At 36.1% G+C, this 144,179-nt stretch overlaps 8 protein-coding genes and 1 pseudogene across 25 annotated transcripts in view; 7 read left to right on the forward strand and 2 right to left on the reverse strand.

Annotated features, from left to right (window-relative positions):
- Positions 1 to 21,499: 21,499 nt before the first annotated feature.
- LOC306851253 (short transient receptor potential channel 2-like) lies at positions 21,500 to 29,885 on the forward strand (the record flags this gene model as incomplete). Its single annotated transcript, XM_079387408.1, has 13 exons — positions 21,500 to 21,514; positions 22,459 to 23,151; positions 23,830 to 24,033; positions 24,788 to 24,952; positions 25,076 to 25,250; positions 25,401 to 25,601; positions 26,703 to 26,865; positions 26,967 to 27,059; positions 27,161 to 27,353; positions 28,214 to 28,341; positions 28,474 to 28,543; positions 28,626 to 28,758; positions 29,509 to 29,885. 13 exons carry the CDS (start codon positions 21,500 to 21,502, stop codon positions 29,883 to 29,885), a joined length of 2,610 nt encoding a protein of 869 aa, XP_079243534.1.
- A 1,632-nt stretch (positions 29,886 to 31,517) lies between these two features.
- On the reverse strand, positions 31,518 to 41,471 carry LOC306850919 (protein sel-1 homolog 3-like). The gene is made up of 23 exons (XM_079386881.1): positions 41,196 to 41,471; positions 40,611 to 41,106; positions 40,369 to 40,495; positions 40,158 to 40,279; positions 39,963 to 40,078; positions 39,284 to 39,345; positions 39,074 to 39,206; positions 38,697 to 38,823; positions 38,458 to 38,595; positions 38,155 to 38,354; positions 37,832 to 38,011; positions 36,853 to 36,972; positions 36,421 to 36,561; positions 36,161 to 36,223; positions 35,207 to 35,380; positions 35,001 to 35,128; positions 34,757 to 34,840; positions 34,449 to 34,539; positions 34,277 to 34,361; positions 33,581 to 33,690; positions 32,835 to 32,962; positions 32,614 to 32,716; positions 31,518 to 32,301 (listed from the first exon to the last, which is right to left on the reverse strand). The coding sequence occupies exons 1-23, from the start codon at positions 41,250 to 41,252 to the stop codon at positions 32,164 to 32,166; spliced, it is 3,123 nt and encodes a 1,040-aa protein (XP_079243007.1). The 5' UTR covers positions 41,253 to 41,471; the 3' UTR covers positions 31,518 to 32,163.
- Positions 41,472 to 42,273: 802 nt separating this feature from the next.
- LOC306851443 (stromal interaction molecule 1-like) lies at positions 42,274 to 85,373 on the reverse strand. 3 transcript variants are annotated; one of them, XM_079387677.1, is made up of 14 exons: positions 85,096 to 85,370; positions 83,706 to 83,836; positions 76,200 to 76,330; positions 69,906 to 70,020; positions 66,710 to 66,821; positions 65,570 to 65,685; positions 57,301 to 57,478; positions 51,474 to 51,651; positions 49,868 to 50,035; positions 49,462 to 49,562; positions 48,534 to 48,763; positions 46,796 to 46,876; positions 46,030 to 46,093; positions 42,281 to 44,793 (listed from the first exon to the last, which is right to left on the reverse strand). In XM_079387677.1, the coding sequence occupies exons 2-14, from the start codon at positions 83,824 to 83,826 to the stop codon at positions 44,277 to 44,279; spliced, it is 2,112 nt and encodes a 703-aa protein (XP_079243803.1). In that variant the 5' UTR covers positions 83,827 to 83,836; positions 85,096 to 85,370; the 3' UTR covers positions 42,281 to 44,276. The 3 variants fall into 3 exon arrangements, with proteins under 3 accessions (XP_079243801.1, XP_079243802.1, XP_079243803.1); XM_079387675.1 differs by lacking the exon at positions 46,796 to 46,876 and having other exon boundaries at positions 42,274 to 44,793; positions 85,096 to 85,373; XM_079387676.1 differs by lacking the exons at positions 46,796 to 46,876; positions 83,706 to 83,836; positions 85,096 to 85,370 and adding an exon at positions 81,921 to 82,029 and having other exon boundaries at positions 42,274 to 44,793.
- Positions 85,374 to 87,008: 1,635 nt separating this feature from the next.
- Positions 87,009 to 89,980, forward strand: LOC306850923 (rho-related GTP-binding protein RhoG-like). Its single transcript, XM_079386886.1, has 2 exons — positions 87,009 to 87,038; positions 89,310 to 89,980. The coding sequence occupies exon 2, from the start codon at positions 89,337 to 89,339 to the stop codon at positions 89,910 to 89,912; it is 576 nt and encodes a 191-aa protein (XP_079243012.1). The 5' UTR covers positions 87,009 to 87,038; positions 89,310 to 89,336; the 3' UTR covers positions 89,913 to 89,980.
- Positions 89,981 to 94,359: 4,379 nt separating this feature from the next.
- Positions 94,360 to 99,451, forward strand: chrna10a (cholinergic receptor, nicotinic, alpha 10a; the record flags this gene model as incomplete). Its single annotated transcript, XM_079387409.1, has 5 exons — positions 94,360 to 94,372; positions 95,762 to 95,937; positions 96,242 to 96,420; positions 97,285 to 97,817; positions 98,757 to 99,451. The coding sequence occupies 5 exons, from the start codon at positions 94,360 to 94,362 to the stop codon at positions 99,449 to 99,451; spliced, it is 1,596 nt and encodes a 531-aa protein (XP_079243535.1).
- Positions 99,452 to 100,906: 1,455 nt separating this feature from the next.
- Positions 100,907 to 109,781, forward strand: LOC306851255 (uncharacterized protein). Its single transcript, XM_079387410.1, has 15 exons — positions 100,907 to 101,023; positions 101,133 to 101,213; positions 101,330 to 101,716; positions 101,996 to 102,289; positions 102,527 to 102,787; positions 103,474 to 103,591; positions 105,080 to 105,096; positions 105,973 to 106,053; positions 106,174 to 106,560; positions 106,841 to 107,134; positions 107,372 to 107,632; positions 107,841 to 107,924; positions 108,295 to 108,412; positions 108,552 to 108,606; positions 109,300 to 109,781. The coding sequence occupies exons 2-15, from the start codon at positions 101,153 to 101,155 to the stop codon at positions 109,660 to 109,662; spliced, it is 2,781 nt and encodes a 926-aa protein (XP_079243536.1). The 5' UTR covers positions 100,907 to 101,023; positions 101,133 to 101,152; the 3' UTR covers positions 109,663 to 109,781.
- Positions 109,782 to 111,763: 1,982 nt separating this feature from the next.
- On the forward strand, positions 111,764 to 112,875 carry LOC306851368 (interferon-inducible GTPase 5-like; annotated as a pseudogene). Its single transcript has one exon. The product of its transcript is annotated as an interferon-inducible GTPase 5-like (transcript).
- Positions 112,876 to 118,153: 5,278 nt separating this feature from the next.
- Positions 118,154 to 122,053, forward strand: LOC306851019 (B-cell receptor CD22-like). The gene is made up of 5 exons (XM_079387041.1): positions 118,154 to 118,283; positions 118,386 to 118,781; positions 119,670 to 119,993; positions 120,096 to 120,356; positions 120,480 to 122,053. The coding sequence occupies exons 1-5, from the start codon at positions 118,247 to 118,249 to the stop codon at positions 120,767 to 120,769; spliced, it is 1,308 nt and encodes a 435-aa protein (XP_079243167.1). The 5' UTR covers positions 118,154 to 118,246; the 3' UTR covers positions 120,770 to 122,053.
- Positions 122,054 to 134,967: 12,914 nt separating this feature from the next.
- LOC306851020 (B-cell receptor CD22-like) overlaps positions 134,968 to 144,179 on the forward strand; it is a 17,344-nt gene continuing 8,132 nt past the window's right edge. For 2 of the 15 annotated variants that reach the window (XM_079387042.1, XM_079387053.1), the window contains exons 1-8: positions 134,968 to 135,126; positions 136,757 to 136,787; positions 140,968 to 141,012; positions 141,115 to 141,522; positions 142,610 to 142,933; positions 143,036 to 143,296; positions 143,417 to 143,683; positions 143,968 to 144,179. The exon at positions 143,968 to 144,179 is cut by the window's right edge and continues 52 nt beyond it. In XM_079387042.1, coding sequence (XP_079243168.1) covers positions 140,976 to 141,012; positions 141,115 to 141,522; positions 142,610 to 142,933; positions 143,036 to 143,296; positions 143,417 to 143,683; positions 143,968 to 144,179 — 1,509 coding nt within the window. In that variant the 5' untranslated portion in view covers positions 134,968 to 135,126; positions 136,757 to 136,787; positions 140,968 to 140,975. Of the gene's footprint in view, positions 135,127 to 136,533; positions 136,602 to 136,738; positions 136,788 to 140,964; positions 141,013 to 141,088; positions 141,523 to 142,609; positions 142,934 to 143,035; positions 143,297 to 143,416; positions 143,684 to 143,967 lie in introns of those variants that run through there. The other 13 variants (XM_079387050.1, XM_079387054.1, XM_079387051.1 and 10 more) reach the window with 10 other exon arrangements.

Here is a 144,179-nt window from a genome sequence, read left to right on the forward strand (position 1 = left end):
ATAAAATACAAAAAAAAAAAAAAAAAAAAAAAAATATATATATATATATATATATATATATATATATATATATATATATATATATATATATATATATATATATATATATATATATATATATATATATATATATATATATATATATACCTAATATATATGAGTACCTAATCTTTTCAAGGTATAGACAAGACATCGTTTCTCTAATCCATTGAATATGTGTGGGTGGGAGAGGATTCTTTCATTTATATAGAATGGCTCTTTAAATCTTTAAAGGAGACCATTTAGAAAGATCCTTCTTAATTCATTCAAGAAGCATACCAAAATTATGTTTAAAAAGATGTTTATGCTGGCGAGTGATACAGACACCAAGATAAGTACGTTTATTTTTGACTATCTTCAGTGGTATGTTGGAGTACTGTAATTGCATATTAATCTGAAAAAAAAATCACTCTTTTGCAGATTAAGCCTGTAGCCAGAGAGCTGACCAAAATTCTCAAGTAAGGTTAGAGCTGCAGGCAAAGAAGTCTGAGGGTTAGAAATAAAAAGCAATAGATCATCTGCATATAGAGCTACTTTATGCACGGCCTCACCACGTGTAATTCCAGTAATCTGCTGACACTCGTGTAGAGCAATTTCTAAAGGCTCAATCGCAAGGGCAAATAATAATGGGCTCAACGGCAGCCCTGCCGGGTTCCACGATGCAACTTAAAAGGTTGAGAAGATAGACCATTGGTCAGGACTACAGCGGAGGGAGCGCTATAAAGTAATTTAATCCAAGAGAGAAAGACAGGACCAAATCCCAATTTTTCCAAAACTAAACAAAGATACTCCCACTCAACCCTTTCGAACGCCTTCTCGGCGTCCAAAGAGAAGACACATTCAGGAATGGACTGATGCTGAAAATAAACTACATTAAGTAAACGGCGAATATTTAAAAAAGACTGACGATTCTTTATAAACCCAGTTTGATCAGGAGAGATGATGGTAAGGAGAACATCTTCAAGCCTTGAGGCAAGCACCTTCGCTAAAATTTTTGCAATCACAGTTAAGCAAAGAAATGGGCCTATATGAAGCACAATCCAAAAGGTCCTTATCCTTTTTAAGCAATAAAGAGATACATGCTTGATTTAAAATTGGGGAAAGAGTTCCAGTCTTAAAAGACTTAAAAAACAGTCGTCAGAAAAGGAGCAACCTGTACAGAAAATGTTTTATAAAATCCTGACGGCAAGCTGTCAGGTCCTGGGGATTTCCCAGATTGTAGGGAAGTAATGGCAGCTATCACCTCCTCCTGTGAGATTGGTTCTTCTAAAAGGTTACGGACATCAGATGATCAGGTGAGGACATTTAATCGACCAAGAAAATCTTCAACATCCCCCCCCAGAGTCAGCCGCATACAAAGTAGAGTAAAAATCTCTAAACTTTTCATTAATAGTAGTTTGATCAGTTGATATCTCTCCATTATTTAAACAAAGACCACTTATAATTTGTTTTGCCTGGAACCCGCGCAACTGATTAGCCAATACTTTTCCCAGATTTCTCCCCACATTCATAAAAAACACTCCTGGTTCTCCTCAAAAGGCCCTCTATTTCATAGGTCAAAAGTAAATCGAGCTCCGACTTCAGTTTAAGACGCCTCTTATACAGATCTGGTGTGGGAGACTTAGCATATTGTTCATCCAAACTAGAAATTTCATTAGCAAGAGATATTTGCTTTTCTTTGGAATTTTTTATTTTAGTAGTGGCATACGAAATAATTTGGCCTCTTATATATGCCTTAAGAGCCTCCCACACTACAGAGTCTGAAACATCTGGTGATTTATTAATGCTCAAAAAAAAAAAAAAAAAAAAGGAGTCTGGTCAGCAATAAAGGAAATAAAATTCTCATCCGCCAAGAGTGAAGTATTGAAACGACAGTTCCTCCTGTGAAGACAAATTAAAAAAAGTCAAATCAAGAATAAGAGGAGCATGGTCCGATATGATAATACCTTGGTATGCACAGGATTGAACTCCTGAAATTATGACATTATCCAAGATGAAATAATCAACCCGAGAGTAGGAATGATGGACATTTAAAAAAAAAAAAAAAAGGAATATTCTCTTTTTGGGGGATTCAGAAATCGCCATGCATCTGAAAGGCCATATTCAGAAAAAAACAAAACTTTTTAGGCAAATAGAGGATTTACTTGGGGCACATGGTTTAGAAGACAAACGGTCCAACACCGGGTCAAGACAGCAATTAAAGTCTCCCCCAAGTATAAGAGAATGAGAATTTAGATCAGGAAGAAGAGAGAGAGAGCATGTTTGAAAAAACTGACATCATCAAAATTAGGGGCATAAAAATGGGCTAAAATGAAATTATTATTGCATGAAGTGCCAGAGACAATTATATAACATCCATTTCTTATCAGATATAATATAATTTGGAACAAAGTCTAAAAGATGAGCAAGAACTCTGCTTCTCTTCACCAAATGATTTTATATTCACCCTTTATATTCCAACTTATAAATATCAACTCTCTACCCATTAATGTAGACATTAGAGGACTGTGAATGAAAATTGGGAATACAGAAAATTACAAAAAAGAAACCAAAAAACAGCAAAGAAACACCAATCACAGAAGATGTAAAGCCAGCATAATGCCACCCCATAGACATCTCCAACCCTCACACCAAATCAACCGAACCCCCAGAAAACATTACGATAACTTTTACACACTTCCTTATTTCTCCTTACCTTATATAGTCTTAAAACAGAATATCCTCAATATAAGACATAATTAACATAATTAACATCCATTCACTGCAGAGGATCCACTGTAATGCTACATATAATTTTTGGGTGAACTATCCCTTTAAGTCACAATTTTGAGTTTGAGATGATGAGACAGCTTTTAACGAGTTGTCTTGTGCTAAAGGTTATTGTGTCAGGCTCAAATTAGCAGACAGCTCACCTTGACGGGCAGTTGTATCGCAGACGTGAGGGTCTGGAGTAAAACCACAGGGGCTGATAAACAGATGGAACAGTGTCATGTGCACAGAGGTGCTGTCACCTCTACAGCTCCTCTGCATTCAGGCGTATCACAATTCACTAACTCCTTTAACATGTCTGCTTACAATGAAGAAATAGCATAGACCACTTGGAAATCTATAAAACCGTATTTAGCAAATTTTTGCGGAAATGAGACCCAGATGCAACGTTTAACAGAGGTGCAGTCTTATGATGGAATATAAATATTATCGAAGCTCAACAAGAAAGAAAAAGGAAAAAACCTCTATCACCCAAATCATCATTTACTCACCCTTATACTGTTCCAAACCCGCATGAAGTTTAATATATGTTCATGCTGCCTTCTTTTTTTATAATAAAAGTGGATTGGTGCTCATGGGCTGTCAGGCTCCAAATACCAACACAACATCATAAAATCATTGTAAAAGTCTTCTGAAGCCAATGGATAGCCAAGAAACACATTGTAATTTTTTTTATATATATATATTCCCCTAAAATCTTGCTTGTCAGCTGTGGTCATCATTCACTTTCACTGTAAGAAAAAAAACAGCTTGGATATTCTGCTAAATTTCTCCAGTTGTGTCGCACCAAAGTTCAACCATTTGACTGTATTTGGATGAAGTTTAAGCTAATTGAAATAAAGATGAAATAAAATGACATATACTGTACAGTGGGGAAAAAAACATGTTTTATCCCCTGCTGATTTTGTATGTTTGCTCACTGACAAAGAAATTATCAGTCTATAATTTTAATGGTAGGTTTATTTGAACAGTGAGAGACAGAATAACAACAACAAAAAAATTCAGAAAAACACATTTAAAAAAAGTTGTAAATTGATTTACATTTTAATGAGTAAAATAAGTATTTGATCCCCTATCAATAAGCAAGATTGCTGGCTCCCATGTGTCTTTTATACAGGTAAGGAGCTGAGATTAGGAGCACTCACAACTTCTTACCTGTATAAAAGACAACCTGTCCACAGAAGCAATTAATCAATCAGATTCCAAATTCTCCTCCATGGCCAAGACCAAAGAGCTGTCCAAGGATGTCAGGGACAAGACTGTAGACCTACACAAGGCTGGAATGGGCTACAAGACCATCGCCAAGCAGCTTGGTGAGAAGGTGACTACAGTTGGCGCAATTATTCGCAAATGGAAGAAGCACAAAATAATTGTCAACCTCCCTCGGACTGGGGCTCCATGCAAGTTCTCACCTTGTGTAGTCTCAATGATCATGAGAACGGTGAGGAATCAGCCCAGAACTACACGGGAGGATCTTGTCAATGATCTCAAGGCAGCTGGGACCATAGTCACCAAGAAAACAATTGGTAACACACTACACCGTGAAGGACTGAAATCCTGCAGGGCATGTACAGGCCCGTCTGAAGTTTGCCAATGATTCAGAGGAGAACTGGGTGAAAATGTTGTGGTCAGATGAGACCAAAATCGAGCTCTTTGGCATCAACTCAACTCGCCGTGTTTGGCGGAAGAGGAATGCTGCCTATGACCCCAAGAACACCATCCCCACCGTCAAAAATGGAGGTGGAAAAATTATACTTTGGGGTATTTTTCTGCTAAGGGGACAGGACAACTGCACCACATCAAAGGGACGATGGACGGGGCCATGTACCGTCAGGGCCAGGGCAATAAAAGCCAACCAGGGCATTGAAAATGGGTCGTGGATGGGCTAAATACAAGAAACATCTGACCTCTGTGATTGCCAACAAGGATTTTGCCACCGTGTACGAAGTCATGTTTTGCAAAGGGGTCAAATATTTATTTGACTCATTAAAATGCAAAGCAATTTATAACTTTTTTGAAATACGTTTTTCTGGATTTGCTATTCTGTCTCTCACTGTTCAAATAAACCTACCATTCAAATTATAGACTGATCATTTCTTTGTCAGTGGGCAAACATACAAAATCAGCAGGGGATCAAATAATTTTTTCCCCCACTATATATATATATATATATATATATATATATATATATATATATATATATATATATATATATATATATATATATATATATATATATATATATATACACACACTCTAAAAAATGCTGGTTTAAATACAACCCAGCGCTGGGTAAAATATGGATGAACCCAGAAGGTTGGGTTAAACTTTTAACCCGAATGTTGGTTGGAAACAACCCAGCATTTACCCAGCACTAGGTTGTATTTAACCCAGCATTTTTTTTTGGTGTGTGCATATATGAAATTAAATTAAATGAAATATCAAAAAGCTGTCTTTACCACAAACAGAAATATTAAGTTAAAGCACAAAAATTTCTAACCGGAAATAAATAAAAGAAAACTGAAATAAAAATAAAATGTCACATGCATACATACACACATGCATAAAGATACCAATACAAATAATGACCAAATAACATAATAAAAATTAAATTAAATTGAATTAAAATGAAATCTGAAAATACAAAATCTGAAAATAAAAAGTATTTGAAAATACTAATAAAGACCAATAATAGTATGCAAAAAATACTAAAATAACACTGCTGCCTCGTCAAGGTGTCCCTGTCCTTAGAAACTGCAGGTTTCAGATATAGCATTAGTTACTGCTAACAAAGCTGGCGGACAGCAGTGCCCCGATTCTGTTGGAGGTCCCTCTCTCTGGACCACTAGCTCATCTAGGCAGTAAAAGAAGGCTGACAGGGATACAGATGGTCTTGTATACATATATAAACAACAACTGGTTTATCAAGGTGTCGTAAACGCAAGAAGCAGCTGGCTATCTGAGCACAATGTGGAACAAGAAGAAAAAGAGATAGGAGAAGATGGAGAGAAAGTACGAGGGAAATTGTGTCCATGTGTTTGAGTGTAGGCATATACTGTATGGGTGTGTAGGGTGTGTGTGTGTGTGTGTGTGCATGATTCACCCAGGGACCTGGGGAGAAAATACATCTGGTAGGACAGCTGTTAGCGGTGTTCGAGTATACTGATGGTGGTGAGGAATGATAAATTACACACTTTGCAGCACTGCAGACAGTGCACCGGCGTACCTGCGTGTATAGGTACACAGACACTGTCAAGAAATGCTAAATAATCAATGATGCCATTCAAACAACACAGCTACAACTGCGTTAAACATGTTTTTCACAAACTGAACATTTAAATAGCCAATATTTCATTTCAACATTAAATTATTCAGAAACCCTGTATCCACATTATTTTTCCACGTGGAAGTAAGCCGTTTTCTGTGAATGAGCGAGAATTCTGCTTCGTTAGCCACGGCAGGGAATTAACGAGAAGAATAACAAAGTGTGGTAAACAATAAAACCAGTGTGTTTACGATAATACATCAAAATAATATGGTAAGACACATATGAATATGGCAATATCAAGCAGCAAAACAAGCTATTTTTTACAGCTAATAATAGCTGGAAGCAAATGACACTGGCCTGTTCCATGAAGCCAGTCCCATGAAATTTATAAATGGCCGCATCTGCTCTTACAGGAAAAATAAGGTGGATAATATTGCTTGATCAGAACTATAACTACTACTAGAGTTAGAGATTTAAACATAGACATAAACCGACACTATTTGTGCTAGAGACATGATATCTAAAATACTAGTATTAAATAATACTTTTCTATATTAAAACCTGTAGTTTTCCCTCAGAGAAATTATTAAATGAGTGAGAAACTTACAATGTATACACTTTTTTTATGCTACAGAACCATCATTTTTGGGTTTCCCAAAGAACTTCCCAGAGAACTTTGCCGTAGGCAGTTTGCAAAAGAACAATTTTTCCTTAGTGTGAAGTTTTTTATAACTTTAAGAAGTATTTTCCACTTTAAGAATGTTTTGTGTAATAGAAAGGTTCAACGGATGTTAAAGTTTGTTCATGAAACCATCAATGCCAATAAAAAAATATATATATATTTTTTAAAAGTTTAGGGACCAAATTATCATATAATATTATCAAATTATCATATATACCGTATATATGCATTAAAACCCACTCAGATCTTATAGGCAATTCCCACAAAAAAAAGGTTTTTGCTTTGAAAAACGCTAGACCAGCAAAGGTACAAAATGCAAGGTCTTGAGATGCGTTTTTATTAAAGGGGACCTATTATGCAAAGATCCCTTTTATAAGGTGTTTGAACACAACGGTGTGGCTGCAGTGTGTGAAAACAAGCAGCCTATAATGTTAAAAATCCACCCACTCATTTTTTAATAAAACCAATAAATCATGAACAGTCTCTCCAAACGAGCTGTTTCAGATTCTCCCTCTGTTCACGTCACCGAGGGGGAAAAGTCCCGCCCATTTGTGATGCTCTCTGCCCTATTAGCATAAACACAGCCCTAAGTGAGAAGCTGCGGTCCGCCATTACTGGAGATATATACAATGAGGCTTTACAAGTGTTGTGTTTTGGGTCGCCATAATCTCCCCTCATCTGAGCCGAGGACACTATGGTTAAATTTCATTTTCAAAGGAAATATCACAAAAAAAATCAGTAAAGTCCCCTAAATGTTTAGGAACGCTTTGTGCGCGAACGTCAGCTCCAGACAAAGTAAGCATCACGTGTTTGTTTTCAAAAACAAAAAGCAGTGTGAGTCGATCGCTTGAAGTTGTCGAGCTCATAATCAGAAGCGGGACAGCTATGTTGTTATTTTTATCCCGCCGTGCTCCCCGTCTGTGTAATTCATAAACACAAATTTATTATGCACAGTATAATCAGATAACTAACTTTTAAACAGAGTATGTTTTCTAAAGGAGAATGTTTATTTGCAAAGGCTAGCATGAGCTCTTGAAGCTCCGCCCTCTTATTCGGGAGCAACAGCTCATTTGCATTAAAGCAACATACTCAAAATCAGAGCGTTTTTGCTCATACCCTAAAAGTGGCAATTTCAACAAGCTATAAAAATCTGTGGGGGTATTTTGAGCTAAAACTTCACATATATGCTTTGGGGACATCAGAGACTTATTTTACATCTTGTAAAAAAGGGGCATAATAGGTCCCCTTTAAGTTTAAACTTCTAGAGCGCATATTGTGCTTGAGCCACTGCAAAAGACATGAGATGCAAGCTCAGCGGTTAAAGATGTCTGTCTAGTGCATATAAACAGAAAAACAATGGAAAAATTGCACAGTGGAGTGGAATTTTGTGTGATTCTGTGTAAAAAGCCCACAGAAACTTAAAAGCAACAATCTGGCAACCACCCATAACATTCTAGTATTGCCAATTTTGCACTGGTGCCACACACAAACAAACACACACAAAAAATAATAACCATTAAACAAAGTAAATCTAGTTATTCTTACGATTTAACCGCCTCAAAAATGTTTTTTAGTGAGGATTAAAAACTTAGCATATGATTAGCTATAAGGATTAGCATTTGTTTTAAAGGACTCAGTCCAATTAAAGCTTCAAAGATGCCTTAATCGCTGGGGAAAATTGGTGAATTATCATGTTTGCAAAATGTTTTTCAAAAACAGCATGCAAACTTTAGTCTTACTTTAGTGCGTATTTATTTTGTGTTTAATTATATGATGTTATTCATTAGCTAAAATATCCATATTGTTGTTGGATGTTCTTTGATGTGGTTAGCCCATGTCTTCATAAAACATATGAACCACTGAGATCACAGGGATGTATCTTTGCATTTCTATAATATAAAAGACAAAACATGCACAGTATATACTGTATATTCGACTATAATACAAAGTTCAGTTGCCCTTTGAGAGCTTTAAAGGCATAGTTCACCCAAAAATGAAAATTGTGTCATCTTTTCCTTATACCCTCCAATTGTTACGAACCTGCAAAGAAGATATTTAGAAGAATGTTGACGGTGGCAATTGATTTTTTCCCCTACTGTAGAAATCAATGGCTACCGTCAGCTGTTTGGTTACCATCATTCTTCTAAATATCTTCTTTTGTGTTCAACAGAAGAAACAGAGGAATACACTCATACAGGTTTGGAAGAAGTAGAGAGTAAGCAAATGAGGCAAAATATTTATTTTTTGGGTGAACGATCCTTATAAATGTGTTTAAAAAAACCTACACATTCAATACATCCAACCATGTACGGTTCAGCCTCCTGTGTCTCCAGACAGCGGATCAAAAATCAAAATCCCCAGCACGTTATCCACGCAGGCGATCACATGCGGAAAGCATCTCTACTGACCTAAGATCAAACGCGAGGGGCGTTACGTTCTCTCCTCCAGTAAAGAGCTGCAACCTGACACAGAGCCTCAGTGGAGCCAGAGAGCCCAGGTAACGAAGATGGATGTCCTGTAATGCAGTTAGTCTGCGGGTACTGCGGATAAAGGAATCCAGTCAAAGCTGAACATCCCAACATGGAGCAGCTACAAATAGGAGATTTGCCTCAAACTGATTGCCCATGTCCTCAGAAGTTATAAACAAAACTGGAAATATGGTTTTCTGGGATAATGGAGCAATAATTAGGTTTAGGAAGTCATTTCCAAAAAGCCAAAAATGTGATTTACTCTCCCTCCACCTTTTTGATGTAATCGAGTTTTATAGGGAAAGGTAAACTTCAGTGGAACTAAAGCAAAGCACAGAATATATAAGTTGTTCCTTGTAACCCTGAGCTGCTGTTCCCACTTTTAGAAACTCTTTCAAAACACACTTTGCTCAACAACAATGTTTAGCAGTGTACATACAAACCAATACCACTTCCAATATCCACCTCATCTCAAATCACTATTCATTATATGAAATAACAGGGGTGGAAATAATATTTTGAACAAAATAATAAACTCTTTCCTCCTGTTTTTCCATTTTACAGCAAGCATTTATACGCAACTTAAACAATTTTGGTACACATTTTGTCACAGTTTGACAAAATAAAGCCCCATTTTATATTTATATTTACACAGATGATGTAAAATAAATTAATTAATTTAATTACATTTTATAAAAAGAAGATAAATTTTTTTCACAGTTTCCACAAAAATACTGAGCAGCACAACTGTTTTCAACATAATAATAAGAAATGTGTCTTTTGGAATGATTTCTGAACGAAAGACTGGAGTATAAATTAAAAATATATTAAAATAGAAAACGGTTTCTTTACATTGTAATAATATTTCACATACTGCTGTTTTTATAGCATTTTATCATCAAATAAATTAACATAAGAGACTTTCAAAAACACTTCTACCGACCGCAAACTTTTGTGTGTATATTATTTTTACTCAATAAATTTTGAAATTGAATGTTTATTTCACTCTTTATTTAGATATTACTATTTATTTAGGCTATTATTATTTTCAGATTTTACGGGTATAAAATATTTGAAAAGTAGCAAAAACTAAATAAATAAATAAACTGGTTTATATTTCTACCACTTTTCACAATTCAAAACTGTTTCAAAGCAGCTTTACAGACTGATTTACTATATTGTGAATTATTATATGTGACCCTGGACCACAAAAAAAGTCAAGAGTGTCAATTTTTCTAAATTGAGATGTATACGTCTACTGAAAGCTGAATAAATAAGCTTTCCATTGATGTATGGTTTGTTAGGATCGGACAATACTTGGCCGAGAAACAACTATTTGAAAATCTGGAATCTGAGGGTGAAAAAATTTAAAATATTGAGAAAATCGCCTTTAAAGTTGTCCAAATTAAGTTCTTAGCATATGAAAAATTAAGTTTTGATATATTTACAGTAGGAAATTTACAAAATATCTTCATGGAACATGATCTTTACTTAATGTCCTAATTATTTTTAGCATAAAATAAAAATCAATAATTTGATGTATTTTTGGCTATTGCTACAAATATACTCCAGCGACTTAAGACTGGTTCTGTGGCCCAGGGTCACTTATAATGTTAAAACAGTTCAAAGTGACAAAGAAATAATGTAAAACAGAGGGAAAAATCAACACCTGGGACAAAAGTTGACACCCAGCATGAAAAACAAAATTCTAGGAAAAATGTTGCTTTTGAATAATCATGCTTTTCCAAGCCACTGAACTGAAAATGTCCATTCACTGCCATCACAGTTACACAGGCAAGATATCCAAGCTCATAAGAGAAGCAGAAAAGAAAACTGATTACAGAGTCGCCTCACACTAAAAATAAACCCTCAGCCACGCATCACAAACTACCAGCGCAACCTGATGTCAGCTTTGTCAAATAATTCTGCCCAGTGAAGCTTCACTACATCCCAGAGGATTCTGTTATGAGTTATGTTTGACTTGTTCTTCTTTTCGATCTCACTCACTCATTTGTTCAAGCCCGTCTCTATTGCCCTCCTGCATATTTTACTTTGGCATATGCCCACAGTTGAGTTCCATTAATCAGTCCCCATCGTATGAGGGCTGAATGTTAAACCCTCACGCCATTCCAACTCTCTGCCCCACTACAAAAAAACAGGCCCGGCATTAACCTTGTCGACGGAGGCAGCTCACGCATCCGCGCCACTTGGCAATGAAGGGAAAAAGAGAACTTCTCAAATTTTTTCCAGCCTGAGCTGCCTGAGTGAATGGCTGTGTGTGTGTGTGTATGTGTGGCCGTTCCGGGCTCCGCTATAAATAAGCCTGGCTGCTGGAGAGGTGGAAGTCTGCAGAGGAACTGACAGGAGAGGGCAACATGGCCTTGTCTCCCTGGGAGACGCCAATTAAAACTGGACCCGAACCCAAAGTGTGCAACCACACGGCAAGTACTTGAGAGAATGAGAAATGAGTTTTGGCATGAAACAGATTCAAAGTAACGGTGCTGTAAAATGTCAGACAGTCATTTGAGGAGTTTCACTTTGGGTGGAAAAAATGATCTGAGATAGCAGAAATCCCACTGCTGATGATCAGTTACAAATGACACTCAGGCTCAGAAGGAAAACTAATGCACTGCAGAAGAATATAGAATAATTTGCTTCAAATACATGTAAATACTGGTATAAAGTTACAGGAATTAATTGGATTTACATGGGCAGTCAGTCTTAATCATTCTGGCCAAACGTTCATAAAAGCAGTAGCACACTCCAGCGACATTCACATTGACATTTGGGCTTGAAAAGTTGGGGAACAAGCACCTGTGAAAAAAAAAAATATCATTGATTCTTACCTTGTCCTTGAGCACCCGCTGAGTCTGTGCACAAGATCCACAGGACACAGAAAATGAGGAGGAGCGAAGGCCAAGCTAGGACGGCAGTACACCTCGCTCGGTCCGGGTTGGCGGCCATGACACCATTGGTTACTGTCAAAGATACAAAGACTTTTTTTAAATACATAATTGTATATATAATACATGCATCAGTAAATAAATAAATACAAGTTATTATTGTTATTATTGAATACATTAATAAAAATTTAATTAATTAATAAGTAAATAAATAAATAAATACAAATGATTATTCTTATTATTACATAAAAAAAAAGAATTTATAACATTCAGATGTCAAGTTCATATTTCACTGTAAATAAAAGAGAGCCCAGTTCCTTTCTGTGTTGTGGGAAGTTTATTAATGTAACCGAGGCTCGTTACAGGATAATTTCCCATTTTTCTTAATATCTCAAAGGATATCTGAAAGTCAAGATGTGTTCTGATACTACAAAACATTATTTATTGAGTAAGACACATCCAATATGCGATTACTTCAATATCCAAGGACTAATTCCGAAAGCCGCGCACTATTTATCAGAGGCGACGTTCCCGCCATGCAAGACGTAGCCAAGCTTTCTTTTTTAATTCACTGAGAGTAAGACGACTGCTATGAAATATAACTCATGGTCTGGAATGTCCCACTCATTAAACACAAAGCTTTTATGAACCAACAATTCATCAAATTTTAACGATATATTTGTAGAGGCGCATTCAGGCCTAAATTTATGGAGTTACCATTACACTTAATGAAGTATTATGTCTTTATGATACCAATGACTAAAACATGCCCAGCTGACATGGAGTGCGGTATAAGTGAAAAACTGGCAGAAGTTGCAGCTCACAATTATTACAGAGTACAATATGAAATGGAGGTTACTACACAATGTATGCGACATTCCTCATTGTCATCTGTGGCGGTTCATGCTTTACAGAATGCTTTACATCATAAACATGCTACAAATGATTGCAGGTAATTGAATGCAAATGAACGACATACTGTAGGATAGTAGCATGCAACATACATTACTTATGTTCTAAACATTTTTTTAAAAAATGTTCATGCTTTAGAAGATAATGCTCAATGTTTCTAACATGCTACAATGATTGCAGTTAATGCAATGCAAATGAAAGACATACTGTAGAATAGTATGCATGCAACATACATTATTTGTATGCATGCAACATACATTATTTGTTATGTTCTAAAGTAGCAAACAAGTGCAGTTCTTTTCTTTTATTGATTCCTGTGCTCAGCTGTCCGATGTGTCTGTCAGTCTGTGCAGTGATCAGATATTCTCTCTTTCACGGATACCCATCTGGGTTGGTTGGACCGGTGGGCAGTGATGTATAATGCCTGACTTGGTTCACTTCGCCATCACTCACCCTTACACTTCTCAACATGCTTGCCTTGTAGCAAAGGGTAAATAAAATCAATAAGCCTCCATTTCACATCGCAGTCATTTATTTCTCCATCAATAGCTCCTCTACTGGTATTAAAAGCACAGGCATTTGCATATAGCCTATACAACTCAATCACCTTGTGACTGAGTGTTACTGAGAATGGAAAAAGAACAGTGAGTATTTTACAGAAAGCAAGCACCACTGACACAGTGCACATTTCAATATAATACCATTAACATTTTCTAATCACAAAAAAGCGAAAGAAATAAAAAAAAAGAAATATGAAAAAAAGAAAAAGAAAACAAATAAATAAAAGATGTTTTTATTTAAACATTTTAAAGTCATTACATTTTATGACACATTTCTATCCTTTTTGAAGCTTGAAATGCCCTTAAAATGAAATAAATAAATAAATAATTAACATTACATTTTCTGACGCTTTTTGTCCTTTTTCAAGCATGAAAGCTCTGGTCTTAAAATTTTATAACACAGACAGACAGATGAGTATTAATGTTGTTCTTCTTCTTCTGCTTATTATTATTATCATTATTATTTAATTTTCTAATACATTTTTAAAAGTAAATAAACAAATACTAAGTTATTAAATTGACATTTTCTGTACTTTTTGAAGCTTGAAAGTGAAAGCTCTACTCTAACAGACAGATGATGATGATTACGATCATAATAATAACAACAATAATAGCATTATTATTATAATTAGTAGTAGTATACATTTAATATATTATTTTAATATATTTCTAAATATTTTTTTAATTATTTTTATTTTTTATTTTGTCACTAGTTATTATTAAAATCTGAAAGTTTTACTCTAATAACTAAGACAGACAAACAGATGATGCTGATTTAATAATTTATATAATTTAATTAATATTAATGTATTTTTTAAATATTTAATTAAAAAAGTTAATCATCTCTGATTAATATTTTTTCCCTTATATTTAATTCACTGTAATTGCACAATAAATAAAGACCAGCATACTCTCAAGCACTTCTAGTTCTGTGTTCCCAAAGTCATGCAGGTTTGAAGTGTAAACTATTTCATTTTTGCCTGAACTATCCCTTTAAAACTCTAATCTTGTATAGGGCCTAGTCCATATCACAAGAACCATTCGGTTCAAACCTGCTTTTTCATTGACAAAAGTAGGCGCCACAAAGGAGACTAATTCCCATGATCAATATCTACTTCCACGTTGGGATACGGTTCAGCGTAGATGGCAATGGTCAATGACTCTTGCTCAGAGGTCCGGGGGCAGTGCTGGACACAGGCCCGGGAGAGACAGATTGGTGTAGAGCAGGACGGCTACAGCCAGGCGCCTGGATTCCTGTCATCCTCTCCCCCATCCTTCTGTCTGCTAGATCAACATGCGCCACAGCTCTCAAACACAACAACCTGTTTGAAATTAGCCATCAAATGGGCTACTCTACATAACGACAGCCTTACGAGCAGCCGCAATTACATTGCTTTTATCTTGTCATGTCAGGATGCGTTTAAGTAGGCCGCTGTCTGTGGCGTCCACACCTCCACGGCCGATCCAACTGTTTTCAGGACCACGGACAGCAGAGCTGAGGGCAGAGCTGTCCGTGGTTCTGAAAGCGATTGGATCGGTTCACGCTGTGGAGGTGTGGACGCCGCAGACGTGCTGTCCATCGTGCTGTCAGAATGTAATTACGTGGGAGTCTCAAAGTGCCAAGAGAGAAAAAAATAACACAGTCGAGGTCTCGGAGGGCAAGTGTGCCACTGTGGATTTCGGCAAACATTTCAGGCCTCTGCCAAAGAAAAAGATCTTCAATGGCAATGCTGACAAAAAACAATTACATTCTCCTCTGCTGTAAGCTTGACATGTTGTGATCATTTATTATAATTTTTAACATTTTCCCTTGCTTAAATTAGGGTGTGATTGCATTAGACACTGATGGAAATGCCAAACTCATGTCTCTTGGTAAGTCAGAAATTAAAACATCTAGAGTGTGTTTGGCTTAAAGATAGTAAACTGTAAAAGATGCCTCAGTATACAGTCATTTGTCATCACTAATATCTGGGACATTGAGTAAGCCACATTTAAGAAAAGATGCATTAAAAAACTAAGCTAATATTATATAAATAAACCTACATAAAATAAAATGCTTTCATCACTATTATCTGGGACACTGAGTAAGCACATTTAAAAAAGAATCACATTAAAAAGCTAATATTATATAAATAAACCAACATAATAAAATAAAATCCATTCATCACTAAGATATGGGACGTTGATTAAGCCCACATACTAATAACATATACATATATATATATATATATATATATACACACATACACTCACCTAAAGGATTATTAGGAACACCTGTTCAATTTCTCATTAATGCAATTATCTAATCAACCAATCACATGGCAGTTGCTTCAATGCATTTAGGGGTGTGGTCCTGGTCAAGACAATCTCCTGAACTCCAAACTGAATGTCAGAATGGGAAAGAAAGGTGATTTAAGCAATTTTGAGCATGGCATGGTTGTTGGTGCCAGACGGGCCGGTCTGAGTATTTCACAATCTGCTCAGTTACTGGGATTTTCACGCACAACCATTTCTAGGGTTTACAAAGAATGGTGTGAAAAGGGAAAAACATCCAGTATGCGGCAGTCCTGTGGGCGAAAATGCCTTGTTGATGCTAGAGGTCAAGGAGAATGGGCCGACTGATTCAAGCTGATAGAAGAGCAACTTTGACTGAAATAACCACTCGTTACAACCGAGGTATGCAGCAAAGCATTTGTGAAGCCACAACACGCACAACCTTGAGGCGGATGGGCTACAACAGCAGAAGACCCCACCGGGTACCACTCATCTCCACTACAAATAGGAAAAAGAGGCTACAATTTGCACGAGCTCACCAAAATTGGACGGTTGAAGACTGGAAAAATGTTGCCTGGTCTGATGAGTCTAGATTTCTGTTGAGACATTCAGATGGTAGAGTCAGAATTTGGCGTAAACAGAATGAGAACATGGATCCATCATGCCTTGTTACCACTGTGCAGGCTGGTGGTGGTGGTGTAATGGTGTGGGGGATGTTTTCTTGGCACACTTTAGGGCCCTTAGTGCCAATTGGGCATCGTTTAAATGCCACGACCTACCTGAGCATTGTTTCTGACCATGTCCATCCCTTTATGACCACCATGTACCCATCCTCTGATGGTTACTTCCAGCAGGATAATGCACCATGTCACAAAGCTCGAATCATTTCAAATTGGTTTCTTGAACATGACAATGAGTTCACTGTACTAAAATGGCCCCCACAGTCACCAGATCTCAACCCAATAGAGCATCTTTGGGATGTGGTGGAACGGGAGCTTAGTGCCCTGGATGTGCATCCCACAAATCTCCATCAACTGCAAGATGCTATCCTATCAATATGGGCCAACATTTCTAAAGAATGCTTTCAGCACCTTGTTGAATCAATGCCACGTAGAATTAAAGCAGTTCTGAAGGCGAAAGGGGGTCAAACACAGTATTAGTATGGTGTTCCTAATAATCCTTTAGGTGAGTATATATATATATATATATATATATATATAATAATCTGCATTCATTAATAACGTCTGGGATGTTAAATATTTACACATTTAAAAACAAAAATATAAAATAAAATAAAAAATTTTTTTTAATTTAAATAAAATAAAAATAAAATAAAATAAATTTGTCAAGAGGTATCCTTTCATTAACAGACTTCACTATGAACCACTGCTGGTGAACAGGTGTTTTGTGTCATAGTTGTATTGACCAATCAGAAGCCAGAACTATCTGGTTTAATAATTCAGAAATATCAGTGAGAGTGAGTATTAGCATGAATGTGATTCTGTTCTAAAATCAAAACAAAACCAATACATATATAATTCATGTTTTAGGAAGAAAAAAAAATCTGGCAAATTACCTTTTTTTTTTTCCTCCACCAATAAAAAATGATTCCAAAAGAAGCCAAAAAAAGAAAAAAGAAGCACGTGTATCCAAGCAACTAACTGTTGTAGAATAACATTTATAATTCTTGGCCCAAAGTGAGAGTTTTAGAAAATGTCTTAGTATAACTGACAGTGGATTTGCATGAAGTCCAACAATGAAAGTTGGCATGCTACCAAAACTAATAATCTGAACCCAGACGTTTTGACAGATTACATATTCCATGAATGATATCGAATAGCACATTATATCCACTCTAAAGTGCACTCAACAATAATGGAAGACTAATCTGAGGGCACTGTGACAGACTTCCATCAACATGCCATGTGACAACTACATTAACGCACATGCACACACACAGATGAACTTCCTCTCGCCTATCTTACCTCTATCAGCGGGAACCTTCAAAGAAAGGCTTGAAGGTTTGCATTGGCGATGTATTTCCTGCGCACAAGGGAAGCTGCTCTTGGATTAGTCTGCTCACGGTTGGAATTCCTTCCCTCTCTCACACACAACTGGCAAAGCACTCTGCCTTCCTCCCAGGCTCATCCCATCTGCAAAGAGCGAGAGAGAGATGGAGCTCACAGGAGAGAGAGAGAGAGGAAAGTCAGCCAGGGAGATGGAGAAAGAGAGAGAGAGAGGGAGGGAGGGAGGAAAGGATGAGGCAAAAGAGAGTAAAAGAGGAGGAGAGAGATTGTTTCGATAATGCAGATTGTCATAAGAGAGCTGCATTCCTGGTAATCCAATAGAAGTGAAGTAAAAGCTTCTGTCATTTCAACAGACTTAATGAAAGCAATCTGATTAGGTGGCCCTGCATCTGCACAGCTTCCTTCAGACTCATTGTTTCAGATTTGTACCGGCCTGTCTCACTCTCAAATTAACTTGCCTCTAAATGTATTTAATGTTTGACTTGAATACTTACATGATTCCAACTTTGAACGGCTCGGTGGAGGAGAGCTATCCGACTGAAACGGCTATTCTTTGAGTGAAATCAAGCTCAAATCAACTCAACATCAAGGTCATGGGTTTGATTCCCTGGAAACACAAAAAGCAATAAAATGTATTGAAATGTGTTGAAAGTGGCTTTGGAGATGTACGCATAAATAATGGCTCAAAAGTTTGGGGTCAGTCACTTTTTCATATTTTTGAAAGATGCCTTTTTATGCTGACCAAGGCTTCATTTCTGTGTTAAAAAATACAGTAAAAACAGGGATATTGTGAAATATTATTACAGTCTCTTTGGTTGGAGCGGACCGAAAAAATTACGTTTTGAATTTTTACAATTGTTGCGTCATTGGAATGAGATGACACTTAGTGACTTTTGTCGCATTAGTTATGTGAACACACACACACACACACACACACAAAATCATGGACATGATTTGGATATGATAAAAGGGTTGAAAAATAAAAAAGTTACACTTGGTACCTTCAGTCACTTTTGACAGCTAAGGTATCAAGTGTGACCCAAAAATGAAGAGTCCCCGTGAGATAAAATACCGTTTTCAATTTGAATAGATTTTAAAAATGTATTGCTTTGATGCAAAGCTGAAATTTCAGTCTTCAGAGTCACATGATCCTTCAAACCATTCTTGCTGATTTGGTGCTCAAGAAATATTTTTTTGTTTAAAACTTGTTGTGGTGCATAATATTTTTGTACAAATCAGGATTCTTTGATGAATAGAAATGTATTTAAAATACAAATCTTTTGAAATATTATAAATGTCTTTATACTGTAACTTTTGATCAATTTAATGCATCCTTACTAAGTAAAAGTATAAATTTCTTCAATAATTTCTTCTTACTGACCCTAAACTTTCAAAGGTATTTCAAAGAATACCATTTGTTTAAAATATGGTTTTGGTTGCTTTGTTAGTGGCAATATTTAGAATCAAAATGCATATGAAGTTCATAAAACCATTGTCATAAAATCTGGTGAAAACCTCTTTGTAGCTGATATCTGTCTGTGTCACAAAAATCAGTTGACCTGAAATATAAGATTTTAGCAGAATTACTACAGTAACATTCAGTCACTGCAGTAATGTATGTTGTCATCCATGCTAAGAGTTTTGTTATTTAGAACAAATATATAAAATATTTCTAAATTGTGTAATTAACATTAAACACTGGGTAAAATCTACCAAATAAACCTTTAGGCTACAATCCACCACATTGTTTCAGTTCCCTTTCAATATTTTGCCTGTTTCAGTACTTGCCCCTTCCTCAAATTGCAGTGTTAATCAAAAACAAAGCAATTATCCCCCATTTAACAACAGCAACAAAACTCCTTAATCAATCGCTCAAACAGACCATAAAGAAACTAAAAGTCATGCTTTACACATCTCATATAAGCATACATGCAGAAGCTGATGCATTTGTCATCATAACCTTCCAAGCACGACTGATGGTAGAGCGAATCAAGTAAATGTAAAGCAATTAATAACAGCAGCAATTGAATTAAACCATTGTATCCTAAAAAGAAAACCACTGGAATTACTCTAGAAATTAACCATTAACTACTTGAAAAATCTCTGTAAAATCTCTTTTATAACTGCATGAAAACTGCAGAGCAGTCCTATAAATCTTATTTACTCGTAACGCTCAAACTAATATGATAGACAGTTAAGTAATAATTTGCGGATTACGGCAAGTGCATGTTTTTGATATTATCAGCAGATTTAAACATCAAGTGGATTGTCCAGCCGTCAGAGGCTGATGAATGACCACTCATTAGAATTGCAAAGACGGAGCAGGCCGGCGCTGTCAGCTGCCGCAGCAGAGCGTGATTCCAGACGGGGTTTGATGGGGCCACCAGACTCCATCGGGGTAATTAATTTGCCACATTCTAAAGGACGTAGGGTGTACTTCTCGAAATGAGGCCGGTAAAAGAAGTGCCAAAGGGTCATGATCAATTGATTATCATGACGACTGAGATGGAGGCGACACGGCTGTTTAATGATTAATGCTTTTGTTTGTGTGGTTTCAGAGAAACCCTTCCCATGCTAATCAAGTCCAGATAAGTTTCAGCTTCAATCGAGTTTGACAAGCAACAAGCAATGCTGTTGGCATGCACTGTGGATGCAGATAATCTAATAATATGCCATCTTGTACTACAGTAAACGGAAGAAATGTAACATTACATCACTGGCTCACCAATGGATGCTCTGTGGTGAATGGGTGCCGTCAGAGTCCAAACAGCTGATAATAATCCACAAGATGAATCCAGTACATCAGTTAACATCTTGTGAAGTGAAAAGTTGTGTGTTTGTGATAAACAAATCCATCATTAAGGCATTTTAACTTTAAAACCAGTGCCAAAATAGCAGTCTATAATCTGAGAAAGCATTATTATGAATAGAGGACTCATATTTTAGTGGCAAGCAATGGTATAAAACAGTTAAAAACATCTTAATGTTGGATTTGTATCTTTTTAATTCACAAGGCATTAACTGATTTGTGTGGATTACTTATGGATTATTATGAAGTTTGTATCAGCTGTTATGACGGCACCCATTCACTGCAGAGGATCCATTGGTGAGCAATTTATGTAATAATACATTTCTCCACATCTGATCCAGCGAACAAACAAACTCATCTACATCTTAGATGGCCTGAGGGTGAGTAAACATTCATTTTTGGGTGATTGTTTCCTTAGCATTAACGTTATTAAAGTTCAACAGCTTATCAAGCCACAAAAGACATATTGTAAAATCAGAACTTAAACTGTAATTATCCAAATGAAATGCAACAGTACTGTGTGCTAATGAGTGTTCTCCTCGGGGAGCATCTCTGTTATTGGTGCTGAGTGGGTGGTACAGGCTAATTCCCAGAACAAGATGAGACATCAGTAGACAAAAACAAGGCTTGTTCAGAGGCACAAAATCACTAAACAGGTCTAGGAGGTGACAACCATATTGTTCCTTTCTGGATTCATCTCTCAAGCTGACATGAGAAAGCTGCTCACTATTCTGGTCTGACGTATTTCTCAAAAGAAGTTTACTGATTTGGGGTGCTCTGCTAAGAACATGGAAAACCTTACGGTGAGTTCCAGATTCTTAGATTTTGAATGCAAGGCATTAACTGCAATAGGTGCCAAAAGAACTGGACATTTTTAGGCACAATGCAAAGCGGAGGATCTACAAAACCACCACCTGTGGTAAAAATCATGGTAGCTAATGGAATTGAGTAGGTTATTGCTGTTATAAAACCGCAGCAATATGGTAAAATATAGCCATGTTTAAGCAAGTATGTTTAAGTTTATGGTTGCCAACCAACATAGCAGCTTGACACATTAACACAGAATGTGACTCTGAAAACAGCTCAGCCAATCAGAAATTTTGCGTTTGAACTATTCATTTTAGAAATTTTATTATCCAATGGGTGAATTAAATTCATAATTTACATAATTTAGGTATATATACACTATTGTTCAAACATGTTCTTATAGTCACCGAGGTTGCATTTATTTGGCAAAAAAAATTATTTATACAGAGTAATGTTGTGAAATGTTATTAGAATTGAAAATATTTTTATATATTTTAATATTTGTCTTCAGAAATCATTCTAATATGCTGATCTGGTGCTGAAAACAATTGTTGAAAACAATGTTGAAAACAATTATGTGACAATATATGTGTAAACTGTTTTTTTATTTAAAACTGTTTATGTAAAATTGATTTTTTAAAACAACATTTTACTAATATTTTACTGCCACTTTTGATCAATTCATTCTTTATGAATAAAAGTATTAATTTCCTTCAAATAAAAATAAAAAATCTGACCCCAAACATTTGAACAGCAGTGCAATTGTAAAAAATTGTTCAGTGTCAATAAAATTGTATTATTTAGTATTATTGTTTTATTATTGTATTATACCGTATTGGAGCAGAATTTTTTTTTCTGGTTTTCTTTTTGAGGTTATTTCACTCTAATGATGGTTTGGTATGGGTTTATACTATCTTCTGTGTCCTGTCTCTGTGAGCAGCCAGACAACTGGAGGGAGATTGTGAACAAGAAGCTTCACTTTCCACTGGAGCTGATCCCCGCCATCCAAGAGGGCAACACGGCCTGGGTGGACAGTCTCCTCTCCCTTGGAGATGGGATCATCCGTCAGCTGGATGAGTCTGAGGATCGGTTATGGAGGGAAGCGTTGAACCTCTCCATCCGCCTGGGCAGCGAAGACATCATGACCTCGCTTCTGCTGGGCGTCAAGTTTGACTTCCGTCAGATCCACGAGGCTCTGCTGGTGGCCGTCGACACCAACCAGCCCAGGTTCGTCAAACACCTCCTGGACCGCCTGGATCAGGAGAAAGGCAACAAGATGGATGTTCGTTCTTTCAGCATGGCCATCTTCGACCACTCCATTGATGATTCTCAGTTCGCGCCAGGAGTGACGCCACTAACGTTGGCCTGCCAGAAGGACCTGTATGAGATCGTAACTATGCTGACCCAGAGAGGTCATGATATTCCTCTGCCTCACTCCATTTCATGCACGTGCCTGGAGTGCCGTAACGCCCGGCAATACGACTTGCTCAAGTTCTCACTATCCCGTATTAATACATACAGAGGCATCGCAAGCCGCGCGTATCTGTCCATCACCTCAGAGGACGCCATGCTCAGCGCTTTCCACCTCAGCAGAGAACTGCGCAAACTCTCTAAGAAAGAACCGGAATTTAAGGTGAGCTCGGAAAAAAAACATGGCAAATATCAACATTTTTTTTGGAAAAAACAAGTCAATTGTCTGTTTTTCATGAACTATTAAGAATTGTCAGTGCTGGATAGTAACTGATTACATGTAATCTGGATTACATAATCAGATTCCAAAAATTAAAGTACTTGAAATTAGATTATATTATGATTTAAAATGCTCATAATCAGATTAGTTACTTTTTATGGATTGCATGATTACATATTCACACAATGGTAGTAAATTATTAAAACTTTATTGATTCACCCCTATTTATTTATCTTTTACATTTTCTTCGGGAGAAAATGTAAAAACCATGCATTAAGAGCCGGGGCATGAAAACTTTTTGAATTTGAAGATCAAGGTATATTTAACTTAATTTGTCTTCTGGAAAACATGTAAGTATCTTCTGTAGCCTCTGAAGGGCAGTACTAAATGAAAAAATATGATATTAAGGCAAAACAAGAAAAATGTACTCATCTTCATTCTGTTCAAAAGTTTTCACGCCCCAGTTCTTAATGCAAGGCTTTTCCTTCTGGAGCATCAGTGAGCGTTTGAGCTTTCTGTAATAGTTGAAAATGAGTCCCTCATTGTCCTCATCCACACACTTATTAATTAACATTAATATTAATTAACATCTCTTTCTCAAAACTTGTTATTGCTGTTTAGCCGCAGTACCTGACATTGGAACAGCTGTGTGAAGAGTTCGCAGTGGAGCTTCTGGGAATGTGCCGGAACCAGAGCGAGGTCTCCAACATCCTCAACAGCGCTGAGGATGACAGCGAGGATGAAGAACTGGATGAACAGACGTTTGAAGAAGGTATTCCAAACCTCGCTCGTCTTCGACTGGCGGTCAACTACAATCAAAAACAGGTACTTCATTTTGGTTTAATTGCAGCAACTGATAAATGCGATACTATCTATATTAATTTTATGAAAAAAAAAGAAAAGAAAAAAAGGTAACTGTAATGATTGGAAATAAAAAAAGTACTCATTTTCATTTAGTTTCATTTGATATACTAAGCCAAAACTGGGGATAATTTTAATCAAATAAAAATGTCAAATGATTCAAACAAATAAATAATGATTAAAAAAAAGTATCTAAAATCTGGTTGGAGTTCAGGTCAGTGTTATTTAATATTAATTTTTGTATCATTTATAGTTACTATTGATGTATTTAATTTTATATTTTACATTTACACTCATTTTAGTTAACGTTTTAGCCATTTTGTTTAGGTTTATTCACTTTTATTTTTTTTAAATATGTCTACCTAGTTCTACTTAATTGTTCTTTCAGTTTTAGTACATTAAGTTATGAAAATAATCAACGGTACCTTGGCAACTATCTGAAATAAAATGAAGTTATTGTTATTTTTTTATATGATTTCAGTTATGTTCATTTTATTTAACTTGTTCTAGTAGTTTTTAGTTAACTATGCCAACCCTGGCTGAGGTAACACTGCAGACTTTCACTGCCCACACAGACTGATTTGAGGAGAAACACAGGGCATGTGAGCATCATCTGTCAAAAGCGCGCAGTCGTTTGACCCCTGCTTTCGTGCCGTATGGGATGTCTGATTGATTGACAGTTGGCTGGGAGGCCTGACTGTTTGTTTTCCTCGTCTAGTTTGTGACTCATCCCATCTGCCAGCAAGTGCTCTCCTCCATTTGGTGCGGTAGCCTGTCCGGTTGGAGGGGAAGTCGAACTACTTGGAAACTGCTGGTGTCTTTGGGGATTTTCATTACCATGCCATTTCTCTGCCTCGTTTACTGGATCGCCCCCAAGTCCAAGGTAAATTTGAGCCAGTGGTGATAACTGTAATAATTAAATAACATCATAACGGCCCATGCAAACAACTTTATTCAATACAACTTAAAAGCATTAATATGGACAAAACCTACTTTGTTCTGCCAGCTGGGTAAACTGCTGAAGGTTCCCGTGATTAAGTTCCTGTTACACTCGGCGTCATACATGTGGTTCCTCATCACCCTCTTGACGGAGTCGATTTTCATGGAGATCTACCGCAGCGATTTTGCCTCCCGAAAGCAGAACATTCTCCATAACTCTCTCCATATGATATGGGTTGCTGGTAGGTCACGCTGCCAAAACTCCATAGGAAAACCACTTAATAGGCATTTAAATCGCTGAGCCTAGACAATAATTGTCTTTGATTTATTTAGAGAGAGTAAATGTAATGATTATTGTCTAAAATAGAGTGTTTATCTTTCTGCATTGGCAGGTTTTTTCTGGTTTGAGTGTAAGGAAGTTTGGATTGAGGGTTTGAAGAGTTACTTCCTAGATTTATGGAATATTGTGGATATGATGGTTCTGAGCATGTATCTGGCCTCATTCACACTGCGCATCCTCATCATGCTAAAGGGATATTTCCTCTGTCAGGACTCCAGCACCCAAGAACTGTGTGACTATTTCACCAACACAGGTGACATCTCACATATAGGCTTTATTTAACCAACTTTAAAAAAAAAAATTATTTTAACTAGCCATAGATAGATAGATAGATAGATAGATAGATCGATAGATAGATAGGATACAACATAATACAATAATAGTTATTTGTATTTTTAAACATTTTTATTGACAAATACAGTTAAAATGAATTAAAATACAACGACAACAACAATGTTGTTATCAACAAATACAGTTAACTTAATAATAATAATAGATTTATTATAATAAAATTATATAACAACAATAACATTTATATATTAACATTATAATAATTGTATTGTTTATTGGTGAAAATACAATTAAATGAATAATAATAATAATATAAATTCAATAATATTATAATTATACATTCAAATACGAATTATTATTATTATTATTATTATTATTATTAACAAATACAGTTATAATAATAATAATTTTTATAATACAATTATATAATAACACTACTACTACTACTAATAATAATAATAACATTTATATATTAACATTATAATAATTGTATTGTTTATTGGTGAAAATACAATTAAATGAATAATAATAATAATAATATAAATTCAATAATATTATAATTATAAATTAAAATACGAATTATTATTATTATTATTAACAAATACAGTTATAATAATAATAATTTTTATAATACAATTATATAATAACACTACTACTACTACTACTAATAATAATAATAATAATAATAATAACATTTATATATTACCATTATAATTATTGTTGTATTATTGATGAAAAACAATTATATTATTCTAAATGAAATAACAGTAGTAATTATTTTATTTTGTTATTAATAATTACAAATACAGTTCAATTAATAATAATAATAATAATATTTTTTATAGAATTTATTATACATTTTTGTATTATTAATAATAACAATACATTTAAAAATGCAATTAAATGATATAATTGTTTGAAATATAATTTTTTTCACATTTAGCAGCAGTAATAATAATTATTATTTTCATAACTTTTACTACTTCTACCAATACATGAACATGTCTTTTATTTCATCTCATATTATTATTGTTATATTATTGTATAATATGTTTGTGAATAGTACGAGAGGACTGGAAACAGGAGGATCCTCAGTTGATTGCAGAGACTCTGTTCGCCGTGACCAGCATGCTGAGTTTCACACGTCTCGCCTACATTCTGCCGGCCCATGAATCCCTGGGAACCCTGCAGATATCCATGGGAAGAATGATCGATGACATGATGAGGTCAGATCTCACTGTTTGATCTCTGCGATCGGACGTCCAGTAGCTATGAGAGGAGAACACCATTAAAATCACTTTCATCAAATGTTTTTCTTGCTCTACAGGTTCATGTTCATCCTTATGATCATCGGAACAGCATTTTTGTGCGGAATAAACAACATATACGTCCCATATGTTGTTTCTCCACACCTTGGCAGGTGATTAATAGCTTGTTTACATGTAATTACATGTGTTTGGTTGGTTTGAAATCACCCAGGAGATGCATCTTAAATCTGTTTGTCTGTTGTATTCATTTTAGGTTTAATGAAACATTTAACTTCCTCTTCTGGACCATGTTTGGAATGGCAAATCAGGAATACGTAGACATGCCTGATTACGCTCTAGCTGAGTTTGTGGGAAGGATCTTCTACGGGATATTCACACTGCTCATCGTCATAGTCCTACTCAACATGCTTATTGCCATGATCTCCAATTCATTTCAGAGGATCGAGGTGTGAAGCTTAAAAGATCATTACAAAAGAGTTAAGATAATATTAGAGAACATTTGTGGGCCAGTGCGATGGAAGAACCTTCCGGTACCCAAAAAATTAAAGCCGTTTTTATTTACTCTTCCTCATGAGTAAATATTTCAAATAAGTGCTATTCTTTTGAACTTTCTGTTCATCAATACATACTGAAAAATGTATTACGACTTGCAATTATTAAGCAGCACAACTGTTTTCAAAATTGATAAGAAGAAATGTTTTTGAGCAGCAAATCAGCATATTAGAATGATTTCTAAAAGATCATGTGACACTGAAGACTGGAGTAATGATGCTGAAAATTCAGCTTTGCATCACAGGAATAAATTACAGTTTTAAATATATTCAAATAGAAAACAGTTATGTTAAATTGTGATAATATTTCACAATATTACTGTTTTTATTGAATTTATGATCAAATTAATGCAGCCTGGCGAGCATAAGAGATTTCTTTGTTTATCTGTTTATTGAATGTTCTTCTGGGAGCAGTAGTATAAAACAAAAGCAGCTGTGCAAATTCAGAACCCATCCCACCCCCTGGTAGACTTAAATATAATAAAAATAAAAAAATAAATTCATATTAATAGATTAATAAATAAACAACAATAAAATAATTTACAAAGACTTTAGAAAAGATGACAACATTAAAAGCTGAATGCCATAAATGTACAGTTTTCACATTAGATCCATGTATACAAGAAGCTGAGAGTTCCATTGAGATAATCATAAGAGATTTCTTTTTTATAATATCTTACCTTACCAAAACCTTACCAACCCCAAACTTTTTAACAGCAATATTTAAGTATGTTCATACCGTCTCTTCCTCTCAGGATGACGCAGATGTCGAGTGGAAGTTTGCTCGCTCTAAACTCTACCTCAGTTACTTCAGGGAGGGTCTCACTATGCCAGTTCCCTTTAATATCATCCCATCTCCAAAGGCTCTCTTCTATATCTTGAGGTAAGAAAACCTGTGAAATGCGAGGTACTATAAAACCTCCATAATCTCCTATGCAGACTAGGTGAACTCACAATTTTTACCACAGACTTTAGATCATTTAGAACCAGATGTAACCTTTCTGTTCTTGTGTAGAAGAATTTGCCAAAAGATTTGCTGTTGCTGTAACAAGAAAGCTCCAGAATATCCTCCCATCACATCTTTGGTAAGCATCTGAGGGGATTCTATCTCTAGATCCTCCATAATTCCGGATTAAATTTGGCTGATGAGGTGTTTTTCTTTTTTAGTCTAGCAATACCCTGAATAGCAGCAGAGGTCAAGGTGAGGGCAGGGTGCCATACCGCCTGCAGGTGACCAAGGCTCTAGTGCACCGCTACATCGAAGCCGCACGCAGAGAGTTCGAAGAGAGCAAGCGTAAAGGTAGGTCATATTTCCGGCATCAAGTAATGATCCAAAAAGCTTGCAGTAATTGCAGGTAAAAAAAAAAAAAAAACATAATAGTGACACATTTAGCATTAATTATGTCTATGTACCTAAAAATGAGCTGTGACCTTGAGGTCAAAGATCTGTGCAGCAGGTAACCACAAGATTGTAGGTTCAAACCCCAGAAGAGGTGATCTTTTAACAAGACACTTCATCACAAGTTTCTCCAGAGGGACTGTCCCTGTAATTAAAGAATATAATAAGTGTACTGCAAATTAAAATGGATTAATGAATACTTAAGGTCATTGCGCACTGAAATTTCCGCATGCGTTTTTTGTTCGTATTCTCCATCCTTTCCCATCAAAATGCTTGCTACGGATGCGACAATGCAGAAAATCGAACTTGATCCAATTTTTTTTTTTGACAGACGAAAGTTTTGGAGGCAGTGTGCAATGACCTTTACTTGTTTTAAGACAGTTACTTATGACCATTTTGAGATCAGCATCAATGCTTGGAATGGCACACTATCATAGCTTCATTATACTGTACACTTATTCCACTTACCATTTTTATAAGTCATATGTGAAACAGTAAGGATTTTGTAAATGTTAACACTTCAAACAGCAGTATACTACATTGTCACATGATTTCAAAATGTGGATTTGATTCACACTGCAGCAATAGTATGAGTAGTATGATGGTATGCTGTTCTGAACCTTGCATTGGTGTTGTTGTTGTGATGCTCAGATGTTGGGAACAGAATCACCGAGCTGAATAAAGTTGTCGGCCAACTGCACACAGAGATGCAAGAGTTCCACCAGAAGCTGCAGTGGCGGCGCAAGAGCGAGCCAGACCAGGCCAACATCCTGGGCAAATACATCTTGGGCGCAAAGAACAATTTCCGTGACTTTGATAAGAACGAGGCCATAGGGTGCGAAAACACAGGTCTGCCTATCAGTACGCATCCTGCAGAGGAGGAGGAGGAGGAGGAGGAGAAGGAAGGAGAGATCAAAGCAGGAGGGATCGTCTCAGAGGAGGGGGAGGAGCCTGAGTCCGAGGGCCTTGTGGAGCCCGTCCCAGGAGAAGAGACTACTTTTGAGACTGCTAGCACTCCTGATGTGTGAGAAACAAACACTGCAGTGTCGCAGCGCACAGCCATTCCCTGAAAAATACCTAGTCACAAGTATCTAGATACATTCATAGCACTTTGAATTACTGATAAATACATTTTTACATACTATAGTTGATTAATGTTTCATTTGTATCATGATTAAAATGTAAATTCCAATGCCTCATAAGACAGATAAATCCATTTAATGAGGTTTAGATGTTTAGATGCCAAATAGACACACACTCATATACTTGCTGAGTGATCTGTTTACTTATGGATATTTTCACATGAACGTGAAATATCATACCCATAATAACAACATAATTAACTTAAACATAACAACATAACTTATTTTCACAAAATAAAACATCAAAACGAAAAAAAGAAAGAATATACTATTTTACTTAGAGTACTACAGTATGTTATATTATTATTAATGACAACATTAATGAAAAAAAAAAAAAGCACTTTCCACGAATGCTACAATTTATTATTATTATTTTTATGTTTTGGAAAATAGTGTCACCAAGACTGTATTTATCAAATAAATGCAGTAAAAACAGTAATATTGTGAAAGATTATCGCAATTTAAAATCGTACTCGGAAAATATCTCATTATTATTGTCAAGTTTAATATTTTTTTGTGCAAACCATGAAGCATTTCTCAGGATTCTTTGAAGAATAGAATATGAAACCAATCCTTTTTAAAGGTCTTTACTTTCAATTTTTATAATTTACTGTCAATTTTAAATTTAAGTGATCAGTTCATCATAATTACTGTGCAAAGCAACATTTGATAATGCAAAATAATAATAATAATAATGCTAACATTTAGTTTGAATTTCTGGGATGGATGAAAAACTTTTTCGAAAGCCCAAGCACCTCCTTTCACTTTGATTTCCATTTAAGACTTGCAAGCCCTATTTTGTACCCTATTCCTGGAAAGTGCCAAGTATCTCACACTCCTCTGGTGCCTTTTAAAGTCATAAACATCATCTAAAGTTCAGCAATTACACATAAAAGCCAGCCGGGGAGAAAGACAGCTCAGAGGCAATTTCTCAGGATGACTGAGGACTTTAAAACTTGTTTCTTTAGCCATTACATTGATTGAACTGTGTGCCGAGTCCAACATATTCCCTGAACAATTTAGAAAAACTATTTAATAAGAGGTCTTATATTAGGTATATTGTAAGTTAGCCCAAGTGAAATGCATAAATCATGACGAGGCACCAGAATGGGGGTCTCACAGAAAGCATCACATTATGTGAATGTAAACGCAGTAAGATCACCGTCCCCTGATGATTGGACACTTGACACAGTGTGGTGCACTCCCTCTCTCTGAGGGTTAGTCAGTTTTTCGTGTTGTTTTAATTAAGAGTGAGCTTCGGTGTGTGTTCCCGGGGCCCCGGTGTGGCCGTGGGCACATCACAGCCTGCTGCACACCTGCTGTTTGCATCAGTCTGTACAGAAGCCTGGGGAGTCCTCGCACTCTTTCATTAGACACAGGCAGAGTGGCCCCGCTGGGACACCATACCTCCAAGAGGGGGAAAAATGAGTTTGCCTTGAGACACCAAAGTGGTACAGCCAGAACTCTCAGAAGAAATTACATGTCAGAAACAAGAAGCCAACAAGTTCAACAGGAATTACATTTTAAAATATTACTTTATTCAGAAGAACTATTTTACTTGTCATTTTTTGACGATTTAAGTGAGAAACATGACGAAAACATGTAATTTTTTTAAAAAGTACTTGTAGAAAAAGGATAATTTATATGCAAGGTTGTTTGCTCTAAAAATTGTAATTAAAAGCATAGCTCACCAAAAAAAAAAAGAAAATTCTGTTATTATTTGTTTACCAAGTTCTTCCAAACCTGTATGAGTTTCTCTCTTCTGTTGAGCAAAAAAGATGATACTTTGAAGAATGTTTGTAACAGCAGTTGACGGTAGCCATTGACTTCCATAGTGTTTTTTCCATACTATGGAAGTCAATGGCTACCAGCAACTGTTTGGTTACCAGCATTCTTTAAAATGTCTTCAACTCGTACAGGTTTGGAACAACTTGATGATGAATAAATGACAGGATTTTCACCCGAATAGAAATTGAATGTACATCACTGTATAGTTAAATGTCAGAATGTGCTTCAATTTCAGGTTATACTGCATTTTGTTATTATACTGCAACTCTTAATGGCACAAAAATGAGGATTGAACAAGTGCTTCGCATGGAGGAAAACCGTACAGAATATTGAGACTTGTTTACAAATAATAATAAAAGTTATCTAGCAGTTTTCTTTAGGATTCCTCTTCTTGGGTTTGGCTGGAAGCAGATGTTTGGGATTGAGATGTTTGGTGGAGTGGTGTTGATTTCCATTTAATTAGTCCAAATACAAAAGACAGAGTTCCGACTGCAGCCGAAACTGTGGCAATGAGCTACAGGAACAGAGGAAACATCTACTTGTGAAAATGACTCCCTCATCATTAGACAATCTCAGAGACAGATCATTATGATGTTAACACCGTGACCACAGGAGCTTCCCCATGAGGCGATCATGCAATTATACACTATTAAACAAATTAAACAAGGAGTTCATCCAGGCTGTGTTTTTTTTCTCTTTTATGGTTGACTGACTGACTGCTTTATTATTTCATTAAATTGTCCAAGCTACAGTATGCTTTTGGTCCGGACAACCAAAAATCTATATTTCTTCTCTAAAGACAAAAAAAAATAAAAAATACACAGACCTTTATTGCAGTATCCTGATGTAGTTGTAAAGATTGCAGGTGTGCACTGAACAGTGCCAGTGTGCAGGGCAGGTAGGCATCGGTGCTATTGGTCTCTCTGCATCTACGGAAAAGATGGAGAAATACACATGCTGTAATAGGTTGTTAGAACAGTACAACTGAGCCATCTGAAGTGGATAATGGCTGTCTGAATGTTTCATGATTGTGTGGTGCTGTCCTACCTTTGGTACAGGGTGCTGAGGAGCGTCTGTCGGTCTGTTAAGTGAAGGTGGAGCAAATTGAGCTCAGAAAGCACACTGAAAGGGAGAGACTCTCCGCTTTGGACAAGCAGACCAAGATTATACCAACCCTGAGGAGATAGAAAACAAATCTCAAATTAATTCAGTGAAACGAAAACAAAGAAACCAAACAAAACAACTTTAAAAACAAACACACACACACACACACAAATGTAATAATAATAATAATAATAATAATAATAATAAAAAAAGCAAAAAACTAAATTGAATAAATGAAAATCCTATTAGAAAAAATAAATATTGTGCATTAGAACAAATGAATAAAACAAATATTGCTGTTAAAAAAATAGAACTTAGAACAAATAAAATTTCAATATAAATGTGTTGGAGCAAATAAAAACAAACAAATCTTTTAGAACAAGCAAATAAACAGCATGTTAGAAGAACAAACAAAACAAAGCGCTTCTCAGAACAAATAAACAATTATGTTTGTAAAAATAATCAAATATCACTTGTTAGAACAAACAAAAACTAACAAACTAAGACAAACAAAGCTTGTTAGAATAAACTAAATAAACAAACATACCTTGTATGAACAAACAAAAATAAATCACTTGGCTTAATGTTTTTTTTCCCCTAAATATTGACTTGAAATCACTCATTTATGAAATAATTATGATTCCTGATTATTCAAGGTTAGACTTCAGTCCATTTGCTGATACAGGTACCTGTGGTTCGTTCTTGAGAGCTGCTTGCTTGTACAGATCTGCGGCACCAGAAATCTCTTTTCTGCCCAAAGCCTGTTCACCAGAGAACAGATCTCCCATTCTGATCAAAGCTGAGAGGGAAACAAACATCCATCACCTCATGCAGAGACTCCAGCTTAAGCTACAGGGAGCTTGAGAAAGAGCACATGTACTGATGCAGCGACGCAGGACATCGAGTCAAACCTCAGGTGCCCTTCACGACGAGCATTTCAGTTCAATATAAAGATATATGACTGCTACTCTGTATCCCACACTAAATTACATTCAATTTATATTCTACTGCAGCGGTTGTCAACCTTTTCAGATCTAATATAAATGAACAGACCCTAATATGAAAAAAATAGAAATAATTAAATAAAAATAAAAAAAAAGGATAAAATATAAAACAAATTAACAAAATGAAATATTTTCCCCATCAAATTAATAAGATATCTATTTTTAAAAAATAAATAAATATTTTTTTAAACAAAATTAAATGAAATATTTTTCCCCATCAAATTAATAAGATATCTATTTTTTAAAAATAAATAAATACTTTCCAAAAAGTTCTTTATGCTTTGTGTGTTATAAATGGCTTCAACAGAGATAAAACAGAGATATACAATACATTTTCACATCATTTTAATTTATATATTTGTCTTAGATTTGTTAAATTACCGTAAGGAGCCGGATCTTGAGCCTGTATCGACATGTTATAATATCTTAACATGCACTGAGTCACCATCACTGGATCCAAAGAGCCCTACAACAAACATATAAAACATTTATCAAAGCCAATGAAGTGAATGTGTTCATCTGAATCTAAAGAAAGTGTTTAGAATGGACTCACTGAGTTGAGTTCACACAGGTACGCCACATTAAACTGAGCTGCTTCAAATCCACTCTCTGCCGCACTCAGATAATAAATCAAAGACATGATCCTGCAACAATGAGAAAGAGAGAGAGAGAGAGAGAGAGAGAGAGAGAGAGAGGAGAGAGATAGAGAGAAAGAAAAACAATAGAAAGTGGCTTTTGTAACATTCTTTTTAAATGTAAATTAAATCTAAAAGGCTATTCATGCTGTAATTTAATATTATGAGTATTATAGATTAATATCTGCATCTATAACTCTGTGGCCACTCAAACTGAAAGGTTTACCAGTTTCCTCTGAAATAGGTATTCAGTCCGTTCCTCAAGACTGTTCCCAGATATCCATTCTGTTCAGATGCCCATTTAACCCAACTACAGCCCAAAGAGAAAGAGAAAAATTCCTTTCCTATAAATGCAATAGCAAAATGTGCACATTCTGATTTTTGAGCCAAATTTGATAAGTTGCATGATGCTCGTGAATGGTTGGATAAAGCTTGGTTTTATATCTGCAATATTATTATGAGTTACATACAGAACAGCATCTGCCGGGCGTCTGGAAACTCGGCCTGGAATCCCATGAATCCAAATATGAGCCAATTCAATGCCACCGTTTAAGAGTCCTCTCTGGGCTGCCTTTAAATAGTACTTATATGCCTCAAACTGATGAAGAAGCAAAGTCATAGTTAAAGAAACACTTTATTTGATTATTAAGGGGTGTAAAAGCATGCGAGTGTTTACCTGGTCGGCAGGATGTCCAGGATAGAGGCCCTGAGAGTAGAAAACTCCCAGATTCATAGCAGCATCAGGGTGACCTTTGGCATCAGCTTCTTCCCACAGATGTACAGCCTTCTCGTAATCCTTCTCATACTGCTCGTAGTACCAGCCCAGAGCAGTGATAGCGGGAACAGACCCCTGCAGGATGTAAAAATCACTTACAGGTCATGGATTGAGTTGTACACACTCAATATGTCAGTAAAAACAATGAAACACATGAGAATCCATTACATTCAGTAACAAATTAAGAGCATTTGCACTTGCATTCAACAATCAAATTATATTTATTAGCTACCTCATAACTATTAAAACCAAATTAACAATTAACTACAAAACAACTATTGTGCAGATGCCTTTTGAGTTTTTAATTAATATATAAATATACAAAAGAAATGAGAACTAAGGGCTTTCAATCTCTGAAAATCCCCAAATTTCCAAAACCAAAAAACGAGGAACCCCATTCCTGAAACTGAAAAGGCAACTATATATTTTACGTATAAAAGACCAATTTATTTACTGTGAAGGAATTAAAAATAAATAAAAAAATAAAAATAATATATATATATATATATATATATATATATATATATATATATATATACACACACACACACATTTAAAATTAACTCATTTAAAAAAAAAAAAAAAAAACATTACAATATTTCAATGTTTATTTAAACATCTTTATTTTTACTATTTATTTTAACATTTTTTCCTTAATTTTCCACAAACTCCCTTTCAGGCCCCCTTCTTCTTTTACTGTATTGTCAGATGTTATATGTATATATTTTAGTATTATTTACTTAATAGAATTTAAATTTTTCACAAACTCCCTAGCACCCTCTTCTAGTCCTCTTGCCCCAGTTAAAAAAAAACCTGGTTTTAAACAAACTTTTACACAGCACCTGCAAGATATACCTGTTCTATTGCTTTCTTCAGGAATGTCACGGCTCTTTGAACATCTTTTGGAACTCCTTGACCCTGTTAATACAAGAAAATATGATCTTAAGTACATTTGATCTCCTCCAACCTCTCTTCAGCAGCATTCATTTAAAATACTTTGCAAGACTGACCCCTGCTGGTCAAATCAGATATTGTTGATGAACCATCACACAATGAAGCATAAGAATCAGTGACTGAGGATTGCATATAAGAGTAAAGACATTAAGGATCCTGACCGTAAGGAGCACAATGGCGTAGTCGTACATGGACACAGGGTCATGGAGTTTGGTTGCACCTCTCTCATAGTGTTTCACTGCTGTCTGAATATCTGGAGATACACCTTGCTGACCCCAGAATAACATGCGCCCCATTGCTTGCTAAAGAAAAATTAATAATTACATAAGTAAACCATTTAAATGTTCGGGGTCAGAAATATTAATCAGTACAACTGTTTTCAATATTAACACACATCATAAATATTTCAAAATCAGAATATTAGAATGATTTCCGAAGGTGCTGATGGTGAAAATTCAGCTTGCATCACAGCAATAAATTACATTTTAAAATATATCCAAATAGAAAAGTTAAACTGCAATAATTAGTACAGAGCCATAACATCAAAATTATTCTGTGCATTTGATTTTTTTGCTGGATGTGAGTTTTAGTACCTCAGCTTCAGCCACTCCACTTCGCGCCTGCAGCTTCAGCCAGTGAAACAGATCATCGTTTTCATTGGTTTGGGCCTTCAGGGTCTCTTCATCATTTAAACGGATCAACTCAACAAAAGTCTACAGAGAAGACGGAATGCTATTTAGAAAGCTATTAAAATAGCTTTGCACAACACATCATTAAACTTAAGGGTCTCACAAAAGTATTACGTTCCCCAAGAAACTTTGTTCTCTAGCAATACAATTGCGTTCTTGCTCAAAGCTATTGAAATCCCCTTAGAAAAGTTGTATTCCCACACAAAACGATTGTGTTTTCCTGCAAAACATTTGCGTTCTCAAAACGATGCTGTTCTCTTGCAAAAATACAGAGTTCTCGCACAAAACTACTGCGTTCATAAAAAAAATTGTATTACATTCTCCTGAGAAACTTTGCAGTCTCTAGCAAAATATTTGCATGTCGTTTTCGCTATTAACTATTTCACTTTAACTATTGCATTCCCCTCAAGAAACTTTGCATTCTTGCGCAAAACTAATGCCTTTTAAAAATGATGTTTTTTTTACAAAACGATTGTGTTCTCAGAAAAATATTGCATTCTTGCACAAAAAAACAAAAAATTGCAAAACTATTATTTTTGTGCAAATATATTGCGTTTATGAATAACTATTCTATAATAACTGTTCTCTTGCAAAACATTTGCGTTCTCAAAACTATGGTTTCTTCTTATTTCCTTCACAAAAGGTTTTGCGAGTGACCACAAAACTTCTTGGGGGAACGCAAAAGTTTAGCGAGCCAATGCAAAAGTTTCTTGGAGCAACACGAGTTTTGCAAGAGAATGTAAAAGCAAATATAATACAGAAAAATACAATTAAAAAATATATATAGATATGAAATATAATCTCTTTTTTTTAACCATCTTCCGTGATTTGAGCAATTTGAGGGTTGTTTTAAAAAAAAGAAGACACTTAAAAAGTCTCATACTTGATGTGGGGAGGGATTCTTCTGATCCATGCTGGTTTGTCTTGCGATGTTAATGTAATAGGCATAGGAAAGTTCACGGTCAGGGGTCACCTCCAGGTCACCAACATGGTGCATGTGCCCTAAACGTAAGAGCGCCAACCTCCAGTCCTTCTGAGCTGCCAACAGGGACAACAGCCAAGCCTGCAATGCCACACATCAGGTTTCATGTTAAACTACCAATCCTCATTCACTTTATTCAGTGTTCACAGAGCTCAGATTACAATTAGACATGTAAAACTGATGCTTGAGAAACCCGATTGCCACATTACCCCAAACACACACACCTTGTACGGCTGTCTCCTGACTCCGAATCCACTGCTGTACAGCACAGAGGACAGATGCAGTGCTCTATTGTCTCCCAAGCAGCCAGACTGCAGCAGGAAAGGCATCGTCCTGGTTATAACATCCAGACTGTGAGCTGTACTGATCTTACGGAGGACTAGAGAGTACAGAATCCTGCCCACAGCTGATGCATTCACTCCGCCTACAAAACAGGTAACAATAAAAGCATAAATACTGCAAATAATCTTACTGATCTTACTTATAATGTGAAAACCCATCAATAAACTGTTTAAGTACAATCTTACCATATTTCTGTGATAGTAGTTTGGTCAACTGTGCAGCGTGGCGTCTGTAAGGATTTGTTTCGAAGAACATGCACTGCTCTGTTGAGTTGACGGTACTGTGATTCAGTAGCAACTCTGTGTAAGCGTCCAAACAGCTGTCTGCATGAGAATATTGATGTGGTCAAGCAAATAACTGTAGACAATGACAAAAACAATTGTCTGATCTCTAGTGCCAGCTAGTGGACATCCGTGGTGCTGACCTGATGGTGTTTTTACTGTGAGAGAGTTATCTGCAGACAGAAAAAGCTCTGATTTGAAATTCTCACAAGACTGGAACCATCCGGTTATATTCACTTTTGATATTACAGGAGGAAGGTGAATCTCAGCCTGTGAAGATGTAGAATATCACTATGCTTAGTCCAGGGGAATAGAATTGTGTATATTCAAAAGAAACTCAAGAGTATACTCAAAGTTTATACAGAGCAATGCCAAAATCATGGGTTTGATTCCCAGGGAATGCATAAACGGTTATAATTGTATATTTTGAATGCAATGTAAGTCACTTTCAAATACAATTCACCATATGCATGAATATAAATATATAATATAAAAACCTAAAAATGCTATTATATCCAACCTGGTCAGCTGGGAGCCCCTGTATACGATAGTATGTAGCCGGTCCATAATATCCTTCAATGCCTCGTATGAATTTACCTCCACCAATCACAAAATATCCATGCGCGTCATCCAACATGACGTTCTTGCCAAATCTGCCCAAAACACCAGATCTTTCTTAATGCCACAGTTGTGAAATTTAAATTTTACTGCTTTAAATTAAGATTCTTACACATGCTCAGTTGTGCTGACAAATTTCTGCTGCAATTCCATACATGCAATATAAAGGTTGGCCTACAGGAGAGGGAAATATGAGAATATGCATTTCAAATATGACTGGATCAGTTCACACTAGAATAGTGAATCAAACTACAGTAGAGAAGTGTATAAATGTCATTGTTACTGAGCCACAAATTACATGGGCAAACGTCTGTGCTGCAAAATATTAAGTCACATTTGCCAACAGTATTAGCAAGGCTTGTGCAAATATAATATTTTTCAGACATCTTGTTAAGGCCCACTTTAAACCAAAGAAATACTTACAGAAATGCATAAAGAAATGTGTTTCAACATGTTCTGGAATAAATGTTACATTGTATTTGAAAAAATAAATAAAAGGCTGTATGGTTTTACAGATGCATAATTGTTATGCATCATAAAAAAAAAAATAAAAAAAAAAATTTACTAAAAAAAAAAAATTGTAAATGCACCTTCATTTATTTGTTAACTTTCTCATGCAGAACCACATTATAATCCATGGGAGCCTATAGGGATGTCCCATACTGTAAGGTATTTTCACAATAAGCTATTTCTGAAACAACCTATTTGAGAGCTAAACCTTTGTGCACCAAACTATCATGCAATAATAAGAGATCATTACACATGTATGCATCCATAAACTAGACTCTCACCACACGTCCCAGAATCTCCAGGCTGATACGACACCACTGATGAAGAGGAACCTTAAAAGATGAAAGGAACGCTGAGGAGTGCCCGGCATCTCCATGCACCTGTACATGAATCTTACCTGAACGAATCAGACAAAAGTGAATATTGTAACTGATCAAAAACAGAAAGGAGTGGTTCTGAGTGGTTCACAGGCTTACCAGTGTCAGTGAGGAACATTGTAGGAGTGGCGTAATTATTTTCAGCATCAATGTGGAACAGAAGTCCACATAAACGGTTACTGCAAGGTTTCTCCACCAAAACCCAAAGTGAAACAGCAAACCTAAAAAGTCCAAACCATAAAGTTATTCTGGGAATTAAACGATAATCTTAAACCTTGTTCCCAAATGAGTAGAAATCAGAAGCTCTCACCAGGGATAATAGATGGATTGGATTCGCAGCCCTTCCAAAACTTCATTTCTGAACGCCTGGAGGGTTTTTATGATGCCATAACGTTCACCAGTAGAAGCATAAATTGAGGAAAGAAGAGACGCCACCTCTTAAAAGAAAAGAGTGTGAAAACTTGTGGGGGAAAAATGTAGCACATGCACTTTTTATGATTAAGCTTGCAAATAAAAACTGTTAAAAAGGGAATTATTGTGCCATTTATGTACCATTTTCCTCCAAGCACTGTGGCATGTAATATCTTCTGACTCTCCAGAGCAAATCTGTGTCCCATTTGGCACAAAGCTGGTGTTGTTTGAAGGGTCGACTCAGTGGTGAGTGAATATCGAGGGGAACCGTCACACTGGTTCCAGGAAACCTGCCAGGTCCGGTGAACTCATCCGGTCCGATCCAAGCACGCAGTAAACAGCTGAGAACCCAGTCAGAACCGCGTATTATCCAATCAGGTCGGTACACAAGCCAGTCTGGAAAACTCACGGTCACCTCTCGGGTTCTGGTATGTCCTGGATCGCAGGTCCAGTATTTGTGGAAAACGACTGAGGTAGATCCGGTATCGAAAGAAACCAGAACCTGAACATGCACTACAGACGACTGAAAACAGCTGTACTTAACGCGCAAAGGACAGTTGGAGACGGGCGCGTCAGGTGCGTCAAGGAAAGCCACATTACCTGTGCTGGATCGGCTCAGACAGTCAGCGAAAGACATCTGGTTTCAAACAAATAAACAACACATTTAATTATGGATGTAATAGGTCTACCTCTAATTTGCATCTGAAATGCACTCACCGTACTTACAGAAATAATAACATGTAAACACAAGCAGTAAAATCTCTTTGGCAGGTCTCCCATCATTCCTTTGCGAAACCCAACAACCACCAGAAGATTTGGCTTAAACAAAACAAAACAACTTGTATCTGATTAAAATGAAGCTTTTTGCTGAGTTCATGGTGCACAGTCGCGCATATTGTTGCGTTATTTGGCTGCTTGCGCCATATCCGCATCAAGGACTGTTGCAGTGCAGGGTGATCAAACGCCAAAGCAGGTACCTGAGCCCGGATTAACATCCTGTTTGAGATGCAAGTGGAAGAGTTTAAGCAAACAGAGCGCAGGAGTTCCACCCTCTAACGCAAACTTAGCATAGCTCATGAATAATTACTCTCAGGTTAAGTGCTGTATAAGATTCCGGCCAACCGGATTTTGCTTTGTAATATAGTAAGGCGTTCCTACATGTGAAATATATTAATAAGCACCCAATGCAGTATTAAAATTATGCTATAACTGTTCCCTGTGCAGATATACCAAGGAGGGTCTGACTGGAATTTCAAAATTTAAGATTTAGCTCCGTTTGAAGTTATTTTTTAATTAAATTAGCCACACCCAAAATAAATTGAATTGGAATAACAAGTAGTGGCATTCTGGGTAATGAAGTTTTCACCCTTGTCCATCTATTCCTATAAGTACATAATGTTCATATTTAGCCTATATGAGACAATGCAAACATATCTGTCTGAGAGAGAGAGAAAATGGTAGATAGAACGATAGATATAGAAGCTATCGACAAAGATAGCTAGAGAGTGCAAGCTATAGATCTAGATAAACAGAAAGATAGAACAGTAGATTGAATGAGAGATAGACAGAATGATAGAACAATATATCGACAGAACGATCGCTAGAATGATAGCTAGCTAGACAAATAGAGCAAAGTAACGATAGAACGACAGCTAAAACAAACCTTAAAACAATAGCATGATAGACAGATAAATAGAAGGATAGAACAATTGATAGAATGATAGAAAGAACAACAGAAAGATAGATTTGCCCAAATATTTTTGGGGCCACTGTATATATTACCGGGAAAACAATAGAGAATAATGGAAAGTCACTGGTTTTAAACCCTTTTTTTTATTGCTTTCATGCAGGAGTGCCATACAATTTGAAGACTACAGTTTTGAACATTACAGAAGATGCAAAATTATCATTTTAACTTTGTTTCTCCACCTCTTTCTGTACAGTATAGGCATAAATAGCTCAAACGGAGAAGTGAACAGGAATATCTAAAGGGGAACAGATTCTAAAACAGCTCCCGTCTCTCCCCTGGTGTTGAGAACATGCATCAACAAGGTGAAGTGCAGTTTACTGGACCGGACTGATGCGCACACATTGACATACTGACAAAAGAGCTTCTTCGTGCAAAAGAGGCACAGATGAAACAAATACATCTGCACAGTTGTATATCTGTTAAAGAGTGATTGGTTGATATACATTTGGATGTGGTCTTGTACCATCTTTCACAATAGAAATGACAGATGTTTCGTGCAGCACTGCTTTGGTTTGCCTCCAGGTTCGTGGATACGTTAGACCTTCAAAGCCTGTGGGTAAAAACTAATAAAATGCATAGTGACATCCCTCACCAAGCCTTTTGATTCTTAACCCCCTCTCTTTTCAGAAAGTGTGCTTGTAATTTTCAGTTCTCAGGGATAAAAAGACATTTATCTTAGTGAACATCATGTAAACCACAAGAAGAACAGAGACTGGTCTGTACTTCCTCAGAAAATGCACAGTGGTAAAATCAGTCTGCCCGAACATCTGACCATTTAAAGGCAAGTCGCTCCATTATAACAGCAATTGCATGTGGTCTAGCTTTAAAATGATAGAAAGGAGCACCTTAAATCAAGGATTCGACTTCTTGTGGGTCAAAAAAATTATGACCTAATTCAGCAGGAACAAAATATATCCAAGCTCTCTTTCAAACATGTCAGAAGTAAATGTATACACCCACCCTTCCACCACAATTTGGAAAATCTGCACCTTTACAGCAATCCTATTTAAGATGAAATCTCAGATCAGTGATCTAACAAAACCGAAATATAACCTTTGGGAAGTATTTTCTGGATGGTGACTTTAGTTTGGCACTTTGAATACAAGGCATCAAGATCTGATGAAGCTGTAATTACTCTGTAATTTGAACAAGGTGAAGTGTGCATTCACTGTACGTTTTTAAAAAAAAAGACATTTTCTTGGGAACTTGGATTTTGGATGACGTCATTAGAAACAGTCAGCAGGGGCATGGTTAAAAGTAAATGCTCAAAACACATCAATGTGTATATTCATACACCACCTTGTATTTTCTAAAAGATTTGGAATGATCAACAATGATCAAATATTCTAATCGCGTAATTCAACATACTAGAAATCCCTGAAGCCTTGGAGATACGTTCAGTGTCATTGTTTGTGTAAATGTTTTAGTGCGTATTCCAGCATATTCGAAATGTTCTTTACAAAACCGACACATCGACATTCAGAAATAGTGCAACATATTTGAGGGGAGTTTCGCACTAATAGTTCAGCCCTTTTACAGTTTCTCTGACCATTGACAAACACTTATCGAAGAGTACCATTAAACGTTCAGCTGACAATTCATTTTAAGTTGAAAGACAGGAGTGTGCCGATAGAAACGAAAGAACCAGGCTATTTGCGTTTTAAGCAAAGGGGAGCAAGAACCAAGCAAACATCTAGGAGCATTCAAAGTTCAATCAAACAAAGGCGAAGACATGCAAACTGATACAGATTATACAAGGAAACAAAAGTCCAGCAGAGGGAAGATTCCTTTGAAAGTCTGACACTGTCTCCTGCTGAATAAATAATGTGTTACATTCCCCCAAAAATGGTCCATCCCGTTCCCACTGGTGTATCGTTTCCAGCCCCAAAATCATGCTTGTTCCTTTGAAAAAGCAAACATTTCTATAAAGACCTCGGAAAGACGTTTAGTTGTGCCGTAACTTATGACCAGAAGAGGAAAAAACAAATCAAAACATTTATATCAACAATAAGACAAAAAGAAAAGTAAAGAAAAAACAATACGGTCGTCCAGTTTTCTTATTTCTTCTGTTTTTTGAAGATCTTGAAGGTATGTTTCTTGCGACTGGCAGCAGAGTCAGTGTCTTCACCTGTGGAGCCACTGTCCTCCTCTAGGGGGCTCTTTTTTGAGGAGATCTGGGGTATGCGGTTTCCAGCTTTCCCCCCAGTCAGTCCAGTGGGGGACGGCGTATCGGGTTCAGTGGAGTTTGGGCTTAAGGAGCGTGAGGATTCCGACATGGACAGCACTGCCTGGGAGCAGAGGATCTCGCTCATACTGGCGGATTTCTCTATGCCATACACCTTCTTCATTAATATGGGACTATCAGAACCTCCATCGGGAGATGCGCCCCCATCGTGAACTCTGTTGCCTCCATTGTGTGCATGCGAGTGGGCTACCTCTTCAGAGCGTGAATGGGGGCCATGCAGGAGTGAAGTGGGCTTCACAGGGAAGCTTTTGGAACTGTAGGATAGGCGTAGCTGCTCCCCAGTCTGGGATATACACAAGGAGGAATCGGAGTCGGAGCGATTCAAGTCCCTGTGAATGAAAATGGTGAAATTAGCATCAAGAAATGAGTGAGATATCAGACAAGTCCTAAATAACCAAGACAACTTGATAGTTATATGTAAGGTAACACTGCATTTACTGCTATACCTGAATTCACCAGTGAGTTGTTAAACCCCTAAGCAGGCAACATTTCCAACCTCAAAAGTTGTCTAAACTGAAGCACAACATGCCAAGGCTCAACTACCCAGTGCTAGAAAAGTGCAAGCTAACAGAGCAGGGGTGTCCAAATCTGCTCCTGCTTTCAGGCAGATGTACTGGTGCATGTTGAAGCTAAACTCTACAGGAAGGTGGTCCTCCAGGAATGTGACTGGACAGCTGTAACGGAGACACACAACAATAAAGGTGTCCAGTCTTGCTCCTAGGAGGCCACTGTCTTGCAGAGTTTAGTACCAATCTTCAATAACACATGTGAACAAGCTAATCAAGGTCTGCAGCACTATTGTGTGTGTTGGTGTGTTGGGGTACGTGCAAGCTAATTAAGACTATTCAAGTCCAAGTCCAAATCCAGTTCCAATTTAATTAAAGTTGAAACTAAAGTCTCCAGGACTGGAGTTGAAGAGCCCTGAGCTAGGCACTGCTGGATGTTGGCCACCCCTGCACAACATGGTCATTTCAGGCATGCAGGTGTGAGAACTGGTTCAAAGTTAAGGGACAAACGGTGCAAGAACAGATAAAGCAACAAGGCAGAACGTCACAGGAAGTTGCACAGCCAAGTTGCAAGCTGCAGTGTAATTAACTTTAGAGAGTATAGCAACAAACCCCACAAGTAGTGGTTCACCAGAAAGTGTGAAATGTGTGGTAAAAGAGTCCTGTTAAATGTTTTGGATGGAGTTCCAGGATCATGCCAGGTGAGAAGCACAAAACAAGCACAACAGAATTAAGTGATACCCATGGCTGCCGCAATGGTGGGGGCGCTCTGGGCTGGCATCATAGGGGAGGTCTGGGATGGTGTCCATGGGCTGGAAATGTGAAGAGTGATAGTGGGATGCATGAGGGGCAGTAGCGACGGAAGAGTAGGAAGTGTGGGATGAGGCAGCGGAGTAGATAGCAGGATGAGACACTGCTGAGGAAAGAGGAGGCAGTCCCAGTGCGTCAAACTGCCCAAAAGATTGGCTGCGTGCCTGGCGTAGCGCCGTCCTATGCCTGGATGAGTACAAGCTACCCTCCCCTTCCTGCCCACCAAGTGTGAGACAACTCTCTACCAACCTCTGCGAACCCATGGCCAGCTGCGGGTCAATGTGCCGTTGCCGGAGTGACATCATACTGGGAGCTGTAGGGGCACAAAACAATTAGGTCACTCAGAGAAACAACTCAGAGCATGCAGACACTAAAATAACATTGGGTGACGAGTGGCAAGCTGGAATAGGAGAAACAAGAAACAGTGAGACTAAGGTGGGTGCTAAGAAGGAAAAATGTATAGGCGTGTAGAAACTTGATGGCTTTTCTCAGAAATAGACAAAACAGGGAAGTTGTGGACAAGTTTGGACCCCAACCAACCAATTCATGCATTTTTTAGTGTGCATTTCTTGTTTCTATCCATCAAGAATTGAATAGATCTTGGAAAAAAAAAAAAAGGGATTGGTACTATACTTTGAAACATTACAAAGGCTATTTTTATAATTGTCATAATTAACTTACCAATTAATTGTTTATGAAAAGACCATTAATGTGTGGTCTATTTTGATTTCATATCAATTTCAAGCCAATTAAGATAATAGTATCATGTAAGGATTGACTTACAAGTCTAACGTTTTCTTAGTGATATGTGATTAATTGGAAAACAAAACAGGCTAAGAGAGATCATGCATTTCAGAGTAAACCATTTCACAGCTTTGGACAAGAACAAGAGTGAGAGGTGTACACTGGGCGAGTATCTTTGTCCAGATATGGGCAGCATATCGCTTTTAAAGAGAGTGGTTCAGGTGGAAGCGAGAGGAGTGGTTGGGATGAAGGGCATGGTAGTTTAGCCCACCAGAGTACTTCCAAAACGACTGGCAATCCGAATTGAAAGACCAGAGATCACTTGCAAGGCGGCCCATTTGACACGCTGCATCTGGAGGGGGTAAGGGGCAGGGCAGGGGTGCAACTGTTAATAACTGTACTACTAACACAGTGCTACAGTCTTCTACAATTAGATTTTTGGCAATGTTTTACTCAATTAAATAAAAAAAACTTCAAGGATTTGAGTTCCTATTTGTTAGAACAGCACTTAGGCCGCGTGTCCAGCAAAGCGTCCCCCCCCCCGAGGCTAGCATTTTTTTTTTTATTTATGGGATCGCAACGCTGCATTTTTTAAAAAAAACGGCAGGAGCGTGCTGTCTTTTTCGCAGTGTTCATCACTGTCACTTTGTAGTCAGCTGGAGGATGGGCACGACAAATTCCACACCGACCAACTGCCACATCATACTTGTATAACAGCAACAGATGACAATAAAAGCACAACGGAACAAAATCATTTAAAACCAGGTCCAGAGCAAGTATTTTATATAGTTAACATTTTTTTTTATTCATAAAACTATCTGAAAAAATAAGATACTAGTTACACTTCCACAGATATTCCATATCATAGCAACCAAAGTGTCTCAACTAAACAAATGCTGTGCCGCAGAATGGTTTAAGCACTCACAGCTGGACGTTTTCAGCCGAGCGCCTTGAAGGTGAACACAGGGCGTTTAAGGCCAGGACACACCAAGCCGGCGGCGAGCGAAGGTCGGGCAAGTTTGTTTGGTGTGTTCTACTCGTCGGGCTCACGTCGGCGGCAGTTTATTGAATCGGCATCGGAGCCGTCGGCGAGAGTGAGCGTGTTCAGTGAGAGAGATTGGATTTTCAGTTTAGCGAACGAGTCAGTGCCCGAGAATTACAGCGAAAGTGATGAAAACGAGCATGTAAATGAAGGCGGTACAGACAGAGGGCAGTTTAAATGTAACGTGATCTTTCCCAATCATTCTAATATGTGAATGTTTTCATAACATGAGCCGCTTAAAATTATTAAAGTTATCAATGTTACTGATATTCAAAATGGTAAGCAAGCACTGCTTTGTTTACGATTCATATATCTGTGTTTATCTTGTATATCTTTGTTTCGGCTTTCATCGCCGCTAGTTCTCTGAAGTTAGCTTGGTGTGTCCCAGCCTTAAGATATATTGTGGAAAAGAGATAAGCGATACAAATTTCAAAATTAATCAATTTTGCCCAATGAACACCAATTGTATTTTATGATTTGTACCTGGAAAAACAACTATTTTCTGAGAGCTTGTTTGATAACATTATTTCACACATTCAGATGGGAGTATTACAATCCACAACAACTTCAGACTTAGACTTCATACTAGTACAGGACCACTTCATTTGCATATGGGCCCATTTTTTCTGGCCTACCCTGTAACCCTCTATCGAAAAGAAAAAATGTATACAATGTGCATAATTGCCATTTCAAAGACATATGACAGCAATGCGTAGCGAAGATCTTGAAGTACTCCCCTCTGTGTAAAACAGACCTGTAGATGGAGGGAAAACACTCCAGCAGAAAGCATAGATAAGAAATGCGCAAACACGCTCAGTGCATATAACCATTTCTGACAGAACTTGCGCACAGACAACATAAATAGCTCAAAACTAAGGATTTTGGGATTTGGACAAAACAACACGAGGTCTTTGCTGGCCTTTGGCTGATTGGGGCTTATCTCTATCGCTGTCCGGTAAGTCCTTACATTGAAGTGTTCCTGGTGACACGATGTCCTCGTCCATGTCATCCATGTCGTCGGACATGAAGTGCTGGGGTGTGCCGCGGCCGCCCATGAAGCTGGGGTCCAGGTTGAGGGCAGATGCCAGAGAGGGCAGGCCTGGGTTATTGACCAGCGTGAAGCCTGTTAAGAACTCAATCTGCTGCCAGCGATGAAGTCTCTCTCTCAGAGCTGCTGTTACCTCACCCAGAGCTTGCCTGGAGACAAATTGATTAAAGCCGATAGGTGTTAAGGGTTATTTTTTCCAATTATTTATTCTAAGATGCAAACAGGTAAGGTGGAAAAAAGCTGAGAACATTGTGCATATCAGGGGTATGCTCCACACAAAATTTCTTTTAAAGATATTTGCTTTACATGCTCATTTATAGTTACTTTAAGGTATTTCTTCATATTTTGTCTCACCTTATGTCCAAAACTGTAATTTTCACAAAATAAATAACTTTTTTTTAACATCTCGTTGCAACATTCTACAAAAATCAAGAATATATTTGGTAAAACTCCCATGTTATAAAAGATGAAGTGCTATGCAGGCAATTTAAGACAATACTGGCTCATTAGATGGCAATGCTGACCTAAAATGCTAAATATTTGCCCTCTCTCTTCACCGTTCTCACATCTCAGACCTCAAATACATCAAATATTACCCTTTTAGACATAGTATTTGAAGTGAAGAGAAAAATAAAATACTATGCAAAACAACTAGGGACCAGTTGCATTAACTTAGACACATGTTAAGAACTTAAGAACTAGTTTTCCAATACAAGTAAGACCAATCTACCTTTTCATAACTGAATTAAAAAAAGTGACCAGTCTCGAGGAAAAAAAAAAGTGAGGAGTTTGCATAATTTTTTGAAATTACAACTCAGAAATGTTGAGGAATGTTTGCGTGACTTACTTGGCTGCAAGTATTTTGTGATCCACATCATCCAGTGAAGAACTATGTGCCACATGGAACGTCCCAAATAAAGTATTTCTCTTCTTCTTAATTTTTTCAGCCTAAACCATGTGACATTTTTTAAAGACAATGATTATTATTATAAATCCATCTACTGATCTCTCACAAATCTATTAAAGCTTTTCTTTCATCAAATATATATATATTTTTAAATCCTAGTCAAACCTTACATTACATAAAAATCTATTTTCTGATATTAAAATATATGCTTAATTGAATCATTTTAAACATGCAACATTTCTAAAAACATTTTTAAGTCTGTTACCACATTCTAGGGTTGTACTGTCATCAGTATTCTAAATGTTTTTACCATTGTTCCATCTTAGCTAAAAGAATGACTGCTCACCCCGTCTTTGGCCACCTGCAGTTGTTTCTCTGCATTCTGTTTCTTGATGTTGTAGTACTGCACCTCCACCTCATGAGTGAGCTGCAGCCATTTCTGCAGGGCGTCAGGAGGAGACCAGCTGCTGCGAGACTCCAGTTCCTTCTCTGCCCTCTTCAGGGCCATACGTACCTGCAGGTGGCGCCAGAGAAAAATCAGATCAGAGTGCAAAGCAGATCATCATGCAAACCTCACAAGGCTGCTTTCAGATGGGAGCACTTTTTAATCAGACAAAGAAATCGTTCTTATTAGCTTATACATTTTTTTAAAAAATTACGCAACAGGACCTTGCTGTAAAATACTGCCCACATAGGAGCGTTATTTTAGTATCGCTGCTATACAGTTAACCTTTATTCATATTTTTAATTCTGTTTTTGTTATAATTTTCGATAAAGTTTTAATTTTGTCGTAGGTTTTAGTAATTTTTTTTTTTTAAATGTCTATATAGTTTTTGGTCTTTTTCTGTTTTAGTCATTTTAGTACTTTAGTCATATTGTCTTGGCAGCTAACTGAAGTTTTATTATTTTATATTTCAGAATTTGTTTATTCTATTTCAATTAACTTTTTTTAATGGCTTTAGTTTGGTTCGCAATAAACATGCCACGCAGAACCCTACAAAACCTGTAAATGCTGCAAATTAAGAGCCCCAACGCTTGGATACTGAAATTGCAACAGTATTTAACCTTTCAACTTCTATTTACCACATAATTTGCATATGCGATTATGACAATTAACTAATTTACATGACTCATGAATGACTCATTTGGCAAGCTAATGAGAATAAACAACATGCATTTCACTGCCTGAAACATTTTTGCTACAACAAGATGCAAATTAATTAGCCACAGATAAGCTTTGCACCCCAACCTAACCTCACTAAGATAAACACAGTTAATCAACTCCTCCATTAGAGCGGTAAATAAACAGAGCTCATCCAATAAGGGCCTTGGGGAGTGGGCTGAGGGGTCAGAGAGCCGAAAGACCCCTTTCTTACAGAACAGCGCTAATGAGCTTCAAACCCACAGAGATTTGTGCCGCCCTATGTCCCAGAATACCCACTTAGCACCAGGGTTTTAATAGGCCAACATGGGGAACCAATGCAAACAAACAATTCAGATCTATTTATGCCACTTGTGCATTTCATACATCTAGAAACAAACTGAAACCTTATACTGTCACAGAAGGAACCACTTGCTGTCCTTGACATATCAGAGCTTGTTATAATTCTCTCTTCAGCTTCTGCAAAGATTCTCCAGCTCCAGATCTGAAGCGTTAAACCGCCCCTTATGCAACAGCACTGCGGTAATTGCTCAGTAAAGTAGGCCACAGCTTGGTGATGCACTGGACACTGCACTGGGAAGATACTCAAGCTTCATCAGTACAGGAAATCATTTTGTTGATAACCTTTCAGATCATCTTGCAAGCATTTCCACCTAATTTCTGACCATTATTTAGAAAAAAAAGCCTATCCAATCAGAATCAAGATAAGGGCAATATTGCGGAACCTTCAAATTTGAGGTCTAGACCGGTTAGATCCAAGTCTGACCACATATTTATTAGGTGATTTTACCTGCTCCAGCTCCTCCTCTGCGTATTTCTGTCGGCTCAGCTCGTTCACAGTTCCCTCTCGGAGCTCCTTCAGTCTCTGCGCTTCTTGTTTGGCAGCACTGATCTCGTCCCTCATCTTCTGCTCCAGGTTTACCTTCTCCACCTCCACTGAACGATGCTCCTCCTGAGCGATCTGTAGCCTGTGTAAAGAAATCCACACAAAATAAGTCACAGAACACTAGTGTTACATCCTACCAGAACAAAATGTTTAAGAGATTTATTTTGCTTGACCAAACGTAAAGAAAACGTAGCCAGCAGGGTAAAAACAACAACTTTAGGATCAAGCAGAAGTCAAATGGATGTTTTAGCTGATTAAAGCATTTCTACTAAAGCTAGGCGCTCACCTAACAAGGCTCGCTTTAGGGTGAAAATAACGCAATTAATATTCATGAACCAAGCCACATCTGGCAAAGATTGTGCACTAAACTTTCAGAGGAGAAAAGACGTGAACAACAGAAGTCATTAAAATGTGCAATTTTTAATGCAAGATGCATTCCTGCAGATCAAACAAGCAAAACATGTCATGGGTTTGATTCCCAGTGAATGCATGAACTAATAAACCCATTCCTTGAATGTAATGCAAGTCACTTTGGATAAAAGTGCTTGACAAGTGCATAAATGTAGATGCAGTTACACAGTAATACGCTTTATTCGGTAGACAATTCTTTTTTTCTTCTATACAAAAAATGTTGTTTGAAATTATGTTCTTTTGAACTTTCCATTTATTAAAGAAAAAGAAAAAACTATCAGTCCCACACCTCAATGGTTTTCAACGATGATAATTCATGTGCACCAAATCAGCATATTAGAATGATTTCTGAATGACACCGATGACTGGAGAAATCAGGTTCAGTCTTAAACTATGCAACTAAGAGCCATTTTATTCAAAACTGAAAAAGTGTTTCCCCTGCCATTATATTAGGGGGGCGGCCTGCCCCCCTTGAAGGTCAAGTTTATTTTATTTAAGTATATCTTCTCTATAGCGCCAGATCACAACAGAAGTCATTTAAAGTTACCTTTCCGATAGAACCGGTCTATACCTTGTTCTTTTATTAAACAAACAAACTAAATAGCCTTATGTTATTTATCTTATTTACATGATGGCATGCCATTTCTGTCTCTACGTTACAAATGGTCGAGCTCTCTCTATCGCGCACCATTAAAAAAAAAAAAAAAAAAAAAGGAAAAGGAATCCCAATAGCTGATATTTATACCAATATATACACTGGGGTTCAAAAGCATCTGAAACCACACTGAAAATCTGTTTGTATGTTTTCTTATTATTTAATTATTTAGTGATTTTTTTTTAAACAGTTTGATTTTGAAAAACATAAATAGATAAATTAAATCAAATAAAAAAACAATAATAAATAATATAAATAAGTTCAGAAAAAAACATCCAAAAACAGAATGTGCATAAATAATCAAATTAAAGTAAAACAAAATAAAATAAAATACTCCGCTCCGAAAAAAAACAAAAAACTGAATCTGCATAATTCTGTAAAAATAAATAACTGATAAAATAATACAAAACAAATAGTTATTTATAATCTCAAAAAGGTCAACAATTGGCTTGGCTTATAAACTGGTCTTTTACTAACCGCAAATACTCACATTAGTTAGAAGTTCTTGGAAAAATTGGTTTGACTAATAAAAAACAGGTGATGTCAGGTCATCATAAAAATCCATTATAAACAATCCATTAGCAGGATAAAAGCTCTAAAGATTTAGAAGTCACAATCATAACATAGTCATTGCTGTTTGCCTGGGTTTATTACGTCTGAGTGCACAGATATATGTGCAGCCATAGTCACATCACATGAAGTTTTCACACACAACTGCAGCATGTTCAGTCAGCCAAAAACTGCATTCACAGGAAACTCTGATTGCAAAACTAGGGTGCGGCTTTAAAAAGAAAAGAAGATGATGTCATAGAGCAGAAGAGAGGAGCGAAAACAACACTAGCAACTCTAGGCTTCCTTTAGGATTAACCATTTTTCCTGGCGACAGAGAGAGGAACCGCGGGGCCCCTGATTTACTTGGTCGCATCTATATAAAACCTCAGATCAATCTTCCCTTTATCTGTCTGGGGGCTTACCTTGAGGCATTTCCACTGGAAAAAAAAATAGGGCACACTGGACTGCCTCAGAAGACACAATATAAATTGCACACAAATATAAGTAGCATAATTCTTACAGAGAACTAACATTTTCAAACGAAGCTTAAATCAGATTGACTTTGTATACATCACCCGTTTGAACTCATGCTAGATCTGTTTTGAAAACTGTTATTGTTCTCTATGAAGAAAATTAATGGTATTTTGGAATGAATGCGGTTGCTGTATGGCTCATGCAGTGTCACTGATATCCAGAAGATGGCACACCGAAGGCTTCAGAGGCCTGATGGAAAGAGAAACAGGTGGACTGGGGGAGAAGTGGTCATTGAGTGAAGGACTAGTGTAAGGTGATCTGAACCGAAAATCCTGACCTCTGCCATTCACCACCCTCTAAATCAAGTAATCATACCTCAGTGTTACATGCCAACAACAAATATCTAGCAAGACAAGTCTTCTCATTTACAATCTCAAAAACTCTTTATGATCATGTAATCAGGAAGCTTTAGAGTTAATCGTTTTCGAATCTTTCAATTACCAACTTCTCCATATTCAAACAAAACATTTCGTCTGACCTGCCATCTTTGCTTGAGCTCGAACGACGATTGTTTGTTTTACTCACAAATTCAAACAAAACATTTTGTGCTGGTGAAAGCACAGTTATGAAAACAAAAGACGCTACACACAATAGCCTAGACTATGCATGCAATGATCAATTCAATTCTTTTTTTATTCCTCTCCCACAAACATGCACCTGCAAGCTTAGATAAACACGGTTCGTTGTGAAGAACATTCTCTCACATCGGATTTTACGAGGGTCAAACGAGCATGTGAGAGTTATGGGAGAGAATGAGGATGGTTTCTAAGAATGAGTCATGTGAGCTTGCTTCAAATACACTAGAGAAAGAACTAAAAATGACTTCATTACTAAAAAACACTATAAAAAAAATATGCCATAATGAGAAAGTAACGAACTTTCAAATTAATTTTTCCCAGAGTGCCATTTACAGTGAAGACGGATGTAAAAGTCAAAAAAGGAAATAATTGTATTTATCTATAAAAATTAAATAAATAAAAACGTGAAAAGATTTGTCAAATGTTTTGAAAATACAGTAAAAAAAGAAATAGTGAAATATTACGATTTTTTTTTTATATGAATATATTTTCCAAAGCTGAAGAGAGAAAGAGAGAAAGAAAGAAAGAAAGAAAGAAAGAAAGAAAGAAAGTAAATAAGAACCATTTGAGACTGAAAACTATAATGCTGAAAATAATAATGCTGTAAAGTAATGCTGAAAATCGGCTTTGGTCTTGGTGATTTCTTTCAGAAACATTTAAAAAAAAATCTTAAATATTTCAAAGGTTTGACTGTTAGAGTATGCATGTACTGTATAATGTATTACATAAAATATAAGAAGTAGTAAAAATATTATATACAGCTTTCAAATCAATAAAAATATGAAAATGTGAAAACAGAAGGTGTATAATTTTAGACTTGTGAATTCCTTTGACTGGTAAATGTAATCATCTAAGCATCCTACCAATACCACTGCAACAACCCCGAATGACCTAGCAACCTCGTGGCGGCACACTAAAGCACACTAAATTGCACCACATTACAGCTTATTTCTGACTCAGAGTGACTGGACAGGGATCGCGCGTGTGGTAATTTGGAAGAGGTTTGTCTGGTGGGAAATGCATCAACACTCCTACACAGAAAACTGCTGCAAAGCCTGACTCAACACGCCTTGATAAGCCTTCACAATACGTCTCAAATAGAGAAAAAAAATGCCTACATACAAACGGCCACTGCAGCTTGTTTAAAGGGCAAACTGACATTTCGTTTCATCTCGAAATGTTCCTAAAACAAGCCTACATCAAATTAAATGTACTTTTGGGAAACGACAGCCCACACGGACCAGCGTTCATGTATGACATAACTGGCCGAGGCATTCATTTTATTTTTATCCTCGAGTTAAAAGCGGAGATGATTCGAAGTATCCGGGTTAATCACCTCCCTCCGGGGTGACCGAAGCACTGTAGGCTTCTCACCCACCAATCACTGGAGACGTGACCCGGTGACTCGGCCGGTTGTGTCAGAACACAGCATGCTGGACGTCTTCCACTGTAACACACTCTGCATAGTTTCCACTGCCACTTCATTCACATGTTAAAGGGATATGGGAACTCTTCCGGACACACGCGCTCCTGTGCCTTTCTCTTAAAAGGTGACAGACTACGAGTCTGCATGAGGACTTCTACAGGAAGCTAGCAAATGACAGTTGGAATTGAGGGATCAGAGCGTTATCCGCATTCTCACATTCCTAAAGATTTTCAGCATATGTGTAATGGTTTGCAAACACCGCCGTCTGACGTATTCAACACTTGCTGCTAAATGTAACAGGTGCCTTTTCTGGTTTGAAAACATAAATTGTAAAGTTGTAAAGTCTTTCAGAAAAAGAAAGTGAATAATAATAATAAACTGCATAATGCCATGTTAAGAAAAATGGAATATTTCTATGTATGCTGGGAAAAAAAATGGTTACGAGGTTAACATGTTTGGTTTAATTTCACATTACAAGTACCACAAGGTACTATTTTATCAAATATGCAGTTTTCATTTGTCATATAATAAAATCGTGAAGTCATCATAGCATTAGGACAGAACTTCAAGTCTTTTAAATTAAGACAGATAGATAGCTAGATTTCGTCCTCATTTTCAAGCCATTCCTCTTTCTCTTAAACATATGTTCTCTACAGCACTTTATTCCCAGGTGGCTCAACATCCTGTTCCCTCAGAAGGGAAGTCCAGGCTCACTAAACACTAAAAACAGACCAGTCTGATATCTAAGCTCATAGGAACTCATTTAGATTAAACGGTAAAGGTTACGGTAAATCATAAGTAATGCCATTCTCACTTTATGAACTCCTGTACGTAAAAACATAGTACGTGTCATTAGTTTCTTCCACTATAAACAGGAGTACAAGGCTCCACTGGAGGTTTGGACCTACATTTCACTGCTGGTTATACTCTGTATAATTGTGTATGTGACAAATACAAATCTTGAATCTTGGTTCTTCACTTCACTTCACTTTTATCTTCACTAATATCCTCTGGGTCTCAATCGGGCTCAAATTGATAAGCAATATTGACGACGCCATTGTTTACAATATAACCAGAGTGCATGCTCTGAGGTGAGGGGCGTGAATGCACACTAGGTGGTTTCGTGAATCACAATACACTGGGCCAGCTAACCAATCTGAGCCCATCACGTATTTCTGAAGGAGGGGCTTCATAAAACCAGGAAATCATCAGAGCATCATAGGAGAAGGGACAGAGCGGTGTAGAATAAAGCTAAATTATGTGAAAAATAATCTGTTTTTTTATTTTTTATTAAGCATTAACATGTTAGACTGCACCCCATAAACACACTCAAGTCTAGAAAAAAAAAAAAAAAAAAAGCCACCCACCTAACTTCTTGCAACGTGGCTTTAGACACATTGCATCAGACAAAGACGCCTGTCTAACGCATGTTCATGCACAAAAACAACTTAAAAACAAGTGCAGACTGATAAAGGAATGCCTTACACCTGTGCCAAGTGCTTTGAGAGTCACTATAGAGTTTCTCACACTTGTCCAAGAATCTAAAAATAGAGAAAGAGCAGAACAGGTTCTCACTTCTGCTGTAGGTCGTGAAGGCTCTGCTCCGCCCGGTGGAGGCTCTCCAGGTCTTTTATCATCTTCTTCATGTGGTCTTTAGAGTGCCGGTTCTGGATGAAAGCGAACCAGCAGCCTCCCATTCCGATGACTATTGACACCACCAGCATGAAGTCCTTCAGATGGTTATGTCTGTTCACTGTGAGAGACAGAAACCAGTATGTACATCAGACAAGTAGTCCTTTAGTAAACACAGGGAATAAGACACAAATTAACTCATTATTTGCAACATTTCTAATAAGACTCGTACCTTTCCATAAGGGTTTACTCAAGAGCAGGCAAAGAAGAATCAGTGAAAAATGTCTCTGGGTAAAATAGCCATTTTATTAATAGATTGAACAGTTTTTGAATTTATACTTTTCAGTACTGAATGAAACAAAGGACACCTTCAACGGCCTTCACATGAGAAGAGTGTCGTTGATGCTGTAAAATGCTGCATGTGTAGGCAGCTGAAAAGGTTTGGAACAGATCCCATGACCCGTTTAAGAGTGCAAAGCTGAGGTGTAGGTTGTAGTAGTAGAACTCAATCTGCATTCTGCACAATGAGGTAAGAACATCAAATTCAGTTTGCAAACCGATGCACGCAAAACAGGATTTCTCTGCAAGCTGTCCAAATGCTTCCCACAAAGCTGTTTAATGCATGGCATTAAAAGCTTTTTTCTTGCAAATATTGTACTGGAACACAGAGTAAGCTGCAGTGCATTCATCACATAAAGGTTAAAGCATTCATAAAGTAGGGATACATGGGCTTCTGCGGTTGCAGCCCTGCAATACTTACCACTGCTGTGCCTTTGGGCAAGACAGTTAACCTAACAATTTCCCCGGGGACAGCACACAGCCCTGACCCTGGATGACTCAATTTCTTACTTTACCTGTACATAACCATGATTAAATATAAATGTCTGCATTGAGAGATGGAAAATAACACTCTTCTCAACTCCTCATCCTCTAGGGAGCACAACCAGTTGTCTCGCATGAAAAATAGTTGGTCTGCATCAGCTTAGATAACCAAAAACTAACACACTAAAACAAGTTTTGCAGATCTTTTGCCTTTGATTATAAGGATCTGCACTACCAGCCAAAGGCTTTTACCATTTTTGAAAGAAGACTCACCAAGGCTGCAATTATTCAATCAAAAATACAGTAAAATCAGTAATATTTTGAAATATTATTACAAGTTAAAATAACTATTTTCTATTGTAATGTATTTTAAAAAGGTAATTTATTTTTGTAATGAATAAGTTCAAATACAATGACTTGTAATAACTGATAATTCTGAACAGCAAATCATAATATTAGAATGATAACTAAAGGATCATGATGTGACACTGGAGACTGGTGCAATGTATAAGAGATTTATTTTAAAAACATAACAGGAAATGCAAAGGAAGGCTGAACTTAAACCTGCATGACCCACATGAGAACCACAGCTCAATGTGTCAGGAACATCTGCACTAACAGCTGCTCCATGGCTCTACCATTAAAAACAAATCTCTAAAGCTGTGATGGGACACTCTCTGGAGACAAATTATTCAAATGTTTTTGTTAAACGTTGAGGCGTAGGCTTTTAAAACCGGTCAACTGTGTCAGCAATTTAACAAAAACGGGGGATATGAGAGTTGTGTTTTTGATGATATTGTCCTGAGGTACCGGGTAGCTGGAATTGGTGTCTAGAGATCGGTAGGGTGGTGTTGAGCCGTCACATGCAGGCTGCACCATCTCCCTGGTTTCCTGGGGCCGGACCTCTTCAAAGTCAACTTGAACAATGAGATCTGTCAAATACAGACCCTCTGTCTATGACTCCCTGTTAAGATCACTGTGACGATCACTGACGGTCTCAATGACGGCTGACAGCAGATGTTTTTCTGACAGGAACCACAATAGGGAATGTCAAATGCAAATGCCTACAATTAAGGTTGCTGGATTTGAAGGGCAGACTTTTGTAGCATTTTAGTTTTCTAGTTAAGTGTCTTACAACAATTTTTTTTTTTCCCATTGTCGCTCTAATAGAAGGACAGAGGTCTTAAAGTAATAAAACTTGGTATGAGACAATGAAAAAAAAAAGATCTATGGTATATATATATATATATATATATATATATATATATATATATATATATATGATGCAATGATCAATAGAAATTAATCTGCTGAAAATATACAGTAGTGTTCAAAGGTTTGGGGTTGGTAAGTTTATTATGTTTCTGAAATAATTGTTTTTTTGCTTAGTAAAATATTACTATAAAAAAAAAAAAAAAAAAAAAGTTTGCTATGTTAATACTTTTTTTTTTATATATATACTGTGATGCAAAGCTGAATTTTCAGCATCATTATTCCAGTCTTCAGTGTCACATGATCCTTCGTAACTTTTAATATGCTAATTTGTTGCTCAAGAAACATTGATCATCAAAATTCTTATTTTCACGTCGTTGCTGATAAATGCCCAATATTAAAATGTAAACAGGTTTTTTCTAAATAACAAATCAGTCGTTTAAAAAGTGAATTAAGCATCACAATATAATGTACAGTATGAAAAAAAATATTTTGCAATCTGCTAAAGAAATTTAACAGTGTTAATATATTAGTGTTTTAAAGATTTACTTTGAGTGACAGATTAATCCAAGTTTAAAAAATAAATAAACAAATCTAAATTTTTATTTAAAACTATTATCAGCCAATAAAGTAACAATTTATCATGCATCCCTAGTTATCTCCATTATTTTCTGAATTTCATAGCTTCACACTGTGACTGCTGTTGTAAAGCATGTCTACATAGTACAACAATATCACTCAATGGCTGGATGTCTAAGTGGTGCCCGCAGAATAACATAGACTTTATAGACAATTGGACGAGTTTTTGGGGCAGACCTGACCTGTTGAAAAGAGATGTTCATCCCTCCTGGGGTGGTGCCGCTCTTCTCTCTAGAAATATGGCACATGGTCTTAGAGTTCGTACTTGACTAACTGGGGCCCAGGTCAGGAAGCAGACAGACTGGCTAAACCGACCGTCTGCTAGCCTCCTCACGTCACAGAAGTCAGTTAATTCTCAGCACATAGAGACTCCTTCACCTAGATATCACACTATAGAGACAGTATCTGTTCCCCGAACTAGAAAATACAGAAAACGGCCAAACAAAATTAAGAGTAACAATTTAATTGATGTTCAACAAATAAAAAAATGTTTACCATACAGAGAAACAATTGATAAAGCTTGGCTTACTGAATATCAGGCCCCTTTCTACAAAAGCACTTTTTGCAAATGATTTTATCAATGATAATAATCTAGATTTGCTCTGTTTGACAGAAACAGATGAATACATTAATTTAAATGAGTCCACCCCCGAAGATTACAGCTATAAAAATGAGCCACGTCCAAAAGGTAAAGGGGGAGGTGTTGCTACAATTTATAGCAATATTCTCAGTATTTCTCGGAGGGCAGGCTTTAAGTATAACTTGTTTGAAGTTATGGTGCTGCGTATAACATTATCTAGAGAAACACGTGTTAGTGATAAATCCCTTGTGATGTTTGTACTGGCTACTGTATACAGGCCACCAGGGCACCACACAGACGTTATTAAAGAATTTGCTGATTCTCTATCCGAGTTAGTACTGGCTGCAGATAAAGTCTTAATTGTTGGCGATTTTAATATCCATGTCAATAATGAAAAAGATGCATTAGGATCAGCATTCATAGACATTCTGAACTCTATTGGGGTTAGACAACATGTTTCCGGATCTACTCATTGTCGAAATCATACTCTAGATTTAATACTGTCACATGGAATTGATTTGAGTGGTGTTGAACTTCTGCAGCAAAGCGATGATATCTCAGATCATTATCTAGTCTTGTATAAACTCCATAGCTAGAACTGTAAATTCTACTCCTTATTACAAGTATGATAGAACCATCATTTCTACCACAAAAGACTGCTTTGTAAGTAATCTTCCTGATTTATCTCAATTCCTCAGCATATACAACAGCGCAGAAAAACTTGATGTAACAGAAACTATGGACTCTCTCTTTTCTAGCACTTTAGATACAGTTGCTCCTTTACGCTTAAGGAAAATCAAAGAAAACAGTCCGACTCCGTGGTATAATGAGCACACTCGCACCCTAAAGAGAGCAGCCCGGAAAATGGAGCGCAGATTGAGGAAAACAAAACTAGAGGTATTTCGTATAGCCTGGCGGGAAAATACCCTATCCTACAGAAAAGCATAAAAAACTGCTAGATCTGATTACTTTTCGTCTCTTCTAGAAGAAAACAAACATAACCCCCGGTATTTATTCAACACAGTCACTAAATTAACGAAAAATAAAGCATCAACAGGTGTTGGCATTTCCCAAAAGCACAGCAGTAATGACTTTATGAACTACTTTACTTCCAAGATCGATTCTATCAGAGATAAAATTGTAACCATGCAGCCGACAGCTACAATATCACATCAGATAGTGCACTATAGATCCCCTGAGGAACAATTTCAATCATTCTCTACTATAGGAGAGGAAGAATTGTATAAATTTGTTAAATCATCTAAACCAACAACATGTATGTTAGACCCTATTCCATCTAAACTACTAAAAGAGCTGCTTCCAGAAGTCATAGATCCTCTTTTGGCTATTATTAATTCATCACTGTCATTAGGATATGTCCCCAAAACCTTCAAATTGGCTGTTATTAAGCCTCTCATTAAAAAAAAACACAACTTGACCCCAAATATTTAGTTAATTACAGACCGATCTCAAATCTCCCTTTTCTGTCAAGGATACTAGAAAAGGTAGTATCCTCGCAATTATATTCCTTCTTAGAGAAAAATGGTATTTGTGAGGAATTCCAGTCAGGATTTAGCAATCTTTCATTTGAAAGCCATGTTTCTAGCATCTGTAAAACTGCGTTTTTCCATCTCAAAAACATATTTAAATTGCGACCTATGCTCTCAACGTCAAATGCAGAAATACTAATTCATGTGTTTATGACCTCAAGGTTAGACTATTGTAATGCTTTATTGGGTGGTTGTTCTGCACACTTGATCAACAAATTACAGCTGGTCCAAAATGCAGCAGCTAGAGTCCTTACTAGAACCAGGAAGTACGACCATATTAGCCCGGTTCTGTCAACACTGCATTGGCTCCCCATCAAACATCGTATAGATTTTAAAATCTTGTTAATTACTTATAAAGCCCTGAATGGCTTAGCTCCTCAGTACTTGAGCTATCTCTTATCACATTATAGTCCTCCACGTCTGCTGCGTACTCAAAACTCTGGCCATTTGATAATACCTAGAATATCAAAATCGACTGTGGGCGGCAGATCCTTTTCCTATTTAGCACCCAAACTCAGTAACAATCTACCTAACACTGTTCGGGAGGCAGACACACTCTGTCAGTTTAAATCTAGATTAAAGACACATTTATTTAACCTGGCTTACACATACACACTAATACACTTCTATTATTCAAATCCGTTAAAGGATTGTTAGGCTGCATTAATTTGATCAACCGGAACCGGGAACACTCCCCATAACAGATGATGTACTCGTTACATCATAAGAAGAATGGCATCTACGCTAATATTTGTCTGTTTCTATTCTGTTTCTCAGTCCGTGTCCGGATCAGGTGGTGGATTGGCGCCGGGAGATGATGTATGTGGCCCGGATCAGATGGTGGATTGGCGCCGGGAGATGATGTATGTGGCCCTGATCGTCGGCGGAGACCAGGACACTGAGATGAGCGCCAGAGACAGATCCCCAGTGAGGACCCCGCCACTTAGACAGCCATCGGGAAAGACCACTAGAACCAGTTGACCCCTTACAATCTGACTTTGCTGCAGTTGGAATTGAACTGCTGGTTTGTTTGGCCAGAGGAGAACTGGCCCCCCGACTGAGCCTGGTTTCTCTGAGTTTTGGTTCCTTGCCGCTGTCGCCTCCGGCTTGCTTAGTTGGGGACACTTCATTTCCAGCTATATCGTCGACCTGATTGCAAAGTCACTATTGAAACTGAACTGAGCTGGATGATGACATCACTGAATTCAATAATGAAATGCCTTTAACCGAAAATCTTTTTTTTAATCTTTTCATTTTATATTATTGACACACTATTTTCCTTTTTTGATATTGTGCAGCTGCTTTGACACAATTTACATTGTTAAAAGTGCTATATAAATAAAGGTGACTTGACAACAAACTATAATTTTAAAAGCACAAGGTAGCTCTTTTATACAATCTCCGTTTAACATAAAAACAGAACACCTGCACACAGTTCACAACATCTCTGACAGGATGACCCAGCTTTTTTGGGCCAATTCGCTGTCAAGGAGCTTTAATTCAAAATAAATATTTATAAACAATGCCAATAACAGAAGGGAAGACGTGTCACCTAGCTAATAAAAACTAGTGCTTTGGTCAGATCTGGAACAGCATTCTGAACAAGACATTTAGCGTTGTGCTAAATCACGTTCATAAAATGTCAAACACTCTCCTTCTAGCACTAAAACAACTTTGTTCCTGCTCATAACAAAAGGCATGTGAAGCACTTGGTTATGTCAGCCCCGGTGTGGCGTAAATCAAATCCCATCGCAGGGTTACTGTACAATCTGTGACATGCAATCCAAGCTGATGGATTGTTAGCAAACAGAAAAGAGTGCATGCTGGCACAGACTGATCCCATTTCCAGGTCAAGGCAGATTCTTTAGATAACACTCCCAGGAATGTAACAGACTGTGTGTGAATGTGCTCCTGGGAACAAGCATTTGTGCAAAAACAAAAGGCGTTTATTAAATAAAAGAAAGGGAATGGATCAAAAACGGTCTCTCTTATACAAATACCTGTAAACCTGCCGAACCAGTAGAGCAGCATTCTGGAGGGTTCGACACGATGGTCCACATCCGTTTTAGTGCGCCAAAGACGTGTGCTCAGAATACAGAGTGATCGTCTACACCCTCCCTATCCAGCCCCTCAAGCCTTCCCCATCGGCCTACGGCTGATGACTACGAGCCTCACTAGACCTTTGGATGCTGGCTAATTGGTCTCAAGGAACATTCAAAGAAGAAGAAAAAATAAAAATGGACCACTGCAGAAAAATAAATGGAAAAAATTGCATTGATCAATATGGCGAAATATGGCAATGGGTTTGTCTGGTCTTTTTGTCAAGCACTAGCTTAAAAATGCTATTGTTAGCCTGTTTTCGGTCTCTATAATACACTATTGTTTGCATAGAAATTAATCGTTTTATCCAGTATTAAATAACAGTGTAGCTACTCACTCTCTGACTAATAAAAACAGTGGCTTTAAACAGTGATACATCCTAAATGCCAAAGCTATGGAGAGTTTTCCAGATAAGTGCCAGTCCAAACTAACAGTAGACTGTTTTCTCAGATACCAATTCTAAATCAGAAGAAACACCATGTTTGGTTTTCTACCGCCCCTCCCACATGAACATCACCAATTGCTGGCAGTTCCCTACAAGACATCTGAAGCCCAAGTAGATAAGCAGGTTCCTTTGAGCTTATTTGCATGTTTTAGTGGGCTATAAATAATCTGATGCTGGCTCACATTTGAACATGTTTAAAGGTAAAGTCAGATTACACAGTGAAACGATCACAACCAAGCAGACACAAGGTTCAGATTTCTAAAAACATTTCTAGAAATATATATGATATATACACAACAGAATTAGGTTAGTTGAAAGTTAGACTCAGCCGTCACGCCCACGGACCGTTGGCTATGCGTCTGATGCATATGGCACACTTGTTATCAGATTGGTGGAAGTATACAGGATTTCCGGGAGACGTGCGTGTCGCGTTCTTTAACGTTCCACCTGGAAACAAAAATGTTGTGGTGCCAAACCCCCTCACGAAAGAAGAAAGTTGTCGTGTTTACAACTGTGAGGACGAGCGCTTGTCAGGATCAACTAAACGCTGGATTTTCAAAAGTAGGTGAAAAATTGTAAGTTTGCGGCATAGAATCTTTAAAATATGTACGAGAGTTTTACACACCAGTCTGTTATTGTGGCGACATTTCCACACCCTTAAACATGACGTGGCACAAAATGATACGTGACTGGTTGCTTTACCTGTCAGTCATATGGCCTCTTGGGCGGGCCTTAGCCATTCAAAGTGGCCAAAGTTCCCAGACCTTCAGCCGTTAGTCTGAACGTCTGGCTACGCGAGACTAGTTTGCGACTTATGGCTTTGGTTCAATTTATGATGCTCTATCAGAAGAAAATCTCACTCACTCATTGGAGCTCCAAACAGTACGGTATCCAGAGCCTTGAGCTGTAGTTTCTGAAAGTGACTCCGGTCCAGAATCTTCAGGACAGTCTGTGTCAAAGTAGCGTTCTTTACCGCCAATCTAGAAAAGAGAAAAATATATAAAATTAATACAAAATTGGAGCAGAAGCGTTCTGAATAAGAGGCCAGACTTATTTAGCTCTGAAACTCATTTTCTTTTTGACTCAATAAGAAACATTTGACCATAATAAATAGGTTTTAAATCCATGAATTATGCTCACAGCGGTCAAGTTTTGAGTGTCAAGCAAGTCCTGTTTTACCGAAAATAAAATAAATGCTCGGTTAGGACAAGTGTCAAGTGTTTCCCATCACACTCGGACCAAACTAATTTAACCAGCATGTCAGAAGTTAAGAGCACAAAGTCTCAAAGATATTCAGCACATCCTGCTCGTTTCTTTAAAGCTACAGTGTTTCATTTTTTTCTCTACTAGTAACATCAAATGGCACCATTTTGGGGGAAAATAAACTTTTAACAATTTTAACAATTTTTCAAATGGCTTAGCATGAATTCCAGTTGTCTGGGCATATTAAACTGGGATAGAATGTGTTTTATAAATGTTATATTTACTTGCATACCATTCAAAAGTTAAGGGTCAGTAATTTCTTTAAGCAAGGATACATTAAACTGTACAAAAAGGGACAGCAAAGACATCAGCAATGTACATTATTTCTATTTCAAATGCTGTTCTGAATTTATAAATATAAATATATTAAAAAACTTAAGCAGAACAACTGTTTTCAAAACTGATAATAATAATCAGCTTATTAAAAATATTTCTGAAGGATAATGTGTGACACTGAAGACTGGAGTAATGATGCTGAAAATTCAGCTATAAAAACATTAAAATAGAAAATGTTATCTTAAACTATAAATCACATTATTACTGTATATTTGATCAAAATGCAGCCTTGGTTTGCATACGATTTTTTTAACAGTAGTGTACATGCATATACAATTATAAACATAATGCACTATTAAAATAATGTAAAATAACTTTTTTATTATATACAATATTATAAAAAAATTTTTTTTACAATTACACCTTTAAAGGACCACTCTACCCGTTAATTTGTCTTTTACTCACCGGGGCATGGATGTACCGTTGAAATTCAACTTCCGGAAGGCTTCTTCATATTGTGACAGCTCGACATAGTCAATAAGCCACTCCACAACCTTATCCACTGTCCAGTTGTACACTGGGGAAGAGAAACACAAAGCTAGAATTAGGCCAAATTCATGGACATCATCACGTATCAGAATTCATTTATCAAAACAAGCTGATAAATGCTGTGCAATAAAATGTGTCACCAAAAGTGGGTGGTTTTGACTTAAAACGAGTCTCCTAATGGAGTTTTTAATTCAGTAAGAATCGTGACGGTTTTTAAAAAAACAAATCGTTACATCAGAGTTCTGCAGGGAAGAGAGCATGAAAGAGAAAAAGTGTCAATATCTGATTTTGAAGAAGTTTCTCTTTCATTCTGAATTCATTAATTTATAAATGATCCTAATCATACTGTGTGAAGTTTTTTTTTTTTAGCCTTTACAATTTTTGTTTGTACGACTGTACGATACGATCCTGGTGAGATCTTGGGTAGAAGCCAAATCTTTCACGTCAGACTGAACTATATATATATCTTAGAACAAACTTACTTGAACTGGGGTTTATGAGAAAACTAAAGGGAATTTGTGAGGTGATAAAAGCTAATTATTTGTTTTTATTTATTTTCAATAATTGTATTAATGTAAAAATAAGAAACATTAAAATAAAACACTTACTAAAAAGATGAAATTTTCATTTTCATATTTGTCATTATACGTTTACCCACGTCACATGACTTTTTGTCACACATTCTGACAAAAACACGAAAAGAAGTTTGTCAGAGGCCAAGATTCATTGCAATTAATTAATCGCAAGATTCATTGCAGTCAATGGCAATGATATACTAAGTGATCAAAACTGCCCATGATATTTCAATAAAAAGGGAAAAGACACCAAAAATAAAGCATACAGAGCAGAGTGACAGCTGGCATAAAAACATCCAGCACAGACATCACATTTTAATGGAGTATAAATATTACACTTGCATAAATAACAGAGAACTTCACTGTCACACCACATTTGAAAAAAGGCAGGCACTGCCAGCTCTCATTGAAAACACTGTAAGGGTATATCTCTCTCTCCTGACCCTGGCACAAAACTCTGTTCACTGTGTGTGCATGTGTGTGCGTGCACACTGCTCGGCTGGGACAGATCGGCTTTCATAGCCTTGGCTCTTCAGCTGTGCTTTGATGAAGCGCTGCAATGAAGGATAAAGCAGACCAGAGAGAGAAATATAGAGAGAGAGAGAGAACACGAGAACCAGAGGAAACACAGAGAGAACGCCTGAACCCTTTGTGGATGTTTTATAGTAAGATCCAAGAATACAGTATTCAAATGTGCACAACCAGAACACATACATGACACATCATGCAATCCCATAATACAATGTGCTTGACTTGACTTTTCATTTCCAGATGAAGGAAGCGCAAGTGTGACGCAATTAATTCATAGGGATGTGGCAAACTATATTTTAAAATGGGTTCATTACCAACATATCCTATGTTTAAGAGTTGCACGTAGTGCTGATAACCAACAGGTTTACAACCTGCAATACCATTCAGAAGTTTAGGGCTCGTGAGATTTTAAATGTGTTTGAAAGAATTTTCTTGACTGCATTTATTTGATCAAAAATACAGTAAAAACAGTAATATTATGCAATGCTATTACAATTTAAAATAACAGTTAATATATTTTATAATGTAATTTATTTCTGTGATGGTAAAGCTGAATTTATAGCATCATTACTCCAGTCTTTAGTGTCACATGATACTTCAGAAATCATTCTAATATGCTGATTTGCTGCTCATGAAACATTTCTTATCAATATTGAAAACAGATGTAGTGCTTAATGTTGCTATGGAAACCAAGATACTTTTTTCAGGGGTCTTTGATGAATAAAATAGAACATTTGACATAACAGCATTTATTTCAAATTAAAATAGTTTGTGACATTAAAACACTTCTTACTGACCGAAGACTAATAACCTTTTATTGCACTAAATTATCACAGCATCAGTTTTAATGGAATAATCAACGATTCAGTCACTATTACTAGCTTTCAATGTAGACAAAGATAATATAGATTAATGATCTAACTGCTGAATAACTAGCATTTTCTGTTCTATTTGAGGATGAGGTCACAAAAACAACAAAAGTTGTGGGAATCATATTTTCCTTGCATTTGAAACTTGATAGGTAAATTTATTGTGATGTCCTGCCTTTACACTAATATATGGTTACTTATGAATTCAACATTATTTTATTGAATTATTTTTTCTTTCAGACACAAACCTGTGACACATTCCAGTCCACAATTGCTGCATTGTGCTGCAGTAGATACACTGCAAGCAGCACGCTTTTATTCCTTTTAGCATTAGTTTTATCAAGGCCTCATTCACAGCTCTACATTTACGAGTAGAACACGCACATTGAGTGTTCAGGAGCAGATCTGGAGTTTATCTGGATTTGGAGGAGGTGTTGAAAACCACTGAAAAGTGGCTCCCTAAGTGTTCACACTCCTGCTGCTAAGAGGCACATTTATGCTAACACTTACTGCAAAAAGTACCATGCACTAGCATTATGATTGTACCATGTTACATTAAGGTATACATTTTATACACATACTATTATTATTACTACTATTACTAAAATATAAATAAAATACTTCTGTTGTAATATTTCATTGTAAAAAATAAATAAATAAATAAATAAATAAATAAATATATATATATATATATATATATATTTCTATCCCAGATTTTACAGATGTACTGTAAAAAAACAAAAATATTATGGCAGTGATAATTTTCCCATGTTCACCATTGTATTAACATGGCCAAGTAATATAAAAGAAAACCATGTTGTTATTAATGACACATACCATGGTAAAACCTTGTGCTATCACAGAATGAATTTGGGAAATATTTTAAATAATTATTTTTTTCTGCAGCATTTCATTCAGCTGCCATACAGTTTGAGACACATTGTGCTGTCAAGTGAAAAAAAAAAACTACACACACAAAATGTCTCAAAAAACTAAGAATGTGAACCTGCATTAGCAAAGGTCAACCGATGAGCGGTTTCTCATGAAAAGGATAAAACATATTACTTATTGCATGTGAGAAAAGCATGACAAGCAGCTTTTTGCGCTAATGGCTCATTATGAAACGGTCACACTCACCTTCCGAACTCTTCCAGGCATTCCACAGGTCCTCCACGCTTATGAGCTGGTCGTCACCGTGGAAACTGTTGTGCTTGGCTTTGGGGTCATGGTAGTTGAGGTCCTCTCTTAAAAACTGTCGGATAACACGGACAAAATTAAATCTATTCCAATTAGCAGCTCAAGGATGCCAGTGCATTCATAAGGAAGTGAAAACATTGAATGTAATTGCAATATTCTCCACTAGCAGAGATGCATTCTTTATGTTTCCTTTACAAAAACCTTGATATGGAGATGTACAGAAGAATTTGTTTGTGTACAACAGCACAAGCAGACACTTAATGCAGCCCTTAAAAGCACTACAGTGGTACCATGGTATACTGAAGATATCAGATATTTAAAGCTGCAGTCCGTAAATTTTGCCTCTTTGTCGCCATCTCTGTTTGAAAACGTGGAAATGCAGCTGTTTGCGGAATTATCTTTTTTGTGTGGGATGTGCTCTGGCAAGGCTCCAGTCATGCATGGATGAGGTTTACTGTACTTCGCAATCACAGATTCTAGCCTACATCTTAGAATATATGACCCAAATAAGAATTATCATCGTATATTGCCATCTGAACAAGTAACAAGTCTGCCACGTTTGTTCTGACCAACTGAGGAAAAAAAACAACAAAAAAAAAACAAACAAAAAAAACAGTTCAATAAATCACGCTACCAATGGTGATTTAATCTAAATTTCAGTTAGCTCATATCACATCAAACAGTGCAAATTATTATTGTTAAACTTTTTTCTCAAATTATTAATGTTAACAACATCAGCATTGTCATCGGTCTATGGTTATAGTGTGTATTAGAGCGTAGATTTCAATTTCTGTACAGTCTAATCTAATTGTCATGCCATTCGAATTTCATATTAAGAAATTCTTTTAACCCAAAAAGCAAATTATGCTCCCTTCGAACTGGTTGTCTTTAAAATAGAAATCTTGTTTAATCCCAGGCTATCTGTAATCAGAAGCACATTTAAAACTGGAATATAATTTCATTTCATTCACACGCGTTTCATAAACACACAATCCTTTCTGGATGACAATACGCCATCAAAATGATACATTTAATTATTCTAGCTACTGTGAGAAAAGGCTAAACGATCTGCCACCTGCAGGATCCAGGACAGATGTGATGTAATGACGCAGTAGCATGCTCGAATTTCCCACGAAAACCTACCCGCACCACTCAAATTAGAAAACATTATTATAAACTAACCGTCGTGAATCTGGCTAAAGTAAGGTGATAGTTTTGAACACTGGCTGGTTATGTACTTGCTAAAATATTGATTTCGGATCATTATAACAAAAAAAAGTTACGGATTGCAGCTTTAAATTATTTAAGATAAAATATTATAAAAATAAAAATGAATTTATATAAAAATATCAAAATTTAAATGAAAAATTCTAAAAGTAAAATGAAAATCCCATAAGTTAAACAAAATATATACAACATTCTACAAATTGAATATAAAATACCCCCCCCAAAAAATAAATAAATAAATAAATACACATATATATACACATATACATATATATATATATATATATGTGTGTGTGTGTGTGTGTATGTACATACATACATACATACAGCATTATAATGTAAATAAAAATAATTATATAAAAGAAATCTATAAAATTAAAATAAAATGATAAAATTAAAAAATATGAAAATACCAACAACAAAAAATATAGATATCATTAAAAATAATATAATAAAATATAAAAATAAAACAAATAACAATAAATCAATAATATTTTTTTCTAATGGATAACAGAAGCCTTTACAGCTATGTAGGGACTTAGATCTTAACCCAGCTATGACAAGCAATACTACATTTGGTTGGTTGCTTGGTTTCCACGCCGTATAGTCCTGCCCACACTGAAAAATTACTGGACCGAAAATGACACTTTGTTTGACCATCATGAGCAAATGACCAGAACATAATTCAATGACAATAAACTCTTTGCTCTACAGAACATTTAACAGCCAACCCATATCACTGGACAGGGTCTATCCTACATGTAGACATTCTGGGTCTATTAACGCCATTGAGTGTTCTGAACATATAGAGAGCAAAGGCTCTGTTTGCTCAGACACAACAGATGGCAAAAATTATTACACAACAGAAGGTTAAAGCGCAGATCATGGGATATTTTACCCTAAAGAGCTTCAAACTGTGGTTAAACTGCAACCACTGTGGGAGATTTATCATTAACATGTAAATATTTAGATAGAGACCAAGCACACCTGCTTTCTCGAATGCAAATTTGTTGTTTTAACACTATTCAAGATGGCTTATGACTGACATTTGTTATAGATGTTTGGCTTTTCCCCCACAGCGGCAATAATTAAAATCCACAACTGCACTGGAAACGATGTCACCAAACCATTAAAAAAAGAAAATGAGTCACGAGTCAAGACAAGTGTCGAGCAAAATGAGCAAGACTGCTGTGTAGCTAGAAACCCACACTGAACATAGCGCAACCATTTCTAACGGTTAATTTTTGCAATTGTAAACTCCACTCTATGCCATCAAACAGTCATTTTGAGATTTTGGAAAAACGACTCTGGTATCCTGGTATCCATTGCGTGGGATTTGCCTTGATGCTGCTTCGAGAAGGCTGGATACAGCAGGACAGCACGCCTACACAGCATCTCGCTCGACTGAAAGGATGCCAGGAAGGGGCAGGCCCTGTGTATGCTTCCAAAACGACACCCAACAAACACGATGACCGGCTTTCCTCAGGCAAACGGCCACCGGTTCCAAAGCAGCATCAGAGATTTTGGATATCATTCAGAAAAGAGAGATGGTACAAAAGGCAAATGTGTGAGTTTATTGCTTGGGAACATATTGCTGAAAGAATGAACAGGCCTAGCCTGTCGGGACTGGAGTCTTTCATTGCGGTTTTGAGTGGGCTAGTGTTGTTCAGTGTTAGCTAGTGGGCTAATTCACATTGGTAGCAGCTAGGCTAACAATGTGGGTGAAAGAGAAAAACAGATTACAGTATAATGAAACAATGGAGGTTCAGTGAAAAAACATTATACAGGAATAATTCTAACTTAATCCATATGAAACAAGTAGGTTTTTTGTTGGTTTTTTTGGAACAGTTTATTGAACGGTATATAATATGTACTAATATAAGGTTCACACTTGGGAAAAATAAATAAATAAAAATAATCACCTTTCATTGATAGGCCCCAACTGAGCAAAATATGTAATATGGTTCAGAATGCAGACGTTAATTATATGACCAAAAATTAAATGATAACCATATAGCAGACTAGTTACATAAATTGCATATCAGTATGTTGTAGTAAGATTATATTTAAATGCTTAGATGTATGATCAAAGCTATGTAGTTTTTATTTCGGGGGGGGGGGGGGGGGGTTATGGGGGCAAAATATAATTCAATGCAAATATAATAATGGCTGAGAGATGAAGAAAACAATACACTTTCATCAAAAGCCTGATGCATAGGGCTGGGTCTTGTCGTTCGGTACCAAATTTCGATACCTAAGGAGTTAATCTCATCAACGGCAGTGAGCCAATAAGCCTGCAGCACTAGGTGTGTTTGACTAGAAACGGCGACGGGCAGATTGATCAGTGTTTGACATCCGCGAGAGCGATTCGAAAGCGCACGGAACAGTCCGCTCTTTATATCGCGCGGTTTGTTTACTAACGTTGCACACAGACTGACGCGCGCGTGACGCTCGCGGTGATTTCAGCGTCTGCCGTCTAAATGAGGACATAAACACATGAACAACATCTCCAGACCTGCTTTGAAAGTCACTTCATGAGCATTTTACCGTTTGCTTGGAGTTAAACTAGCGTCATATCATATACACACAGAACTGTAAAGGTATTCACGGCAACCCTTCAAAATAAAAGTTTGGTTTAACTTGGAAGACACTGCAGCAGAAATATAATAATATTGTTCAGCAGACAGTACATACTGCTACTACTAGGCTACTATTAAAATTATTAAAACTTTATTTTATTTTTTTTAGTAATGATCACGCAACATTTCTTCCCTGTTTTAATTTTAATAGTAAACTCCCTTTGTTTGCCAAAATAAATAAACTTTGATTTTCAATAATTTAAAGATTAATTAATAAATTAATGTTTTATGCCTTAATTTAAAAAACCAGATACAGAACACAGAATTTATGAGGAAAAAACCTTTCATAAGGCTATTTTAAGAATAAATTTAAATAAACTAAGTTGTTTTTATGCATTCAAATAATTAGACATACTACACCAGAATTTAATCAAAATAAAACATATGGTGAAAGAAAATAAAACACCCACTTATGAAAGTGGATAAAGATTTTAAATTTCTTGAAGTCTTTAACAACTTAGAATAAATGAATAGAAATTGTGATTCTGTCTGAGCTATGCATTTTAAAACGTACACGCACTAGTGGAAACGTAGCCTAACTGATGTGCAAACTGAAAATTATTTGAACTTTATTAATATTATTTGCACTGATTTATTGTGTTGGCTATATTTTGTTCCTTTGTGCAGTGGCTCAGGAGATGAGGCTTTGAGTCTGTATAAAATGTCAACAAGCTGAAAAAATATTTTTTTGAGATAATTTAATCTTGTTAAAACTGATTTCATAAAATTGGTATCGAAAAAAGTATCATTCAGGAACCGGTATCGAAAATATTTGAACGATACCCAGCCCTACTGATGCATCATATTTGATATGTAAATTTGAACTTGATACTTAAAGATTTTGAATGATGGAAAGTTTTCCATCTTATTTTTCAATGTGAAAAAAAGCTATTTCCTGTAAATGTGCAAGATATTAGCCACTAAAGGTAAATAGCTGGAAGAATATCAAATGTAGGAAAACAGTGAAAAGTGCACTATATAGCAGCATGATTATGATAAAGAGTTCAAATAATATTATAAATACTGTTTTTGTAGAACTAAAAATAACAGCTAACACATTCAAGTTAAAAATGGCTATGCACATGTTGAGATGACTAGTATCATAACTTACTCCCGACTAGTAATCAAATCAATGCCTCAAATTCGTTCCTGGAGCTCAATGACATCTGAGATGCAACTAGTGATAACTACCATTTCACAAGACTAGTCTGCATGTCATATCCTTGGGTGGTAGGATGTTGACATATTGCATTTCCTCATAACCAGTAGGGCAAAAGTCTTTAAGACACAAGACAAATGCACAAGTGTAGATTTTGACTAGGTTATCCCTCGTAATCAGTGGCTTTATTTAGTGACAGCTCAAGCTGATCCTAGATGAGAACTCTTTCTGTGTAAGACACCTACACATGGGTCTGAACTAGTGGTTATGACCTCTGCAGACCACCTAACTCAGAATAGCATAGTGAGATGGCTTCTGGTTTCCTGCATCTTGCAGCCCTAAGAGCTAAATAACACCAACCATGACACACATTGCTGCACTACGCCACACAGGCTGATACAATTCACTGTGTACTAATGCCCAGATCACTGGAAAGAGCATTAGACAAATTAGCCAAATCTTATCATTTACAGCCATCCATAGAGAAGGTTAAAAGGATGCAGTCGACTTGAGCACTATAATGTTAAACTGCTAATAAGGCCACGACTGTTTGTTGCGGAAGAGAAAAATCCCATTCATTATCCCCATGCATAATATGCCAAATTCCCAGTAAAGAATTACATAATCCATTATCCAATAATAACAAAAGAAAAAAATAACCTATAAACAATGCATTATTATTATTATGTAAATATATAGTAGTATATTGTTAAATAAGAGTAGAACACATCCCATGGTTAATTCATTAATAAAAATAACTTCAAGTACAGTTATGCACCTTTTTTCTTATGCATACAGTATACAAAGAATTTTGGATTGTATATCCTTTTATGCTTTAAATCAAAGTTTGTAATTTTCTGAATGATCTCAAATCTTGCTGTATTGGTTGGTTCATGAATTTTCGGAAAAAAATACTTCAAAAACAATGGCAGTCACTGTTGTACCCCATAGTGTAAATGAACAGACAGATAAAATGAAAAACATAAAATAAACCTAATATTACAAGCGGCAACAAGCATCAGTTTACCTATTAGCCTGCTGCAGATTATTCATTCACCATCATGCTGACTTGAATTTTAATGCTATGAGAAAAATTAATCAGCTGCTTAACCACCCACAGTGTGAGGTTAGAAGAGAACAAAGGTCAATCAACTGCCTCCTTAACCAAAAGTTATCCATGTTGAGCAGCTTTAAAAGTAATTCACTGACCCCATCGGTTTCCGTAAAGTCCACATTGCCATTGGCATCGTCGTCCATTTGCTTGTGAATGTTGCGGATGGCCTCAAAACTGAGGATGGCAATCTCATCCTGGCAGAGCAGCTCGTCAATGCGGCAAAACTCTGACGAAAAGAGACAGACACAGTTAGTGAGATACTTAAACAAGCCAGGCTGCAAACTAGTTGAATTCCTGGATTTATAATGCATGTTCTGCATCTTTGTAATCTTTAAACAAAACATAACAATTTGCCTTTCCTCTGAAACGACTTTCATTTCCCCATGATGTCCCTAAATCCATACAGGCTATTGGATAATGTTAACCACTGGCTATAGTCATTGTTTTAGTGGACAACTGATATGGATTTTTTTTTTTTTATGATTTATTTATATTTATTTTTATGAACCAGATTTTAATTTTTTACTAATAATAGACATGCAAAAGCTGTAATACATCTTTCATACATCATTTACATTCTTCAACAGTTATGTCAAATATCGGTAAGAAAAAAAAAATAATTTTTAGTGTTGTCAAAACAGAAGTCCAGTTTCTGAAACTTATTGGCCAAACGTAAAAACTTGATGGCGATAATTTAAAGAATACCAAATATGGGTTGGTACATATGAGCTATGGTGATTTATTGGTCAAACATTAATTTTGTCAAAATATTGTTAGGTCTAGGTCCATTCTGTTATCAAACATCCACTTTTACAGTTCTCAATGGATAAAATAAAGCCTCGTCATAATTTTTCAAGGTTATTATCCCATTTCACATATCAAATTATGGAAATTAAAGTTATAGAAGTAGAGTTGAAAAAGCCAAATAACGATTACTAAGTTCTAAGCTTCTCATTTAGCAGATGCTTTTATCTCTTATGTTACATTCCATGTCACAACAGTGAAAGGTCCTTCTGGGTTTCAAACCTGCAACCTTTTGGTTACCATCCAAGATCTTTAACCATTACGCCATCCTACAGTACTACAAGCTTTATTGAATTTTAATTGAGAACTAACGCATTTAACAGGACCACATCAAACAATAAAAGAGTGCCTCTTTGAATATAAAAGTGAGATAAAAGCCCAATATGGCTTGTTGCCTTAGCAATAGTTAATTTAACTGTCAGGGGCCACAAAGCACTCTTTAATGAGAACATTGCATGCTAACGAAGACTGTTTAAAATGATAGCCCCAGATCCAATTTCAGAATTCAGAGGTGCTTCTAAACAGTCTTCTCCAAATCCCACTGTCCCCATTGAGGTTTCCAACTCCAACTATGAGGGGGACTAAAAATAGACCGGCTGTGGTATTAACTAAAACTAGCAAACAACTATTTTTAGGCTGCAAATCTGTACGGCTGTTGCGTTACCACACTCAAGGATCTGAGGGCCAGGAAAGCTGTGGTTTATGCCGAGAGAACCTGCAGTAGTTTTGTGTGAATTATCATAAGTGGGAACTTTATCAGATCAGAGCGGTACTGGAGAGACTGTGATATATCCGGTCGTGTTTGTGTATATCAGAGTGTTATAACACAAAGGAACTGGTCCAAGAGACCCATGAGCTGCAAAAATAAACCTTGGCGTCTGTCTTTTCATAACACAAGATATGCATTTAGAAACCTAAGAGACGATGTCTCTTAAAGCTCTCCAAGAACAGAGACAGAAGTCTATCTAAACCCATCAAAGTCTCCCTGAAGGCTTGGTAGATGATTGGGAACTGGGTTGGGGGGCTAGTAAATGGAAATGAAGAGAAGCATATCTGGTTTCTGAAATGTATCACTTACAAAGTAGAATGAACTACAACCTTTATATTAGATATTAGTACTGTCTTAAATACCAGGCTGCACTCAAAGCAAATTGAGCAAACCAGACGAAATTGAGCAACATCTATATGTTGCTCAACTGCTGGTCTCAGTTGATGTAATCACAAGTGATTAACAAAGATAGATGGCTGCTTGTACTACACGGTAGTAACATCTCTGACGTCATGTGATCGGATTTCAAGAGGAGGGTCTCTTTTGATGTTTTTGGAAGTAGTCTCTTATGCTCAGCACAATGACATTTATTTGAGCAAAAATACATGTTTTTTCAGGATTCTTTAAAATAAAAAAGTTCAAAGAATAGCAGAATTTATTTAAAATGGAACTCTTTTGTAACATGAAGCAGGTTTCTAATCCAGGATTAGCAGCTCAAATTAGATGTTTTAACCAGAATGGAAATAACTAAATAATTACACTGCATTATAATTGTAAGTTTTAGGTCCAAAACATACATTATTCTAGTACAGGAATGCACTGCTACAAAAGCTTGATTGAATTTCATCATGATATAACAGAAAGAAAATCATAACAACACACATTCACAAAATTGACCAATCCAAACATATTGCATAACCTTTTCCGGTCATGATGAGCAACATTTTGGAGAAAACTCAGCTAGTTAGTTCAATAGCTGACGTGCTTATATTTAACTATCAAAATAACAGCTAGGAAACTCAATCGACCCCCTGATAACAGTGAGAAGAAAGATTAAGAATAGGATGGCACACTTACAATGCTTTTGCATACTTGTGTAGAGTATCTTTCTGGCTTTAGGTTCCCAGCTGATGTCCCATATAAAGTGTTTTATATAACCTGAACAGGCCTAAGATCAAAAGCTCTGGTCAAACCCATGAACACTGCATTTGCCTTTGTAAGAAATCCGACTCTCTGCATCTAATCAGGGTTCAGTGAATACAGTTATGTAATGCAAAAGTCCCCTTACAACTAGGGCTACACGATATATTGCATTGCACTGACAAGCTACGCAATATCACGTTCAATATTGCAGGCGATTCATCTGCGTAGCTTGTCAGTGAACTACGGCTCTGTGTATTAAATGCCGCTCCATTTGAAAACAGGTGATGGAGATCTATTAATAAAAAACTAAATCATCATAATTATTTCCTCTCTAAGAAAGAAAGAAATTGGACAACAAACCACTAGTTATTTTTCGGTCAATTTGCTGTTATATAACAGACAGGAGATGAGGGGCCGGCTGCCGTTTTGGAAAGGCTGTGGACTAGCGCACCAGCTGCAGCTCATAGGACATTTGTCTTCTCCAACAGGACTGGAAACAAATCCAGGCAGACCAGTGGCATGAGTGTTGTTTACTGTGTGAAGCCTAACCATCAGCCTCAGGAGACGCTGAGCTCCATCGGTACGGTTCTCAGACCTGACACGCACAGGAAGTTCCAAAGATCAAGGCCTGCGGAGGCATGGTGGGGACAGATCCTCTCCGCTGAAGCTTGAGAAAGTTTTTGGTCAAAGGGAGACTGATGTGGTCAGGAAATATTTCATAAAATGGGATAAGAGCTGCAGTTTTAAGACATACAGGTACACTACTGTTCAATCATTTGGGGTTGGTAAGATTTTTTACGTCTTAATTTTTATTTTTTTTATGTTTTTGAGTGTGTTAAATGTTTGGAGTTTTTGAGTTTGTTAAAAAATGGTAAAAACATTAATGTTGTGAAATATTACTTTAATTCTAAATAGCCGTTTTGTATTTGAATATATTTTACAATGTAATTTATTCCTGTGATGGCAAAACTGAATTTTCAGCAGCCATTACTCTAGTCTTCATCCTTTACAAATCATTCTAATATGCTGATTTGGTCCTTAGCAGTGTTATAATCATAGTTTTTAATCAGTATTTTCAATTTTATTTTACATTTACTGTTTCAATTTTAGTTGTAGTTATTTAAATACAACACAAACTAAATGAAAATGAGAAATGTTGTAAATCCTATTTTATTTCAAGTAACAAAAATTGGTTTATGGTATTAGTTTTAGTTAACTATAATAACACTAGTGCTATTATCAATGTTGAAAGCAGTTGTGCTGCTTTTTTGAAAACCATGATACATTTTCTCAGGATTTTTTTTTTTCCAGGACTTTTGATGACATTTATTTGAAATAGAAATAAATATGTAACATTATAAATGCCTTTATGGTCACTTGTGATCAATTTAATATGTTTTTACTGAATAAAGGCACACTTTTCAACAGTTTTCTCCCTCAGATATCATAGAGCTGTTGGAAGATTAACAGTAATTCATTTTATTGTCATTTTGTCATGAGTTTAGAGTGGGGGAAAAAAGAAAAGAAAACCCCAAACTTCCTTGAACGCTTGTGACTGAATTTGATAAAGGCCAAAGTTGCCACACTTCCCATGTACATGTTAATCTACTGTAAGTGCTGGGAAAGCCAAGACAACTCTATTATCTAAGGCTAATTTCAATACTCATCTTTATACTGTCTATATAAGTGACTTGGCCTGTTATTTTAATGGTGTCAAACACACTTGTGCCTGATGCAAAGAACAAGTTATCTTAAATACAGAAATATAAGCATTGTAATTTAAAACACCCAAATATGATTCTAAAGCCACATCTTCTGAAATGTAATGCAACGAGCCCAACCTGCTCAGAAATGATGCAACACACCAGTTGCATATACCGTGTACAGCATGATCATTTCCTTTGCAACCTTCTTACAAACTTCCTTATAAAATATTTACATTAACCAGCTTCAGATGCAAAATAACAACAATCACCTATGGTATGACTTCCCACAATCGGAGACAGAACAAGGTTATGTTTAGATTGAGAATAGCATGCTACTTTATCTTTGCAGAATGTAGGGTGTGTAGAGTATATGCAAATTCTCTGCGTGCACAAGATACCCAAGTTATCTACAACATTTACCAAAGCGTGCAGTATAAACTCGACTTGACCTTTCATTTCCAGTGTGATGATTGATGTGAAAGTAATACCAGCTGCAATTTCCAATGTTTTTATCACCACAATATGATAAAAGTACAACACTCATACAGAAATATGCATTAAAGATGCAAAATAACAATGTGTAACTACTAAAAACACAAAGCATAGCACATTACTGTTTGAAATAGTAGACCTGGATCGATTTGCAAAGTTACAGGCTATTCTCCAAAGGTCAATTCGGTGCAAAATTTAGAGTGAAAAACAATACAGCTCGTTCACCCAGTAGCCGAATGGTGTAATATCATTTAATGACTGTGCTCTATTCCAGTTCAACAAAAGCTAAGAAACACACTCTGGACTTTAGGCAGTTGTCCCAAAGGGCTCTTAATTCATGACACTGCAATCAAAATCAGACGGTTTGAATCACTAACATAACACGGAAAAAGCAAGACCACCAGAAGGCCACTGTAAAAGACAACTTTTACATTGAGGCTGAATATAACTTCAACGTCACCCAGTTCACATGTAATAATACTAGCTATATAAACAGCAACTGCATTAAGAAAATTGTAGGGCTGTAGTCAACCAAAGAAATGCTTAGTCGACCAAAGTCCTGTCCTGCGCAACGATCAGTCGACTAAAAAAAAAAAAAAAAAAAAAAAGATGCGATGTTTTGCATTTTGATTGAACATTTAAACAATTTTCATAGAGCATTTATAAAACAACAACTAAAAAACATCAATACATAAAACTATAATAATAATATAATTCTTTGAAAATTAAGTGATTTTTTTTTTACTGCAAAGTGAGGAGCTCTGTCCTAGATCTATAGTGACAGTCATAATCGCGCACCTGACCACACCACACGCTACAAAAAATATAACTGCTAAAACTGCCAAATAATGAAAAATCCTAACAAAAGCTCTCGTTTATACAGGCTGTATATTCTTCTTTACTTTCAAAGCTATGGGTTAACTTTTGTCCGGCCGATCTATAGGCGTTTGCAGAGATGCAGAGCAGGCGTTTGGCTGCCCGAGCAAGTCGTGGATATCTCTCCTCATTATTTTTCCACCACGCAAGTGGCCCAGCAGTGTCCACTTTACTTCTGTCCTGAAGATAATCTTTCATTAAATCGCAAGAGGATCTTTGTGCGCTTGGCTCAGCAGGGTCATCCTCTGTACCATGTCCACAAAGAAGCATTGCTATCTCCTTCTCTTTTGCCGTTTTCTGTTTTTTTGCCAACGGGTCAAATATTTTGTAAAATGCAGCCAGACAAAATATTTAGATTTCTTGGACATTTTGTCGACTAAAGCCAAAACAAGTAGTGTTCTAACTGAATGAATACAGCAAAACTACCTATATTCCTTACTGAGCGCGAAGCAGCAGTGCAGCCAGCCACAGGTGAGGTTCCGGAGTGTTCGTGGTGCGCTAAACTGTGGCGCTGTTATAAAATAGCCTAAATTAAAGCATTTAAAGTTGGGGATAAAACATAGGCTAATTATATTTAGAATACAGTAATATATAACTGCTAATAAAATGAATAAATATCAAGGAGTAAATCAATGAAAATTTCTTTATTGGTGAAAAAAATAAAAAATAAAAAAAATTATGCAACTGGTCGACCAATGAGAATGTCAGTCGACCAAGACGGCATCGACCGATTAGTCGACTAAACGACTAAAGTTGACAGCCCTAGAAAATTGTCCACTTCACATTTGCGTTGTGTTCCATAAATAAGTTATGATGCAAGGAAAAATATGATAGTTAAAAGGAGGTGGCAAATAGGATTAGAAACTCTGAACTCATCTGAATAATGACATGGAAAAATATAGCAAGTTGAAAAAAAAAAAAACAATAATGCGAGTTTGAAAGTCGTTATATTAACTAATCAATTAAATCATTAATGATAAAATAAATATACTGTGTGTGTGTGTGTATATATATATATATATATATATATATATATATCTCATCTATCTATCTATGTATATAGTGCACCATATATTCTATATTCGTAGTTCACTGAGAAGCTATTGTATTGTAGTTCATGAACGATATTGCCTAGCTTGTCAGTAAACGCCGCTCCATCTGAAAGCAGGTGATGGTGATTTACTACTAATCACGAAACTGGCTTTACTGACAAGATGCGAATGATAAATCGAATTCGATTAATTGCACAGCCCTATATTTTTACATTATTACATTACCTTCAAGGCCTGGAAATACTTTTATTTACACCCCATGACTTTTAAAATAAACTCCATGCCGGAATCAGAACTGATCCAAATTATAACACAAAGGTTTTTTTCCCCACTCTTTACTAAAACTGGATTGTTCTGTAGAGCAGGCATCTGGGCAAGAAGCAACAGATCCTAAACATCTCCAAAATTCAACTCAGATGAACTCTAAGGACAAGCCACCCTTTATATGGGCCCAAAACACATTACAGAAGCAATTGTACTTCGATGCTCTAGGCACATTTATTTGACAAGCTCCCACAGAGCAGCCCAAGTGAGGACAGCGCTTAACAGAGAATGCATTCCCTTCCTATTCTCAGCCGGACCACATATAGACCCCCATACTATTTCTAAATAAGACTACAGTACTGGGACAGGGGGCTGCAATGCACAGAGCACTTTGAAGTACATCTTGTTTGTTGAAACGGCCATCAACTCTCATCTATGATGACACAGCTACTTTTTCGCCCATGTAAAATAATAATTCAAACAGTTAAAACTCACCTGAGACACCATTGTCCGATGATAAGGGGTCTGGGTTTACATGATTGGATTTGTCCGCTCGACATTCCAACAAGAAGCTTATACATACAATCCAGAAAGTCACCAGTCTGCTGAGCTCCATAGTGGGACAGCTGATTTGGGATACAAGCAAGAAAGATCATGTCAGCAAAGCAACAATCCAACCCTGCATGTCAAGTCACGTATTAAACTAATCCCAAGATGAAATAGGGAAGAACACAGGCAAACAGAACACACTTATGCTGCATCCGCACTTTATAATAAATGAAAAATAACATGCGAAAAGAGCAGCATATCCAAATTTCATAACACCCATATTCATACCATACAGAACATTTTTATCTGTAAGTAAAGTTTTAAAGCAAGTTTCAAACTAAATATAGCACCTACTAAGCAGTATGCGATTTTGGACGCCGCTCTAATGTCTGTAATTATGACATTTATTCTGCACATGCTCAGTAGTTCTCTTTTTGCCTGAGAGAGAAAAAAAAGAGGTAATATATAAAAATCCCTATTTTGAAGTATTAACTTTTTTTTTTGTATATGCTCAGTATTTTTCTTCTACTATATAAAGTTATAGTGCCTCTGAGCTTTTCTATTCTCTCTCTATAATAAAAGACAATAAAAGTATACTAATATTTAAATATATTAATGATGTAGGCCACACTTACACTTTTGCTTTAAATGCATTATTTCTAAGTTAAAAATAAAAGAAGTAAAAAAAAAAAACACAGTAAGCAGAGAGTAAATTAATTAAAACGATGTTAGTAAGATTAGGGTTAATTATTTTAATAAAAAAAAAAAAAAATTAAAAATTTCTTTGTAGAAATTCACTTCCTGTAAATACCCTAAAAATATTATTATTACTAGGTTTTATTAATTTAAAATTATTTTGACATTGAAATATTAGATAGAAAAATTTCCCCTTCCATAAATTCAAATTTCAGAAAGGTTACCATCATTAAAAATAGTATTTTTTTTTTATTATTTGTGGTCAATTTCGTTACAGTCTGAAAGGTTTAATTTGACAGTACCATATGAAGGGCAGCATAGACTTTACAAAATAATAATAATCTTAAATATTAACATATTAAACTATGTATTATATATCCAGATATGGCTCATGAGCAGATCGTAATTAGTAATAGTTGCTTCGCCCACATTTGCTTAATAAAATCATTCATAAGCAGCTGATTCTCAATCAGCGACACTGTATTATCTGTATGTTCATGCGCTTGAATGCGCAGCTGGCACGAGGCCACTGGTTCCCACATTCCCCTCTTCCTAAACACCCAAACTCATCTCTAAAACGAAACGTGATGTAAAACACAGCGAGACTAAACGTTAAACGGTTTAAAATGAGCTGCGTTACCTCGGGTAGACCGTCTCAGTGTTTGAGGTTCGTCTTCAGCTGCTCTCTCCTCCCATCAGACTCCATGGACGCTTTGTATTGAAGCACTCCAAAAACACACGACCACACGGTTCTGTCCGGCTTTCCGTGCCACCGATGAGAGGATGCGGCAGGTGGACGGTGGTCGAGTCGTCCTCTGTCAGAGACAGAAGCAAACAGAGGCCAAAAGAGCTGCGCTTCCTCCTCCAGTCTGCGGCGCGGCGCGGCGCATGCGCAGTCACACACTCCCTGCTGTCACTGATCACTATCAAAGCCTCCGTTATAACAAGCACACACATGCTGCTTACTTCATGGTGTCTACTTTACACTGACAACATTTTTTGTGTGTATTTAATTAATTATATATTCTAGCATGTTTATCAATGATTATTTATTATGTTATATATATATATATATATATAAACACATACAATATATATTTAGAAAATATTTACATGTATATATTTATATTAACATAATTTATATTATATAAAATCTATTATATATATATATATATATATATATATATATATATATATATATATATATATATATATATGCACTTTTATCCAAAGCAACTTTAGGATTACATTGCTGCAATTATATGTTTTATCAGTTCATGCATTACCTGGGAATCAAACCATGACCTTATTGTTGCTAGCAGCATGCTCTGATGTTTGAGCTGCAATCTAAAAGATAGAAAATCATTTACTAGCCTTAATATCTAATCTACTTCTTTACTTCCTTAAATTGGGGGCTAATCTTTACACAGATTTCTGCATAAATCTGCAGAATTCTCACAAATTTAGTGCATAAAATATGAAAAAGAATCTGATTTGGCCATAAAACACTCTGCCCAATCACCAGCAATACATAATCAATAATTATACAACTTTTAGTAGTGCATAGAAGGACGCAAGGAAGTGGCCCTTTGACTGGTGCAAAAAAAAAAAAAAAAAAAAGAGCATTCAGTGTTTGGTTGGACACCCACATCTGCAATGATGGTGTTTTCCTAACACTTTTCTTTGTCCACTCACCCTGTCATGTGAAGGAACTGCAGAGTGTGTTTGTGTCTGTGAAAAGATTACACTGCCTCCTACTGGCCTCCTGATGACACTGCAAAATGTCACTAATGGATGTTAACATTTCACAGTTCCAGTTTAAAGCGTCCCACACTCTTTTGGATCATGCACGGCGAGTTTAAATGAATAGTTCATAGCCATCCAAGATGTAGATGAGTTTGTTTCTTCATGGGAACAAATCTATCATTAAGCCGTTTAACCATTGCATCTGGCACCAGCCCATAATCCATAATCACGTTTCCTTCAGTAAAAAGTCCATCCACTCTTGTCCTCTCTCACATTAAAATCCACCAACATATCTATTTAGAACTGTTTTTGCTTGTAAACTGTGCCTTGATCCATGCCCACTTCTTTCCCGATTGATACAATATGTCTTTTTCACTAGAGAAAGCAATATTATGGATATAGAGGGCTTGTATTTTATCTGGAAGCAACAGTTTGAACTTAAAAAAAAAACATCTTGTGGATTTGTTTCTTACAAACATGCAGCTTTTTTGCTTCACGAGATGTTAACTGATGGACTGGAGTCGAACTTGTGGATTATTGTGAAGTTTTTATCAGCTGTTCTGACTCTCATTCTGACGGCACCCATTCACTGCAGAGGATATATACATATCAAATGTGTCTGTATGCAAATGTCTTTATTTTTGACATGCACCCCATTAAGTTATAGTCTACATCATCTTCAAACTTCTCCACTGGCACTTTGCCTTTTTGTGTCACTGACTTCCTCTCTAGGCTGTGCTCACTTCCTCCTTCAGTCCCCTGTGTCACTGTATTTAGGGACAGTTTTATTCATACCACTATAGACAATTTCCTGGACGCTCTTTTGTATCATGCCCGGTGAGTTTATCTCTTATTTGCACTTGATTCTCTGTCCCAAACTCTCTGTCCTATTAGCTTTTATTCTAGGCCAGATTTAATTTGCATCTCTGATTTGAAAATGTGTAAACTGATAAGAATTCAGTGATGTCATTAGAGCAGATAAATCCTTTTTTTTATTCTGCTAGTCAAATGGAGCTCCGATGTGGTTTATGTATCTGACCAAATAACAATATAAGTAATATATATTGGTATTTTACATTTTATATGTATTAAATATAATAAAGAAATAAAGAAAACCTTTAATTTTCTACCAAATATATAGTGCAATTTACAGTATGTGAAGCCTTTATAGTGTTGGTAGCATTTGGATATACAAGAACACAGAAAATATTGTATTTATTAGCTAATAAATGGAAAAAAATACAAGATCAGGGGGTTTGATGGAGAACAGTATCAGCTGAAGTGCTGTATGTGAAATGCACATACATTGATTTGATGACTGTGGCAAGTCTGATTTATAATTTATTCTGACAGCCCACTTAGAAGGAAAGAGACTGTCTGTAAAGTGTCCGTCAATGTGCCATTCAGTGAATATGATTGTGAATATCTAGTAATGAGAAAAATAAAAATTGCTCATGCACCTAAAATGTCAAAATCCAATTTTAGTCATTCTAAAACTGGAAAATGCATTGTAGTCGTTTTAAGAGTTTTGCGCAAATACTTTCCAGCGCAATATGAGTCATTTGATAAGTGAATGGACTGTCGGGCGGTCCGTGACCCCTAAAACAGTAAGCTGTACAATTTGAGTTCTAGTTTCTTTGAAAAAAAACGGAACTGTTTTTTTTTTTTTTTTTGGTAAGCAATGTCATGTTAGACCCCTAAACCTATAAATAATCTACTGGTTTCACAGATGTGCATAATTAGATTGCATGTATTTTTAGCATACATATTTGTCCTTCAACAGATAAATCAACATGTAAAGAGTCGACAGCCTCTTCATTTGATTTTTTCAAGCTGAGGAGAATGAACATCATATGTTTTTACAAATATTGCAAGATTATTACATTATTGCAGATGATGTTAGCAGGCACCCATGTGATATTAATTACTTCCCTACAAGCTCAGTGCAACTGTTCTTCTCAGAAAGATATAAATAAAAGTCACTGACAACACTAATGTTTTGTGGGCATTAAGGGCAGTCATTTTTAGCATGTGCACGTGATAACCTGACATAAACATGACTTATACGACCATGATGGTCTTCTAGCATGAATGTGTTCATTTATATTGTTTAACTAGTGTTGGAATGACTTTTTTTTTTTTGTCTAATATTAATGATTCAAGTTTGATATATTCAGCTTTTTGCATGTCGTTTCAAACTCATATGATTTTCTTTCTCACATGGAACACAAAATTAGTCTTATGCTCAGCAGGAATGCATTTGATAAAAAAAAAAATTCAGTTAAATCAGATATATTATTACAATTTAAAATAACTGTTTACTATTTGAATATATTGGAAATTGCAATTTATTGCTGTGATGCAAAGCATCATTACTCCAGTCTTCAGTGTCAAATGGTCCTTCAGAAATCACTCTAATATGCTGATTTGCTGCTCATAAACATTACTTATTATTATCAATGTTGAAAACAGTTGTGCTGCTTCATATTTTTTGTGGAAACTGTGAGACACTACCATTCAAAAGATATAAGATAAAAGAAAAAAGATGAGGAATCTATGCTTTTATTGAGCAACGACACATTAAATTGATCAGAAGTGAAAAAGGTATCTTTAATGTTACAAAAACAAATTCAATTTCAAATAAATCTCAATATTCATCAAAAAATCCAGAAAAAAAATGTATCACAGTTTCCACAAAAATCTTTTAAAAAATAAATATTAAGCAGTACATTAATTTCAACATGGTTAACAATAAGAACCATTATTAATAATTGAGCCTCAATAATAACTGAGCAGCAAATCAGCATATTAGAATGGTTTCTGAAGGATCATGTGACACTAAAGACTGGGGTAATGATGCTGAAAATTCAGCTTTTCATCCCAGGAATATATTTCAACATATATTTAAAAAAAGAGTATTTTAAATTGTAATAATATTTCACAATTTTACTGTTTCTACTATCAAATAAATGCAGCCTTCGTGAGCAGAAGAGACTTCTTAAAAAAAATAAAAAATTCACATTTTTGGAAAAAATTATTTTCTGCTAAATATCTCATGTACTGCATATGCAAGTCATAGACAACATTTGGTCGTTGTTTATCTTTCAGTTATTGGAAGCTGAAGGGAGAACAACAATGCAGAACATCAAGTGTGTCGTGGTTGGAGACGGTGCGGTTGGGAAGACCTGCCTCCTGATTTCCTTCACCACCAATGCCTTTCCTAAAGAATACATTCCCACTGTGTTTGACAACTACAGTGCACAGCTGGCTGTAGGCTCTAAAGTCATCAGTCTGAATCTGTGGGACACCGCGGGACAGGAGGAGTACGACCGTCTACGGACCCTCTCCTACCCCCAGACCAACGTCTTCATCATCTGCTTCTGCATCGCCAGCCCCTCGTCCTACGAGAACATCAAGCTAAAGTGGTACCCCGAGGTGTCAGAACACTGTCCTAATGTGCCCATCCTGCTAGTGGGGACTAAAAAGGATCTGAGAGATGATCCAGAGGTGCTTCAGAAGCTCAAGGAGAAGAACCAGTCAGTGGTGTCCCAGCAGCAGGGGGCGGCGCTGGCCCGACAAATCCAGGCCAGCAAGTACATGGAGTGTTCAGCGCTCAGCCAGGAGGGGGTGAAGGAAGTGTTTACGGAAGCTGTTCTCGCTTTCCTCAACCCCAAATCACAAGCCCGCAAGAAATCATGCGTGCTACTTTAAATCGGATGGGACCTGAACATATGTATTTTTATGGGGTATTTGTTTTATCACATGTACATATGAACAAAAATCACACTTAATAAAAAATATCTTTACTAGTGTTGTCAAATGATTAATCGCGACTGATCGCATCCAAAATAACAGTTTTGTTTGCATAATATATGTATGTGTACTGTGTATAGTTATGTATATATAAATACACACACAGAGAGTATATATTTTTTTTAAATATTTACATGCATATACATGTATATATTTATATTCTTATATAAACATAACAGATTTTTCTTAAATATATACATGCATGTGTTTGCATTTATATATACATAATGCATATACAGAGTACACACACATATATTAGGTAAACAAAAACTTTTATTTTGGATACGATTAATCACGATTAATCGTTTGACAACACTTAACAAAATATCATACCAAGTGGTATTTATTTCAAGGAGAAATAAAAGAATAAATTATATTAGATTTCAAATAATAAAACAATAGAAATATACTGTAAATTCTCCAAATAATTGACTGATTTGGTTGGATAAACGTAAACAAATTAGATCAAAGCATAAGCATTGACTTTCTCATTTGTGAGTGCACAAAACTGACACATTTGAAGTCATCTGAATGTTTTCACTGATTTGAATTTAATGAATTAGTTTCTTTTCATTTAGAGGAACTTGAATTTAACTGAAACTGGGCTGGGGATTTCTATTTCCCGGCACGCTCTGCCATGGCACTCAAAGGGAGAGTACATGCTAAAATTAAGTTTTAGATTTTTTTTTTTTGTGCAAGATTTTGGAATGGGAGATTTAGTTTTTTTTTGTTGTGCTAATTTAGAAGAGTTGAGCATAAGAAGGTATTCTGTATGCTAAATGTTCTGTATTGCCTTACTTATTAAGCTATTGCTATGCTAATCAAAGTCTTGTGTTACTTAGCATCTTAGCATTTAGCCACACTGTAAAAAGTGATGTTGACTTAACTTAAAAAAAATTGAGGAAACCTGTTGCCTTAAAATTATTAAGTAAATAATAATTGAAAAATTTTTTTTTTTAGTTAATTTAACTAAAATTAATTTAAGTGACAATTGACAATTCACTTAACTTATACTTTTTTATTATTAATTACTTAATTTTAAGGCAACGGGTTTCCTCAATTTTTTTTAAGTTCAGTCAACTTATCACTTTTTACAGTGGAAGCTTATTTATGAAATATTATGTGTCATCAAGCAGCACACAGACTCAGAGTAAAACAAGCAAAATTTCACAAAAGTAAAATATTTCATTGTGTTTGGGACAACATCTGCACTCCTTGAATGCCAAATTTGGGGTCTGTAGCTAACAGCTGTAATCACTGTAAAAAAATAAAATAAAAAAAATTGTTGTTTCATCTTAAAATAATTTGTTACCCCGCTGACTAAAAAAAAAATTTTTTTTACAGTGTAGTTATAGTTGAAATTTCCACTACTAAAATATTTAATCTAAGATTACGTCATAATTTTAGTTGAAGTGTAATTAAAATTTACTCCATTATTTAAAAATAAGAGCAATTATTATGTTTAAATAACATTCTTGAACTTTAAATGTCTTAAAATAAAAATGTTGATGTAATTATATACATTTTTTTGAGTTCTGTTAACTTATTTGGGTTTAAAGTGTATGCAAAATAAAGACAAAATAGTATTTTTGACACTTTTCAGGTGTCCAACCTTTTGAAACATGTTTATAATTAATGTGATCAACACTGTAAAAAAATGATTTTCAGTATATTTTACAATAAAATACTATTCCAGTTTTTTTTTTATTGAAAATCTCTACTTGAAAATGTTACTTGCATATTCTTTGTAATAATTTGTGAAATCTACAAGCAATTTCTGATGTTTCTAAACTAAATTTTTGGTTCTGGTTCGAGTAATTTTGTTTTCATTATATATATATATATATATATATATATGTGTGTGTGTGTATGTGTGTGTGTATAAGAAAGAAAGAAAGAAAGAAAGAAAGAAAGAAAGAAAGAAAGAAAGAAAGAAAGAAAGAAAGAAAGAAAGAAAAAAAATATATATTCTGTGTATGGTACTAACTGTAGTATGAACAAATTTAAAGACAAGAAAACAAATGCTATTTTAAAAATGAAAAAATAAAGAAAAAAATAAAGATAAATATTTGATTCAGTGTTCTAGAAGTTACAGAAATCTTACATGCTTTAAGTTTCAAATCACTTGATGGGTGTAATTTTTGAATGTTCTCTTCTTCTTCTTCATAAGTGTATTTAATTGTGTTTTTCTTTGTAAATATAACCAAGAAATGTAAGTAAAGCTATATCACTGATCCAAACTATATTGTTTAAGCAGATCAATATGTGTCAGTAAAAAGTTACATTTACGATTATCTAAATATTCTGCAAATATGAAGCATGATAAGAAGAATGTGACTTTGTGTGCAAAGCAAGCTTGATTTCATTATAATGTTTATTTTCATATTTAGTCGTGAGACTCGTTGAAACCTCATTTCAGCATCTATAATTTAATATAATTTACTGTTAAACACAAGAAAGAAATTCTGTGCCACTTCTGTGTGAATCAGTTCACACAAACCACTGTCACAGTATAAAAGCTTTTCTATAAAATGCTGACTTTGTACTTTCCTGGACACATTAATAAAAAGGAGGAAGCGTTTATGCAAATCTGTGCTTTACACACTTACCTCACGATTACAAAACATGAAACTCATTAGTTTCAGGTTCATTTTTTGGGGAGATGAGTTTGTGGCTGCTTATGAAGCAGTTTTCATGTACTTTCTTTTGTGTTGATTTTCGAGTCTCTTGTTAGTGAGAGCAAAAGAAACGAGAAACATTCACTTCCCTCCTCTAAATCCTCAGCTATTTCTGGCACAGTTTGCAGCAGTCTTGGCTTTGTTGTATGTCTGGAGAGAAAAGAGAACAGAACAACAGAATCAGTCACTTTTTAGTTACAAATAGGATTGCAAATAGAAGAAAAAAAACTGTCAAGCTCTAGAAAAACTGTTACTGTGAATGAGACATTAGACCAGATGTGTTCCCTCATCGCAGAGTTACATGGTGTTGCATTTGCCTCAGCGTGATTTGAAAGTAAAATGAAGTAGACTCTCATGAGACTGCTACAGTTTTATTATCAGGCAAACACTGCTGTTCATTCACTTAAATCCTGACGAGAAGCCAGTGAATTTGACAGTGAAATCAGTGTTATGGCCTCTGGCAAACACAAAGCAACACGCTCGTCTTTGTTTGGACCTTGTGCTGGCTTTCATTATGTTTTAACATTTTCTTTCCCATTAATATAATTATACAAATACAATTTTCAATTTCCTAATACACCCAATTTGCAAATACATTTACAAATACATGTAAAATACTTATTCTTCCTTTTCACACAATCACATGAAAATGAGATCATCTTCAGTCTGATGTGGTAACATACAGCATGACTGTACAGTTTCTACAGTGGAATTATGTGCTAATACTGCCACCCTGCGGCCAAAGATTGAAAGCACCTCATTTAAACCTGCTGTGAATGACAAAGAGCTGCTGGTTTTATTCAGGCCTGGCCCTCACTGGATTTGCAATACAAATAATAAGGAAATTAGTGAAGTCAGCCGAAGGTCAATTGAATAAAATATTTTAATAATCTATTGCCAGGGGTGGGAAGCAATGGTTATGTATTTGTTTGTATGTTTATTTTATTATATATATATATATATATATTTTTTTTTTTTATTATTATTTTTTTTTTTGCGTTTTCACAGCAAAAACATAAGTCATTTTATAATAACATTTAGTTAGTTTATATAAATAGCTATATAGCCTAAAACAATTGATTTAGTTAATAAAGAAAATCAATTTTTGACAGCATCCTCATTATACATATATATATTAATATATAGTCATATGTATTAAATGTATTAATTGATTATGATATATTTAACATTTAGGAAATGTTTTGTGTCAGTAGCTGCATTCACATCCAGAGATGAGAAATGGGTAGGCGAGGGAAGAGAGGAGGAAAGAAGGGAGGGGGAAAGGGAGCGTAGGTTGCGTCTGAAAGTAACCGGTAAGGGAGATGGTGCTGCTTAACTAACAAATAATATTAAATAATAATAAATACATGTGTACTCAATGGCAGCGAAAAGTGGATATATATTGTTTAACATATATAATGCAATGTCAAATACAGTGAGACACAGAGGCTGGATTACACATGTGCTCTGTTTGTAGGATTAAAGGGTTTAGTGTCTCTGTTTTATTGACTTTCATACAGCAGCTGTCATCTGGAGTTGAAAGACTAGATCTTCAATGAATCGAATATCTCCCTTCACTTTTCGCCCGATAGCAGAGCTTCAATGAAGTGAACTGCGAGATGTCTGCCAAGAATATACAATATTTTGCCTTTTTTTCCTTCTGCTTGATGTTTGTACCAGGTAATGCTTTCTTCTTTCTTACATTTCAATCTCCCACTTTGCTGTTGTTAGTTTCTGTTCACATTTGTTTGATTTATTTTGCAGATTGTTAGCCAAAAGGACATAAACCTTCATTAAATAGTAGGCAAATTCATATTACACAGTCTAATGTTTAGTCAAAAGTATATCTTACTTTATGAAGTGAAGTTGGAGTGAAATTACATTATTTGCCACTTATTTCATGTATTCTTTCCCAAATGCTGCTGATTTTTATATATCGATTTCTGTGTATTGTCATCACATTGTCAGCCCAACATGATAATCCTTTCGGTAAATCTCTTTTAAAGCTTTACTGACATGACAAAGCAGTTCTAAACATCTGGCAAAGTCCAGATCTGCGTCTATATCATTCAAAGGTTCTCATATAGCTGTCATTTAAATAATAATTTTCCTCTCACACACTGCACTATAGGTACCTTCTAACCCTATATAGTGAGACACCATGTTCTGTGCTACTGGGGCATGTTGTCACAAAGTGTCAGTGTGTTTCATGAACTGTATCTTTTTTTCTGGCCAATAACAATGGGAATATTTAATAGTGGTATATTGACCAACTGCTTAATGGTTGATATACTCAATCTCTTGTGTTGTATGGCTTCAGATGAATAATCTCACAGGAAATCTCATCCCTCCATTCCTCCTGATTAAGCCATCTGTCATGTGGACATGAGTCACACAAGTGCTGTCATGTGGCTCTGATTGACAGGCGACTCTGAACTATTACTTTATCAAAAAAACTCAAATATCTAATTAAACTGAAAGGATGTGATTTGGTTTACCTTAGGATGAATCTTCCCTTGCCTTTGCTTTGTAATATTCCTCCATTTGTAAGTCATCATCTGTTAAATGAAAAAACATATGGTCAATAAACTCACCACATCACATTTGTGTGCACGCTACTGATCATTAATTAAATGTTCTTTATTATAAAAATACAGTAAAATCATTAATATTGTGAAAAATTATTACAATTTAGTAGAACAGTTTTATATTTGAATACACATTAAAAATAATTTATTCCTGTGATGGCAAAGCTGAATTTTCAGCATTATTACTCCAGTATTCAGTATCACACGATCCTTCAGAAATCATAATAATCTGCTGATTTGGTGCTCAAGAAACATTATAATTATTATAATTATTATCAGTGTTTAAACAAATTGTGCTGTTGCTTATTTATTTATTTGACTGACTGATTGATGAAAAGAAATTTCCAAAGTACAGAATTTATTTGAAATAGAATAGTATGAATAAAATGTATTTACTGTCAGTTTCAATAAATGTACATCCTTGCTGAATAAAAGTATTGAGCATCAGAGAAATAAATTACATTTGAAAATATTCAAACAGAAACAGTTCATTTCTTTTTTTTTTTTCCAGTTTGCTGGGGGGCCAATGGGATCTATGCCCAGAAACTGCTCAATGATTTATTTAGAAACTACACAAGTGCGCTGAGGCCAGTGGAGGACACAGAAGACATCCTGAATGTCACACTACAGATCACCCTCTCCCAAATCATTGACATGGTAATCTGCCAGATAACTCACAAAACCACAGCCTACCAGAAAATGAGCTCAAATGAGGACACTGTTCTGTTGGATTACAAAAAAAATAAAAAATAGTAGCCCTTTTGTTGAGTAAAGGAAGCTTAAATCAAGTGATGAAGTGAAGATTTTGAATGTTGTCTGCCATTCAAATCGTTCTGTAAACTGGCCAAACAAAAGCTTTAAGGACATTTATTTACTGGTATACTGAACCACATAAAAAACGTATTATTTTCTCTAAGGCAAGTAATATAAATTGCTGAGACTGTGTACACTTCCGTTGCAGGATGAGCGTAACCAGATTCTGACGGCGTATTTGTGGATACGGCAGGTGTGGATTGACAAATATCTCACCTGGAATAAGGATAACTATGACGGGCTTGATACCATCCGTATAAGTTCAAGTTCAAGTTCAAGTATACCTGGTAGTTATGTATGGAGGCCCGATATAGTCCTATATAACAGGTAGGGCAGATTAGTATTTATTGGTATTGGTGTAGTCTTTTTTTATTTGCTCTTCCTTTTTTCCCCACATGGAGGCACAAGCTCAACACTTAATAAAGGCATTTATGATGATCGAGTGCTCAGAGAAACACATGTTCCTGTTTTTATGGCTGTAAGTAATATTGTTAGGCAATTCATTTATTTTAATTTGAAGAAAAAAAAAAAAACATCAAATGGAGCAAACAGTAATATTTATGTATGACAAGTTTGATTCTACAGCTGCTCCTGCACTGAATTTGGAGGATACTGACTACTGAGCACCTTTTACTGTTATGTATTAGTCTTGGCTGTAAAAATCCACACACTCCTGTTAAAATTGCAGCTTTAAGATGTAAAAATGAATCCAAGTAAAATCATATTAGATGTTCTTTGGAAAAAACTGCAGGCCTTCATTAAAAATCTGAAGATGAAGACATGCATAAATGAGCTCAAACACAAACTGAAGTCAATGGAATGGCTTCTCAGAAGAAATCTGTGAAATGATTTGAAGAGGGCCGTATACATAAGATCGCCCTAAAATATGATCAATCTGAAGCTGTTTTCCAAGGAAGAGTGAAAAAAAGACAAATCAAGACATACTAAGTTGACATAGACTCTTATTCAAAAAGTCTGACTGTTGACACAAAATGTGTCTTAGTTGAAATTGTACATTTGTTCAACCAGGTTAAATGAAAGTTTTTAATTTGTTTGTTACTTGCGTATTGAATCTTTTTACTTGGATTATTTAAATTAATCTTAAAAATCTGATTTTTTTACTGTAATTTTCCAGTGTTAAATGACCCAAATTGCTCTATTGTTTACTGTAGAATATTCTTACTCTTGTAACACTGATGATCACTTCACCAGCACTATGGACACCAACGTCGTGATCCGCCATGATGGTCAGATCATGTGGGATGCTCCAGCCATCACCAAAAGCTCCTGTAAAGTTGACGTCTCATTCTTCCCCTTTGACGCCCAGCAGTGCCGTCTGACCTACGGGTCATGGACCTACAACGGCAACCAGCTTGACATTTTGAACGCCATGGAGAGTGCAGATCTCGCAGACTTGGTGGACAACGTGGAATGGGAGGTGCTGGGAATGCCGGCCAAGAAAAACATCATTCTGTACGGCTGCTGTGCAGACCCTTATCCGGACGTGACGTATACTCTGAAACTGAAGAGAAGGGCCTCGTTTTACGTGTTCAACTTGCTCATTCCCTGTGTGATGATCTCTTTCTTGGCTCCGCTGGGTTTCTATCTACCTGCAGACTCTGGGGAGAAGGTGTCGCTGGGAGTTACCGTGATGCTGGCGCTTACCGTGTTTCAGCTGCTGGTGCCTGAGATCATGCCTCCCTCAGAGAATGTACCCCTTATAGGTGAATCATAACTGCTGTAACATGGTAAAGTTTGTATAAATACAAAGTTTTCATATAAAGGCATAAACTATATAACAGTGAGCATATGCTATTTAAAATTCAGCCTGGGCATTTTAGGCCTTTTTCTAAATATTTAGCTTTGTGTCACTTATGTGGCTCTCAGTAGTAAATATTTCTTAGTAAGTAGTTTATACATAGGCCTATTTGAGTATTTATTGCCCCTATAAGTATGTGTTTCTTACGTTCTGTTAGTAGATCCTTCTATTGCTAACTATTTTTAGCTTGACATGTGATTACACGTTTGGGTATAGCTTTCACACAAGCTAGGTAAGTTTCGGTAACTCCTCCAACACCAGCGCTAGCACTGAGAGAAACTTCTTTACAGAACCAGTTTCATTTGTAAACAGAGGAAACGAATGAACTTCAGTTCTGTTAAAGTTTCTCACAAGTTCATTAGTCAGAATACCGTGCTAAACTATTCTGACTGCTACTTATGACTGGTTTTGTGGTCAAGGGTCACAAATAATAGTGCGACCATTAGTGTGAATGCTGAATGGATGTATATGAAAATGTGTAAAGATGCACATTATGCGTTTTGTCAGTGAATATTAAATGGATGAAATATATTACCATACTCCTTTTTGGTTAATGGCAAGTAACGGCTTCTAAAACGACTGCAAAAATGTCAATAAACATCCTGTGTAAACATACCTTTGGTAAATCATTTTAAATGTATTTATTTTTTAAATAATCTCATCATTTGGCAATTGATTTTTCTTGTTGAATATTTATTCCCTGAATGTATTAATGTAACAGCTAAGAAACATATAGCATTCAACATTAATTGATAATCTGTCATTCTGAACTTCTCAGATATAATCATTTACTGGCAATATCATTGAAACTAAATGTTTATAAACTTTCTCTTGCATTCTACAGGAAAGTATTACATAGCCACGATGACCATGATCACTGCATCCACTGCCCTCACCATCTTTATTATGAACATTCATCACTGTGGCCCCGAGGCCAAACCCGTCCCAAACTGGGCCAAGAAATTCATCCTGCAGTATCTGTCCAGGATTTGCTTTGTCTACGAAGTTGGTGAGAACTGTATGACCGCACAGCCAGAGAGACCAGACCCTCAACCACCCGACTCCAACTGCAACATGAATGGCCAAGCTGGGAAAGATGACTTTGTGTTTAAATTTGAGAGAAGTCAGGATGCCATGTCTTCAAAGCTTGCAGAAGACACAGAAGACATGTCTCAAATCATGAGTCCGGCTTGCTCACTGGGAAAACACCCCAGCTGTAGCTATGGCGTCTGGAAGGAGGGAGCGTTCATGAGCATCGATTATGGTGATGGGGCGGCAGAGGCAGGAAAAGCCACAGGAAGAGGAGAAGATGGATGCAGAGATCATGATGGCGGGCTCAAAGTGCAGTGCAAGTGTGAGCAGCAGCATCTCATGAGGAATATAGAGTACATCGCAAACTGTTACCGCGATCAGAGAGCGACTGCAAGAAGAACGGGTGAATGGAAAAAGGTTGCCAAGGTTCTGGACCGATTCTTCATGTGGCTGTTTTTTATTATGGTTTTCTTCATGAGCCTGCTCATCATGGGAAAAGCCATATGACATTAAATAAAGACATAACTGAAAGGATACAACTGATTTATTTATTGTAATATTTTTTATTAATTTACATCAATTTCAAATACCCATATTCAATGTAAAATGATGAATGATGTTAAAACTACTATATTCCACACCCCTCCACTATCACTACTTCATCATGAAACATTTGTAATTATACACCATGTACAGTACATGTGGAGATTTTGCACTTTCGGACATGTGCTAAGTAATACACAAAAACTGTGTACATATATATTCTTATTATTTTAATCTTCATGGTCTCTTTTCTCCATGTTTCGTCTCATGTTTTATACAAGGCCAAAAAAAGGACGGGAGCATCACCTTCGATCCACCAGAGGTTATTGCAGTTCCAGGATTATGTGCTCTCATTTCATGCACCTTCATCAATCCAGATGAAACTAAACTTTTTACTAACTTTCAGTGGCATGCATGTAATGAAATTGGATGTAAAAAACAAACAAACAAACAAAAACAAAAACATGTTTTAACAACAAAAATAAAGAAAATGATAATGGACGGATTAAGATGCTTGATCCTGATCTGGGTACAAACAACTGCAGCTTTATAATAAAATACATAAAACCAGAAGATCAAGGAGAACATGAGTTGAGCCGTCTGGTTTACAATCAACTCTTAAACCCAAAGTTAAAATCAGCATTCAAGGTAATGCCTGTTTATGTTTAGCAATGTATAAAAAGGTCCTGCTTTTTTGTGTACTGAAATGAGCTCATGTGTTAGTTTAATACTGCTGTTTGTTTTCTCATGTTCGCAATGCAAAAATACAGTCGTGTCCTTCTTTTTGGTGAAGTAATGGACACTTTAGTGGAAGTGGTCTGTAAACGACATATGCAGAATTTCAAGAAAGGCCAAGACAAAATTAATTATTATAAATCCAGATCTAATAAATGAATGAATGAATGTTATTTAAATTCTTCGTTGTTTCAATCATTATGTTCAGAAGGTTTCATAATATGAAAAAATGAACTTGGTTGCAAAGGATAGTTCTGTGTATATGTTGTTCTCGCACCCACTTGAACCAAATACAGGAAATACGTCATGCAAGTAGACAAGAGATGAATGCAAAGACTATAAAGTGTGGGTATTGGGACCAGCCCAAATGCAATGTGTGATCTGTTCACAAACCACTTTATACTCGATTCACGCCTGTATTAGAGCTGACCACTTATGATCGGAACATGAAATGCATATTAATAACAGATGGAAAGGCTTAAAAAGTGAATCAGTTCCTTTGCCTCTTTTAAATCAAAAGTCTTAAAGTAGATTTTGTTCTTCTCTCGATGCTTTCTACATTTCTGGCCGAAGAAGCTTTCTTTCTTTTATCCTGCTATCCTGTTGGCAATACTGATTTTTAAAGTACACAAAACCCCCAGCCGCATGCTGATGTAAACTCATTTTTTGAAGGCATTTTAAAGAGGAAGTACATGACAAGAGGAAGAATGCATTTTGTACATAGTTACTTGAATGCTTCTTCTGCAGTTCGAAAAACTAACTCTTCTGAGAACATTGTGAAGGGGTTGACTTGAGAAAACGGTAAGAAGCTCTCTCTTTAGTGCTATATCCATATGTTCTATAGTAGGCAATGCATAGTTTGTTTAAAAATGCTAAATGCTGAAGTGATGTTGTTGTTTTTTCTGTGCAGATTTGTGGAACACATTTAAAATGCAGATCATCTCATGTTGTACAATCCTCTTTATTTTTATAGTAAATAGGTTGTGTACAGGTATACATCTTATATTGCGTTTATATATATTAAATGTATATATTACATTTGACTTAATATTTTTCTTTTAAATATGTTAAAAAAATTCTAAAAATGATCTGCTTGTTTTATTCAAGGTCAAGCAAACAAAGACTGGAACATCATCTTTGATCCACAAGTAGTTACTGCAGTTTCAGGATTATGTGCTCTGATTCCATGCACCTTCACTTACCCAGATAGAGCAACACCTATTGATAATGTTAAGTGGTATGTGTGTAAAAATGGTCGATGTTATGATGAAATCTTCAAGGCGAAAGCAAGTAGAAATACTGAAAACAAATTGGGAGAGGATGAAACTAAAACAGGATGGATTGAGATGCTTGAACCTGATCTGACCAAAAACAACTGCAGCATCATCATGAAAGACATAAAGGCAGAAGATGCAATGGAATATGCATTCAGAGTGGAGGGGTCAAATTCACAGCGAAACACATATAACCCCACAGTCAAAATCATCATTCAAGGTAATTACTTGGGTTTAGCACAGTTTAAAATACCCTGCTTTTTTCTCGAGCTTGATGTTCTTTTCGGTTTCTCTATTGTTTCAAAAAGATGTTCAGCTCACACTTCTGATGTTTTATGATTTCAGATGTGTTATTAGCCCCACTAGCCATTCTTTTAATCTCAACACAATATGCATTTCATTTTTATCTGAATCTGTACTCAAAAAAAGTAATTTAGACTGTGGTAAATGTTGGCTGTATGTCACTTCACTAAATTTTGTTCTGTACCTCTATTTGCAGACGAGCCTATAATGGACATTCCTCCTCTCAGTGAAGGAGAGGAGGCCAATCTGACATGCTCAGCTCCTTTTCCTTGTCCTGAAACTCCTCCTGAAATAACATGGTGGATCAAGACAAGAGGGGGAAACATCACTGATCTAAAGGACAACATCATCACTCTGACCGCCTCCAAAAGCCTTTACCTCTCAACTTTGACCTTAACTCCAACCTCTGACTCGCACAACACCACTGTAGGATGTGACGTGAACTACGGAAGCATAAACATCAGTACAAGAAGGACTCTTGAAGTCATGTGTGAGTTTACAAATCTACATTTTAACTACTACAACTGCCCGACCATTACATAAAACAAAAATTCAGAAATACATCAAAATGTTCAGTTCAGAAGAGCACAGCTATTACTGTTGAGAACAAGCTTCTTTCATCTACTCTTTGGATGTTCTGTCCTTATCAAAAAGTAGAATTACAAATATTTATTTGTTGGATACAAGTGAATGTGCTGTCAAAACTAATGCAGTTTCTCATTTTCAGATGTAAAGACTCTTGGAATTCTGGGTAATGACAATGTGATGGAAGGTGACACTCTCAGCCTGAGCTGCACTGTTGAGAGTCACCCACCAGCATCTGATCCTGTATGGAGTTTCAGTGGAACCTCAGATATATTCATGAACCAAACGTCTGCTGAATCTTTAACAATAACCAATGTTACAAAGGAGCATGCTGGGGTTTACATCTGTATGAGAACATCTGGGAACAAGACACTGAATGCATCCTTCACTATCAATGTCATTCGTAAGTAGAACCCGATTCCATCAATAACCTAACAATGTCACAGTCTTACAACATCACAAATTACGAAATGAAAATGTGTCAGCAACTGTTGAAACATTGAATAGCAACACATAGATCCTTCAAATATCAGGAGAAGTTCATTGCACGTTTGCATGAGACATCCCTAAAGTCATTTACTAATTATAATATCAAATTCATCACATTCCAGGTAATACAAATGAATCGAAAGTCAAGTCAAGTCACCTTTATTTATATAGCGCTTTTAACAATGTAAATTGTGTCAAAGCAACTGCACAATATCCCCAAAAAAAAGGAAATAGTGTGTCAATAGTGTAAAATGAAAAAAGAAAAAAAGAAAAAATTGCAATCAGGTCGACGATATCGCTGTGAACGATATCGTCGAAAGTGCACGAGTCCTTCAGTCCTGGAAGTGAAAACTCGCCACAGAATGACACCAGAAATATTACAGGTAATTTGAGCATTTACATACTGCAGCCAGGTTTTATTTCAGGGTGATTATGATTTCGCCAATTAGGACATTTTTCTTGTTTGACATTGTTGCGGAACAACGATGCTCTCAACCAATAATTTTTAGGGTGAGGCTTAAAATTTAGGATTATGACTAGGATTGGGGATTGAAAAATATTGTGAGGAAACTATTATTTTCTTCTGATTTTACATTCAAGATAAAGCAGCTCTTCAAAGGCACGTGGACATCAAAATGATAACAGCATGTCTGACGGGAATATCCATCTCAGCAGTCATCTTCTCTGTGGTTTTGTGCTGTCAAGAGTCTTGGAAAAGGTATCACCACATCCATAACTGAAAAGCTCAAATGTGCAACACATTCACCAAAATGCATACCTATCATATACGGTTCAAATGAAGGTGTTCTGCGTGCTTTGTTTGAATGGGTGTCTGTTGATGAGAAAGCATGTGAAAACTGCTGTCCACAAACACAGACGATCGTTATTCTAATCTCTGGCACTCAGTATAATTTACTTTGCTTTGATTCTGTCTTATTTCCTACATATCTTTTCCAGCAAGGACAAGACACATGAAGTGGAGGCAACAAACATATACACTAAAGTTGTACTGGAGATTTTTCCAGGAGAATATGAACACTTTATGAAAGAGTGAAATTAATCATTTTAATTGAAGGAACTCATAAGCTTGCTTTTATTTAAATTTATGTTGGATTTTGATTATACTGAAATTGTAAAATATATTTATTTTTATTTTAAGTCACTTCTTCACAAATCTAAAAACTTGATTCTATAGTATTGTTCAAATTTTTTAAATACAAATAAACAGTGTGAATTAATTCAAAGTGTTGAAATGTCATTCTTTCTGTGTTTTAGAAGATATGACTAAAGTTAATTTTATACCACTCACGTGTAGTATAGTATATGATGCATGCAGATGAGAAGCTGTGTAGAACACATCATTTTATTTATTTATGCATTTATTTATTTATAAATACTAGTAATACTTTAGGTACAATATTAAGAATGTGTGCATATTGTGAATTCATTAAATAAACGTGGTTACTTGACTTTTCTGGAAGCCTTTTAGTAGAATAAAAGTTATTTTTCAGAGTTCAAATGCATTACTCACCCTTTTCCATTGTTCTTTATTCTCTTAAATCCCTTAAAAATGTTTAATGAAAAGAACCATTACATTTCCTTTAATGCCCATGACCAGTATCATTAGGCGAGTGGGCGGAGCTTCATTGTGGTCCTTGATGCATTTAGGATGGGTGGCGTTTTCACTACAAAGGGCCTGTCCCAATTATAGATAAGCATATACATATTTGTGGTCCCAACACCCACACTAATGGTCATGGCAACTCGAGAACATGTACTTGTAACAGGAAGTAAGTGCACAAGACTGTCCCAGCTCTGAAAAATGGCAAAGCTCAGTGCCCTCAACACACACTAATTCCACACCTGCACTGAAATCACAAGAGTTTGAGAAAACCTTTACAGTGTAAATTAATTTAATTACATATAATTTGCGTAAAACAAAGTCTTTAACAGTTTTTGGGACAGATATGAGTGTGTGTATTTTATAAAACATTTGCAGCTGCTTTTTATCACTTAAATAAAAGCACCGCATTTAAACTGTGTCATAGGGTGACTGAACAGAAATGTAGAAGTTTTTTTTTTTTAAGTGCAAAGAATTAAATTAACAAAATGTGTAAATAAAGCTCTGTAAAAACTTTACTTGCATTTATACAACACTTGTAAGCGTGTCCCATTAGTTAATCAGAAGTTCTGTGCATATGTCAAGGGTTGAGAACCAGAAAGGTGTAAGTGACATTTCACCAACTTTACAGGAGAGCCAAAACAAAATTTTACCATAGTTTGATCTGACTTTGTGAACGGATTTCACTTGGCTATAATACAAATTTGTACACTCATGGATGACTGTACTTTTGCCAGTAGAAAGAGCTCATTAAGAGCTTTCATTTGAACTCCATTCCACCAAAAATGTCACTTACGCCCTTTTGGTTCTTCTGTGTGCGATGTTGTTCTCGCACCCACTTGAACCAAATAAAGGAAATACGTCATGTAAGTAGACAAGAGATGAATGCAAAGACTATAAAGTGTGGGTATTGGGACCAGCCCAAATGCAATGTGTGATCTGTTCTCAAACCACTTTATACTCGATTCACGCCTGGATTAGAGCTGACAACTTGTGACCGGAACATGAAATGCATATTAATAACTGATGGAAAAGCTTAAAAAATTAATCAGTTCCTATGCCTCTTTAAAAAAAAAAAAACATTTTAATAAATCTTAGACATTTTTTCTTCTCTCGGTGCTCTCTATATTTCTGGCCGAAGAAGTTTTCTTTCTTTTATCCTGCTATCCTGTTGGCAATACTGATTTTTAAAGTACACAAAACCCCCAGCCGCATGCTGATGCAAACTCATTTTTTGAAGGCATTTTAAAGAGGAAGTACATGACAAGAGGAAGAATGCATTTTGTACATAGTTACTTGAATGCTTCTTCTGCAGTTCGAAAAACTAACTCTTCTGAGAACATTGTGAAGGGGTTGACTTGAGAAAACAGTAAGAAGCTCTCTCTTTAGTGCTATATCCATATGTTCTATAGTAGGCAATGCATAGTTTGTTTAAAAATGCTAAATGCTGAAGTGATGTTGTTGTTTTTTCTGTGCAGATTTGTGGAACACATTTAAAATGCAGATCATCTCATGTTGTACAATCCTCTTTATTTTTATAGTAAATAGGTTGTGTACAGGTATACATCTCATATTGCGTTTGTTATATATATATATATATATTTTACATTTAACTTAAAATTTTTCTTTTAAATATGTAAAAAAATATATATAAAAATGATCTGCTTGTTTTATTCAAGGTCAAGCAAACAAAGACTGGAACATCATCTTTGATCCACAAGTAGTTACTGCAGTTTCAGGATTATGTGCTCTGATTCCATGCACCTTCACTTACCCAGATAGTGCAAAACCTATTGATAATGTTAAGTGGTATGTGTGTAAAAATGGTCGATGTAATGATGAAATCTTCAAGGCGAAAGCAAGTAGAAATACTGAAAAAAAATTGGGAGAGGATGAAACTAAAACAGGACGGATTGAGATGCTTGAACCTGATCTGACCAAAAACAACTGCAGCATCATCATGAAAGACATAAAGGCAGAAGATGCAATGGAATATGCATTCAGAGTGGAGGGGTCAAATTCACAGCGAAACACATATAACCCCACAGTCAAAATCATCATTCAAGGTAATTACTTGGGTTTAGCACAGTTTAAAATACCCTGCTTTTTTCTCGAGCTTGATGTTCTTTTCGGTTTCTCTATTGTTTCAAAAAGATGTTCAGCTCACACTTCTGATGTTTTATGATTTCAGATGTGTTATTAGCCCCACTAGCCATTCTTTTAATCTCAACACAATATGCATTTCATTTTTATCTGAATCTGTACTCAAAAAAAAGTAATTTAGACTGTGGTAAATGTTGGCTGTTTGTCACTTCACTAAATTTTGTTCTGTACCTCTATTTGCAGACAAGCCTATAATGGACATTCCTCCTCTCAGTGAAGGAGAGGAGGCCAATCTGACATGCTCAGCTCCTTTTCCTTGTCCTGAAGCTCCTCCTGAAATAACATGGTGGATCAAAACAAGAGGGGGAAACATCACTGATCTAAAGGACAACATCATCACTCTGACCGCCTCCAAAAGCCTTTACCTCTCAACTTTGACCTTAACTCCAACCTCTGACTCGCACAACGCCACTGTAGGATGTGACGTGAGCTACGGAAGCATAAACATCAGTACAAGAAGGACTCTTGAAGTCATGTGTGAGTTTACGAATCTACATTTTAACTACTACAACTGCCCGACCATTACATAAAACAAAAATTCAGAAATACATCAAAATGTTCAGTTCAGAAGAGCACAGCTATTACTGTTGAGAACAAGCTTCTTTCATCTACTCTTTGGATGTTCTGTCCTTATCAAAAAGTAGAATTACAAATATTTATTTGCTGGATACAAGTGAATGTGCTGTCAAAACTAATGCAGTTTCTCATTTTCAGATGTAAAGACTCTTGGAATTCTGGGTAATGACAATGTGATGGAAGGTGACACTCTCAGCCTGAGCTGCACTGTTGAGAGTCACCCACCAGCATCTGATCCTGTATGGAGTTTCAGTGGAACCTCAGATATATTCATGAACCAAACGTCTGCTGAATCTTTAACGATAACCAATGTTACAAAGGAGCATGCTGGGGTTTACATCTGTATGAGAACATCTGGGAACAAGACACTGAATGCATCCTTCACTATCAATGTCATTCGTAAGTAGAACCCGATTCCATCAATAACCTAACAATGTCACAGTCTTACAACATCACAAATTACGAAATGAAAATGTGTCAGCAACTGTTGAAATATTGAATAGCAACACGTAGATCCTTCAAACATCAGGAGAAGTTCATTGCACGTTTGCATGAGACATCCCTAAAGTCATTTACTAATTATAATATCAAATTCATCACATTCCAGGTAATACAAATGAATCGAAAGTGAATGAGTTCTTCAGTCCTGGAAGTGAAAACTCGCCACAGAATGACACCAGAAATACTACAGGTAATTTGAGCATTTACATACTGCAGACAGGTTTTTATTTCAGGGCGATTATGATTTTGCCAATTAGGACATTTTTCTTGTTTGACATTGTTGCGGAACAACGATGCTCTCAACCAATCAGATTTAGGGTGAGGGTTAAATTTAGGATGGGCTGGGATTGAGGACTGAACAAAATTCTTATCGATATAATTTTTCTCTGATTTTAGAGGCAATTTATGGTTAGATATTGGATTAAATATTGTTCCAGGACAAACAGAAGATTCCAGGAACATGTCCTACTTGGCCAAATCTAATACTCCCAACTCTGAACAATAGATATTTTCTTTATATACTTTCATAGACATTACTAACAATTCTGTGTAAATTCAAGGTATAGACGATTTCTTTAAGAATTTGGACATCTCAAAGATATTCACATTTGTGGCGGGAATGGCGTGTTCGGCACTCATCTTCTCAGTGGTTTTGTGTTGTTGGGTGTCTTGCCACAGGTAGGTCTATCATTTACTTCCTTCTTCTCCTAAAAGGTGCCTAAAAGTTCATCAAACCACATTTGTCCTAATAATCTATAGTGTTTATATCTCTGCTTGATGTCTCAAGTCTCATCAGCTGAAAATCTTTTCTTAACAGAGGCAAAAAACACAAAGTCCCAACTGCAAATCCAGACACTGAAGTCAATTTGGAGGTAAGACAAAACCAATATCCATGACTGAATATGAACATAGGAACCAATACGTGTATACTGACATTTTGTAAAGTTTAACTATCACTTTTAGTTTCAACAGACTCCCATATGGAAACATCATACACCATTTGTGTCATTCTGGAAGATTGCATTACCCATCTTTTATGAAACAAAAATTGTGCCTTGTTTACTCCACCTAATCTTTGATTTTTAGTTTCTCAAAATAGTTGATATAGCGCTGTATTATATGACATGTACTGTTAGTCTGCGGTTTTCCTGCGGAATTAGGCTAATTTAACACTGTTGCCGTGGGTTGAAGTGACCCCAATAACAGGATATTTAGCCCCTACAATGCGAATATTACCAGGAAACCCCTCCAAAAATGTGTATTTTACACCCTGGAATGCATTTTTTTTTTACTGTGGGACCCCTCTCGAAACGCTAGTTTTGGTTTAGTTTTGACTAGCAATTGGGTGGGTTTTGTTGTGAAAACCTGACAACCCTGATGACATGTCACATCAATGATGGGGCTCATAATCATATAATAGTAGTCCTAATTGAATAATATTAATTCAAATAAAGTACAACTTATGTGAATGAGGCAAAACACAGAATATCCAAATATTGCACAGGTTTTGACAGAATGACTTCCCTGAATGTCAAATGAATAAAGATATGTTTTGTATGTATCAGATGGTTCAGACAGACGTAGCTCAGACTGGATCCAATGAGGAAACACCTCTTCATGGACAGCTTAATGGTGGGAACCCAAACACGGCTGGACCGATGGATGGAGCAGAGGAGGAGGGGGCAGTCGGGATGGATGCAAAAGAGGTCGATTATGCCAGCATCGACTACTCCCTTTTAAAGGACAGAGCACCTGAGGAGGGAGAGAAGGAATCTACAGACACAGACTATGCTGAGATCAAGAGGGACAAGAGAGGAGATGGGAAGGAAAGGGAAGTCCTTCAGGATGGAGATGACAAGATTGAAACACAAGACCAGATGGAGGGAGAGGAGGAAATTTATTCTAACGCACAGGAGTTGACAAGTTAAGGAACTACACCCAACAATATTACAATTTGTATGATTAGTTTTATAGCCTATATTAACTTCAGATGCTTAAGAAGTATAGAATTGATTATTTTTGAGCTTTTATGTGTCTAGCATTAATAGTTGGTGATTGCAACATATGAAATTTCATTAGATTATTCTCCAAATAGTAAAACGCAGAAAATCGAAAATGATCCGAAAGTTTCGGAGGTATTTATTTTTTAACGTGCAAAAATTTCAGACTCGGTGTGCAATAACCTTAGGTTTTTTATATCTATTTAAGGAAGTTTCCGAACTTTCTGGAACTGTTGCAAATAATTTGAGTAAATTAAATAAAGTTTCTGGTAGTTACCTTCAGCCTCATTGCTTTTATTGGTACAAAAGTGTCAAATTCATAATTCAGCATTTAATCTGTTTATTGTAATATGTTGTTATTTGTCAGCATACAGTATAGGGCTTTGCTGATTTGGCAATCAAGGATAGTTTCTGATTCTTTTTTCAAACAACACTTGACCTAAAGTGTCATCTGCAGTTTTTGCAACTGACAGTTTGCAAAGCAAAGATGTGTTGCAATAATTTCACAGTCACACATAGGCCATGATGTGCAACACACAAAACAAATAACTAACTGTGAAGATGCAAGCAACAGCAAAAGCATGAATAAAATTAGCAAACAGCAAAAAAAATAACGGACCTGAAACAGTAACAGTTTAAGTCACACATGCTGCAATGCATGCTGGGAACCCACAAACTTTTAACAGATCAACAACATTGTACGATGTTGTACGATGACATTGTATGTTCAGATGTACTCCATTTAAGGGAATACTATTGATCTAACACTGAAAAGTAATTCAAATACTTTAGATTTGTCTAAAAGGTGTGCATGTTTTGATAAAAGCTCCTCTGGGATGACGTGTGTATGAGCAGGAATAGGTCTTAGATAACAGGATTAGAATGTTCCACACACTACAGGGAATCATTAAATAGCATGTGAGAGATTCAGTGTCTCGGTTGTCTTGTGTGGATTGATATTTTCAACCATTTTTCTGTGGTCCATTTTTCTGTGGCTATCATCCTGTATGATCTGAAAGAATACTGATGTAGTGAAAGCCACATCAAAGTTTTTATTTTATCTCATATCATTATTACGTTACTCCTACTTATAGTAACAAATTAAGGTCCATTGTTACTATTTATGGAACGAAATAATGTAATGTACATTACGCTTGGCATGCCGGTTTTGAAATTCAAGATGTATTTCTTGCTCTAAACATATTTGACTGGCCAAACTATATACTGTTTAAATGCAACTATCATGACCCTGGATAAATACTGCTCTGCTTGTATAGTTAGATTTTATATGTATGTTTGTCTGTTGTAAAGTGTGAAAATACATTAAATAAAATAGCAAAATATTTTTATAATACATATTTTATCATTTGCCTAATAAAAATGGGGATGTTTTATGATTTGAAATAAAATAAAAAAATAAAAAAATAAATTTGGTACTTTATTTATTGCTTCCAATATATATATATATATATATATATATATATATATATATATATATATATATATATATATATATTACAGTACAATTTAAAAGTTAGGGGTCTGTAAAATTTAATATTTTTGAAAAAAAAAGTATTTTATGTCTCTAATATTTATTTGATCAAATATATAGTAAAACAGTGTAATATTATTACAATTAAAATTAACTATTTTCTATTTGAAAATATTTTTAAATGTAATTTATTTCTGTGATGCAGTGCTGAGTTTTCAGCAGTGTCCATCACATGATCCTTCAGAAATTATTCTAATATGGCTGAGTTGCTACTTAAGAAACATTTCTTGTTATTATCAATGCTGAAAACGGTGATAAATGTTTTGTCCTATTTCAGGATATTTAATGAGAATAAAGTTCAAACAAACAGCGTTTATCTATAAATGGAAACTTTTGTAACATTATAAATGTCACTTTTCATAAATTTAAAGCATCTTTGCTGAATAAAAGTATGAATTCTTACAGGCCCCAGTACTGCTTTCAAACACTTTAAAAGCTGTGTATTTGTATTTATAGATTAGTTATCACCTACCAGACATGGCTGGTGTGTTGAGGAGTCTTAACCTGCTGGAAACACTAAAGGAATCCATAGAGAAGAATAACATTTCAGATATAAGAGATGCATTGGAGGACATGCTGATCAGCAGAATCAACATTGCAATCATTGGGGACAGAAATGCAGAAAAAGCTACTTTCATCAACTCCCTTCGAGGTCTGAGCCAAGAAGATGAAGGAGCAGCCCGCTCTCCATCATCTGCTGCCCCAGAGGAACTAGCCATATTCCCCAACCCCAAGCATCCTGACTTTCGCCTCTGGGATCTGCCATCCATCTCTATAGATACATCTTTTGAGGCTCAGGATTATGTAGAGCGATTCAAAGTTACGAGATACAACTCCATCATTATTGCATTCACAGAGAAACCTAGTGTTAACAGTGTGGCATTGTGGAGGGAAGTTAGGTCGCTGCAGAAAGAGACAGTGTACTTCATCTTACTTTCATCCATGAAGGAAACAGAGAAAACATTTGAGGTAAAGAAGACGGTAAGCTTAGAAGTCCTCAAGACAGAAGGTGTCGCTCTGCCAAAAGTGTTTCTTGTACAGCCTTCAGCTTTGGAGAAACTGGACTTTCTAAAGTTTTTAGAGGTCATGCGAGGTGACCTTCCAGAGCTCAGAGCACATGCTCTTTTTCTAGCACTTCCTACATTCCTACATTCCTACAACTCCCTGGTCACTCAGAAGAAAGATGCCTTCAAGGCACTGGTGTGGGGTGCCGCCTCATTATCGGGTGGCGTTTCTGCCATTCCCGTACCTTTGGTGGCCTCCATGGTGGATGCTACTGTGGGCGTATGGATTCTAACCAAGGCTCAGATCTCGCTTTGCCTGGACGACAAGTCTCTTGAGCGTATGGCGAGGCAGAGGGGTCTCAACCCAGCCAGGCTGAAGGCCCTGTGGACCTGCACTCTCTCTGTGGAGGTCAGCATGAGTTAAGTTAAAAGACGACTCGCAGAAGCCGAGAAAGACACCAGCACTGCAACCTCCAGACTTTCCGATCTTTCACCGTTATGCTGCAGGCGCTCAACACTGCTATTGACAATATGGGTGCTGATGCTGAGAAGGTGGTTGCTATGGTAACAGGAGAGGGACAGTAGATTGAGCAGTACTCAACATATAAACTTACATCATGATCTTTACAATACATTTGGACTGATACTTAAATGGACTATATAGCATCAGCTATATATTAATTTAAAAGGAATAACACTTAATTTTCATTATTCAGTTGATTAATATCCCTATAAAATTAGATTTCAGTGCAGTTCAATTATAATGGTATATCATAAATGCTCATCAGGGATGCAAATTCATGTCCCCTAATTTTATTTTTATTTTTTTAAATATCAGCTTCAAATGTGGATTTTACAGTCGATTTTAGCAAGACTTTTTCAGGCCACATTATTGTTTTTATGGATACTATTGTACCGTGCAACACAAATCTCTCCTCAGATCTACACAAATAACATATTTTGGATTCAAAATGTCTATTATTGCCAAAAGGTGACACGTTTGCATCTCTGTATGTGCATAAAAACGTCTGTATAGAGTTAATTTATCTTTAAGGGCAATGGTACACTCCTGCTATTTAAAAACAAAAAAACAAAAAAACAAAAAACAATTGAAGATCAGTTCTGTTTCCTTTTTTTGTTCTCTTTCAATGTCTTATATGGTCATGACCACATGGATTTCATTAAGCCTTTCATTTCCTTGACACACTGCACAGCTTTTTACAAAGCAGTCAAAAGTTCAATTCAGTGTGCAACACCAAACCCTCGTACGTGTGATTTACAGTAACCATGCAGGAAATACAAAAACACAGGCCACAATACATTTGTACTGTATGTGTTTCTTCCCTTTGGTTTAACCACAAACTAACCACTGACTACAAAAAAGCAAGTATTAATGTCACATTAGTTCTAGCAAGAATATGTTATTTTTCAGAGCTTTATCATCACAATATTGATTTGAATCTAATCTGCCATAATCTGCCTGCACTGTAAAAAAAAAGTTGAGCCTGTTTAAAATTTGAAGGCAACCAGCTTCAGCAGATTTATATCTGTATAAACTTAAAACAACAAGTTGAGAAAACTCAAAAATCTGCTGAAGCTGGTTGCCTTACAATTTTAAACAGGCTCAATTTTTTTTTTTTTTTTTACAGTGTGTTATTCTACACTATTTCTGTGTTCTGCACTTGTGGTGACTACTGATAAAAAATAGAAATAAGCATGACCCCTCATGGTTGTATCTAGTAATTGTTAGATAAAAAGCCACTTTGGCGGCTTTTTAAAAATGTCTAGTTTTAACCAATTTACTTTGAAAACTTGGTTGAATAGAGTAAATTCAATAATTCCAAAATTCCCATCATTAATATTATTTCTTAGCACCTGGTTTTTGTTTTTCTTGATTTTTTTTATATAATATATAATAATTTATCCAGTGAGAAAAATTACAAGTTAGGGTAACCCATGAACTAATAAGATGCAACTCTCCTGCCAGCTAAGAATCTAATTTCTTTGTTATCATTCTGTACTCCTAAATGGATTTAAGTTCATTTCTATATGGACTGCTTTTGAATTTAAAGTTATTTTACACACAAATAACTAAAGAATCAGAATCAGAATGAGCATTATTGGCCAAGTATGTTTACACATACAAGGAATTTGTTGTAGTGACAGAAGCTCCACAGTGCAACAGAAAGACAGCAACAGCACAGGACACAGATAATAAAAGAATAATATACAAATATCCAAATAGGCAATGTACAAAACAGCAAAAACACAATATATAATATAGACAATTATGTGTGTACAGGTCTGACATGTACAAATTTGAAAAAAAATTTGATTAATAAAAAAAATGCATCTAAGCTGAATCCCACAATTTACAAATGAAATTATAATAGTAGTAATAGTATCTTAGTATACTAGTATGGTAATAGTATAATAGTATCAAAGGTTTTTGGAAGTCTAAAAACAAAATAAGAGAAGGATCCAAAACCAAATCATGACAGTAAATTAAATGCACTGGGTATGTAGCAAACCTCATAAACCCAGACTGGCACTCAAGCAAATCCTCAAGGCCATTGTTTTGTTGTATAACAAGTTGAGAAAACTCAAAAATCTGTTGAAGCTGGTTGCCTTAAAATTTTTAGTTGGCTCAGCTTCTTTTTTTTTTTTTTATGTGCATGTTATCAACCAGAAGATAATCTTTTTGGGGGGTTTGTATTAAACATCCTCTCTCATTGATATAGAAGGTAACAAAATATTCTTCATAGGTTTTATATAACTCTGAGGTTGTATATAACTCCGAAGTCAACCAATCACTGTCACTGTCAGGAACACAACAGGAACACACATGTGACAATCACTCCCTGGAAATGTATTATTTAACATATTATCACCTTCTTTAAGTTCTTGAAAATGATTTAAAAAAAAGTTCCTCATTCTTTACCAGATAATTCCATCGATACAGATCTTTCAGTTGCACTTTATTTTACAGTATGTGTACTTACAGTGTATTTACCTAAGAAACTAGGTTTAGTTAGGTTCAGGGTTAGTACCTAGTGATCAGAAATCAGAATCAGAAATAGCTTTATTGTCAAGTGTGTTTACACACACAAGGGATTTGTCTCTGTGTTAGGAGCTTCCAGTACAGAAAGTAGTGCAGACAAACATATAATACAGGTCCTTTTCAAAAAATTAGCATATTGTGATAAAGTTCATTATTTTCTGTAATGTACTGATAAACATTAGACTTTCATATATTTTAGATTCATTACAACACAACTGAAGTAGTTCAAGCCTTTTATTGTTTTAATATTGATGATTTTGGCATACAGCTCATGAAAACCCAAAATTCCTATCTCAAAAAATTAGCATATCATGAAAAGGTTCTCTAAACGAGCTATTAACCTAATCATCTGAATCAACTAATTAACTCTAAACACCTGCAAAAGATTCCTGAGGCTTTTAAAAACTCCCAGCCTGGTTCATTACTCAAAACCGCAATCATGGGTAAGACTGCCGACCTGACTGCTGTCCAGAAGGCCATCATTGACACCCTCAAGCAAGAGGGTAAGACACAGAAAGAAATTTCTGAACGAATAGGCTGTTCCCAGAGTGCTGTATCAAGGCACCTCAGTGGGAAGTCTGTGGGAAGGAAAAAGTGTGGCAGAAAACGCAGCACAACGAGAAGAGGTGACCGGACCCTGAGGAAGATTGTGGAGAAGGACCGATTCCAGACCTTGGGGGACCTGCGGAAGCAGTGGACTGAGTCTGGAGTAGAAACATCCAGAGCCACCGTGTACAGGCGTGTGCAGGAAATGGGCTACAGGTGCCGCATTCCCCAGGTCAAGCCACTTTTGAACCAGAAACAGCGGCAGAAGCGCCTGACCTGGGCTACAGAGAAGCAGCACTGGACTGTTGCTCAGTGGTCCAAAGTACTTTTTTCGGATGAAAGCAAATTTTGCATGTCATTCGGAAATCAAGGTGCCAGAGTCTGGAGGAAGACTGGGGAGAGGGAAATGCCAAAATGCCTGAAGTCCAGTGTCAAGTACCCACAGTCAGTGATGCTGGTGTTGGTCCACTGTGTTTTATCAAGGGCAGGGTCAATGCAGCTAGCTATCAGGAGATTTTGGAGCACTTCATGCTTCCATCTGCTGAAAAGCTTTATGGAGATGAAGATTTCATTTTTCAGCACGACCTGGCACCTGCTCACAATGCCAAAACCACTGGTAAATGGTTTACTGACCATGGTATTACTGTGCTCAATTGGCCTGCCAACTCTCCTGACCTGAACCCCATAGAGAATCTGTGGGATATTGTGAAGAGAAAGTTGAGAGACGCAAGACCCAACACTCTGGATGAGCTTAAGGCCGCTATCGAAGCATCCTGGGCCTCCATAACACCTCAGCAGTGCCACAGGCTGATTGCCTCCATGCCACGCCGCATTGAAGCAGTCATTTCTGCAAAAGGATTCCCAACCAAGTATTGAGTGCATAAATGAACATAATTATTTGAAGGTTGACTTTTTTTGTATTAAAAACACTTTTCTTTTATTGGTCGGATGAAATATGCTAATTTTTTGAGATAGGATTTTTGGGTTTTCATGAGCTGTATGCCAAAATCATCAATATTAAAACCATAAAAGGCTTGAACTACTTCAGTTGTGTTGTAATGAATCTAAAATATATGAAAGTCTAATGTTTATCAGTACATTACAGAAAATAATGAACTTTATCACAATATGCTAATTTTTTGAAAAGGACCTGTATTACCTAGTTACTGTAATTACTATAATAAGTACATAGTTTGTACATGGAGGGCAGGACTGTAAAATAAAGTGCTACCGATCTTTCTATAATGTTTTTCATTTCATAACATTTCAACAGAATTATTCAGCTTCCGTATCCCCAGCTAATGCAACTTTAAGGCTAATGACTTTATTGAGCAGTCAATATGGATGTAGATCAGTAGAATCACTGTTCATTCAAGAAGCCATTCAGAACCAACTATCAGATTTTCTCCAAAGTATTGTTTGTGTTCTTTGAGGAAGCCATTGTTTTTGCACTCTCGCCCAACACAAGCAAATAAATGATAACAGGTCTCACTGGACAGGACACTGGCTTGCCTAATCTGTGAGCTACATCCTCCACCTCAGTCAAGTTCAGAAACCACTCCTTAGCAGGTTTCTGTCACTTTGACCTTACATTTTTTAGTTTTTGTTTCTGGAACTCTGTATAGTTGTAGACACCACCTTTGATTGTAGTTCTCATCTTCAACTATTCTGCTTTGCGAATGAGCTTTAGGACTTGCCTGTTCTGCAACTTCGGCTGTTAATTAACCTTTGCACTTTTGTAAATCCACAATATCTACATGACAATGTGGGATGATTTAATTTCTTCACTGGTGTCTGAATATGTTTTGATAATTTTTTTTTGCAATGTCTCTCTTGTTGTGTGCTATGATGATGATCTCTTGAAGCTTTTTAATAAGAGATCACCTTTGGATTTCTTTGATGCTGGACTATTAGTGTGTGACATATAAAGCCACAATATCAACAAACAGTGATTAATAATTTTAAAAATACAGCGTTCTTTCTATTTTCTCAAAAGAAGAAATCATCTTAGAAATAATATGTAGGTCTACGTTCAATGTGGTTTGGTCATTCAGTAAATTGTTAAATTACAGTATATCCTCTTATTCATGGTAATAAACACTTTTTCCTGTTGCAGCATTAGTCTGCTGATAGCAGCAGTTAGACACCTCCATTAGAGGGGGTTTTATTTTCGGAATAGTTTTGACAGAACTAACCACTGTTACAGGAAGTGAGTATCACTCATTAACAGCTGTGACTACAAAAATACACATATTCACCCACACACAACGGCAAGCACCACAAGTGCTGTCAGAGTTTGTTCTGAAGAAACTGGAGCTAACTGTCTTCATTTCATTAGCAGCAGACAGAATGATGGTTCCTGAAGGGATTCCTCTGCTTCTGTTTGGTGTGTATTGTCTGGATTATATACTGAATGCTGATTTCTGTAAATGATTATGCTAATTTATTGATACACATAAAAGTATCACTGATGTTGTTTTTCCTGCAGTTCTTCTTGCTGGCTCAAATGAAGAGCTAATAAAAGTGTCTGAAAAAACAGAAACAACGTATGAAGGGTCATCTGTGACCATCCCCTGTTCTTACAAAAAACCAAATGGTGTAACATATACAGTGCTGTGGTTTAAAGATCCAATTTATCTCAACGGCACTTTTAATGGGACTATTGTATACAGTAACACAGAAGAACGTCCCCAGTCTCCGGATTACTCCAGCAGAGTGGAATACATCACTGATGCAACATCACAAGAAACCCAAGAAGGGTATTGGATAAAATGTGATTTAAGAATCACCGATCTGCAAAAGGCAGACAGTGGGAACTACCACTTTAGATATATTGGTTCAGACAAAAGGTTCATGAGTAAAGCTCTGTCTCTCAGTGTTAAAGGTGAGCAAGAATTTTCTTATAAAAAAGTCTGTCAGTTTATTCACCCTCAAGTTTATCTGTCGCTCATCTGTGGAACATGAAATAGATGTTTTACAGAAAGTTCATGCTGCTGTTTTTGTTGTTGTTTTAAAGATTTTTAGATTTTTTATTGACTTTTAGCCTTTACAATGATAGGACAGTACTCAGACAGGAAGTGAAGAGGGAGGTGGGGTGGGATCAGGAAAGATCCACGAGCCACGACTCGACCTCGAGATGCCCAAAGCACAACGGCGCTGTATGTTGGCACACTGCCCACGAGGCCACTGGCAGTAACCATGCTGCTGTCTTTTTAATACAATGAAACTGAATGTGACCAGGGGCTCCAAAAATTACACTTAACAAATAATAAAATAGTTCCTATGACCCGACACTATATTTCACGTCTTTATGAAGATAACACTGGTTCTCGTATGTATCATAATCGATCACTATTCTCCAAATAAGAATAAATATGTATTTTAATCACACAAATAAGACAGAGTAGATCATCAGTGAGAATATTTAGAGGAATACGGTGCAAATGTCCTTGATTTTTGTCACTTTTGGAACTTTTTGTATGCTTTACTAAGAAATATAATAAAAAAAACGAAAAACATGAGGGTGAGCAAATGATTAATTTTATTTTTTTATTATAGTTTTGATAAGCTTATTTCTGCTGTGGAATAGTATAAATAATAATAAAAAATTCTTGATTTTTGATATACTAACTGTATATATCTTTATATACTATAAAATATATAGAAAGATATATAGTATATAGAAATATACTAACTGTATATTTCTTTGTTGGAGAAAATGTAAAGGTTCTGGATCATCTGTTCTCACTCCATATTCTTCTCCTGATTCCAGACAATCCTTGTAAGGTGCACATTGAACCATCAGAGCTGAAGAATCCACTCAGTGAGTCAGAAGAGTTCACTGTTCGCTGTTCCACATTTGGTTCCTGTGATTATAATCCTAAGTGGCTCGTCCATACATCAGGACAAGAGCAAGAATGGACATCCTCCTTGTCAACTGATACGATTATAAACACTGAAGAGGGAAACGAAGGCAGAAAGGTCACCAAATTAATGCTCAAAGCGACATGGAAGGATGACAACAGGACTCTGTCTTGTCGCCCAGAAAACAGTGAGGATAGCTGGCAGATCAGAAATATCACACTGTTTGTGGAACGTGAGTGTGTACATCATGTGTTCATGAACACACACTGTATATTTACTGTACACTGAGCATTATTCACTCCAGCTGTCCACTTCATCTCTTTTTCTTATCTAGATGCACCTAAAGAGACAAAAGCAACAGTGAGCTCTGAGGATGTAAAGGAGGGAGATTCTGTCACTCTCTCCTGCACCAGCAGAGGTCGCCCTGATGTCAGCTTCTCATGGTTCAATAAAACAATAAAAATAGAAAACTCTCAACAAATGTCAGACTTGAAACTAATTAAAGTGAAACCAGAAGACAGTGGAGAATATTACTGTGAAGCTAAAAACAAGCTTGGAGCAGATGAATCAAATATCATTATAATCAATGTGAAATGTAAGTTTTATATTTCATGTAAACAGATGAAGAAAAAAACAACCATAAATCATCCGCTCAAATCATTTTTAAAAGTTACTCTATTAATTCTTTCTTGTAATCATGCATGTCCTGTACCTTCAGATGGTCCAAAAGAGGTCACAGTGGAACCTCAGGGCAGCATTATTGATCTCAAAGAGGGAGACAAACTGACACTTAAGTGTTCAGTGAAGGAAAGTAACCCACCAGCCAAGCAGTTTACATGGTACAATAACAACCAGGTGCTACAACAAACCAGTGAGACATTAACCATCAATAATGTGACAGCAGATGATAGAGGATCTTACCATTGCATGGCCAATAATGGCATTGAAGCAGCAGAGTCAAATACAATTGCAATATCTGTAAAGTGTAAGTATTGCTTACACTTATAATGAGTTATAAGAATATACATGTAGTATTCCCTGTGATTGCTTCACATACACTTAGATGATTTCATTCCTAAAATCTGAATGCTAATTAAATATGTCCTTTTTGGTAATTTGTAATAAATTGAATCACTACTTTTCATCAACTTTGATCACATGATGCTTTCATGATGCTGTTCTGTGTGTTTTTATAAAGTTGATCAGATACGATATGTAAACTTTGCTTAGTTCTTTGAAAAGTACCGATGGCAGAATCTTTTTTCACTACTGTTGATTTTAAATTTATGATTATATTTCATGGCACTTCATTGGCAAACAATGTTACCGATGCAAACCATAGCATCTGAAAATAAAATATCAAAAGGTACGTGTTCAGATTACATGAGCCATGCAGCACAAGCTAAACAGAGTGAAAAATTCAAGAGTTTAACAGATTCAGAATGGTCATCTTTGATCCATGATTCTGAAATTACTTCAAACTGCTATAATAGCTGCTCACAGTACTATTATATATCACTTTCCTTGCGATTCCGATACCAGGGAAAAGGAAGTGAATTATGCAACTGTCTTTGCCAAATTCATTTTTACTCAATCTATTGGACTGGGTCTGAGTTTCCTCGTCAGACAAGTCTTTAATGTCATCAAATGAGTCTTCTTTAGGAGAGCCGAATTTACACCTGCAACTCCAGATTGACCCTCTGGCACATAATCTAAATCAGGGATCCTCAAATCTGGCCCACAAGATCCACTTTCCTGCAGAGTTTAACTCTAACCCTAATCAAACACACCTGAGCATGCTAATCATTGTCTTCAGAATCATTAGAAAATCACAGGTAGGTAAGTTTTAGCAGGGTTGGAGCTAAACTCTGCAGCGCGTTGGCCCTCCAGGGCAAGATTTGAACCCTGGTCTAAATCATCAGCATCAGATATTTCAGACTCTGAATAAACACTAAAAATTGCTTCATGTTCTATAATCTGTTCTTCATGCAGCATCTCTACAAACATTTCAGATTAATCTTGAATGACAACCTTATATATCAACTTTTATTTTATTGGCCTAGCTAAAATTAGCTAGCTAGAATATGCCAACAACAAGCTAGATAATAGTATTGCACATGTTTCTCTTTCTGAAGCAGCCTGTTGAGTTTTGGCAATAAATATGTTTCTGCAGTAAATAAATATGTTCCTACTTGCAAAAATTTGCAAATATGAAAGATTTCTATATGGGTCATTTTTGACCCATGTGTGTAAAAGTGATGTATAATTACAAAAACTGTTTGTTTATAAAGTAAAAAAGGAAAAATAAACACAAGCATTTGTGCAAATTAAAGAATATCTGGAATAATAAAATAATAATACAAAAACTTTCCTTTCAGAGATTCAGCAAAGAAACATGATTCAAATACCATATGGAATGAATACGGGTCATTTTAGACTTATGTTGTGCATTAGAAGGGTGTGATACAAAAATGAGTTTTATTCAAAAAGAAAGGAAAATGAAAATAACGATTTGTTATGATCAAAAACAAGTTAATTGAGGAATTCCTGGAATATTGAATGATTAAATTAATTTCTTGCAAAGATATAGTTGATTGAAAATTCCTGATGAAGGTCATGCGACCGAAACGTCGTTAATAAATATTGTGATACCTTTTGCATAGATAGTGTGTGGGATTTGTTTTTTTTCAGTTTTTGACCTGGCTGGTCTTTGTCTCCAACGCACCGATTGATTGCCATCAGATGTGCGGAGATTAATTGTTCATTGATTTGCAAAAATATGGAAAAAAAACCTCAGTTGTGTCTCTATAGACCGATGTTGTGCATCAAAGGGATATGCTTGGTCTCAATGGAAAACATGACTATATATATTTACATAGAGGCGTCTTTATGGGGGTGCAGAGTATGTCTGGCATATAGACCCACAAGGATGCTACACTCTTAAAAATAAAGGTTCCTTATTGGTATCCATGGTTCTATAAAGAAACTTAAATATCCATGGAACCTTTCAAATGCAGAAAAAATCTTTATAGTCAAAAAATGTTCTTTAGATTTTTAAAATGTTCTTCAAAATGGTTCTTTTAAAAACTGTTCACTGAAAGGTTCTTTGGGGAACCAAAAATGGTTCTTCTGTGGCATCACTGCAAAAACACCCTGTAGGAGGTCCCAAATCACCACTTTGGAATTATTTTTTAATTGTTTATTTTATCCTATATACAGGTGACCAGAGGTGCTACTTTACGCGTTCTGCACAGGATTCCTTTTTTTGCCAAAAGTTGAGCTAATAAGTGTGCCTGGAGAAAAAACTAAATTAATGAAGGATCATGTGGGACCATCCCCTGTTCTTACAGTACAAAAAAAACTAAGGACAAAACATGATATACACACTGTTAATTCACCTTTGCACTTTTGCAAGTCTACAAATTCTGCACAAAAAGGTGGAATGATTTCATCTCTTCACTGGTGTTTGAATATGTTTTGATAATTTCTTCAGCGTCTCTCTTGATGAATGCTGTTATGAAGATTTTTAATGAGAGATCACCTTTGGATTTCTTTCATGCTGGACTATTTATTGGTGTCTGACAGTATATAAAGCCACAATATCAACAAAATTTAAAAAATACAGTGTTCTTTTTATTTTCTTAAAAGCAGAAATCATCTTAGAAATAATATTTAGGCCTAAGCTAAACACAGAACTGTAATGTGGTTTGGTCATTCAGTAAATTGTTAAATTACAGTATCCTCTTATTCATGGTCATACAAACATCCTGAAAGACTGTCCTGTTTACTTTTTCCTGTTGCAGCATTAGTCTGCTGATAGCAGCAGTTAGACAGAAAAGGAAGGCGAAACAGACTGATTCACTAACAGCTGTGACTACAAAAATACACACAGTTTTTTTCCGGCATGAAATAGGCCTAAACAAATCGATGAAGGATCATGTGTGACCATCCCCTGTGCTTACAAAAAACAAAGGAGGAAATATATACACTGTTGTGCTTTAAAGATCTGGAATTAGATAAAGAATCACAAAACTTTACCGGGACTATTGTACACAGTAACACAGAAAAACATCACTGATGCAACATCACAAGATAACCAAAAAGACTGGATAAAATTTAAGAATCACCGAACTGCAAAATATAGACAGTGGGAATTACAGATTGAGATTTATTGGTTCAGATACAAGGTACAAAAGGTAAAGCTATCAGTCTCACGGTTACATGTTTATTGAATAGGATTCATTTGATGTTTTCTTATATAAAAATCTGTCAGTTTGCTCACCCTTATGTCTTTCTTTCCTCTGTGGAAAATAAAACATACCTTTATCAGAAAGTTCATGCTATTTTTTTTTTTAACAATGAAACTGAATGTGACCAAGGGCTCAAGACTTTTAAAACAGTAAGTAATAATATTTCATGACTTGACACTATATTTGAAGTCTTCATGAAGATGCCACTGGTTCTCATGCGTCTCAAAGCAGATCATAAATGATTAATGTACACAAACCTATTGTATGACTATTGTGCATGAGTCCTTGATTTATGTTATCTTTACACGCTATACAGAAAAAAAAACACAATGTTTTGAACTTCGTGAGAGTGAGCAAATGATACATTTTAGGATTAACTATAGCTTTGATAACTATGGAAGCTAGTAAAATTAAATTAAAAAAGGTAATTGCAACTTTTTTTTTATCTCACATCTTATTTTCTTATAATTCTGAGTTGTAAGATATATATATACTCAGAATTTAAAAGATATAAATGTCTGAATATGAATTCAGAATGGTGAGAAAAAAAACTCAGAATTGTGATGCATAATTCAGGAAAGAAAAGCTTGGATTGTGAAATATCAACTTGCAATAGCAGGAAACAAGCCAAAATTTGCCTAAGAATAACAGGAAATAAACATGATTGCGATTTGTTTTTTAACTCACAATTCTGACTTTTTCCTCACAGTTACAACATTTACAAATTTCTCACAGATGGTACTTTTACTCTCAGAAATGTGAGTTTACAGTTCCGTGAAAAGGTTTTTGCCCCCTTCCTGTTTTTTTTTATATTTTTTGCATATTTGTCACACTTAAAAGATTCAGATCATCAAACTAATTTTAATATTACACAAAGATAACCTGAGTAAATACAAAATGCAGTTTTGAAAGAATAATTTCATTTATTAAGGGAAAAAAAGATGTCCAAACCTGCCCTATGTGATAAAGTAATTGCCCTCTAAATCGAATAACTGGTTGTGCAACCCTTTGCAGCAACAACTGCAATCAGGCGTTTACGATAACTGGGTCTTTCACATCACTGTGGAGGAATTTTGGCCCACTCTTCTTTGCAGAATTGTTTAAATTTAGCCATATTGGAGGGTTTTCAAGGTCATGCCACAGCATCTCAATCGGATTTAAGTCCGGACTTTGACTTGGCCACTCCAAAACCCTACCTGGTCTCATGGCATAAACGTACTTTGGGGCACTTTTTAGCGAGACACAAAATACTTACCAATAAGTACATATCACTGCAGTTTCCAAAAGAAATGAACACTAGTAAAACTCTGACGCCTTTTATTCCTTTTCACATAAATCTACTGAGTTTTGATTAATAAAGCGTAATTGTCGCACAATTTACTTGAAGAATATCATGTTATGACATGAAAATAATATTAATATGCTGGGAGATTTGAAAACTGATGCTTTTGAACGTTAACATCACACATATCCAGCTTCATATATATGGGTTTTCATAGATGTGGTTTGATCGGTAGCTCATGGAGTACGGAGACGTACTTGAGGAGATTCCAGTCCGAATCTCGTGTAACTACAGTTCGACAAATGAGTTCAAATCTACATATAAGGAAGTTCAAATAGCACGGTTGCATCAATAAATGCGTTTTTATATCAGTTTTGCATTTGTCAACAACACTATCGGGTAGGTTTAGGGTTGAGTTTGGTGTAGGGCATATTTCCAACACGATAGAGCATTAATTTTTAGCGACGGTCCACGGATATTTGAATTCTGAACCGCCACAATACGTTCCTGAAGCAACGTGATAAAAACACAGCAATACGTACCTATCAACGTAATAAAAACATGCCAGGATTTACGTATTCAACCCGTGTTTTAGCACCACTCAGATGACATGTCTCTTTGAAACCGCAGTGAAACGTGCAGTAAGGTACGTAAAAAAAAAAAAGTTCTTGCTAAAAAGTGCCCCCAGGTACGTCCACTCCAAGAATCAGAAGAATTCACTGTTCCACATCTGGTTCCTGTGATTATTATCCTGAGTGGCTCGTCCATACATCAGAACAAAAGCAAAAATGGGCACCCTCCTTGTTAACTGATACAATTATAGAGACTGAAGAAGGAAAAGGCAGAAAGGTCACCAAATTGAAGCTCAAAGTGACATGGAAGGATGACAACAGGAATCCGTTTTGTCGCCCAGGGAAGAGTGAGGATAGCTGCCAGATCAGAAATATCACACTGTTTGTGGAACGTGAGTGTGTACATCATGGGTTCATGAACACACACTGTATATTTACTGTACACTGAGCATTATTCACTCCAGCTGTCCACTTCATCTCTTTTTCTTATCTAGATGCCCCCAAAGAGACAAAAGCAACAGTGAGCTCTGAGGATGTAAAGGAGGGAGATTCTGTCACTCTCTCCTGCACCAGCAGAGGTCGCCCTGATGTCAGCTTCACATGGTTAAAAAAAAAGAGAAAACAGAAAAGATCAGACTTAAAACTAATTGATGTAAAACCAGAGGACAGTGGGGGATATTACTGTGACGCTAAACACAAGCATGGACCAGGGGAATCAAATATCAATAAAGCTGATGTGAAGTGTGAGTATAATGTTTTAGGTAAACAGATAGGCCCTACCTCTAAAAGAAAGTCTGTTAAAATAATTTTATTTTTTTAAATGTTATAAATATGCATTTCTTGCTCCTGTGCACTGCATTTTCCAGATGGTCCACAAGGTGTCACAGTGCAACCTCTTGTCAACATTAATGATCTCAAAGAGGGAGACAAACTGACACTCAAGTGTTTAGTCCAGATAGGTAACCCAGCAGTCTATCAGTTTACATGGTACAAAAATTTCCCAAGCCCAGAGTGAAACCAGCGAGACACTCATCATCAATAAAGTTACTGCAGAAGACAGAGGATCTTACCAATGCCAGGCTGATAATGGGATAAAAATGTTAGGATCCTGCCCTCACTGTGTTGTCTGTCTTGTCGTTGTTTCATGTTTCTTAGTTTGTTTTGTGTTTGAGCACATGGCTCTGCCTTTATTGTTTGCCATGTGCTCCCCCTCTCCTGCCTCCTTGTTACCACGCCCCCTTGTTTAGTCCTCGTTTGTTTGTCTGAGTGTTGTCACCTGTTCCACATGTTCTCCTGTCCCTTTATATTGTTCTCCCTTTCCCTCGTTCTGCCAGTTCGTTGTGCTATGTCAGTGTTTACTTGCTCTGCAATGCTGCTTATTCCCTACCTAGTTGTTTGTAGATTTTGTCTCTCGTCCTGTCCCTGTCCTGTCCAGTGGATTGGGCAACCTGGGTCTGCCACGCTGCTAGGCCTGTGCTGAGCCTGTGACATCACTAGTGTGGAGTGGAGTGTCTGGCCACCGCTGCTTAACCTCCAGCCTCCATCTTTGCTGCCTTTTCTGCTCTCTGGCGGCCTGACCTCCTGGACTGGACTCTGTGGCCGCTCACCTAGGCCGCCTGTTGTCATTCGTTCCCTGCCTATTGTCTGGACTGTGTTCTCTCCCCTCCTCACCATCTCTTGTCTTGCCAGTTGTTTTGTCAATAAACTGTCAACTCAATTCTGCATTTGAGTCCTCTCTCTTAGACACCCTGACAAAAAAAGCAACATCAAATAAACTTGATGTATCTGTAAAGTGTAAGTACTATATTATTTGTAGCACTTTATATATTTGCACTTCCAATAAACTAATAAAGTGCCTTTGTTAATGTTTATAATTAAATATAGGCTAAATATTAAATCACACTCTAAAAGTTAACCAATAAAGTTATGATAAAGTTAACTTTACTCCTTGCCATTTAGAAAACTCATTCTCATTATCAAAAGCATGTTAGGTAAAAAAATCTATATTTGATATATATTTCTACCAAAGCCTGCAAGAATATCTTATTATATTATACTGAGTGTAATGATACTCTTAATTTTTCTTTTTTATGTCTCTCACAGATTCACCAAGAAGCATCAAAATAGATGGCGCAGCATTCGTGAAAATGGGCACTCCACTGACTTTGACATGCTCAGCTGATGCTGACCCTCTGCCACACATGGACTGTCTTCTGTCCCGTTATCAATGGAAACTGTAGTTAACCATTGAGAATGTGACCATTCCACATGCAGGGCAGTACTCATGTGATGTTACTATTTGGACAAGATCACAGACCATTAAAGATGATGTGCTTTGTAAGTCTGTTTTGCTCTAAAATGTATCTATAATCAAAGTTAATGATTTCACAAATAGCCAAATCATTTGGTCACGTTTTCTTCTGAACTCTGCAGATCCTCCATCTCATCTAAGTTTGATCATGAAAAGGGAAGTGAGAGATATATTCAGGACAAACAAAGAAACAGTACTGCATCTGCAAACATGTTGACTGTCTGCTTGAATGTAACCAAGTCAGATGCAGGAATGTACTCATGCAAAGCAGAAAATTAAGAGGGAAAACATTATATTAAAGAAGAGCTAATTGTGTTGTGTGAGTAATAATCAAAATTGAATACCCCAGTGATCTTACTCCTGCTGCTAATTGAGTTGAAAGAATAATAATACTTGAAAAACATGATTCTGAAATTACTTCAAACTGAAATAATAGCTGCTCACAGTACTATTATATCTCCCTTTCCCAGAATTCCCAAAGAGAGGAACCTGATTATGAAGATGCTGCTTGCGCTCCACAACATTCATAGACTCATTCTGATACCAAGGAAAAGAAAGTGAATTATGCCACTATCTTCGCCCATTTTATTGTTATCTTATTTTTTTCGGATATACTTGGTCTCATTGGAAAACATGTCTATAGGCTATATATTTATGCTGAGCGTGATTTCGCCAAGTACAACATGTTCTTGGATCAACATCCCAATCAACCAATCAGAATTGAGAGATAACTCAATCAGGAAATATCTGTTTTAGGCTTACCATCAGGGTTAGGTTTTTCTACACCCGTGTTAATCAGCTATCATTTCCCTCTGATTTTAGGAATAAATTATGGGTAGGGTTAGGTTTAGGGGTAGGGATTGAGTTAAGTCTATATTTTTTAGACAGTAATGTTGATCCAGGATCAACACAAGAGGTTCATCCAGAACATGTCTTTCTTGGCAAAATTATTTATATAGAGGCACCATTAAGGGTGCAGACTATGTAACGAGGACGCTATAGGGGGCCCCAAATTACCACTTTGAAATTAATTTTGAAATTGTCTATTTTAGCCCATATACACATTTTAACAATTAATATTGTGGTAAAATAAAATTCTAATCTGTAAAATAAGTGGAAGTGAACTTACTCTCCTGTCACTTCAAAATACAGCATGCATGACTTTAACATGAAGAATATGATGGATGGAAAAAAGGCACCTGTCCAGTGTCCCAAAGCAAAAACATAAAAAGTAGTGATGAACAGGTGAAAAAGATGAAAAATTACTTTACAAATTGGGCATTTCAAAATTAGAATAAACAGAATATTGGTTGTGATGATTTCAGTATCAGACGGGTTAGGGGAAAGTATAGCGATAGTAATAGGGGCAGCGTCAGGAGTTAATTGTATCGAACCCTTTGTATTATTCAATTTGCGTTTGCAGTAGCAGGGCCTCCACTTTGGAATACCCTGCCTCTTAGAATGGCCCCTTCTCTGTCTGTTTTTAAGCCCTAGCTAAAAACATATTTGTTTTCCTTAGTGTATTGACTACTGTGATATGGGCATTTTTAACTTTTAAACGGGTTGTATAAAATTTTGTCTGGTCTGATTTCTGTGTATGTGTTGTAATCTTGCTTTTCTGTAAAGCAATTTAGTCAGCCTGGTGGCTGTTGTAAATGTGCTATAATAAAATTAACTTGAACTTGAATTTATAGGCTATGTGTGATGCTATTGTCAGATTATCAGCTTGTGATGGGCTGGTAGAGTATAAAAAAAAAAAAAACATTTTTAGTCTCAGTTTTTTTTTTTGTTTTTTTTTTTAGCAGAATTTCTGTTTGCTTGTATTATTATTTCAATGTGAATGTGTTATAATTGATTAAATGATTTTCAAACATCAGAATGTGTGATCCTTTTGAAACTGTGTAACATTTAAAAACTGAAACATCAGACATATTTTGCTATAGAGAGCAAAAATTTTGCAGAAGTTGCATTCACATTTTCCTGCCTTGTTAAACTTTAACAAAAGTGAGAAAATTTAACGGACTGCTTCTGTCTGCAGTACTGACTGCAGAAACAGCATACCCTTTTTTTTTTTTAAAGATTTTATTTTTTTAAATTGCATCTATAAAGGTTTAGTGCCAAATTAAGGTAATACTGTCAACGTATACTGTAATGTTTTTTTTTAAAGTGCCCCTATTATGAATTTCTGAAAATTACCTTTCATGCAGTTTGTAACACAGCTCTAAGTGAATGAAAAACTTGATTTTCGCATTGGTCTGAATGAAAATGCATATTCGTTCTTTGTCAATAGGTGCCGCTTTTGGAGGTTAAAAGCTCACAAACACTGCTTTAAATGAAATCGACCAATCACTGTAGATTAGCATCACGCAAAGGAGGGGTTTGGAAAAATGAATCATTGAACAAATCGTTTGGGAGTCGTTGAGCAAATAAGGCAAAAATAAATGCATATTATAAGAACATGAAAGTGTTTTTTGACCTTGCATGCATGTCAACCTGCTGTTGGGGACTCCCAAAACCAAAATATGAACCTTTCATAATTTTTTTTTAAAATACAGCTATGCCACAATTATTTAATGCTGCTGTTTTTATAATACTTATTTGTATGGCATGGTACAAAATAGTGGTAAAACTCAATTAAACCTTTGGAAACTCTATAATAAAACTGAATAAGCTTGAGCTGTTACACATACATATATTCAGCTCATGCATGTGCTAAAGTTGAGGCAGTGGGGTCTTGACCCAGCCAGGCTGAAGACCCTGCGGACCTGCGCTCTCTCTGTGGATCTCTGCAAGAGTGAAATTAAAAGACGACTCGCAGAAGCTGAGAAAGACACCAGCCCTGCAACCTCCAGACTTGTGGAACTAGCACAATCTGTTTCCCTTTCTTGTTATCTTTCAATGTCTTACATGGTCATGACCACATGGATTTTATTTAGCCTTTTATTTCCATACTGCACAGCTTTTTACAAAGCAGTCAAAAGTCCAATTCAGTGTGCAACACCAAACCCTCGTACGTGTGATTTACAGTAAGCATACAGGAAATACTAAGACATAGACCACAATACATTTGTATGTGTTTCTTCGCTTTGGTTTCAGCTACAAACCAACCACTGACATGTACAAAAGGCAAGAATTAAGTTTGCTTTAGTTCTAGCAAGAATTAATCATTTTCAGAGCCTTATCATCACAATACAGATATGAATCTAATCTGCTTAAATTACAGTATGCAGGTGTGAATGGATGTAATGAACACAACATTAGATGACAAAAATCCTGAATGTACAATACAGTAAATCATGTAAAAATGTAAAATGGAGTTTAAGGAAAGTCTTATTGAAAAATATTTCAGATTGAAATGCATCAAATTGATCATCAATCAGTGTCCAATGTTTGGGACCTGTTTTATGCACTGCCATTCTACCCTCTATTTCTGTGTTCTGCATTTATACATTCAATAACTCCAAGACCTCCATCATTAATAATATTTCTTAGGACCTCTATTTTGATTTTCTGTGGTTTATTTTTCTATATGAAATTATATAATAATTTCATTAGGAAAATTATGATTTGGGACAATCCACCAAGACAACGAACCAGTAAGATACAACTTTCCTGCCAGCCAAGAATTTAATTTCTTTTAAGCAGTTAAAAAAGTTTTATATAACTCTGAAGTCAACCCATCACTCCCTAGAGATTTATTTAATTTATTAAAGGGATCATGCGCTGAGTTCATTGTGCTATAAAAACATCCTATAAGTTTCAGAACTCAAAACTTTCTCATTAGCCTAAAATCAGCTTATATTGAAACAACAGGTTGTAGAATGTGCCACTTTATGACGTAATGTGGCTAAACATTGCCTCTGCAGGTACCAGCATTTCCCGCTAGCATTTGAGAGCTGTTGATCAGATTCTGGCCATTGTGTCCACTCGCTCAACAGATATGTCTGCGATTGGCTACAATGATCATCGTGTCACGCTCTTCCCCGTCACTTACACAGATGCAAATGGGAGCGTTTGAAAGCTGTGTCTATTAGCGGATTTGTCTATGAGCAGATATATTAAGGATCCACTGATAGACGGATGTGATAGTCAGATTTTTTTTATTTCAGTACCGACTAGTACTTTTGACAACCCTACACTGAAGATATGTTATCTTCTTCTTCTTCTTCTTCTTCTTCTTCTTCTTCTTCGTATTCTTCTTCTTCTTCCACTCTGGAAATCTATGGCAGCCCATAGAACGCTTACAGGAAAGTTATAAATTTGGCACACTGATATAGGACAGTCTCAACATTTACCACAGCAAATTTGGTGCCTGGCTCAGATCATCTTCAGACCATGCTGGTAAAAAAAATTAATTTAACTTATTTTGCCAGTAGCTCAAAATTAAATTGAATCTCATATACATACAATAAAGATCAAAATGAGAGAACAACCTACAGTTTCCTAAATTTAAAGGTTACAGCTTAGTCCTATTTGAAGTTATCCTAACAGGAGTAGAAGGGTAGTTTTTTTAAGTGTAGGCTTATTTAATGAATTAATTGTATTCTGAAGCACAGTATATAAAATAAACTTAAATTCGATTTTTGATAAATAACTCTAATCAAAATTAGAGAACACTAACAGATACCTGCAAGTTATTGGTGTTAATCTGGCACCTGGTGCTAATTTACCATTTATATGACACACCCTCTGTAATTTCCAAACAGGATATATCGCCCGCCGAAGGGCACTTCGGAGTGAAAACAATCATGACCATCACACTGAAAGGTCGTTCCAAACCGAAGTGCTCAAAACTGGCCACTTCAAAGGGCCCTTCTGAATAAAGGATTTTGAAGGGTACAACTGATGGACACTTCAGGGTCCCATGATGCTTTGCGCAGATTCTTTGCATGATGACGGCGCCTCCGTGAGGGCACGGGATGATGACGCAGAAGGGCACTTCAAGAAACAGTTGTTTGGTCCTCTACACCCTTCAACCCTTCGAAGCTCTCACTACGGAGGGTAAACCCTTTGAAGGGATTAGGGCATAGGGATGAGCCCTTCCGAATGGAACGCAGGGCCTATTTAACTGACAGCATTCCTCTTATTGAGAGATTGCAAGATTGTGGGCCGCTCTAAGGTGACTGAAATCCTGCACCTGCAGGTTGTCTAAATTACCCTGTTGAAAAAACCAGCATGCTGGTTAGGTATGTTTTGAAGCACTTGCTGGTTTGAGCTGGTTTAACCCTTTCAGCCACTGCAAGAGAAGTTGGTCATTCCAAATCTGTGATTTCTTGAATTTTGCAGCTTTACAATGACACTAATTCATTCAAGTCCCCTAAAAAGGCTGGCCGTCCACATAAGACAAATACACTATAAGACAGGATAATACGAAAACTCTCAATGGGGAATTGGTTCAACACCGCAGCTGGAATTGCTCGCCAGTTCAGCACTGAACAGGTAAGGATCTGGCTTGGCACGTTTAAGAAAAGTCGGACTGAAAACACACTCTGCTGCGATGAAGTCTCTCATTAGCAGAAAGAATCAAAAGGCTAGACTATCCTTTGAGGAGCATGTTGTGTGGAAAGAGGAGAACTGGTCCAAAGTTCACTTTAGTGATGAGAGCAAGATACATTTATTTGTGTCTGATGGGAAGCATTTTGCTCACCGTCAAACTGAGGAAAAACTGAACCTTGAGTGCGTAAAGAAGTCAGTGAAATGCAGAACCTCCTTCAGCAACACGAGGTAACTTCCCTGCAAGCATCTCCCAAACAGCTTGCAATTTTCATGCAAGACAATGCTCACCGTCACACTGCAAAATGGATAAAGCTGTTCTTTGAATCTAAAAACATTGAAATAATAAAATGGCTGGCCCAGAGTCCTGATCTAAGGTTCATTAAATATCTCTGGAAAATCCTTGGCGACAATGTTATGGCTAGGAAACCTACTGCCCCAAACTGGAAGAGAGTGGAAGAAGAGTGGACCAAGATCACACAGCACAATGTGAGAAACTAGGGATGTTCTGCTTTCACAGATGTGCTGAAGTCATTCAAAGTGAGGGTCTCTACACTTCCTACTAATTTCTGACAGCTGTAACCCTCCAAAATTAGAGATGTAATCTTCTTTTGTGTTAGGCTATACAGTGTTTACTGTTCTCTATTTTGATCGGTGTTTTCCACAAAATAATGTTTGTTGTTGTTGTTGAAATTCTCTGGTTATTTTGTAAAACATGTTAGTAGAACAGTGAGATATGGAGATATCTCACATGGATCTTTCTATAATATATTTCAAATCATCATATTTCAGCAGAGAATTATTCAGCTTCCATATCATCTACTAATTTTATGATCCCGAGTCCCAGTTAATGCAACTTTAAGGGTAATGACTTTATGGTCAGTTAGAACAGCAGGCAATATAGATGTCTTTAAAACAGAAGATTCTAAACCTGAAGAAAACAACCAAATAAGTGTCTGTTGTTCCATGTCTTAGCAGTGGGATTTTTAACCCTTCAAATATCAATCAAGTCAAGACTATAACTTAAGCGTATTAGAACACTGTTCATTCTGAGTGGCATCTATCCAAGACACCATTCAGAACCAACTATCAGATTTTCTCCAAAGTATTGTTTGTGTTCTTTGAGGAAGCCATTGTTTTTGCACTCTCTCCCAACACAAGCAAATAAATGATAACAGGCCTCACTGGACAGGACACTGGCTTGCCTAATCTGTGAGCTACATCCTCCACCTCACTCAAGTTCAGACACCACTCCTTAGCAGGTTTCCGTCATTTTGACCTTAAAATTTTTAGTTTTTGTTTCTGGAACTCTGTATAGTTGTAGACACCACCTTTGATTGTAGTTCTCATCTTCAACTATTCTGCTTTGCAAATGAGCTTTAGACTTGCCTGTTCTGCAACTTCGGCTGTTAATTCTCCTTTGCACATCTGTAAGTCCACAATATCTACATGAAAAGGTGGGATGATTTCATCTCTTCACTGATGTTTGAATATGTTTTGATCATTTTTTTCAATGTCTCTCTTGTTGTGTGCTATGATGATGATCTCTTGAAGCTTTTTAATGAGACCTTTGGATTTCTTTGATACTGCACTATTAGTGTGTGACCATCAGTGTTGGGGAGTAACTAGTTACATGTAACGGAATTACATAATTTAATTACAAAATAAAAGTAATTGTAATTAGTTACAGTTACTAAGAAAAAATGTTAAATGTTACTTATGAATATGTTAATGATTATAAAGGGGGTTACATCTGATTTTTTTCACATACACTCCCACATACAGATTTAATTGATTTCTGCAGTGACTGCTCTAAAATATGAAACACCAATGTTTCAGAAGTTTATACTGTAACATGCTTATCCGATAACTCTGATATTTCCTATATGGGTTTATGTATATGCTTTATTTTTTGTAAGATTAACAGTTTTTTTTTTCTAAGGCAATATTAGATTCCAGTGTTTCCTGTCCTAGCTATGCAAATAAATCTGTATTTAAACTCAGAATGATTTAAAGTAAGTCTGATTTTGTGGTGGCTGTGCTTCGAAGCACAGTGCACACACACAGCAGTGAACACACACCCGGAGCAATAGGCAGCCATATTGCTGCTGCACCTGGGGAGCAGTTGGTGGTTCGGTTCTTGCTCAAGGGTCTCTCCTCAGTCATGGTATTGAAGGTGGAAGAGAGCGCTGGTTATTCACTATTTAGGTTTTTGGGGGATTAAAAAAAGGGCTATTTTGTCATTTTTAAAATTGTTATCATTGTAGGGTGGTTGTGTTCACACACTGCCAAGACACATTTATATGCAAATGAAGATATTTGGCATCCAATGTCTCCTTTACAATTAAAATATTATGATCTTAATTCAAGTGATGAAGGATTTCGAAAGTCTGACAGTAATCAGTGTTGAGTACTGTAAGGTTAACCCTGTCTGCTTTACATGTTTGAAAGTGATTAACAGTTGAAAACATTAGGAATTTAGAACATAAATCAAAAAAGTAATCAAAAAGTGATCAGTTACATTACTTTAATAAAGTAATTGAAAAGTTACACTACTTATTACATTTTAAGTAGGGTAACTAGTAATCTGTAACCTATTACATTTCCAAAGTAACCTTCCCAACACTGGTGACCATATATAAAGCCAAAACAGTGATTTTTAAACTGTATTTTAAAAATACAGTGTTCTTTCCATTTCCTTAAAAGTAGAAATCATCTTAGAAATAATATTTAGGCTTACGTTCAATGTGATTTGGTCATTCAGTAAATTGTTAGATTACAGTATATCCTCTTATTCATGGGCATAAACATCCTGAAAGATTACTTTTTCCCGTTGCAGCATTAGGCTGCTGATAACAGCAGTTAGACACCTCCATTAGAGTGAGTTTTGACAGAACTAACCACTGCTACAGGAAGTGAGCTTCACGCTTAGGTGACAGAATTAACATATCTCTTTATCTCTACCAGGAATGTGTGCTTTTTGCCTATTTCTTTTATGTCTGTAAGTTTAACTATGCAAATATGATGAGTTAGAAATACACTTGAAGTGAAGTTCTCCTTTTGTTTCTCGGTTTGAACATTTTTAAGACGCCCATTGAACAACGGATTTGATTTGAAGGTAAGAGATTTTTAACTTTCTTTGGTAGCTGTCAGATTAATAACATAATCAGTTAAAATGTAAAGCTCATCATGTGCTTCTTCAAACAAAACATTTTTGGCATGGGAATGTGTCATTATAGTGTGAACATGTTGTTTGAGAAATATTAACGGTGTCATCAGCAAGTTCTAATATGTAAGACTGTAACTGTTTAAGGGGGAAAAAATGGTGTTTGTTATTACAGCTATAAAGCATTTAGCTTGATGGGGCAGTAGGCCTGATTTATGGAAACCCGTTTCCGCCACTGAATAAAATAAAAATAAAAAAAAAAGGTTATTGCGAATTTTTATCTCACAATTCTGTGGAAAAAAAGTCAGAATTGTGAGATAAAAAGTCGCAATAACCTTTTTTTTTTTTTTTTTTATAAAAATATATATAAAATAAATATAAACTCGCAAATGCGAGTAACAAAGTCAGAATTGCGAAGTATAAAGTCAGAATTGCGAGTTATAAAGTCAGAATTGCGAGTTTATATCTCAGAATTGCGAGTTATAAAGTCAGAATTGCGAGTTATAAAGTCAGAATTGCGAGTAACAAAGTCAGAATTGCGAGTTATAAAGTCAGAATTGCGAGATATAAAGTCAGAATTGCGAGTAATAAAGTCAGAATTGCGAGTTATAAAGTCAAAATTGCGAGATATAAAGTCAGAATTGCGAGTAACAAAGTCAGAATTGCGAGTTATAAAGTCAGAATTGCGAGTAACAAAGTCAGAATTGCAAGTTATAAAGTCAGAATTGCGAGATATAAAGTCAGAATTGCGAGTAACAAAGTCAGAATTGCGAGTTATAAAGTCAGAATTGCGAGTAACAAAGTCATAATTGCGAGTTATAAAGTCAGAATTGCGAGTAACAAAGTCAGAATTGCGATCGAGTTATAAAGTCAGAATTACGAGTAACAAAGTCAGAATTGCGAGTAACAAAGTCAGAATTGCGAGTTATAAAGTCAGAATTGCGAGTAACAAAGTCAGAATTGTGAGTTATAAAGTCAGAATTGCGAGTAACAAAGTCAGAATTGCGAGTAACAAAATCAGAATTGCGAGTTATAAAGTCAGAATTGCGAGTAACAAAGTCAGAATTGCGAGTTATAAAGTCAGAATTGCGAGTAACAAAGTCAGAATTGCGAGTTATAAAGTCAGAATTTCGAGTTATAAAGTCAGAATTGCGAGTAACAAAGTCAGAATTGCGAGTTATAAAGTCAGAATTGCGAGTTATAAAGTCAGAATTGCGAGATATAAACTCGCAACTCTGACTTTTTTTCTCTCGCAATTTTTACTTTTTTTCCCTTAGAATTGTGAGATATAAACTTGCAGTTGCGAGTTAAAGTCCAGATTTGAGGGGGAAAAAAGACTGATATGTTCTCAGAATTGCGAGTTTATATCACACAATTCTGAGGAAAAAAAAAGTAAAAATTGCGAGAGAAAAAAAGTCAGAGTTGTGAGTTTATATCTTGCAGTTCTGACTTTATTTCTCAGAATTGCGACTTTATGTCTCGCAATTGCAAGTTTATAGGTCCGTGTACGTTTTGATAGTTTGTTTTTCAATTTGAAATTGATATTTTGGCTCGATTTTCGTTTTTTTGTTTCACGGGTAGAAAACGGATAAACTACTTCAAAATTCGTTTTCCTCTTGTGGGCGGTCGTGACACGCCCCTTTCCGCCGATTGGCCAACCAAATCTGAGCCCGTGACGTCATCCTCAGTTCGTTCAGCAAAATAATAGTCCTCTGCTGCTGTACGGGGCAGGTCCTATATCGGCTTTCTTCTTTGTAACCTAACGCGTTTCACATAAATATTCATTTCAGAAATGTTAATCAGCACCCAGCCTGTTTTATTTAGCTGTGCGCCTAGTTAAATCTGTGCTACCCATAAACAGCGCAGAATGGATGAGAAGCACAGATAAAAAAAAAATATATAATAATAAATAGGTTTAGGTTTATATATATATATATATACGTCACATATAAGTGGATACATATTATAGTAATATTTATATAATATTTATACTAATGGATAAATAACTGCAGTATATAATATAGGTTTAGCTATAAACAAAGCGAAACTGAAGGTAAAGTTGTCCTACCTCTCTCATTCGCACAAATCATATAGGCGATATAGGCCTATTTGAAGCGTTATCAGTGTTGGGGAAAGTTACATTTAAAAGTAATGCATTACAATATTGCATTACTCCCTAAAAAGGTAACTAATTATGTTACTTAGCTACTTTTTATGGAAAGTAATGCGTTACGTTACTTTTGCGTTACTTTTAAAATATGAGCAGGGCTTGATTGTTTTTTATACAATAAATTACATTAATACAAATGTAAAAGCCCTGTATCTTGTGAAGGAAAAGTAAATTCACGTCTGTAAAGTAAAACTCAGGATAAGAAGGTTTAACACTCTTCGGCAATAAAAAAACAATGAAGCACAATTGTAAGTTTATCTAAAGTAATTTTTGCTTAATAGTATGGTTGAACTGGATCATCAAAGGTCAGCAGCAAAGACATTGGTTAATAAAATGGGATTAGATACATTTGTGTTGTTTAACATATCTAATTATTGCAGTTTGCGTCATATTCTGAGTTTGCATTTCACTGTTTTAATTCATTTTGATGAATATTAAATCTGTTTTTTGCGAGTGGGATGAATTAATGCATTCACATTTAGTCTAGAACTACAGTAACAGCATGTTCACACAGTGTACTGTCAGTCAATAAATGGGGAAAAAGTAACTGGCGTTACTTTTTTGAAAAAGTAACTAAGATATTTTCTTGTAAATTAAAAAGTAATGCGTTACTTTACTAGTTACTTGAAAAAAGTAATATTATTACGTAACTCGCGTTACTTGTAATGCGTTACCCCCAACACTGAGCGTTATATAGGCCTTTTGGGTTTTGTAGTTCACGCGCGTTCAAGTATCGACGGAAAAAATCATAATGAGCTAAAATATGCCACAGTGGACGGCTGCGCTGTTTGCAATGAATAGCCTATATTAACAAAACGACTATATCCGCGTTAAAACAAACCTTTCCCCCCATTAAAACGAACACTCAGTTTGTGGTCCATTATTACTTTAATGAAAACACACACACACACACCCACACACAAACACACCCTTCCTTGAAGAGGCTGGGGGTTATGTGTTGCTATAGCCTATATGTAGACCAGCGATTTTCAAACTGGAGCCCGGGTCCAAACCAGGTAAAAAAATAATAATAATAATAATAATAAAAATAAAACAATAAAACACTGTTGCTAGCCTATATATATTTACATGATCATGGTATCCATGACTAGGCTATATATCATTATAAGAACAGGCTTTTGAGTGTTAATCAACATACAAAAATATACATATTCAGTCAATGCGATGTTAGGCTATATAACAAAGAGAGATAAGCCATTGTTCGTGTTTTTAATTGCTTACCTTAAGTAACATTTGATGTGAACTCCAAATACATTGAAATATCAAAAAAAAAAAAAAAAAAAAAAACTCACTGGAGCGTATCACCTTCAAATTCAGTAGCAATTGATTTGATTATTTAATCTTCATTTACTAGTGAAAATTCCAGTTTGAGCAATGAGCTGTCCCTTTGCGCCACCAGGTGGAGATTTCACTACTGATTTTGAATGACTGCATGCATACTGCACACTTAATCAGATTTATTATCGTTATTTTTATTTTATTTTTAAGTCGTCTATCCGTTTTCTACCCATGAAACAAAAAAACGAAAATAGAGCCAAAATTTAGTTTTAGTTTTAAAAAACGACCGCTTTCTCGTTTCTACTTATTAAATTTCAAATTGAAAAACAAACTATCAACACATACACCTTTATATCACGCAATTCTGACTTTATTTCTCAGAATTATGACTTTTTAACTTCATGGAATTCTGAGAAAAAAAAAAGTAGAATTGATTGACTGATTTGTTCACTACTGTAATTGCAGGTTGAGTAAAATCTGGTAACATTAAATGATGAAAAAAAAAAAAAAAAAAAAAAAAAAGGAAGGAGAAACAGACTGACTCATTAACAGCTGTGACTACAAAAATACACATATTCACCCACACACAACGACAAGCACCACAAGTGCTGTCAGAGTTTGTTCTGAAGAAACTGGAGCTAACTGTCTTCATTTCATTAGCAGCAGACAGAATGATGGTTCCTGAAGGGATTCCTCTGCTTCTGTTTGGTGTGTATTGTCTGGATTATATACTGAATGCTGATTTCTGTAAATGATTATGCTAATTTATTGATACACATAAAAGTATCACCGATGTTGTTTTTCCTGCAGTTCTTCTTGCGGTCTCCAGCACTGGCTCAAATGAAGAGCTAATAAAAGTGTCTGAAAAAACAGAAACAATGTATGAAGGGTCATCTGTGACCATCCTCTGTTCTTACAAAAAACCAAAGGGTGTAACATATACAGTGCTGTGGTTTAAAGATCCAATTTATCTCAACGGCACTTTTAATGGGACTATTGTATACAGTAACACAGAAGAACGTCCCCAGTCTCCGGATTACTCCAGCAGAGTGGAATACATCACTGATGCAACATCACAAGAAACCCAAGAAGGGTATTGGATAAAATGTGATTTAAGAATCACCGATCTGCAAAAGACAGACAGTGGGAACTACAGCTTTAGATTTATTGATTCAGAAAAAAGGTTCATGAGTAAAGCTCTGTCTCTCAAAGTTGAAGGTGAGCAATAATTTTCTTATAAAAAAGTCTGTCAATTTATTCACCCTCAAGTCTATCTGTCGCTCATCTGTGGAACATGAAATAGATGTTTTACAGAAAGTTCATGCTGCTGTTTTTTTTTTTTTTAAGATTGTATTGGCTTTTAGCCTTTAAAATGATAGGACAGTACTCAGACAGGAAGTGAAGAGGGAGGTGGGGTGGGATCAGGAAATATCCACGAGCCACGACTCGACCTCGAGATGCCCAAAGCACAACGGAGCTGTATGTTGGCACACTGCCCACGAGGCCACTGGCAGTAACCATGCTGCTGTCTTTTTAATACAATGAAACTGAATGTGACCAGGGGCTCCAAAAATTACACTTAACAAATAATAAAATAGTTCCTATGACCCGACACTATATTTCACGTCTTTATGAAGATAACACTGGTTCATGTCTCCTAATAAATCACAATTCTCCAAATACGAATAAACATGCCTTTTAATCACACAAATAAAACTACAACAGAGTAGATCATCAATGAGAATATTCAGAAGAATATTGTGCAAAAGTCCTGGATTTTACTAAGATATATATATATTTTTAAATTGAACAACATGAGGGTGGGGGGTGATTCATTTTCATTTTTTGATTATAGTTTTGATAATTATGGAACCTTATTTCTGTTATGGAATAGTACAATTAAAAAGGTAATTGCTACTTCTGTATTTTTTTTCTTGATTTCTGAGTTTATATTTCACAAATCTGTATTTTTTTACTTACAGTTCTGAGCTGCAAGATATAAACTCGCAGTTCTGAGAAGAAATGTCTGAACTATGTGATATAAACTTGCAATAGTGGGGAAAAAGTCAAATTTTGTCACAGAATAACAGAAATTAAACAATTGTGATTTTTAATTCTGACTTTATCTCAGTTATAAGTTTATCAAAAATGGTACTTTTCTTTTCAGAACTGAGTTTATATCTCACAATTCTGACTTCTTTTCTCAAAACTTGACATTGCAAGATTTCAATATATTTCTTTGTTGGAGAAAATGTAAAGGTTCTGGATCATCTGTTCTCACTCCATATTCTTCTCCTGATTCCAGACAATCCTTGTAAGGTGCACATTGAACCATCAGAGCTGAAGAATCCACTCAGTGAGTCAGAAGAGTTCACTGTTCACTGTTCCACATTTGGTTCCTGTGATTATAATCCTAAGTGGCTCGTCCATACATCAGGACAAGAGCAAGAATGGACATCCTCCTTGTCAACTGATACGATTATAAACACTGAAGAGGGAAACGAAGGCAGAAAGCTCACCAAATTAATGCTCAAAGCGACATGGAAGGATGACAACAGGACTCTGTCTTGTCGCCCAGCAAACAGTGAGGATAGCTGGCAGATCAGAAATATCACACTGTTTGTGGAACGTGAGTGTGTACATCATGTGTTCATGAACACACACTGTATATTTACTGTACACTGAGCATTATTCACTCCAGCTGTCCACTTCATCTCTTTTTCTTATCTAGATGAACCCAAAGAGACAAAAGCAACAGTGAGCTCTGAGGATGTAAAGGAGGGAGATTCTGTCACTCTCTCCTGCACCAGCAGAGGTCGCCCTGATGTCAGCTTCACATGGTTCAATAAAACAATAAAAATAGAAAACTCTCAACAAATGTCAGACTTGAAACTAATTAAAGTGAAACCAGAAGACAGTGGAGAATATTACTGTGAAGCTAAAAACAAGCATGGAGCAGAGAAATCAAATATCATTATAATCAATGTGAAATGTAAGTTTTATATTTTATGTAAACAGATGAAAAAAACAACCATAAATCATCCGCTCAAGTCAATTTTAAAAGTTACTCTATTAATTATTTCTTGTAATCATGCATGTCCTGTACCTTCAGATGGTCCAAAAGAGGTCACAGTGGAACCTCAGGGCAGCATTATTGATCTCAAAGAGGGAGACGAACTGACACTTAAGTGTTCAGTGAAGGAAAGTAACCCACCAGCCAATCAGTTTACATGGTACAATAACAGCCAGGTGCTACAACAAACCAGTGAGACATTAACCATCAATAATGTGACAGCAGATGATAGAGGATCTTACCATTGCAAGGCCAATAATGGTATTGAAGCAGCAGAGTCAAATACAATTACAATATCTGTAAAGTGTAAGTATTGCTATTTTTATTTTACTAATAACATGTTTATGTTCTTGATGAAATATCTGTTAAATATAAAATCAGTCTCTAAACTAACATAATTGTTACTTTGAAGTTGTGATGAATCTCTTGTTTTAGTATTGCCCATTTTGGAATTTTCTGCAAAATGATGTAAATATTAATGATCAAAAAGCACGTTAGAGGCTATTACAATTACATATAATATTATTTTATTATATTATACTGGGTGTGACAGTACTCTTCTAAATTTACATATTTCTGGTTTCTCAAAGATTCACCAAGACACATCAAAATAGACGGCACACCTTCTGTAAAAGTGGGCACTCCACTGACTTTGACATGCTCGGCTGATGCTGACCCTCCGCCACACGCGTACGCATGGAAGCACACACCTGGACTGTCTTCTGTCCTGTTATCAATGGAAACTGCACAGTTAAACATTAAGAACATGACCGTTCAACATGCAGGGCAGTACACATGTGAT

This window comes from Barbus barbus (genome assembly GCF_936440315.1).
Source record: "Barbus barbus genome assembly, chromosome: 31".
NCBI classification, from domain to species: domain Eukaryota; kingdom Metazoa; phylum Chordata; class Actinopteri; order Cypriniformes; family Cyprinidae; genus Barbus; species Barbus barbus.

What these genes read in the sequence shown, in the direction of transcription:
- LOC306851019 (XM_079387041.1), top strand. Translation starts at nt 118,247, where the DNA reads ATGATGGTTCCTGAAGGGATTCCTCTGCTTCTGTTTG. An exon ending in GATTCCTCTGCTTCTGTTTG is followed by an intron (nt 118,284 to 118,385) that starts GTGTGTATTGTC and finishes TTTTTCCTGCAG; the next exon opens with TTCTTCTTGCTGGCTCAAAT. An exon ending in TCTGTCTCTCAGTGTTAAAG is followed by an intron (nt 118,782 to 119,669) that starts GTGAGCAAGAAT and finishes TCCTGATTCCAG; the next exon opens with ACAATCCTTGTAAGGTGCAC.
- LOC306850919 (XM_079386881.1), bottom strand. Translation starts at nt 41,252, where the DNA reads ATGATGGGAGACCTGCCAAAGAGATTTTACTGCTTGTGTTTACATGTT. An exon ending in ACAGTGCTTGGAGGAAAATG is followed by an intron (nt 40,496 to 40,610) that starts GTACATAAATGG and finishes TTTTCTTTTAAG; the next exon opens with AGGTGGCGTCTCTTCTTTCC. An exon ending in CTGGACATCCTGCCGACCAG is followed by an intron (nt 35,129 to 35,206) that starts GTAAACACTCGC and finishes CTTCTTCATCAG; the next exon opens with TTTGAGGCATATAAGTACTA.
- LOC306851255 (XM_079387410.1), top strand. Translation starts at nt 101,153, where the DNA reads ATGCAGATCATCTCATGTTGTACAATCCTCTTTATTTTTATAGTAAAT. An exon ending in AGTAAATAGGTTGTGTACAG is followed by an intron (nt 106,054 to 106,173) that starts GTATACATCTCA and finishes GTTTTATTCAAG; the next exon opens with GTCAAGCAAACAAAGACTGG. An exon ending in AAGGACTCTTGAAGTCATGT is followed by an intron (nt 107,135 to 107,371) that starts GTGAGTTTACGA and finishes TCTCATTTTCAG; the next exon opens with ATGTAAAGACTCTTGGAATT.
- LOC306851443 (XM_079387677.1), bottom strand. Translation starts at nt 83,826, where the DNA reads ATGGAGCTCAGCAGACTGGTGACTTTCTGGATTGTATGTATAAGCTTC. An exon ending in CAGAGGAGGAGCTGGAGCAG is followed by an intron (nt 50,036 to 51,473) that starts GTAAAATCACCT and finishes CGCCACCTGCAG; the next exon opens with GTACGTATGGCCCTGAAGAG. An exon ending in TGCAGGTGGCCAAAGACGGG is followed by an intron (nt 49,563 to 49,867) that starts GTGAGCAGTCAT and finishes CACATGGTTTAG; the next exon opens with GCTGAAAAAATTAAGAAGAA.
- LOC306850923 (XM_079386886.1), top strand. Translation starts at nt 89,337, where the DNA reads ATGCAGAACATCAAGTGTGTCGTGGTTGGAGACGGTGCGGTTGGGAAG.